Source organism: Bos taurus, chromosome 6, assembly GCF_002263795.3.
Source record: "Bos taurus isolate L1 Dominette 01449 registration number 42190680 breed Hereford chromosome 6, ARS-UCD2.0, whole genome shotgun sequence".
Lineage (NCBI taxonomy): Eukaryota > Metazoa > Chordata > Mammalia > Artiodactyla > Bovidae > Bos > Bos taurus.
In genome coordinates this window covers 44,399,599-44,543,777 of record NC_037333.1, presented here as the reverse complement: position 1 = coordinate 44,543,777, position 144,179 = coordinate 44,399,599, and the positions used below count along the sequence as shown (strand labels likewise).

The 144,179-nt window shown below is 43.7% G+C and overlaps 1 protein-coding gene and 1 long non-coding RNA gene across 4 annotated transcripts in view; one reads left to right on the top strand and one right to left on the bottom strand.

The window, feature by feature from the left end:
* Positions 1 to 806, bottom strand: part of LOC112447152 (uncharacterized) — a 21,939-nt gene extending 21,133 nt beyond the window's left edge. Inside the window, exon 1 of the long non-coding RNA XR_003035262.2 lies at positions 479 to 806. This is a non-coding gene — a long non-coding RNA (uncharacterized lncRNA). The remainder of the gene's footprint in view (positions 1 to 478) is intronic.
* Positions 807 to 24,135: 23,329 nt separating this feature from the next.
* Positions 24,136 to 143,252, top strand: CCDC149 (coiled-coil domain containing 149). 3 transcript variants are annotated; one of them, XM_005207799.5, is made up of 13 exons: positions 24,136 to 24,342; positions 71,211 to 71,372; positions 73,072 to 73,110; positions 88,722 to 88,829; positions 108,952 to 109,068; positions 109,893 to 110,065; positions 110,774 to 110,846; positions 112,040 to 112,124; positions 114,741 to 114,885; positions 125,177 to 125,253; positions 126,612 to 126,644; positions 132,414 to 132,530; positions 140,492 to 143,252. In XM_005207799.5, the coding sequence occupies exons 1-13, from the start codon at positions 24,295 to 24,297 to the stop codon at positions 140,920 to 140,922; spliced, it is 1,608 nt and encodes a 535-aa protein (XP_005207856.2). In that variant the 5' UTR covers positions 24,136 to 24,294; the 3' UTR covers positions 140,923 to 143,252. The 3 variants fall into 3 exon arrangements, with proteins under 3 accessions (XP_005207856.2, NP_001178448.1, XP_059743621.1); XM_059887638.1 differs by lacking the exon at positions 24,136 to 24,342 and adding an exon at positions 24,577 to 24,720; NM_001191519.1 differs by lacking the exon at positions 126,612 to 126,644 and having other exon boundaries at positions 24,139 to 24,342; positions 140,492 to 141,292.
* The last annotated feature ends 927 nt before the right edge of the window (positions 143,253 to 144,179 follow it).

The following is a 144,179-nucleotide window of genomic DNA, read 5'->3' as shown; positions in this document are numbered from 1 at the left end:
CATAATTAGAACGAGCCTCTTCTCCCAGATCATTGCTCTGATGCTTCTAAATTGGTTTACACAGTCCTATTTCTTTCTAAATGAACTAGATCGCTGCCTTTCTGATTGCAGATGTGTGAGATTGATCAAGGGTCCCTGCCACTTCCCTCTGAAGAACCTTTTCCCCCGTGTTTTCAGGTACTTTGTCCTATACGTTCATTTAGGGAGCCGCATTGCTGGGCTGTAATTTAATTTTTCTAAATTTAGTTTGTAGAAGGCTCACAACCAGTGGAAGGGGATTACGGTTTACCAGGAATTCACATTTAAGCAAAGGAAAGTCCTCTCTGGGGATCTGGATTTATTTACGGAGTCTGGGGACCCAAATGAAGACCAAATAGACTGAGGAGCCACACTTCCCTGCTGCAATTTAACAGTCTCTTAAGCACAAAATCAAACACAATATAAATAAAGTGGCTCAAGTGTTTCCTGAGTGTCTTACCTTAACTTCTGCTGTCTTCTGTCTTGCTGTCCCCTAGATGTCCCCAAAGACCCCCTTCTATCTTCTTAAAGACCTGTAGCTTTTTAAGGAGAAACAATTGCATCTCCTAAAATGCTTCCTGATGACCTTAGAAGCAATCCAGCAACGCAGAAAGTGAAACTACTAAAAGCAGACGTGTTGACGATCTTGATTAGAAAAGGGACTAGTTGTGGGCAATACCTTCCTGAAAACCTTTTATGCACCTAAACCTGTACTTGACATTATGGGAAAAAAACGAAGCGAGACCATTTTATAGCTGACTGTTAATAAAGAAGTTCAAAAGACAAGACATAATACAGCAGGGTAGTTCAGAGCATGCGCTGTGTAAGTCAGCTGGCCGAGCTAGAATCCTGTTAGAATACTTAGCCTTTCTGTGTTTCCTCTCTTGAAAGTCAGAGACAATGAGAGTAACTACTTCTACATAAATATTCTACATAATAGAATTATTATAAGGATTTAAATGAGGTAAGAAATGTAAACAGCAGGGAGTCTGACATGTAGTAAGTGATTTCTATTTTATATAGATATGGATATGGGTGTGTGTGTGTGTGTGTGTGTATCCATACAATACAGAAAATAACTGTTAGAAGGGAGGGGCACATATACTGCTACCAGATTCAGACACAGGAGACATTGTTTGCAGATGGAGGGAATCAGGGAGGCTTCCTGGAAGAATGACCAAGACATTGATGCTTACTTGATATTACATTTGCTTCATCTATTTCCCTGCCCTGTAACTGAAGTATGTGTGAAAGAGCTGAGTTTATTGGGTCCCCTCCTCTCCTGCTGCAGTAAGAGAAGGCTGCCCATCCCAGGTGCTGCACTACAGTGGTAGAAAGGCCATCCGCCTGGGTACCTTGAGTGCTGGTATGCAGGAGGAATGTCTCCTCTAACCCAAACACTCAACACAACCCCTACAATGGATGTGCAGCAGGAGCAAAATAGAAACCTTTCACACGCTAAGCTTTTGGGATTTGGGGCTTAATTTGTCACGCTAGTGTAATCTGATCTGTCTTTTGGGGATTTTTTTTGACAGCACTGAGTCTTTGTTGTTGCACACAGGGTTTCTCTAGTTGCAGTGGCTTCTCTTGTTTAGAGCACACGGGCTCCAGTTGTTGTGGCACGGCACGTGGGCTTAGTTGCGGTGGTGCACAGACTTAGTTGCTCCATGGTATAGCCAATCCTCTGGACCAGGGATTGAACCCGTGTCCCCTGCATTGGCTGGCAGACTCCTAACCACTGGACCACCAGGGAAGTCCACCTAATTTGTCTTGACTAAGATTCTATAGAACATATATGTCCTTGTATAATTTACATACATGTTTATTACCCTTATACATGTAACCTTATGCACATGTAATGTAACCTTATACGTATATGTATGCGATGGTGCTGAGCCCAAGAAAAAGAATGGAAAGAATACAACTTATGGGACAAATATTTATTTGATTGGAAAGAAAAACTGAGGTCAGATCATGGAGGGCCTTGAAGAGTTCAGACTTTAATCCCTAAGACAGCAAGGAACAATGAAGTATGTTTCCTGGGAAGATTACATTGGGTGGGTTGTAGCAGTGACAGCTCTTTGAAGAGCACGACACTTTCGTGAAGTCCAATACTTTCAGGTGGTACCTGCTTGAGCCAGAGTTTTCCTCCTTTTCCCAAACACTACAAGTGTGTTCTGTGGGTCAATATCAAAAAGAATTGGGTTTTGTGATTCCTACAATAGAAATTTTTGTCATGATTCTTACCCATCTCCATAAACTCTCCTTGTCCACAGTAGCAGGAATCTTCTCTGCATTTGCTACAGGAACTGGGACAGCATCTCGGTGTGGCAGCTTCTAGGAAGAGTGACCCCAAACTGTCACACTTCTTTTCATCGAGTGGAGGCATTGCTGGTGAGCATGTGTCTGGAAATGGAGTGATCTTTAAATACCTCCCTCTACAACCAAACTGAAAAGGAGGCATTTGCTATTATTGTTGCTTATTCGCTAAGTCATGACTGACTCTTTGTAATCCCATGGACTGCAGCCTGCTGCTGAGTCACCAGGGAAGCCCAAAAGGCGGCATACTGGTTCCCAAAGTGGGAAACCAGTTTCCTTATGTACACCAAGAATGCTGGGTTTTGTACTTTTTTTTTCTGGAAACACTAAAACCTATTATATTGGTTAAGGTAATTCTAGCTAGTGTAACAAATAAACCCCAAACTGGGTAATGGTTCAAATATGGTAGCCATTTATTTCTTACACAAAATCTCAAAATGGTATTATTGCTTGCTAAAGGGCTTCTCTCTGTGTGATGATTCAAGAACTCAGTTTCCTTCTAACTTATGGCTTTGTCATCTCCAAGCTGTGATTTCCAAGACTGCTATGCTAACCTTCATCAAGCTGGCAGAAGGGAAAGAAAATGAAGGGTCATGTATGCAGGTTTATGGGGTCAGGTCTTGATGTGGGACACAACATTTCTGCTCACATGCCATTTTCCAAAACTTAATTATCAGATCTCCTCTAACTGCAAAATAGGTAAATGTTATTTGCCTGTGTGTCCAGGAAGGAGACAAAAGGTGTTTTGGGAATAACAGTAGGCTCTGCCACAACTGGTATTGCTCCTCCCAAGCCTTTCCACTTGACTTATGCCTATTAAAAAAAAGTGAGTTTGTAAATTTCTGGCTTCTCATTCTTTCAACAGACATTTAGGGAACACCTACTGTGTTCAAAGCACATGCCTGATGACTTGGGCAAGGGAGATGCAGAGAAAAATGCAAAGAATATCTTTCAAGGAGTTAATCTAGTAGAAGGAAAAAAACTGTATCTATCTATTTCTATCTATCAATATATCTATATCTGTATCTTTCTATCTATGGCAGACAATAAAAAAAGCTCCAAGAGAGATTCAGATAGGGCCTTTTGGAAGTTCTAAAGAGGAGACAGATGGAGGATTCTGTAGTGGGAGTGAAAGAGGCAAAACAGAAGCAGAGTCACAGAGGTAGATAATCGGGGAGTCTTTTTGGTGAGAAATCAGAGATTCAGTTTGACTGGAGCAAAAGGTGTTAGAAGACGCGAGGCAAGTTTCAGTTGGAAAAGTTTCTAGGGTGCCAAGAATGCCCTCCAGTGCTCACTAATCACATATGATGGTGTGCATTTCTGAGAGGCTATTCAATCACCTATCTTCACAGTTTCTATTTTTTCCCCATCTATTTTTCATTAAGCAGGTACCCTGCTTCCTTTCCACTTCAAATAATTATAAAGATGATTATGGAAATGATAGTAGTGGTGATGTTAATGATTAGGAGGGAGAAAAGATTCTTTAAAATTTCCTATCTACCCAGAAATCTTTCTGTCTCACTCTGAGAAGGATCCTTGAGATCATCATTTACAAGGTGCTGTGGGGGCAATTTCCGCTCCTTGGGAGCCCACGTGACAAAAAGTGCAGATTATGGACTTCTTTAGAGTGGATCTCAGTAGAGTGGGGCTGCTTGGCAATCAGCTTGGAGAACACAGAAGTCACCAGACAGCACGCTCAGGCAAGCTCTGAATGGGCCCATCTTCTGAATGGGAGTGGGACTGAAAGCCACTGCTGTGGAGCCTGGCTTCCTCCACCCTCAGCCTTTCAAAAAAGCACCAAGGAGTTCTATGCTAATAAGAGTGCTTATCCTTCATTTAAATTAGGCAGGCAGACCAGCTAAGTGCATGACACTGTAGCCACCTGGCAGATGAAGTTTAGCAATAATTCACGATCATTTCCATTGACCACAAATGTCACCTAACAAAAGGGTGTCTGCTAACATAGAGTCACAGATGTAGAAAACAAATCTATGGGGGGGAAAGGGAAGAGGGAAGGATAAACTGGGAGATTGGGCTTGACATGTACACATGACTATATGTAAAATAGACAACTAATAAGGACCTAGTTAGTGCATAGTGCAGAGAACTCTACTCAGTACTCTGTAATGACCTATGTGTAACTCTGTAATGACATATGTGTAACTGACTCACTTTGTTGTACACCTGAAACTAACACAATATTGTAAATCAGCTATACTCCAATTTTTAAAAACTTCATTTGTTTTTAATTGAAGGATAATTGCAATTGTGCTGGTTTCTGACATACATGAACATGGATCAGCCATCAGTTTATTTCAGTTCAGTTGCTCAGTCGTGTCTGACTCTTTGCAACCCCATGAATCGCAGCACACCAGGCCTCCCTGTCCATCACCAACTCCCGGAGTTTACTCAAACTCATGTCCATCAAGTTGGTGATGTTATCCAGCCATCTCATCCTCTGTCGTCCCCTTCTCCTCCCACCCCCAATCCCTCCCAGCACCAGAGTCTTTTCCAATGAGTCAACTCTTCGCATGAGGTGGCCTAAGTATTGGAGTTTCAGCTTTAGCATCAGTCCTTCCAATGAACACCCAGGACTGATCTCCTTTAGAATGGACTGGTTGGATCTCCTTGCAGTCCAAGGGACTCTCAAGGGTCTTCTCCAACACCACAGTTCAAAAGCATCAATTCTTTGGTGCTCAGCCTTCTTCACAGTCCAACTCTCACATCCATACATGACCACTGGAAAAACCATAGCCTTGACTAGACAGACCTTTGTTGGCAAAGTAATGTCTCTGCTTTTTAATATGCTATCTAGGTTGGTCATAAGGTATACATATATCCCCTCCCTCTTTAGCCTCCCTCCCACTTCCCACCCCACCCCACCCCTCTAGGTTGTCACATTCAATTTTTTTTTTAAAGGTGTCTGCTGCTAGGTGGAGAGCAACCTGCTCCTCCTTTTCTTTGCCTTCTTTGCTTTCTGGACTTGGTTCAGTTCCTGGACACATTAGAGCCCAACAGGAAAACACTGCTATTCTGTGAAGACCACGGCACATCTGTATGAGGGTGCTAGGGCTACCACAACCAAGTACCAGTAACTGGGGGGCTGAAAACCACAGCAATTGATTTTCTCACAGTTTTGAAAAAGCATTCTAAGCAGGAGGAACAAAACTGCCAAGGGGCTGAGGTGGGATGTGCCTGGCCAGGGTGTTTGAAGCAGAGAGAGAAATAATAAGAGTAGTGGGAGCCAAGGGGAAATCTGGGTCATCCGATACTAGTCAGGTTCCCACAGAGACAATGAGACGGAGTTAGGGAGCTCATTAAGAAAGGGAGAGAAACTTAGGATGTCAAAGCCAGGGTTTCTTCCTTTATGCGTACCATCCACTCTACTGACATTCCTAGGCATCCTTCCAAACCAGCTTGTGCCCATCGCCCCTGGTTCTGCCCCTCCCTCCCCTTCCATCACCTCCTCCTTGCTGGGCACCTGCCTCATCTACACACAGGATGCATCTTGACCTCTTTTATGCCAAACCATCCAAGGCACCCATGTCTAGCAAAGCACCTAGCACGCTGCTATAGACACCGTAACTGCTGAACGGTGTTTCCTGTCTTCATCTCTTAAAATCCTTACCACAACTGTAGGGATTTTCACCGCAAATCAAATTGGAACTGAGTTTTCAGAGAAGACCAAGTTTATGTGCAAAGACATAAAGATGTAATAGAATCCTTTCAAAGAGCTCTCTTGCTAATGCTAAATTGTAGGGAACAACGCCTGACATTTTCAGATTCCCAGACCAGAGATTGAATATATGATCAAGGGGGAAGAGGGGTGAGCAGTTTTATAAGGTTCTTTGGTCTCATTCTTCTTCCAGACGAAATCTTTATTCATAGACCAAAAGGAAGGCATAGAGTAAAATAGACTTCATGGATGTCCACAAATATATGTGCCCTGACTTTTGTCCAAGCCAAGTCTTAGCTGTAGAAAATAAACCTTTCTTATAAAGCATCTAAGGAGCTTTAAGGGTTCCAAGAGAAAGTTTGTATATGCTTGTGTGTGTGTGCATATCGAGAGAGGAGAGAGACTGAGTTCATGTGTGTTGGAGATAGTGGGAGTTTCGGTCAAGAAAGTTTAATAGGCATTTGACTGCTTAGACGAATATAGAAGCAGAACCTAGAGAATGACATCATTACATGGGAAGGGGTTGTTTGTAAGTGGAACTCTTCAGACTAGGAGATTTCAGCACCTGCTTTAATCAACCTTACAACTATTTTTATGAAGATTTACACTTGTAGAAGTTTGAGTAGTTTTCTTGAGTTTCTTTACTTTGCTTATAGTTTGGAATTTTTCCATGTTTTTGGACACAAATAAATGCAGCTGTTTGCTCTGTGAGAGCTATGGAAAACATATATTTATGCTGCATTTGTGATATAGAGAATGTTCAATTGAGACTGAATTTGGCGTTTTGCCTTATGTTTCAACTTTTCTTTTAAATAACATAAGGACCTTCATTCATGCAAATAATGCTATTGACGCATCAGCATGGTGCAGCAAAAGAACGGGGATATCTGGGCTTCAAAACGAGTTGCCGTTCTGCTGCTTCGGTAATGACCTTCCTGGATGTGGCAGATTACATTTTCCAAAGATGGCCTCAAAAATCTCACATCCCCTGTACTCCTTTCAAGGTGACCTTGACACTCTTCCACCTAAAGGAAAAGTTCACATCCCTTCCTTTAGAATCCAAATGGGCTGTGACTTCCTTACAACCAATGGAATGTGGGAGAAGTGACCATAGATGACTTCTGAGGCCGAGTCATAAAATGCAATGCAGTTTGCTCATCTGAACATTTGTGCTTGGAACCAGGCTGCTGAGTAAGAAGTTGACTATCCCAAGGCTGCTGTACTGTGAGGAAGCTAAGAGTGTGCAACAGACACAGGTGGCCCCTCCAGTTACAAGTCCTCATCTTTGAGTTCTCCTGGCCCCCATGCCAGACAAGTGACTGAAGAAGTCTCCAGATGGTCCAGCTGCCAGTCATGGAGTCAATCCCAGCCTTCAAGTATTTTCACCTGAGATGCACTGGACCCAAGCTATCCCTGCTACATCCTTTCGGAATTCCTGACTCCAATAATTCACTGCTGTACTATTTTGGAGAAGGAAATGGCAATCCACTCCAGTATTCTTCCCTGTCTTCCCTGGGAAGACAGGGAAGAATACTTATCTTCCCATGGACAGATAAGCCTGGTAGGCTACAGTACATAAGGTTGAAAGAGTCAGACACGACTGAGCATAATATTTTATGCCCCTAAGTTTGGAGGTAATAGGAATAATATTATTGGAATCAGAAACAGAAAATTTGAAATCTGGAAGTGGGGGCTACTGTAACAAAAAACTAAAACCGCAGCATTAGCTTTGGGGCCCTGTGGCAGGTGTGTCCCAGAAGCCCTTGAGAGGGAGGTTAGGGCAGGTTGGAAGGGTCTGAGGACAGTGCTAATGAGGACTTAAAGGAAACCAAGGGGCATTTGGAAAAGACTCTGATGCTGGGAGGGACTGGGGTCAGGAGGAAAAGGGGACAACAGAGGATGAGATGGCTGGATGGCATCACTGACTCGATGGATGTGTGTTTGAGTGAACTCCGGGAGATGGTGATGGACAGGAAGGCCTGGTGTGCTACGATTCATGGGGTCGCCAAGAGTCGGACACGACTGAGCCACTGAACTGAACTGAAGGGGCATGTTATCAGAAACTGAGGGAAAAGAAATCCTTGTTATGTGGTGGAAATATTTCAGCAAAACATTTCCCTGTGATAAAGTATAAAAGTAGAAAATATATCTAGTAAATTTGATTTCTGGGCAGCACATTGAGGGTGCTGCCTGACTTCCAGTTGCCAATAAAAAAATGAGAGTGAGACAGATAACAGGAGAAACTTAAGGGTGTTGTCTCACAACAGATAACAGGATAAATTCTTACGTTTTCAAGTGTAACTTGGAGACTGTATAAAGATTCCAGAACAGTCTTTTCTGCCAGGAAGTGTCCCAGAGTAAGAAGTGGCTTCTGGAAAAATGTAGATTCAAGATGTGCTATAAGATGCTTTGATTCAATCTCAGAAAGATCTAAGATGCTACCTCAGAGATTCTCCCAGGAAGATAAAGGTCCTTCTAAGGATCTTAATGTGTCTTTTGTAGAACTTCTTCACTGAACAATAAGACTTCTGAGAAACTTAAGGGTGTTGTCTCACAATAGCCACACAAGGGCCCGAGAGATAAGGGCATGACTAAAAAAGATCTGTAAATTTAGTCTTATCTAATGCAGAAGATTATATATTGATTCACACTTACAAAAAGAAAAAAACACACACACACAAAGTTTTTTTTTTAAACTATGCAGCGTTGACTGAGAGGAACAGAGATAGTATAAAATGAAAAGAGATTTTTGACTCCCAATCTTTTAAGGATAAGAAGCAGGCTGAAAAGACTATCAAAATGCATGTATGAATCACTCCTTATAGAAAAGAAAGGATAACTCAGAGGGCAGAACTAGAGCCACAAAGAAACACTCCCAGAGAATAGAACTAAAACCTGACATGAGCTCAGACTTCAGAAGTGACCACTGGTGCCTTCTGTGAAAGGAATGTTGACAGCAGTCACACTACACCTGTCCTGCTGTTGTAAGCAGTTTGTTTGTATAAGAGAGAATCCTCTCTTTAGTTCATTAATAGGAATGGTACTTAAGCAGAGCAACTAAAAGCTGTACCTGAGAAGCATCATCCACACTTGGGCTTGACTTTTAAGATGAGATTCTGAACTTATACAACTGATGGAATAATGGGATAAGACTTTGTGCATCTTGGAAAAGAGATAATTCGTTTTGCATATGCAATAGGTATTGTGGCCTGTGGGTGTGGTCACTGTGTTGGATTATATTTTCCAAAGATGACTACAACAATTTCTCCCACCCTACAAGCTCATCTGATATGTAACTTGATACTCCTGTCTTCAAGAGGTGGAGTTTGGACAAGCTTTCGATTCTCTCTTTATCAACAAATGTAGTGAAAATGATGTGAAATGACTTCCAAGATTAGATCATAAAAGACAATGTACTTTCCACCATGTTTGCTGAAATAGTTATCCTTGCAATCTGCAGCCCCATATGAGAAGTTCCCACCCAGAGGCTACCATGCTGGGAGAAACAAAAGCCACATGAAGAAACCACAAGTAGACACTCTAGTCAATAGTCTTAGAGTCCTCCCAGACCAGGTGTCCGGAAAAGGAAATGGTAACCCACTCCAGTATTCTTGCCTAGAGAATCCCGTGGACAGAGGAGCCTGGAGGGCTGCTGTCCATAGGGTCACACAGAGTCGGACAGGACTGAAGCAACTTAGCATGCATGCGTGCATTGGAGAAGGGAATGGCAACCCACTCCAGTATTCTTGCCTGGAGAATCCCAGGGACAGAGGAGCCTGGTGGGCGGCCATCTATGGGGTCGCACAGAGTCGGACACGACTAAAGCGACTTAGCAGCAGCAGCAGACCATGTGTCAGGCATGCAAAAGAATGAGTCTTCAGATGATTCTGACCCCACTATGGAGTCACTCTGCTTTTGAATCTCTCCAGCAGAGACCCCAGGCATTACAAAATAGAGCAAGCTGGCCCTACTGTACCCTTTCTGAATCCCTTACACAGAGTCCATGAAGATAAAGTCATCTTTTATATCACTAAGTTTGGGATGGTTTGTCTTGCAGCAGCAGTTGACTGGGACCTGGACCTCATTTTGTTTTCACATTTGTAATTTGGAGAATCTGGTCTATGTGACTTGCAAGATCCTTTTTAAACTATAAGAACTTGAAAATCTGATCTTATTATATCACTGTATGGTTTAAAGTGGACATGAATTTGGGCAAACTTCGGGAGATGGTGAGGGACAGGAAGGCCTGGCAAGCTGCAGTCCATGGTGTCGCAAAGAACTGGATACGACTGAACAACAATAGGACTTAAAAGCCTTTGGGTCAGATTTCTGCCTATTCCCATCACCTCAAATCTGTTTTCTTTGTGGTTACAGACTCCTCTGCTGGAGAGTACATTTCTCAGACTCCTTTGCAGTGGTCTGTGATCACGGTTCTAAGTTCTCAGTAAGGGAACATGAGTAGAATGGACACCAACCACTTCCCTTTCACTTGCTTAGAAGAAAGTCACAGGGCATGGCTTTTTTCCCATGCCACAAGCTGGAACACAATTAGGCCAGCAACTCAGCTTCAAATCTGCACTTCAGGATGATGTCTTAAGGGAAGCAAAAACCAAAACATGTAAGGAACATCAGGCCCTAAATGGCCCTGGGAGCACGACTGCCCTGGCAGCCTGTCATGTGAAGGGGAAATTAAATTCTTTCTTGTTCAAGCCACATATGTTTGGGTCTCTGTGACTCAAGGATCACTTTAATCCTAACACACCGTTCAAGGGCTCCCAGTGCTTGTGTGACAAATTCCAACTTCCTTAACAGAGATCTGGCTTTGATCCTCCCTCCAGCCGGATCTCCTTCCCTACTCTTTGGTTAAATCAACTGCCTGAGGTTCTTGTGTTCTCACGCTATTGTCTCCACATGGTTGGCACATCCTCTTGCTTAGCCAACTACACATCCTCAAGGTCTTGCTTTAAATGACACAACTTAGGTTCCCATGATATGCCCTCAGAGCATCCTGTATTTTTCTTTCATAGCACTTATCACCTTGCTATTAACTAATCCTTTGCATAGCTGTTTGATATCTACTTCACCATGGCACTGTGGACATCATAGGGACAGGCTCATGTTCTTCTTGTTTCTTGCTCTATTTCCAGTCCCCAAAGAGTGCCTGGCACATAGTAGGTACTCAAAGTTTTTTTGTTGTTGAATTTTACTGAATGAACTTGTAAGATAGCTGACCAAGTTTTGCAGTTTAGGCTTGTGGCCAGAAAAGTAAGCAAAAGATGAACCTGCCCAGATGGGTATCAAACTGCGACCTTGGCTTCATAGTTATTATGCTCACAAATCAGCTGAGCTCACCCCCACCAAGCTGTGGGCCTCCTGAGTCTGCTCTCTACAGGCCATCTTGACTGTCGTCAGGGACACTTCTGATAATAGAATCTCTCTCTTTAAAAAATTGGTTTATGGATGAAAAAGTCCCAAGTATATAGGATGCTGAGTTTAGCAGAATCTGTATGTAAATTGGTATTTTGCTGGTGATCAATCTTGTGCTAAAAATGGAAAATCAATAAAAAAAAGAAAATCTAAGGGGAAAAATAAGTTGTAGACATTTTTGGTGCAATGAGTTTCCAAGTCTGAGGACATTGCATCTGAGACCAAGGTTACTGTCAGTTTCAAAGGCCTGTGCCAAAGCAGACCAGATGACCATCTCACATACAGAGAGTAGAGCTGAAGCTCCCAGTGAGAGAAAAGCTCCAAATAGCACTTCCTGGGAAAGGCCTTTGCAGTAGCTCCGTGAGACTAAGAAGGGTTCATCATATATAAACTGCAGTTCCAGGATCTCTGGAGTTGCAGAGTTCACTGAATGGCTGACAGGACATGGGCTGACCTCATGCACCCAAAGTGACTGCAGAAACAGCCACAAGCCCAAGACATTGAAATAATGTGAAAAATAATAAGAATGAGTAAAGAACACCCCATCTCAGAGCCTTTGACTGGACATCAGAAGGAGCTGCCACAGTGGAAAGGTATGGAGTGCATGGGGGGAAGGCAAGCGTTGCTGTCAGTATCAATTCACACTACTTCTAACTGAAGTATGAGGTCCCTCTACAGTGGTCAAGAATGAACTGGGGTGCTAGTAGACCTGTGCATCGTGAACTTTCTCCAAATGATTTATATAAACACCTAACTAACTTAGGTTATACAGAGATAAGGAAGTTTCATTGAAAAAGAAAAAAACTGAGTCGTCCCTCCAAATACCTGTTTGAAGTCCTAAGCCCCAGTATCTCAAACTGTGACCTTATTTGGAAATCGGAATATTTCAGCTGTAATTAGTTAAGATATGGTCATAATGCAGTATTGTGTGGTGTGCTCAGTCATTCAATCGTGTACTACTCTGTGCAACCCCATGGATTTTAGCCCACTATGCTCCTCTGTCCATGGAGATTCTCCAGGCAAGAATAATGGAGTGGGTTGCCATTTCCTCTTCCAGGGGATCTTCCCCACCCAGGGATGGAACCCACATCTCCTGTGTCTCCTGCATTGGCAGGCAGATTCCTTATCCCTGTGCCACCTGGAAAGCCCTGTCTTAGGGTGGGCTCCTAAGACAGGCATGGAAGGAAGACAATGTTAAGAGACCCAGAGAGAAAATGGCTGTCTAAAGCTGAGGAGGAAGTCCTGGAACAGATCTTCCCTCTCAGTCCTCGGAAGGAAGCAACACAGCTGATTTTGATCTCACACTTCTAGCCTCTCGTTCTTCTAGACAGTAAATCTCTGTTGTTAAAGCCGTCCAGTCTGTGGTCCTTTGTTACAGCAGCCCTAAAATACTAACACAGAAGCTTAGTGCAACAGCAGAGAACGTGGAGCTCAGAGGCATTTAGTCTTGGACCCACTCCACACTGGGCTGCCCAGGCAACTCAGTGGTAACGTATCCGCCTGCCAGTACAGGAGACACAGGCAACGCAAGTTCTATCCCTGGGACAAGAAGGCACCCTGGAGGAGGGCACGGCAACCCACTCCAATATTCTTTCCTGGAAAATCCCATGACAGAGGAGCCTGGTGGGCCAAAGTCCATGGAATCACGAAAGAGCTGGACAAGACTGAACATGCATACAAAAACCCCCTCACTATTAATAGCTACGTGACTTTGATTGAGTCATTTAAAAACTTTAAAATTCTCAACTTCCTTCTCTGTCACATGTAGACAATTAAGAGCAATATTCAAAATATTCAACAGCCCACAAGTCATCCTGCAGAGGCTGCCAGTCCCACAAGTGGCCACAGGAGAGTGACTCTAGGGCATTAGTTCTTAAGTTCTCCCTCCCTCCCTCCCTCCCTCCATCCATTCATTCTTGATTCTTGGCAGACAACAAGCACTTAACCTGCTGAAGTTCCAGCACAACTACCAAGATCTGTCTACCCCTTCAGCATGGAATCAGCTCAGAACAGGGAGACAGGATAATGTGATCCATGGTGAGGGAAACACACAGGGCCTCAGACATGATAAGGGGTCCACCCCACCTGTGCTCATCTGGGTCTCTCTTGGGCTGGAGTGTTTAGTGGAGAAGAGGTCTAAGGGTAAGGGGCACAGAGCAGCTGTTATTTACCAACTCATATGGAAGTATTTTACAATTTCAACAACTAATAGAGCCTTCCTGGCTTTTACCTGCTGAATATCAGGCCTAGGATAATTACAGATAATTATACAGTTTTATAAAGATCAGTTGAGGTGACACATGTCAAGTACTTAGCCAAGTGCCTGGCATATGGCAATTGCTCAGTAAATGCTGCTGCTGCTGCTGCTGCTGCTGCTGCTGCTGCTGAGTCGCTTCAGTCGTGTCCGACTCTGTGCGAACCCATAGATGGCAGCCCACCAGGCTCCCCCGTCCCTGGGATTCTCCAGGCAAGAACACTGGAGTGGGTTGCCATTTCCTTCTCCAGTGCATGAAAGTGAAAAGTGAAAGTGAAGTCGCTCAGTCATGTCCTACTCCTAGCGACCCCATGGACTGCAGCCTACTAGGCTCCTCCGTCCATGGGATTTTCCAGGCAAGAGTACTGGAGTGGGTTGCCATTGCCTTCTCCAATACATGAAAGTGAAAAGTGAAATCGAAATCGCTCAGTTGTGTCAGACTCCTAGCGACCCCATGGACTGCAGCCTACCAGGCTCCTCCGTCCATGGGATTTTCCAGGCGAGAGTACTGGAGTTGGGTGCCATTGCCTTCTCTGCTCAGTAAATGCTAGTCTACACTATTATTGAATAGGATAGTGTTTAAATAGAGCTCAAGACACATTTATCAAGAACCTATTAAGGGTTGTTGCATAACAATAGATAACCAGAATTCTGGTCTTCAGAAACCTCAAATACTAGCTTCAGAGCCTTGTGAAGGAGCCAGGGCATGGAATTAGAAGGTCTGGACTCTGGGCACAGCTCTGTCCCTAACAAGCTCTGTGACTTTGAGCATAGTACTTTATCACTCTGGGCCTCTGTTTCTTCTCTTGTACAGTAAGGGGTCCAGCTATCTAAGAGTCCTCGTCTTTGTAGCACTTTATGGTGCTGTAATCTTTCTTCGATATTAACAGTACCTTCACTAACCTTTTGTACAGAGTTCCAACCAAATGTAAAATTCAGCTTAATTTCATGGAGTCATGGACCTTCAAGGTCATCTGGCCCAGTCTGTTCACTGTACAGCTGATGACATCAAATTACAGAGAGGTGAAGGTGCTCCAGTTCCCAGGTTCAAGGCTCCAACCCACTGCTCCCTTTTGAAATTTTTCTGGTCCAGTTTCAACTTTTCCCTCGCCTGGGAAAAGGGGTCATTGCTTCTTGTTCTTCAAATGTTCTGGGATTTGTGAGTAAACTTGCAAACTCATACTTTTTGTGTCTTTGTTGTCTTTGACTTTGCCCTCTCCCATCTTTCCAAATGGATCTGGGTTTTCTATTTCATGTTTTTTTATTTTTTAGCTTTTAAAACTTTGTTACTATGGTAAATATATATATAAGATAACATTTGCCTTTTTAACCATGATAAGTGTACCAAATGGATCTGATTTCCTGATTCGTTCCCAGTTTCTAAAGAGGCTGACTATATGACATATCACAGTTGAAGAGTCCAATTCTGGCATATTTCTCCATGTTTCTGCAGTGTTCAGATGCTTGGGGAACTCAGCTACTAAACTTGGGGCCACGAGGACAGAGGAGGGGTCTTAGCCTCTTTGTCCTCCCCACTGCCTAGCTCAGCATTCTAAGAGAAGCTCAAGAAATGTTTGCTGAGTGAATAAATGACCCTTCAAGTTAAAGAAGACCCTCCTCAGACTCTCTTATATCACCTTAAGATTGTTTTTCCTGTCTTATGGGAACAAACACTGTTAATAAATGACAACCACTGTGTCACAGGGGGCATATGTATGCCTCTCTCCCCAAAGGTAAGCTACTCAGTGGAACAGCAAGGGCATGATAAGCCCGTAAACACCCTTGTTGACAGTCTTTCTTAGACATCATGTTTACTTGCCTCCTTGTGTTCCTGTAAGAGAATAAAGAGAAATTTGCCTTTCAGTGACTGAATGAGGTCAAAGCATTATAAACAGTGTCACCAAGAGCTAACAATTTCTGCCCCATGGATGTAATACAAGTGAGCAGATCACTGCCATCCTTGGAAACATTTGCTCAAATACACCCACAGACCCTGGCTGTGGGCTGCAGACAAACGCCTTCTGAGTGCCCACAGACCAGGTGAGCTCAGCGGTTCAGGACCTCACAACTGTTTGGATGTTGAAAGGAATCCTTGCTTTGATGGAAAGTGAGAACCAGTGTACCAGTAATCTTTATCTCTAGCGGGAATGAAGGGGCAGTAAAATCCTTTGGTCTGGCTTTGTATCTTGGTCTCTTGAATTTCCTCTCATTTCACTTGCAGGTTGCAGAGTAAGGCTTGGCTCAGAGAAGCTATTCCCAAACTGTGCAAGGTTCTCTTGGATGTCAGGGTCATGGCCAGGCTGGAGAGGCTGCTGCCAGCTGGGAGAGGCACATCATTAGAGAAATGCCATGACCTGGTATGAAAGGGAAAGATACAAATCAACATCCAGTGTTCTGAAGGACAGCCTAATGGACAATAAATATTTGACCAGCTCTGGCCATTTGTATGAAATGCCACCTTTCACCCTGTCTAGAAAATTGTTTTCTTTTTTTTCCCCCCTAGCCCCATGATTCTTCCACAGTACAGGAGGAAAAACATTTGTGTCACTTCACAACACAGTAGGTAGTGTACACAGTACACAGTAGGTCTTAGATAATGTTAATCTCTTCCTTGTTTGCCTCTCCTTTTCATTGAAATAAGCCCATCCATCTCCACTGGGTAAAAACTGTCCCTCCACCCAAAGACAAATATCAGACAGGAGGACAATGTAGGTGATCCTATTTTATATAATCATCAGACATTTTTTTTTTAAATAAGCCTTGCCAATCGACAGGGTCAGTCCCTCTCTTGGCCTGTAGGAGAGGCCAGTGACCCCCAAGTCAGACGTTTCTATTTTCAGCTCCCCAAGTCCATAGAGCCGTAACCCGAGCCTGGGTGAGGGCTGAGCTGCTAACCCGCCAGCAGCAAGGACCCGTAGTCTCTCTGCATTTCTATTTCCATAAATTTACATCAAATTTGTGCTGAATCATATCCCCCCCACGTGGAAGAAATGAAATACATTATCAATAAGTACAACAAATTTGAATAATCTGAGAGTGGAATGACTTTCCTTGTTTGCTTTCCATTTATTTCCTTGGGCCATGGCTTACTCCACTTCCCACATGGGGTGGGGTTGTATTTATCCCCACCAACCCCTGTGCCCAAGGTTTTCAGTTTTTTTTCTCACAGTTTATATGTGTGTGTGTGTGTGGTCCTTTTATATTATATATATATATATATATATATATATATATATAAATTCTTTTTTTATATTCTTTTCCATTATAGTTCATCCCAGCATGTTGAATATCGTTCCCTGTGCTATATAGTAGACCTTGCTGTCTATCCATTCTACATGTAATAGTTTGCATCTACTAATCTCAAACTCTCAGTCCATCCTGCCCCCACCTACCTTAATAAGCACATGTCTATTCTCTACATCTGTGAGTTTCTTTCTGTTTGGTAGAAAGGTTGATTTGTTTCATATTTTATTTTATTTTTAAAGTTTTCTTTCAAAGTTTTAAAAAACTTTGTATTTATTTTTGGCTCTGCTGGGTCTTTGTTGCTGTGAGGGCTCTTCCTCAGTTGCAGCAAGCAGGGGCCACCCTCTAGTTTTGGTTTGCAGGCTTTTCATTGTGATGGCCTCTCTGGTTGCAGATTACAGGCTCCAGGGCACTAGGGCTTCAACAGTTGCAGCATGTGGATTCAGTAGTTGTGGCTCCTGGGCTCTAGAGTGCAGGCTTAATCGTTGTGGCGCATGGGAGCTCCACAGCACGTGGAATCCCCCCGCATCTGGGGTGGAACCCAGGCGGATTCCTTACCACTGAACCATCAGGGAGGCTCGGTGTCATATTTTAGATTCATGTCATTCATTCATATAAGTGGTACCATATAATATTTGTCGCTTTCTTTCTTACTTCACTTCATAATCGCTCGTTGATTTCCTGACCTCTTATCAGGAGCCACAAGCCCTGCATCTCCCTTTCCTTCTCCAGTTCATTGTCCTTTCCTCCTGACATCTTGGTCTCCCGTATTAGAACCCTTCCATAGGTAAAAGAAGCTGCCCCTCTACCTCTGCTCATCCCCACCTCCTGCCTGCAACGTGCCAGTCGATCACACCCACCCTTCACCCCTTCTGATGGCAATGCAGTCCCTGGCCTGCCAGGTCGTCATCAGCCCCACTCAGTCATTTTGAGTACCTCAGTGCAGGTTCAGCAGGGAGTGGAACTTCCTTCCACCCCCTGCTGCCCGGCTGATTGGCAGTCAGCGGGGCTGGAGGTGGGGGAGCAGCTTGCAACTGATTGTTTGCTGCTGGGCAGCAAAGGCTTAGTGGAGGCAGAGCGAGCACCCAAGAGCTCAGGGGGCTAAGACACAGAGAATGCTCTGTCAGGAATCCAGCTAGAATCTCCGTCTATCTGTCTGTGTCTGGCTGTTGGCCCTAGTAGGGAAATGATGGAGGAGGCCCTTTATACAGTATCCCCAGGTAAAGGGAAGACAAGAGGCTTATCTTTTACAGAATTGAGGCCACTGGCCTAGGGGACCTCAGGTTATCTGCAGTGCATACTGTTACCTGCAGTCCCCTGCCCCAGGTTAAAGTCAAAGACGAAGGAAGGCATTTAGCAACCAGGTCATGGGGGCTCTTGGCAGGCCCTGCTTAATTTGGCCCTCCATTGACAAGAGGAAGAACTGGGGACTTTGCCATATAGAGCTAATTATTATTAATATATACATTATATATATTAATATATACATTATATATAATGTATATATACATATACATATATATGTATATGTATATATGTATATTTATGTATATGTGTGAAGGTAAAAGTGAAAGTGAAGTTGCTCAGTCAGATCTGACTCTTTGTGACCTCATGGACTGTAGCCTACAACGCTCCTCTGTCCCTGGGATTTTCTAGGCAAGAGTACTGGAGTGGGGTGCCATTGCCTTCTCCAGAGGATCTTCCCAACCCAGGGATCAAACCTAGGTCTCCCACATTGTAGGCAGATGCTTTACCATCTGAGCCACCAGGCAAGTCCATGCATATGTGTATATATACGGCTTTATTGACTATGCCAAAGCCTTTGACTGTGTGGATCACAATAAACTGTGGAAAATTCTGAAAGAGATGGGAATACCAGACCACCTGACCTGCCTCTTGAGAAATCTGTATGCAGGTCAGGAAGCAACAGTTAGAACTGGACATGGAACAACAGACTGGTTCCAAATAGGAAAAGGAGTATGTCAAGGCTGTATATTGTCACCCTGCTTATTTAACTTCTATGCAGAGTACATCATGAGAAACACTGGACTGGAAGAAGCACAAGCTGGAATCAAGATTGTTGGGAGAAATATCAATAACCTCAGATATGCAGATGACACCACCCTTAAGGCAGAAAGTGAAGAGGAACTAAAAAGCCTTTTGATGAAAGTGAAAGTGGAGAGTGAAAAAGTTGGTTTAAAGCTCAACATTCAGAAAATGAAGATCATGGCATCTGGTCTCATCACTTCATGGGAAATAGATGGGGAAACAGTGGAAACAGTGTCAGACTTTATTTTTTTGGGCTCCAAAATCACTGCAGATGGTGACTGCAGCCATGAAATTAAAAGATGCTTACTCCTTGGAAAGAAAGTTATGACCAACCTAGATAGCATATTCAAAAGCAGAGACATTACTTTGCCAACAAAGGTCCATCTAGTCAAGGCTATGGTTTTCCCTGTGGTCATGTATGGATGTGAGAGTTGGACTGTGAAGAAGGCCGAGCGCTGAAGAATTGATGCTTTTGAACTGTGGTGTTGGAGAAGACTCTTGAGAGTCCCTAGAACTGCAAGGAGATCCAACCAGTCCATTCTAAAGGAGATCAACCCTGGGATTTCTTTGGAAGGACTGATGCTGAAGCTGAAACTCCAGTACTTTGGCCACCTCATGTGAAGAGTTGACTCATTGGAAAAGACTCTGATGCTGGGAGGGATTGAGGGCAGGAGGAGAAGGGGACGACAGAGGATGAGATGGCTGGATGGCATCACTGACTCAATGGACGTGAGTTTGAGTGAACTCCGGGAGTTGGTGATGGACAGGGAGGCCTGGCGTGCTGTGAATCATGGGGTCACAAAGAGTCGTACACAACTGAGTGACTGAACTGAACTGATGTATATATACATATATATTTAAATATATAATACATATATATATATACATCATATATATATATAACCACTGTAAACCACTATCATTAAGAATCATTTCCTTCCCAGGTTCATCAGACTGGGTTTCCTAATTCAGGCAGGAGAAAAGTGTGACCATGAACACTGCCCCAGTTGTACATTTTGGAGAGGAGCCGAGCCAAAATCTCTACTGAAGATTTGCTTAATTTCCTTTAATGAGAATGCTGACATTTTTGCTTGGGAAGCCAGACTTTGAACTGAAAATACCGTGTGGTGAAGTTGTAGCAAAAGCTTTAGGGCTTCCCCATGTGTCTGGAGCTGTTTTGACGTGGCCAAACTTATCTAATAAGTCAGTTGAGAACCCGAAACGAGAGTCTTGGTTTCTAATGATAAGTTCAAGTCATCTTATCTTTCCCATTCTCTCCTGAGATTTATTTTGTTTTGTTTTCATTAGTATCTGCTGGTTCAATTTCTTAGATAAAGCTAAAACTCTCAAACTTTTGAAAGTTTTAAGCATTGCTCCAAAGCACCTAAGCACTTTCTTCTAACTATCAGTTCAGTACAGTTCAGTCGCTCAGTCGTTCCGACTCTTTGCGACCCCATGAATCACAGCACACCAGGCCTCCCTGTCCATCACCAACTCCCGGAGTTCACTCAGATTCATGTCCATCGAGTTGGTGATGCCATCCAGCCATCTCATCCTCTGTCATCCCCTTCTCCTCCTGCCCCTAATCCCTCCCAGCATCAGAGTCTTTTCCAATAAGTAAACTCTTCACATGAGGTGGCCAAAGTATTGGAGTTTCAGCTTCAGCATTAGTCCTTCCAATGAACACCCAGTACTGATCTCCTTTAGGATGGACTGGTTGGATCTCCTTGCAGACCAAGGGACTCTCAAGAGTCTTCTCCAATACCACAGTTCAAAAGCATCAATTCTTCAGCACTCAGCTTTCTTCACAATCCAACTCTCATATCCATACATGACCACTGGAAAAACCATAGCCTTGACTAGACGGACCTTTGTTGGCAAAGTAATATCTCTGCTTTTCAATATGCTATCTAGGTTAGTCATAACTCTCCTTCCAAGGAGTAACCATCTTTTAATTTCATGGCTGCAATCACCATCTGCAGTGATTTTGGAGCCCAGAAAAATAAAGTCTGACACTGTTTCCCCATCTATTTCCCATGAAGTGATGAGACCAGATGCCATGATCTAAGTTTTCTGAATGTTGTGCATATAAATAAATAAATAGAACTGGCCCTGGGGCTATGAATATACATGGAAAAATTGGGTCCCTAGAGATTTTCCAGAGAGTTAAAGGGGTGTGAAAATAGAGGCTAAAGCCTCTATTTGAAGTGTTTTGAAAGTGTATTGAAAAGTATGTTTCAATACTTTATGTTTCATACATTGAAAGTATGTTTCAATACTTAGTGCCAGGGTGGCAAATTTAAGACAAAGCCACTTGGCTTTAAATTGGTCCCATGCAATGGACTGTGAGATGGAACATTTGATGTACTACTTTTATCAGAGGTGAGGACAGTTGCTGGGTGGTTTTATTTTTTTCTTTGAAAAACGTTAACCACAATGTAATTAGCTTTGTTTTTGTCAGCCTGGGCTGCTGTTGATGAGGTGTCTAGAGGCCTCCTGGTATAGGTGCCTAAAAGCTTAAACTGCGTTTAATTATTATTATTACTCAATGTCAGGCTACATAAATGAAAAGAGATAAAAAAGAAACGCTTGCAGCTACATTGCCTTGGTGTGTGATTTCATCACATCTCACAAGCTAAGCAGGTTCGAGCTGGCACTTGGGGCATAAAACCTCTAAGGGAAACCCAGGCAACTGGAGATGCCGTTTCAAGTGAGTTGAAAGTTTCTCAACATGCTGGGGCGGGAAGAGGCTTGCCACTCTTTGATTTGTCCTTCCCAGTTTTATTTTTAGACACATTAATAACTAGCTGACTTACTTCAGAGAGGAAAGCAAGAAGGGGCAACAGAGTCACTCAGAGAGTGGTCCTAAAGTACGCGATCTCTCATGTGAAGATTCCTTCACTCCCAACAGCTTGCCGGTTGTCCTACTGCCCTAAATCCAGTGAAGCCCCCGAAGCCACAGCAGTACTGAAAGCCTCAGCTAAACATGGTAACTGGAAGGGGCGGGCTGCTCTCCCACCTGAATTCCAGCCAGGAGCAAGACGCAGACCCCGAGGCAGTGGAACACAAGATGGAACAAGTATATGCCCACTCTACCTACAGTCTTTTTCATTGACAGGTTGGGATGAAACCAGTTGGTTTGCCAGAGGGCAACATATTGGCAGACAATATCTTTCTTCTTAGCATGAGACATCCATCCAGCTGTTAGGAACACGTGTTTGACGCTGAGTTAACCCTAGATGTTCAGCTCAGGGATGACCTTTCCACTCTCTTGGATCACAAAGAATAGATTAGGCAGCCCAGCTGGTCGGAAGCCCAGAAGCCTTAGCTATATTCTAGCACCTTCCTTTTTTCTCTTGTTCCCTAGAGCCCTTGTTTCCAAAACTTAAATGGTAAGGTTTGCAAACCCTCTAGGACAGGGACCTGGACAGGTAGTTAAGGGTCTGCGCTGTTACTGAATGTCTCCAGGATGAGCACACACAACAGGCACTGAATGAAAGTGCTGCCTACTAGACTGGCTTCTTTCTATAGCCCCTGGCCTGCCGGAATCTTCTTTAGATGAGGCCCCAACAGGTCATGATGAAGAAGAGTTCAGTCACCCAGGCTCTTCATCAGTGGTGTCACCATTTATATGAATTAGCTGTTGATATACAGCAAATCATCCCAAACCTTAGTGGCTCGAAACAACAGCAGCTTATTTAGCATATGCTCTGTAGGTCAGCAAATTACCCAGGGCTCAGCTGGGTAGTTTCATTGATTTCAACGGGACTCATGCAGGCACCGGTAGCTGCTGGGAGTTAATGGCCTCACTCACATGTAGCAGTTGACTGGTCGTTGGCTGTGAGTCCTTCATCATCCAGCAAGCTATCCTGGGCTTGTTTCTAAGGTGGTGATCATAGGTTCCTAAGAGCATAGAAAGGATAAACCCTACTGTACAATTACTTTACAAGCCTCCTTGTGTAGTACTTGCAAACGTTGTTTTGCCAGAGCAAGTCACATTTGCAAACATTGACTAGCCAGAGCAAGTAGCATGGCTGAGCCTAGAGTCAAAGTTATGGACGCTGACTGCGACATGGGCAGGAAATATTGATAATATTTTGCAAACAACCACACCAATAAAATAAAATAAATAAAATTTATCACACCAATAAAACAAGGCCAACAATACAATGCAATATTTCCAATTCCCAGGGGGTGATACTTCATTTTCAGGTTTCCAAGATGCTAGAAAGGGTCTCTGGGAACTAGAAGTCTTAGTTGAGTCTGTTTCTCCACTTTTTCTAATAAATGGAAGTAACATTCATCCTGCAGGGTTGAGTCAGGATCACTAGGGATTAAAACAAATAAATGTTGGCTGTGGTGTATTCACAACTGTAAAATGGATTCACAGCTTCTCAACCTATATGCTCATTTCCACTGGCAGCACTTCTGAAAGTATGGAAAGCTCACTGCTGGTCATGGTTCAGGTCAGGATTTTAGGTGACTGGGGAAAATCACCTCCAACAATACTGACAAGACATGTATGAAGATTCCCCTGCTCTCTGTAATTCCCTTTTAGTCCTTCCACATATGAGAAAGTCTCAGTTTGATGCCACTGTCTTCAACATCTCTTTTGACACACATTAAGCATCATATTCAGAGCTTTAGCTTCTATTTAGAATTTATTACCGTTTTATTTTCAATATTTTTGTGTTTTATTCACGACAGTTGATAATTCAAGAAACAAACAGAAACAGACATTAGTAACTTAACAAACGACGTTGAATACATAATAACACATAATTCATCATCCATAGGTTCGACAAATATTTGCAGGGCACCTACTATGTGCCAGGCCCTTTACTCAAGGTTTATCAGAGAAGGAGGCAACCCCCTGCCCGAGTGGGGCTTACATTCTAGTGGTGGGAGCCGTGATGGTGGTCAGGGAACGGCTGGATTTGGGGATTTACTTCTTGTAGGGGGAAGCCGAGCCGCCTCCCGCCTGGAGAGCGGTGGCCAGGAGTTTCCCGCAGGCTGGGGCGCGGACCACCAAGAGCTTGGGATCCCAGGCTGCGCGGGCCTGTCCGCGGCCCGCTCGGCGGTGGCGGTGGCGGTGGCAGGGCACCGGGCCTCGGCTCCTCCTCCTCTTCCTCCCGCGGAGGCTGACGTTGAGTCAACAGCGCGGGCGGCCTCAGGAGGCGGCGGCGCGGTGGCTCGGAGGTGCCGGGCCCTCTCGGGGCCGCGCGGGGGCCGGGCGGCGACGGCGGCGACCGCAGCGGCAGAGGAGGGCGGCGTTAGAGAGGCCGGCCCTCGCCGGGAAGAGAAGGCCATGAACGGCGACCGGACCGAGAGCGACTGGCAGGGGCTGGTGAGCGAGGTGAGGCCGAGGCGCCGGCCAGGCGGGATGGGCCAGGCCGAGCGGCCGCCAGCCCCGAGCCCACGCCCCCCGTCCCCCGGGTGGCCTAGCCGGGCGGGGACTCGCCGGGGGACGCGCACTCCCTGGCCTCGGCTCGCTGCCCCCGCGCGTCCTGCAAGGTGCGCGGTTCCTCCCGCGCTTTCCCGTCTGCCCGGGCGCCACTTTCTCCCATGACAGCTGGTGCCAGCCTTTGGGGAGGGCCCTTCCCTCTGGGAAGGGCTTGGCCCTGGATTGGAGAGAGCAGCGCGGATCCGGGAGTGGGAGCCAAGCCCCACCTGCCTTCTCGGTTACCGCTGTTTTGGAGCCAAGCGATTGGACGCCCAGTGCCGAAGCGGAAAGGTGGTGCTAGGGGGGTGAATCCGGGTGGTGTGACAGGCGGAATCACCTACGGCGGAGGTTTGGGGGAGGGAGGGGAAATTCCATAGGGTCCTCCATAGCCTTCATTCATTCAGGTTCAGTTCAGTCGACATATATTTACCGTGGGCCACCTTTGTGTAAGGTGGCTGCTGCTGCTGCTGCTAAGTCGCTTCAGTCGTGTCCGACTCTGTGCGACCCCATGGACTGCAGCCTACCAGGCTCCTCCGTCCATGGGATTCTCTAGGCGGAGGTACTGGAGTGGGTTGCCATTACCTTCTCCAGTAAGGTGGCTGGCTATTTATCGAAGGAGTGAAGCACTGGTGCAGAACTCACTCTATTTGTGGAAGCAGAGAATGCCCTGCGCCCGGCGCCGCCGCACCCCGCCCCCCCTGCCCCGCAAAGATTTTGTCATAAACACCCCTGGGGGCGGCTTTTGCGCTCCTATAAGAGATCCCCTTCAACCCACTCTAAGAATTTTGGGGCCTGGGAGTGGGCTGCCTGACTTCTCCAGGTGAGAGCGGGGTGCTGAGGTCTCATAGGTAAATTGCTTCTCCTGACTTACCATTATTTGTGATGGCAGTTAGTCATGTACCCAGTACCCAGTGCTGATGATCTCCCAGCAATTCTCCTTTCTTTCCCTCCTGAGGACCATCCCCACTGGCAAGGCCAGCTTGGGCCTTCTGTTTTCTGAATCCTACTGTGTACCAGTCGGGGCGTAATGGTTTGCTGTCTTCCTTTCTTGAGTATTGGAAGGGAAAACTTGTACCGTTTTTTTCCTTTAATCCTTTCCTGGGCCTCCAGCTCAGTCTACTAACAGTATTTAATGTCTAGTGTGCAAAACATTGTATTTCTGAAGAGGAATGGGCTGTCATAGCTTCTCCGCAAGTTTAGCTTGTCCACTCTCAGTCTGTAAGTAATAGCTGCACAGTATTAGGATACATTGTCGTACAGTCCGTCTGCATCTCCTCTGTCAGGGTACAGAGACTCTGGAGATCTTCTCTCCTGGCCCATGGAGAATCAGACCCAGTAGTGAAGGAAGCTGGAGGTGGTTCTTCTTGGAAGTCCAGTGCTGAGCTCTGAAATAGCAGAATGTTCACTACTCCAGCAAATGCTTGTTGAATGACTGTTAGGAGTCGGGTACATCGCTCTGTATTGGAATGCAGTGGCGGAGAAAACAGACAACCCCTTCTGCCCTCAGAGAACTCCTGAAGCATATAGTATAGTGTGGGAAGAGTGTCACACTGCAAACACTGAGAGAATCCTCAAAGGTGGAATATGAATGATGTGAGAACAAAGAAGAAAGTACTTCCTGGCATGGCTGTCCCGGATCAGGGTGCCTCTACCTTGCACTGACCACGTGGTATTGCAGCCTTCTGGTCTCCCCACTAGGCTATGTGTTTCATTTGGCTTTGTTCCAGGTGCCTACACACTGACTAAGCTCCATATACAGTAGGTCCTCAAAAGTATACTTGCAGAATAAGTCAAGATCCAGAAAGGGGTCTTTCCAGAGTTTTCCTGCCTGTCCTAGCTGTGTATCTCCAGGGCACTTGCCATCTTGCCTTCAGACATTTATTACAGCTAAGGACACGGAGGACACACAGCTCGAGGCTGTGGCGTGTGAAAATGAATGCAGAATGCTTCCCAACTTCATAATAGCCAAAAGCTGTTCCTTGAGTCCATCCACCATGTATAAGGTAGAAATTAGTTTTATTTTACAGATAAAGAAACCGTGATTCAGACAGGCTAAGGAACTTGCTCAGAGCCTCACATCTGAAGGGGGCAGAATTTGGTCTGTTTGATTCCAGAGCTCAGGATCACTAGGCCATGCTTTGTGTCTTAATCACCAGTTCATCTGTGTTTATCTTCACCTAGACAGCAGGTTCTCGAAGGGAGGGGTCTGTGTCTTATTCATCTTTGAATCTCCAGCAATTGGATAAGTATTGCTCAGAGTACAATCTACAGATTATCAGAGGCATATTGGGAACAAAGAGTACAAAGAATCACTGGAATTTGAGGGGAAAATGCAAGTTTCTGGGTCTCTCCTCAGATCCAGTGTAGTGCATTGAATTGTATTCTTTACACCATGGATATATCTAAGTCTTAATGTCCCAGTAGCTGCCATAAGACCTTTTTGGAAACAGGGTCTTTGCAGATAAAATCAGCCAAGGATCCCAAGATGAGATCATCCTGGACTTAGGAATGGGCCCTAAATCTAAGGACTGGTGCTCTTAGATTCGAGACACAGAGCTGCAAGGCAGAAGGCTGTGGGGAAGCAGAAACACACAGAGAGGAAGCCCTTGTGAAGATAGAGGTAGAATGGGGAGCTGGGCAGTGACAGTCCAGGAATGCCAAGACTGCCAGCAGCCACCAGGAGCTGGAGGAGGCTTGGAGTAGGTTGTCCCTCAGAGTCTCCAGAAGGAACCAGTTCTGCCAACACCTTGATTTTGGACTTCTGGCGTCCACAATCATGAGAGACACATTTCTGTGTGGGAAGCCACCCAACTTGCAGTGATCTGTTGTGGCAACCACGGGAAACTAATTACCTTACTGCATGAAAGTGCCAGGGCTATAGCCCCCAAATCTGCTTTTCTCACAAACAGGGCTCCCCAGGTGTTTCCCTGACCATTTCCTGCCCATGGGTGTACACTGGGTCTGGTGTAGAGACATCGTCTGGGACTCACGCAAGTTGGATTCAAAGAAGAGTATGGTCAGTTTGTGGGACTTCCCTGGTGATTCAGTGATAAAGAATCCTCCTGTCAATGCAGGAGACAGGGGTTCAATCCCTTGGTCAGGAAGATCCCCTGGAGGAGGGCATGGCAACCCACTCTAGTGTTTTTGCCTGGGAAATCCCATGGACAGAGGAGCCTGGCCAGCTACAGTCCATAGGATCGCAAAGAGTCAGACATGACTTAGTGACTAAACAACAGCTACAATGGTCAGTGTCTAGTGGTTTTGAAAGTGACTTTGGAAGCCAGTGGGAGGAACTGGGGAAGACGTCACCACACATGTGACCCAGATCAAATGGGCTTCTCACAGGCGCCCACCTATTTCATCAGATATCCCTGGCCCTACCTCCTACCTCCACACCCCATCGCCCTTCCTGCCCAGGGCTCTGTGCTCTCTTTCAATCAGTTTGCTTCCTTGGTTTGCCTCTAGAAAGCAGTTTTCATTTAAATAACCCTATAGAGATCAGTTTTATTTTCATATTTTCAGTATAACAAGCTGAAATTACAGCCTTCTCTCAGGCCCTGAAGTAAACACGGCCATGCATATGAAAGAAGCGTGGCTGCTGTTCTATTCTGGAAATTAAATGTCTGGGAGGGGGTGGGGGGAAACCATCTTCTCATCACCACCTGAGGTGAGCTTTCATATCAAGAGGACATCTTGAAATGCAGTTGTGCAGACAATCCATAACTTTATTTCTAAGATAAAACTCCTGGTCATCTGTCAGCCGGCTGCTCTACGATAAACCATGCCCAATTCAATTTTGCTGTTTGAATTTTGGTTAATTAATTAGCTGGCAATCAATCCTGTATTCCTTGAGCATGTTATATATTGAGTGACTGGGTGTGCATGCTCAGTCACTCAGTCCTGTCTAACTCTTTGCAACCCTATGGACTGTAGCCCTCCAGGCTTCTCTGTCCATGGGATTTCCCAAGCAAGAATACTGGAGTGGGTTGCCATTTCCTCCTCCAGGGTATCTTCCCAACCCACAGATCGAACCTGCATCTCCTGCATGGGCAGGCGGATTCTTTACCACTGAGCCACCTGGGAAGCCCTGTTAACCCTGGGCCTCTACCCAAAGTTGAGCCACTGACATTTGGGGTAGAGAAGTAGAAGAGGCTTACAGTCTGAACCTGTGGTTAAGGTTGTGACTTTGGGTCTTGTTTGTTAACTGAGATCTGGACCTACGTCATGACTCTACTTCTTTCTTGGTGCAAATGGTCAAAAATCCAACCCAAGGAAGTTTAGCTCAGAAGGAATTTATTGACTAATATTGTGGGCTGAAAAGTGTCCCCAAAAGATATGTTCAAATCCTATTCCCTTCCCCCAATCCCTGTGAATGTGACCTATTTTGAAAATAAGGTCTTTGCAGATGTAATCAAGTTACGATGAAGTCATTTGAGTGGACTCCTAATCCAATGACCAGTGTCTTTGTAAGAAGAAGGAAATTGGAGTGCATAGATGTGCAAAGAGAAGATGATGTGAAGACAGAGGAAGGAAAGCTGTGTGATAACAGAGGCAAAGGTTGGAGTTATGCTGCTATAAGCCAAGAAATGCCAAAGAATGCTGGCAGCCACCCAAAGCTAGGGAGAGGCAAGGAAGGGTCTTCCTCTAGAGTCTTACTGGGGAGACTGGTGCTTCCTACACCTTGATTTTAGTCTTCTGACCTCCAGGACTATCAGAAATTAATTTATGCTGTTTCAGGCCACCCAGTTTATGCAATTTGTTAACAGCTGCTGCTGCTAAGTTGCTTCCATCGTGTCCAACTCTGTGCAACCCTGTGGACGGCAGCCCATCAGGCTCCCCCGTCCCTGGGATTCTCCAGGCAAGAACACTGGAGTGGGTTGCCATTTCCTTCTCCAATGCATGAAAGTGAAAAGTGAAAATGAAGTCCCTCAGTTGTGTCTGACCCTCAGCGACCCCATGGACTGCAGCCCACCAGGCTCCTCCGACCATGGGATTTTCCAGGCAAGAGTACCTGGGTGGGGTGCCATTGCCTTCTCCGTTGTGTTAATATCCTCTAGCAAACTAATTAGCAAACTAATATAGCTGACATGAATAATCATTCCAAGATGGTGTGGCATGGGGCGCAGCTGGATTCAGCCCTCAGACCACTCAAATGGATGCTTTCTGTCCATGTTTGGGTCTGCTTGTTGCCTGGTATCACCCTCCCACCCTTAAAGTACAGAGGGAGAGACAGAAACTCTCATGCCAGAGGCCCCATAAAAACTCAGGAATCACTCCCTTTGAACCCACTTATATCCCTCACCTGCCCTGGGAGAAGTTGCTCAGGGGTGTAATGATCTATCTGGGGTCTGCAGTTGTATATGGGGCCCTGCCCAGGCCACATGGACTGTGAGTGGACTGGGGCAGTGGGACTGTTTGCCAGAAGAAGGGGAATGGATGTTGATAGAATCACCACATTGTGCAACTCCTCCAAGTCTCATTTTTCTCATCCTTAAACAGGATCGTAAAGTACATGCCATATAGGTGCTCTTATTGTGAGGCTCCAATGAAATCATGCTTGTTAGTGCTTTGCTCTCTTTGTCAAGCAGTAAGTGTTCAGCAAATATCAATATCGTGAGGGTGGACCTCAGGACACCAACTTAGATGTTCATAAAATAAAAACTTCTTTATTTTTTTGTTATAACATTTTAATTTTGATTACAAACTCCCATTGTAAGGAGAGTGGAAACATAATCTAGATTGGAGTCACGCCTCTTCCTGAATTTGTGTTTGAGTTCTAGAGGGAGTTAGTAGTATTTAGCCATTGTAAATAAGTGGTGTTTACTAGCATATCACCCCATGGGCAGGAGTGATGGTGTGGAGGGGCACACGTCTGGTCTAGACTATTTTTGTTTAGCCATACTATCCTTATTTCAGTCTAGTATCTGGTCACTGGTCATTGCTGATCACTGTTGTATCCTCCCTTGTTCTGCTCTTCTGGCCCTTTGGTGTCTATACCACACCCATGATACCCTGGGTGAGTGAAGAGGGGGACTTTGCTCTCTTGCCCAAGATGGGTAGCTTTGATCATTTCTGCTGTCCCTGAATCACTCCTGAACTGAGGAAAACTTTGAGAAACTATGGTGCAATTTTCTGCATAGACATACCACACTACACCAAGCTGGGTCCAGGGAAATGGGGATTATTTTTACTTCCTAAGAAAGAAAAGTGTATTTGTTAGGGTAAAATCTAAACCACTTGAAAAAGATACCTACTCCCCAGTGATATTTAGGTCTTTTTTGTGTTACAGTATGTGGTCCAGTCCAGGAGGACAGCCCTGCGCCACGTGTCATTTAAAAACCCGGGTTTCTTCCATCTTGTTTCTCTACTATTTTTTGAGGGAGTGATCTTCAACTATATAGTTAAAGCTGGGTGGTTGCCATGATTTGTCCCAACCCATAAGTAGGGGAAAGAGAGAGAGAGAGAAAGAGGAAACTCAGGGCAAAGGGCTTTTCTTTAATTAGGGATCACTTCTCATACCCCGTTTGTCTGAGAATCATCACATGGCTACATCTAGCTGCAAGGGAGGCTAGGAAATGTCATCTTAAGCTGGATGTACCCAACTTAAATTTGGGAGGGTTCTATTAAAAACTCAGAAAACACAAACTATAAAAGAAAAAAAAAGTATAAAATGGGCTTTATAACAATTTAAAAAAGTCTACTCTTTGAAAGACTGTTAAGAAAATGAAAAGACAAACTGACTGAGAGAAATTAATGTGCATAACACATATCTTATATCCAGAATATGTAAAGAACTCTTATAATGCAATAATAAGAAAACAACCTGATTTTTAAAATGGGCAAAAGAGTTAAATAGACACTTCACTGAAGAAGAGATTCAAATAGCAAATAAGCATATGAATGGATACTCAGCATTATCAGTCATCAGAAAGATGTAAATTGAAGCCACAGTAAGACACCACAAAGTTCTTCCTAGGTGGCTCAGTGGTAGAGAATCCTCCTGCCAATGTAGGAGCCACAGGAAACACGGGTTCAACCCCTGGGTGGGGAAGATCCCCTGGAGGAGGAAATGGGAAGTCACTCCAGTATTCTTGCCTGAATAATACCATGGACATAGGAGCCTGGTGGGCTACAGTTCGTGTGGTTGCAAAATAGTCAGACACAACTGAGCAACTGAGCACACACACACACGCAAGATGCTACAATACATCTATTTGAATGAAAAGCAGACTCACAAATAAAAAATGGAAAAACCAAGTGCTGACAAGGAGGCAGAGTGACAGAAAGTCTCCTGCATTGCTAGAGAAGTATAAAATGGTACAGCCACTTTTAGAAACAGTTTTGTAAGTTCTTGTAAAGTCAAATCGACACCTAACCCAACAACCCAGAAATTTTGCTCCTAGATGTTGATCAAAGAGAAATGAAGACACATGCGCACACAAAATCCTATATGTGAATGTTTATTTCAATTTTATTATAATTACTAATAACTGAAAACACAACAATGTTCAAAACTAGTGAGTGGATAAATTGCTACATCTGTGTCATAGAATCCTGTTTAGTATTATGATGGACTAGACTACTGATGCATACAAAAACATGGCAAGTAAAAGAAGCCAGAGACTCAAATGCCCTGGCTGTAATATTCCACTAAGATGAAGTTCTTGAAAAGGCATAACTAAAAGGACAAAAAAGCCAATCAGTGGTTGCCAGAGCCTGGAGTAGGTGAGCAGACTGACTGCAAAGGAACATGAGGCAGCTTTTTGAAGTGATGAACATAGTCTATGCATTGGTTGTATTGATGATTGGATGACTATATAAGTTTGATAAAATCCATAGATCTGTATGCCTCAAAAGAATGATTTTTCTCCTCTATGTAAGCTTATTTACTTCTATGCAGAGTACATCATGAGATACACTGGACTGGAGGAAGCACAAGCTGGAATCAAGATTGCCGGGAGAAATATCAATAACCTCAGATATGCAGATGACACCACCCTTATGGCAGCAAGTGAAGAAGAACTAAAGAGCCTCTTGATGAAAGTGAAAATGGAGAGTGAAAAAGTTGGCTTAAAGCTCAACATTCAGAAAACGAAGATCATGGCATCTGGTTCCATCACTTCATGGGAAATAGATGGGGAAACAGTGTCAGACTTTATTTTTTTGGGCTCCAAAATCACTGCAGATGGTGACTGCAGCCATGAAATTAAAAGATGCTTACTCCTTGGAAGGAAAGTTATGACCAACCTAGATAGCATATTGAAAACCAGAGAGATTACTTTGCCAACAAAGGTTCATCTAGTCAAGGCTATGGTTTTTCCTGTGGTCATGTATGGATGTGAGAGTTGGACTGTGAAGAAAGCTGAGCGCCAAAGAATTGATGCTTTTGAACTGTGGTGTTGGAGAAGACTCTTGAGAGTCCCTTGGACTGCAAGGAGATCCAACCATTGGATCCAGCCATCCAGTGGACCAGATTCAGTCCATTCTGAAGGAGGTCAGCCCTGGGATTTCTTTGGAAGGAATGATGCTAAAGCTGAAACTCCAATACTTTGGCCACCTCATGTGAAGAGTTGACTTATTGGTAAAGACTCTGATGCTGGGAGGGATTGAGGGCAGGAGGAGAAGGGGGCAACAGAGGATGAGATGGCTGGATGGCATCACTGACTCGATGGACGTGAGTCTGAGTGAACTCCAGGAGTTGATGATGGACAGGGAGGCCTGGCGTGCTGTGATTCATGGGGTCTCGGGGAGTTGGACACGACTGAGCGACTGAACTGAACTGAACTGAACTTATACCTCAATAAACCTAAATCTTTCAAAGGGAGGGGGAATGGATATTCAAGACAGCTATTGCTATAGAGAGATTGACTAATTCCCCATTTACCACGTTTCTGTCACAACTAGTTATGCCCCCACATACGCACCTCAGGCCTGCTGTTCTTACTCTGTTCTCCCCACACCAGGGTGATTAGCGTTCATTCTTAGACACCTACTGATATCCAGGCTCTCTCCTCCCTTGTACTCTGTCTGCCTTTTCTCAACTGGAGATCTTTTCTAGTCTTTTGGAGGACCATGGGGGAGGGAGAAACTGGAGAGACTCTTCTGTGCTCTGGTGTATTAAGGATCAGGCTTTCTAAGTTGAAAATCAGTTGCTTTGCTTCCAGTGTTCTGCTGAGTGATCTCTTCCTTGGCACATGAATGCAGACTGTCTGGTTTTTAAGAGGGAGACGGATATGTGGGGAGAAAAGGCGGAGGAGTTACAGAAATTTGAGGCAAGGTGGATAGAGTATCATTTAATATTTCAAAGCATCGTTCATATTGATATTATTAAAGAAGCAGTGCACAATAACGAACAATTGATCTTAGATACATATACAGGCAGTTGGTGAGGCTTGAAGAAGAGAGAAAGTCTTAAAAGAGAATTGGATCTGGGTCCCTCACCTTTGAGTGAAGAGGGTGTGGGCGAAGGTGACAGGAAGCAGCCCTGAGCACTGAACTGGTGGTTGGCCTTTGAGGGAATGCTCCAGCTAAAGGCTGAAACTAGTGCATTGAGGTCGGAGAAGGCAATGGCACCCCACTCTGGTACTCTTGCCTGGAAAATCCCGTGGACAGAGGAGCCTGGTGGGCTGCAGTCCATGGGGTCGCTAGGAGTCGGACATGACTGAGCGACTTCACTTTCACTTTTCACTTTCATGCATTGGAGAAGGAAATGGCAACCCACTTCAGTGTTCTTGCCTGGAGAATCCCAGGGACAGGGGAGCCTGGTGGGCTGCCATCTATGGGGTCGCACAGAGTTGGACACAACTGAAGCAACTTAGCAGTAGCAGCAGCAGTGCATTGAGGTATAGCAGAAATGGAGGTTGGATGGCCACAGTAGACCAGATGGCAAACAACTTCAAAAGCAAGACAGAAGGGTGTGCTCTGATGTAGTTGGCAATAGTCACTGAAAGCTTTTTTAGCTAGAGTGTAAGCTGATGAAAATACTTGGGAAAGATTTGTTTCCACTGAACTCAAGAAGCTCTGAGCCTTTGTCATTCACAAGGCACTGTGCCAGGCAGTAAGGATATAAAGACAAATTTGGTAGCTGTCCTCAAAATCAGGGGAAGATAAGTGAAGATGAGCTACCAGCAATCTAGTCTTTTCTGTCACCATCAATATTCCCAATTACCTCTATTGCCCCTAAGTCATACCATTTATCATATGGTTCTTTAACCAACCTTTGACTTGCCTCTCTCTCCACTGGACCCAAAAGATCTTGAACTCATTGAGGGTAGGGATCATATGTTATTGTGACCTTAGCACTTGCCACTAGATCTTGCCCTTTGTAGATACTCAATGAATGTAGAATATGTGACTGCTTAGATATTTGAATAAAGTGATCAGAGGATACAGCATCAGTGAGGATTAGAGAAAAAGGGATGTCTATGAGACAGATTTTTAAAGGAACATACATACAGGATTTCATAGCCAAGTCGATTGGGAAGATGCAATAGAACAAGTCCCAGATGACCCTCAAGGTGAGGCTGGAGAGTGGTGGTGCTGGGTGTGACAGAGAGGTGAGAGGTGACCGGGTCTGGTGAGAAGCAGACGTGTTCCATTTAGAACTCTGCATTGTTCTGAGTTTCCTGGGAGTGCTTGAACTCCTGCAAGGCAAGCTTGGTGCTTCCTGGGAACATCTTTGATGAGCAGCTATCTTCCTAGTGGCAGGCTAATTTCAGAGTAAGTTTATTAAAATTAGCATGTGGGGGAAAGTGAGTACAACTGCTATTTTTAACTAATAGGATTCATGTTCTCTCCTGTGCAGGGAAATTCGCATCTGTGCTTCTAAAATTGACAATTTCTACTCATATTATGTTAAAAAATTAATTTAGTGGCTTTTGCATTGAATAAAATACATTGGCTGAAGATTAGAAGACGACTTTGGCTAGTCCCTGAATGAAAAATGACCAGAGAGAGCCAGGTTTCTTACCCACTGCCTGGTTTTCCACCAACAAAATCATAGTGGGGCTTTGGGCACTTCCGGCAGAGGACTTTGTGTAGTTGTGAGTTTGTCTCTCTCTGGTCCTTCAGGGAAACGGTGCCAGTGGTAGTAGATACCTGGTGCGCAAGGAACACAAACTTTTAGCAGATGTTTTATTTTGAAGTGTTCCTATTTTTATTTCACCTCTTCTAGTCTACTTTATTTCCATTATCTTATAGTATCCTACTGCAACAAACATCTTACGTTTGAAGATATCAGATCTTTTTCAAGCCAATATACCTTCTATACAACTAGCCTATTAAAATACCTTAAAAAAGATGCCTCACCAGGTGCTCTCACCCAGGGAACTGCAATGGATCCCCATTACCGGGTATCTGAGACCCACCCCAAGCTGGTCTTGACCTATCTTTCCAGCCTTATCCCTCAGTTTTCCTCAGAGATTGGCTGTTCCAGCCAAAGTGATCTGTTCTCTGTTCTGACTTTTGCCTGATTATCCTGACCTCAACTGGGTGGGTCTTCCACTTCTTCCTTTCTGACCAAACACAGCCTTTAGCACTCCTCCAAGGTGGGATGGATGCCCACAGCCCTTGTAAAATCATCCATGACCATCTGAGCTTGAAGTGAGCTCTTCATCATGTTGCCTTATGTAGTACAGGTTACAAACTACTCATGTAGAACTGCCAGCTCCCTGAGAAAGGAAAGGCCCTTCTCTGTGTGTGGATCTCAACTCTTATACAAATTAGTAAGCACCTAAGAGAAGGAACTGTGCCCACCTGTGCTGAGGTGGAAGACTGGAGCTCTAAAAATGATGAGGCTTTATGCTATGGCTCCGGAGGTGAGGACCTGAGTGAGGATACTGAGAGAGCATCCCTCAAGTGACCTAGTTCTGGTCCATTTGTAGGGCCTTGACTTTGGTTTCACATTCTCATTTATGGGGAGACACTCACGGACATGCCTGCCAACCTAGTTTATTCCTGAGGGACATACAGGTGGGGGGTCATTGACATCAGCATGGATCCATCACTGTGTTAGATTGGTCAGTTGGCATGTTAGCAGGAAAAGAAGAATGAAACACAGCCCAGGGGTATTTCAGTGGGACAGGTGGATCACAAAGGAGAAGGTAAGCATTCAACATAGCAGACGCATAATTAACACTGTTGTGGGCAAAGTCTTGTGCTCTGCAGAGAAATTCATTTGGATTGGGGGATTGAGAAAGGTTTTTGATGAGGGTGAATCTGGGACCAGAAAGGTTGGTAGGATTCCTGTAAGTGGAAATGTAAAGAAAAGGTGTTCTAGGCAGAAGGAATGGAGATAGTGTGCCGAGGTGGTAAAACACAGGGCTTGTTTGGGAAATCCCAGATGTCTTTTTGTGATTAGAGACACACATCAGGTACTATTTGTTGGGCTGACCTTGAATGCCCAGAGAGTTCGGGGGTCCTGAGTGGCCTTCATTCTGAAGATGACTCAATGGGCATGACTGTTCACCTTAAAAGGGGAGAGCTTGCCTGGGGATGAAGGTTGAGCAGGACCCACAAGGCCCCCTGGATGCCCACCTGCACCTGGAAGGCATATTTTCTGCTTTGATTGTTGTTGTTCAGTTGCTCAGTCAGGTTCAACCTTTGTGACCCCATGGACTGCAGCACACCAGGCTTCCCTGTCCTTCACCATTCCCTGGAGTTTGATCAAACTCTTGTCCATTGAGTCGGTGATGCCATCCAACCATCTCATCCTCTGTCATCCCCTTCACCTCCTGCCTTCAATCTTTCCCAGCATCAGGGTCTTTTCCAATGAGTTGGCTCTTCACATGAGGTGGCCAAATTATTGGAGCTTCAGTTTCAGCATCAGTCCTTCCGATGAACATTCACGCTTGATTTTCTTTAGGATTGACTGCTTTGATACAATTCCTTAATAAGGACTCTGTGCTACCTTTTCTACTAACCTCTCATGGCCCAGGTTGTCATCTACTCTTCTTGAAATATTTGCAACACCCTCTACTGCTGCTGCTGCCAAGTCACTTCAGTTGTGTCCGACTCTGTGTGACCCCATAGACAGCAGCCCACCAGGCTCCCCCGTCCCTGGGATTCTCCAGGCAAGAACACTGGAGTAGGTTGCCATTTCCTCCTCCAATGCATGAAAGTGAAAAGTGAAAGTGAAGTTGCTCAGTTGTGTCTGACTCCTAGCGACCCCATGGACTGCAGCCTATCAGGCTCCTCCATCCATGGGATTTTCCAGGCAAGAGTACTGGAGTGGGTTGCCATTGCCTTCTCCGTGCAACACCATCTATGATCCTCTTTTTTCCATGCAGTTACTAGAGTTGTCCTTCCAAGCACTGAAACGATTTACCACTGCTTTGCCTAGAGTTCTCTGATGGCTTTCTAGGGTCTGTGGAGTGAGAGGCATTCCTTAGGTGATCTCCGAGGGCCTGTTCTCTCCTCATCTTCAGTAGCTCCTCTGTACCCCTATGCCACCACTGGCCCCAAGCTCTACAGAACTCCTGTTACCAGAGCATTCCACGCCCTGAGATATCTCTAAGCCTTTGCTTGTGTCCAGAGATTACTTGCTACTCACACTTTAAGGCCAGCTCAGATGTCATAACGTCCACTTGAATATCCTCCCTCCTCTGGATCTCAAGAGGCTGAGAAGTGAATGGTGGTATGTTTCAGTTGGGAAGACAGTGTGGGAGATGGTGAGCAGGATAAGAAGGCAAGGCAGTGGGGTTCTTGGGGATAGGGACCTTTGGAGGGGTGGGCACGTGATCCTTGGCAGGTACTTGTGGAAGAAAGGGATGGAGGGTAGGAATGAAGGAGGGAAAGACAGTTCACTGTGCCATTTTCCACATTCTCTTCGAGGCCAGCCCTACTTGTCTGCTAGTGTACCCCACTTCCAACCTCTCCCCAGGCTGATCATGGTTCTGAAGGAGCTGGGAGGGAACGTCTACACGGCCAGCAAATGCCTGGTGTTCTGGGCAGCTTGCTGTCTCAGGCTGCAGTGGCTTACGTAGGTCATCAAGCTCTGCCACTACATAACTACACTGTTGTTGTTCAGTTGCTAAGTGGTAAACAGTTCTTTGCGGCCCCATGGACTGCACCACACTAGACTTCCCTGTCCTTCACTGTCTCCTAGAGTTTGCTCAAACTCATGTCCATTGAGTTGATGATGCATAGATATGTAGCTCCATGGTCTTAGACAAATCTCCTGATTTGTCCAGACCTCAGTTTCTCTGGATTACAATGAGGATAATAATACCTGCCTTGTGGCTCTCACCTAAGATGAGAATAAAGTGAGATGATGTACATGAGAGTATGTTTTATTTTTCTTTATTTATTTTTTAAAGTCCCCCACTTTCTACAGGCAAGGAGGTGGTCCTGTCCTTGCCTTGGCTTTAGGAAAAGCCTTCCCAGGGCTTCAGAGATGCTTCAGCAGAGGGTGGTGATGTGTCAGCTGCTGGCTGTCAACATGATGCCATTGAAAATTCATATTGATGGAGCACAGATTGACATACCTGCTTGCTCTGCCATCTGCAGACCCCACGACCAAGGCAATATTGGAAGTGGCAGTGATGGGAGTCTCTTTTATTTAAGCCAGTTCCAATTTGCTTTTTAATTTGCTCCAGACTGGTGAGTGCTGCTGGGGTCACTCTGTAACCTCTCTTGCTTTCCCAACAGTCTCTAGCTCTGCCAGGCCTCCATGTTTCCAGGCTGCTCCATCAATTCCTGGGCAACTTCCATTCTGTGGCCTCTTCTATGCTTGCCTCATTCACCTTCTGACTTTGCACCCTTCTCACTCCCCTCGGTTCAGTCTCCTGTTGACCACTCTGCCTTCCCTGTTTTCTGGGGTTTTGAATAAGCCTCCTATCCAGCTGATTTCAGTGCTCAAGACTCAGCGTGTGTGCCCAGTCATGCAGTCGTGTTTGATTCTTTGGGACCCCATGAACTGTAGCCCAACCAGGCTCCTCTGTCCATGGGATTTCCCAGCCAAGAATACGGGAGTGGGTTGCCATTTCCTCCTCCAGGGAATTTTCCCGACTCAGCTATCAAACCCATCTCCTGCACTGGCAGGTCAATTCTTTACCACTGAGCCACCTGGGTCCCTCAAGACTCAGCACTTGCTCACAAAGAACTAGCAGTCAGCTCCCCACCCTGGATTCTTGCACGTGCCTTCCTGCCTCCTGCATCTCTTTCTGCCTTTCCTTTTCATCCATCCTGCCTGGTCAAGAGTCTGGAAGCAGGACCACGATCCCTACCTTCCTCGCTTAGAGCCCTCCACGGCCCTATTAGTTCTGCCTTTGGCTCAGACTGTTGTCATTTAAAGTCTCTCTTACTTTCATCCAAACCAAGCCTTTTTTACATTTCTCCTTTTCATGTGGCCTATTAATATGTTCCTGGCAAATATAACTACTTTGGGGTCTTTGTTCAAAGCCCGTGTTTCCATGCACCTGGCCTTTATTCAGGCCGTGCCTTCTGCCTGGAACTCTTGTTCTCTCAGTTCTCCTCACTCCACTTTCAGGTTTGGTCATAACCACCTTGACCCTGAACTAACAGGTCTTTTGCCTTCTGTGATGCCAAGCATCTAGACACACCGCTGTGACCAGTGTCTCCCTGGCTGCCTCACACTGGAATTGCTTAGGTACATACCTTGCCTCCAGCCTGGAGTTACCCAGTTAGGAGGGGTAGATTCAGTTTTGAATTTCCCATTGTGTGCAGAACAATGTGCTGCATGTAATGAATAAATCTTAAAGAGATGACAAACCCATTGGATTCTCAGCTAATATTTGAATTGAAAAACTACTGGATTAAAACAAGGATATCCTTTTTTGTTTGTCAAAATAACATTCTTATCTCTTTCTCTCCCCCAAAGTCCCCTTATCTCCATTTGGTCTCACAGGCCTTCTGACTCAAAATTTATCAGTAGATTGTGATCTTTTAAAGGTAGTAAGTCAAATCTCCTTTTAATAAGCTCTAAGGGATTTGTGAATTTACTAGAAGTCAGTTCCTCCCTCCCACTCTCCCTCCCACCTTTCCTTCATTTTCCTCCTTTCTTCCAACTGGAATTTTATTCTATCAGATATATTGCTTGAAAAGAGCCAGGCAGAACCTGCAGGTGGGAAATCATTCAGTTATAAAGAGCTACTTTCTGCAACGGACTCTGACCTGTTCTATAGTGTATCTGAACAGAGGCCAGCCTTTAACTCTGCTCTGGACTAGAATTTAAGTTTGTTCCTAGGTTATTTGCAACCCACAGTTGACTCTCATGCAAAAAAATTGTGATTTTGTGTGTATGTGTGTGTACCTATGGCCATCTTCTTACCAAAAGCAGTAGTAAATAAAAGTAATTCCTTACATTTGTCTTTCCTCCACTAATATTTAAAGAGGATTAACTATGTCCCAGACCCTTTGGGGATACAAAATCCAACATGATGTTGTCACCTTCCTCTATATTCCTAAATCAATTTCTTGTAACCACTTTACCAATTAGAATGAGCAGGGGGTAACATCTTTATAGATGAAGAAATATGAAGAAATAGAAATTCAGATTGGTTATGAAATGTTCAGAAATTCAGAGTCTTTCTTTTTGGTCACTCAACAGGAAGCAAGCACTTGGAACTAGACTTTTAAACTGAAAAGTTAGAAGATTTTTCCTCTGGGAGCCTTGGGTTCAGATCTTCTGTATACTCATGCCAGCTGTCCTAGCTTTAAACCTAAAAATCTGAGCTAAATAAGAGACATTTGGGGTCTAGCTCCAGGCCCCTGACAAGACTTCAGTTTAGGCTGGAAGTTGAGCTAAAGTGGTGTCAGGAGACCTACAGCTGTGACCACATCCTGAAGGACAGGCAGGACGTCTCCTTTGTTCTGTGGACTGCAGGCAGGCAGGTATGCCAAGTGACCCAGCTCTGTCCAGGCACTGGCTCCATGGAAATTAGGGGACTATAACTTCCCACCCCTGCCTGGCCACCCCCATCACAGTGTCCTTCAGCCACGGCAGGTTCCTGTCCTTGATGGCCTGAATCTGTGCATGAGAAAAGGTTGGGGTCAAAACCTGAGTGGCTGAAGGTATTACCTAGAGATGGTAAAAGTAGGGTTGTGATGGATGTAACTTCAAGTATCCAAGTACTATGAGTTCACTGCCCCTCCCACCACCCCCACCAAATTTGGAAAATGTAGATACATGCATATGGTGGCCCACCATTTGTCAGGGATCCAGGCACCTTCTGTTTCTCTGCTCAGTCACTCCATTCCAAGAGTGAGTAATGCCTATGTTGTCTTCCAGAAGTATCATGGTTTCAGATCCTATACTTGTCTTTAATCCATTTTGAATTAATTTTTGCAAATGGTGTGAGAACATAGCCCAGTTTGATTCTTTTGCATGTAGGTGTCCTGTTTGCCCAACACTGATTATTGAACAGGCTGTCTTTTCTCCACTGTGGATTCTTGGCTTCTTTAGTTATAGATTAATTACCTATATAAGTGTGGGTTCATTTCTGGGCTGTCTATTCTGTTCCATTGATCTGTGCGTCTGTTTTTGTGCCAGTACCATATAGTTTTGATGATATAGCTTTGTACTGTAGTTTGAATTAGGAAACATGGTCAGAAGCTTTCTCTATCTCTTTTATACTTTAATAAAACTTTATTACACAAAAGCTCTGAGCGATCAAGCCTCGTCTTGGCCCTGGATTGAATTCTTCTCCTCCAGAGGTCAAGAATCCTGGCATCTTTTGTTGTTCAGTGGCAACCTTTCATCTTGGGGGCTTGTCTGGGATTCTTCAGGACAAGGTAAGGATGCTTGGAGCTCTAGTTCTTTGTTCTCCTAGCAAACATGTTTTCTGCTGTACTTTACTAACTCTACACTGTGCTTGTGTGAATAAATGACACGCCCTGCTCAAAGCAAGTGAGGAGCCCTGCTCTGCGGTTCTGTAGTGACCTCATATGGCTTATGGCAGAACCCCTGTTGGGGGTTTATACCAACCTGCCAATGGACTTCCTGGTGGCTCAGATGGTAAAGTGTCTGCCTACAATGTGGGAGACACAGGTTCAATCCCTGGGTCAGGAAGATCTCCTGGAGAAGGAATTGGCAACCCACTCCAGTATTCTTGCCTGGAAAATCCCATGGACAGAGGAGCCTGGTTGGCTATAGTCCATGGGGTCACAAAGAGTTGCCCATGGATAAGCAACTTCACTTTCATTTTTACTACCTTGTTCTTTCTCAAGATTGTTTTGGCTATTCAAAGTCTTTTGTGTTTCCTCATAAATTTTAGAATTATTCTAGTTCTGTGCAAAATGCCATTGGTATTTTTGCAGGGCTTGCATTGAATCTGTAAATTGCTTTGGGTGGTAATCATTTTAACAATGTTGATTCTTCCAATCCATGAACACAATATTATCTTTCTAACTGTTTGTATTATCTCCAATTTCTTTTATCAGTGTCTTATAGTTTTCCAAGTAAGGGTTTTTTACCTCCTTAGTTAGATTTATTCCCAGGTGTTTTACTATTTTTTTTAATTATTTTTTTATTGAAGGATAATTGCTTTACAGAATTCTCTTGTTTTCTGTCAAACCTCAACATGAATCAGCCATCAGTTCAGTTCAGTCGCTCAGTCGTATCTGACTCTGCGACCCCACGAATCACAGCACGCCAGGCCTCCCTGTCCATCAGCAACTCCCGGAGTTCACTCAAACTCATGTCCATCGAGTCGGTGATGCCATCCAGCCATCTCATCCTCTGTTGTCCCCTTCTCCTCCTGCCCCTAATCCCTCCCAGCATCAGAGTCTTTTCCAATGAGTCAACTCTTCACATGAGGTGGCCAAAGTACTGGAGTTTCAGCTTCAGCATCAGTTCTTCCAATGAACACCCAGGACTGATCTCCTTTAGGATGGACTGGTTGGATCTCCTTGCAGTCCAAGGGACTCTCAAGTCTTCTCCAACACCACAGTTCAAAAGCATCAATTCTTTGGCGCTCAGCTTTCTTCACAGTCCAACTCTCACATCCACACATGACCACTGGAAAAACCATAGCCTTGACTAGACGGACCTTTGTTGGCAAAGTAATGTCTCTGCTTTCTAATATGTTATCTAGGTTGGTCATAATTTTCCATCCAAGGAGTAAGCGTCTTTTAATTTCATGACTGCAGTCACCATCTTCAGTGATTTTGGAGCCCAAAAAAATAAAGTCTGACACTATTTCCACTGTTTCCCCATCTACTTCCCATGAAGTGATGGGACCAGATGCCATGATCTTAGTTTTCCGAATGTTGAGCTTTAAGCCAACCTTTTCATTCTCCTCTTTCACTTTCATCAAGAGGCTCTTTAGCTTCTCTTCACTTTCTGCCATAAGGGTGGTATCATCTGCATATCTGAGGTTATTGATATTTCTCCTGGCAATCTTGATTCCAGCTTGTGCTTCTTCCAGCCCAGCATTTCTCATGATGTACTCTAGGTATACATATATCCCCTCCCTTTTGAACCTCCCTCCCATCTCCCACCCCATCCCACCCTCTAGATTGATACAGAGCCCCTGTTTGAGTTTCCTGAGCCATACAACAAATTCCTGTTGGCTATCTATTTTACATATGGTAATTTAAGTTTCCATGTTACTGTTTCCATACCTTTCACCCTTTCCTCCCCTCTCCCCATGTCCATAAGTCTATTCTCTATGTCTGTTTCTCCACTGATGCCCTGTAAATAAATTCTTCAGTACCATTTTTCTAGATTTTGTATATATGCGTTAGAATAAGATATTTATTTTTCTCCTTCTGACTCACCTCACTCTGTATAATAGGTTCTAGGTTCAGCCACCTCATCAGAACTGACTCAAATGTGTTCCTTTTTATGGCTGAGTAATATTCCATTGTGTATATGTACCACAACTTCTTTATCCATTCATCTGTCGATGGATGTCTAGGTTGCTTCCATGTTATAGCTATTGCAAATAGTGCTGCAATGAACAATGGGATACAAGTGTCTTTTTCAGTTTTGGCTTCCTCAGGGTATACGCCTAGGAATGGGATTGCTGGGTCATAAAGTGGTTTTATTTCTAGTTTTTTAATGGATCTCCATACCGTCTTCCATAGGGGCTGTATCAATCTACATTCTCACCAACAGTACAAGAGTGTTCCCTTTACTGCACACCCTCTCCAGCATTTATTGTTTGTAGACTTTGATGATAGCCATTCTGACCAGTGTGAGGTGATATCTCATTAGTTCTGTTTTGCATTTCGCTAATAATGAGTGATGTTGAGCATATTTTCATGTGTTTGTTAACCATCTGTATGTCTTCTTTGGAGAAATGTCTTTTTCCCACTTTTTGATCGGGTTTGTTTTTCTGGCATTGAGTTGTATAAGCTGCTTGTATATTTTGGAAATTAATCCTTTGTCTGTTGTTTCATTTGCTATTCTTTTCTCCCATTCTGAGGGTTGTCTTTTCACCTTGCTTGTAGTTTCCTTTTCTGTGCAAAGCTTTTAAGTTTAATTAGGTCCCACTTGTTTACTTTTGTTTTTATTTCTGTTACTCTAGGAGGTGGGCCATGGAGGATCTTGCTTTGATTTATGTCATCAAGTGTTCTGCCTATGTTTTCCTCTAAGAGTTTTATAGTTTCTGGTCTTACATTTAGGTCTTTAATCCATTTTGAGTTTATCTTTGTGTATGGTGTTAGGAAGTGTTCTAATTTCATTCTTTTACATGTATCTGTCCAATTTTCCCAGCACCATTTATTGAAGAGGCTATCTTTGCTCATATATTCTTGCCTCCTTTGTCAAAAATAAGGTACCCATAGGTGCATGGATTTATTTCTGGGCTTTCTGTCTTGTTCCATTGTTCTATATTTCTGCTTTTGTGCCAGTACCATCCTGTCTTGATGACTGAGGCTTTGTAGTATAATCTGAAGTCAGGAAGGTTGTTTCCTACAGCTTCATTCTTCTTTCTCAGGACTGCTTTGGCTATTCGGAGTCTTTTGTGTTTCCATGTGAATTGTGAAATTTTTTGTTCTGGTTTTGTGAAAAATGCCATTGATAATTTGATAGGGATCACATGGAATCTGTAGATTGCATTTGGTAGTATAGCCATTTTCACAATATTGATTCTTCCTACCCAGCAACATGGAATATCTCTCCATCTGTTTTTGTCATCTTTGATTTCTTTCATCAGTGTCTTATAATTTTATGTGTACAGTTCTTTCATCTCCTTAGGAAAGATTATTCCTAAATATTTAATTTTTTTGTTGCAATGGTGAATGGGATTGATTCCTTAATTTCTCTTTCTGATTTTTCATTGTTAGTATATAGAAATGCAAGTGATTTCTGTGTATTGATTTTGTATCCTGCAACTTTGCTAAATTCACTGATTAGCTCTAGTAATTTTCTGATACTATCTTTAGGATTTTCTATGTACAGTATCATGTCATCTGCAAACAGTGAGAGCTTTGCTTCTTCTTTTCCAATCTGGATTCCTTTTTTTTTCTCTTCTCTGATTCCTGTAGCTCAGATTTCCAAAGCTATGTTTAACTGTGGTGAAAGTGGACACCCCTGTCTTGTTCCTGATCTTAAGGGGAATGCTTTCAGTTTTTCACCATTGAGAATAATGTTTGCTGTAGGCTTATCATATATGGCCTTTACTATGTTGAGGTAGGTTCCTCATATGCCCATTTTCTGAAGAGTTTTAATCATAAATGGGTGCTGAATTTTGTCAAAGGCTTTTCCTGCATCTATTGATATGATCATATCATTTTTATCTTTCAATTTGTTAATATGGTGTATCACATTGATTGATTTGTATATATTGAAGAATCCTTGCATTCCTGGAATAAACCCAACTTTATCATGTGTATCAGCTTTTTGATGTGTTGCCAAATTCTGTTTGCTAAAATTTTGTTGAGGATTTTTTCATCTATGTTCATCAGTAATATTGGTCTTTAGTTTTCTTTTTTTGTGTTGTCTTTGTCTGGGTGATGGTGGTCTCGTAGGATGAGTTTGAAGGTGTTTCTTCCTCTGCAATTTTTTGAAAGAGTTTTAGAAGGATAGGCATTAGCTCTTCTCTAAATGTTTGATAGAATTCTCCTGTGAAGCCATCTGGTCCTGGGCTTTTGTTTTTTGGGAGATTTTGGATCACAGCTTCAATTTCAGTGCTTGTAATTGGGTTTTTCATAATTTCTGTTTCTTCCTGGCTCAGTCTTAGAAGATTGAAATTTTCTAAGAATCTGTCCATTTCTTCCAGGTTATCCATTTTATTGCCATATCGTTGTTTATAATAGTCTCTTATTATAATCCTTTGTATTTCTGCATTGTCTGTTGCAACCTCTCCTTTTTCATTTCTAATTTTGTTGATTTGATTCTTCTCTTTTTTTCTTGATGAGTCTGGCTAAAGGCTTGACAATTTTCTTTATCTTCTCAAGGAACCAGCTTTTAGTTTTATTCATCTTTTTTATTGTTTCTTTCATTTTTCATTTATTTCTGCTCAGATCTTTATGATTTCTTTCCTTCTATGAATTTTGGGGTTTTTTTTATTCTTCTTTTTCCAGTTGTTTTAGGTGTAAAGTTAGGTTGTCTATTCAATGTTTTTCTTGTTTCTTGAGATAGAATTGTATTGATATAAGCTTTCCTCTTAGAACTGCTTTTGCTGCATCCCATAGGTTTCGAGTTGTTGTGTTTTCATTGTCATTTGTTTCTGGAAATTTTTTCATTTCCTTTTTGATTTCTTCAGTAATCTGTTGGTTATTTAGAAATGTGTTGTTTAATCTCCATCTGTTTGTGTTTCTTACAGCTTTTTTCTTATAAGTGATAGCCTCTCTTAGCATTGTGGTCAGAGAAGATGCTTGATATCATTTCAATTTTCTTAAATTTACTGAGGTTTGATTTGTGACCCAAGATGTGGTCTGTCCTGGAGAATGTTCCATGTGCACTTGAGAAGAAAGTGTATTCTTCTGTATTTGGATGGAATGTCCTGAAATTATCAATGAGATCCATCACATCTAATGTATCATTTAAGACTTGTGTTTCCTTATTAATTTTCTGTTTTGATGATCTGTCCATTGGTGTGAGTGGGATGTTGAAATCTCCTACTATTACTGTGTTACTATCAATTTCTCCTTTTATGTCTGTTAGTGTTTGTCTTATGTATTGAGATGCTCCTGTGTTGGGTGCATAGATATTTACAATTGTTATGTCTTCCTCTTGGATTGATCCCTTGATCATTATGTAGTATCCTTCCTTATCTCTTGTAATCTTCTTTATTTTAAGGTCTATTTTGTCTGATATGAGGATTGCTACTCCAGCTTTCTTTTGCTTTCTATTTGCATGGAATATATTTTTCTCTCCTCTCACTTTCAGTCTGTATGTGTCTTTAGGTCTGAAGTGGGTTTCTTATAGCCAGCATATATATGGATCTTGTTTTGTATCCATTCAGCCAGTCTGTGTCTTTTGGTTGGAGCATTTAATCCATTTACATTTAAAGTAATTGTTGATATATATGTTCCTATTGCCATTTTCTTAATCGTTTGGGGTTGATTTTGTAGATCTTTTTTCTTCTCTTGTATTTCTTGACTATATAAGTCCCTTTATCATTTGTTGTAAAGCTGGTTTGGTGGTACTGAATTCTCTTAACTTTTGCTGTCTGAAAAGCTTTTTATTTCTCCATCAATTTTGAGTGAGATCCTTGCCAGGTACTATAACCTTGGTTATATATTTTCCCTTTTCAATACTTTAAATATATCCTGCCATTCCCTCTGGCCTGCAGAGTTTCTGATGAAACATCAGTTGTTAAGTATATGGGGTTTCCCTTTTATGTTACTTATTGCTTCTCCCTTGCTGCTTTTTAATATTCTTTCTTTGTGTTTAGTCTTTGTTAGTTTGATTAGTATGTGTCTTGGTGTGTTTCTCCTTGGGTTTATCCTGTATGGGACTTTTTGTGCCTCTTGGACTTGATTGACTATTTCCTTTTCCATGTTGGGGAAATTTTCAACTACAATCTCTTCAAAAATTTTCTCGTACCCTTTCTTGTTCTTGTCCTCTTCTGGGACCCCTATAATTCAAATATTGGTGCATCTGATATTGTCCCAGAGGTCTCTGAGACTCTCCTCAATTCTTTTCATTCCTTTTACTTTAGTCTGCTCTTCAGAAGTTATTTCCACCATTTTCTCTTCCAGCTCACTGATTCGTTCTTCTGCTTCAGATATTCTGCTATTGATTCCTTCTAGAGTAGTTTTAATTTCAGTAATTGTGTTGTTTGTCTCTGTATGTTTATTCTTTAATTCTTCTAGGTCTTTGTTAATTGATTATTGTGTTTTCTCCATTTTGTTTTCAAGGTTTTTGATCATCTTTACTCTCATTATTCTGAATTCTTTTTCAGGTAGTTTGCCTCTTTCCTGTTCATTTATTTGGACTTATGTGTTTCTAGTTTGTTCCTGCCTTTGTGTGGTATTTCTCTGCCTTTTCCTTATTTTCTTTTAAGTTATTGTGTTTGAGGTCTCCTTTTCTCAGGCTTCAAGGTTGAATTCTTTCTTCCTTTTGGTGTCTGCCCTCCTAAGTTTGGTCCAGAGGTTTGTGTAAGCTTCATATAGGGTGAGATTTGTGCTGAGTTTTTGTTTGTTTTTCCTCTGATGTGCAAGGCTGAGTGAGGTGGTAATCCTGTCTGCTGATGATTGGGTTTGTATTTTTGCTTTGTTTGTTATTTAGATGAGTTGTCCTGCACAGGGTGCTACTGGTGGTTGGGTGATGCTGGGTCTTGTATTCAGGTGGTTTCCTTTGTGTGAGTTCTCACTATTTGAGACTCCCTAGGGTTAGTTCTCTGGTAGTCTAGGGCCTTGGAGTCAGTGCTCCCACTCCAGAGGCTCAGAGCTTGATCTCTGGTCACAAATAAAGTTTCCACAAGTGGTTTGTTATGGCATTAAATGAGATTAAAACATATATCCAAAAATGAGAAACCAAAGATGAACCCCAGACAAATGTCAGTTACAAAATCAGGCAAATAATAATTAAAATAATGAAATATACACATACACATATACACCCATGAGCAAAGTGAAAACAGTCCAACAAAAATAAAGTACAGTAGATTGACCTGGCAAAGGAAGTAAATCAAAAGCTATATTTACCAGTTAAGAACAAAACTAACTAAAGAACAACCTGGAAAACAAAACTAAAGCAAGTTGCCAAGTGGGAGATAAATCAATGAAAACAAAACTAACCAATATGTTGAGAGGAAAGGAAAGAAAGAAAAGAAAGAATAGATATGCAAAGTTAAATAGAGGTAGATGAAGAAGATTTATATACATTAAAGATTCACTGCAAGGAGAAAAGGACAGGAGGAAAGGCAAACAAAGGAATACATATAGAAAAAATATAGTAGGTTTTTAAAAAAATTAAAATTATAAAACAAAAAAGAGAACAGAAGAAGAAAGAAAAAAAAGGAAAACTCCACAGAGCTGCACAAGCTCAATGTAGAGGCAGAGGTTTATAGCAACAATAAAAAGTGTGACTGAATATACACATATACATATACACCCATAAGCAAAATCAAAACAGTCCAACAAAAATAAAGTGCAATAGACCAACCCAGTGAACAAAGGAAACCAAAAATTATATATGCCAGAACAAAATTAACTGAAGCACAAACTGGAAAGCAAAACTAGAGCAAGGTGCCACTTGGGGAATAAAGCAATGAAAATAAAACTAACAAAATGTTGAGAGGAAAGGGAAGAAAGAAAAGAAAGAAAGGATAGATATGCTAAGTTAAATAGAGGTAGATTAAGAAGATTTATATACATTGAAGATTAACTGCAAGGGGAAAAGAACAGTAGAAAAAGCAAACAAAGGAATAAATATAGAAAAAAATAACAGTAGGTTTAAAAATTAAAATTAAAAAAAGAGAGAGAGAGAAAAAAAGGAAAAGAACTGCAAAAGCCCAATGTAGAGGCAGAGGTTTATAACAGCAATAAAAAATGTGACTGAGAAATAAAAAGCTCAAAAGCCTAATTAGATTTCATAGTGCCAATAAAATCGACAACTACAACAGAGGGGGGTAAAAAGGAAAGAAAAAGAAAAAAATCAGAATCTACAGAGCAAGTCAAAAGATAAGAATAATAAATGTTTTTCTTGAGTCACTGCTGTCGGAGTCTTTTCCCTCGCTGGCAGTCATAGTCCACCTCACCTCCCTAGGATGCCCTCCAACATTGTGCTGGTCTCTGGACCTGCTGTGCGGGCAGCTCAGATGCTAATCTGGTCCTACTCCTGTGTGTTCTTGCCTCCAATGTCCACAGCTATCAGAACTAGTGTGTTTTCTTTTGTGGGAGTTCTCAATGACCTTTTATATATTCCATAGACACAGAGTCTGCCTAGCTGATCATGTGGATTTAATTTGCAGGTTGTACAGCTGGTGGGAAGGTTTTGGGTCTTCTTCCATAGACTCACTAACCCTAGGTTTCAATTGTGGTTTTATTTCCACCTCTGCATGTGGGTTGTCCACTGGGGTTTGCTCCTGAGGCTGCCCTGGAGGACTTGAGTTTGCCCCTGTGAGGGCCAGGTGTGGAAGTGGTGCAGCGTCTTGGGTCACAGGGGTTCTGGCAGCACCAGGTACACAGGGGGGTTGGCAATTAGAACAGCAGAAAATATAATGTTCTAGAAGGGTATGAAAACCAGTATTGGCCAATACGCTCCAGTCTTTCTCTGTAGCTCCACTCATTTAGGCACTTAGAGGGCTCCCTTTCCTGGGGTCCTTCTCTGTTGTTTGGTGCTTCAGGCACATAGAGGGGTCCCCCCAGCTGGGGTCCTACTCTGTAGTTCAGTGAATCAGTCACTTAAAGGAGCACCTGGGTGGGGTCCTGCTCTGTAGTTCAGTGCTTCAGGCATTTGATGGGCCAGCCTCTCTATTGTTCAGCTGCCAATCGATGCTGGCATGTGGGGAGAGAGAGGCTATGGTGATGGCTCCACCCCCTACACACGACTTATCAATATCACCTTGCTTCCATGGCTGCCCGGCCTTCCTCCGCAGCCATTTCCCACCACAATCTCCTCCCTCACCTCCCCTCAATCTGTCTCTCCACCGTCAACAGCAGCCCTCACCTTGTGATCCCTCCATACTCCCCAAACTCCAGCTCCCAGCTGCTGCACCTTCCAGGGGTCCCTCGTCCCTGTCTGGGGTATGTATGGCTGCGGCAAGGACTGTCTGATTCTCATTCCATTTAGGCTGCCACAGATCAGCTGTTTCAGTCTCACCCTTAAATGTTTCTCTTCTGACTCAGACAGTTGCTCCGATGTGGGGATCGGACCCCTGCCTCAGTTCCCCACCCGCCGAGGGCAGGTCCAGTCCTACTAACACTCCTGTTTTCCCCCCTAGTTCCTTGTTCTACCAGGTTTTGCGTGGTTCTATATATTCTTTTCCTCTGGTCAGGCACTCCTGTCCGCTCTCAGGTGGTGTTCTGCATGAACTTCTATGTCTGAAGGTGTATTCCTGATGTATCCACGGAGAGAGATGTACTCCACCTCCACCTACTTCTCTGCCATCTTGTTCTCTATTTTACTATTTTTGATGGGATTGGTTTGTTTCTTTCTGTAATTTCCTCAGTATCAGTTGTTTGGGGGCATATCAGTATATTATTTAGTATTACTTTTAATATCATATCAGAAATAACAGTAGTTTAAATAAGGTAGAATTATCTGTATTTCTCACTTACATTGTGGAAGGACAGAGGGAACTAAAAAGTGCCCACCAAACTGAGAAGGCATCTTGAGACCAGAAAATGAGACAGACAGTTCCATGGAGTCAATGAATCAGTTTAAGTAAGTAAGTAAGTGTTAGTTACTCAGTCATGCCCGACTCTTTGCTCCTCTGTCCATGAGATTTTCCAGGCAAGGATACTGAAGTGGGTTGCCAATGGATCAGTTTATTATAGGGTAATTTACTAACAGGGTGGGATAAGGGAGATGATGATCTGGAAGCATTTGCAGCTGCACCTGTACCACCTCGGGGCCAGGGGACAATTTCATAGTTAAAAGGGTTTGGGGGTAGGTGCTGGGAAACAGGACATGCATGAATGAGTAACTAATTTCGTGGGCACAGGGAATACGTCAGTGAAAGTCTTCATCATTGTTTGGGGACTAACAGAGCATAGAGGCCAGCTGGTCCCAATGCTTATTAAACAATATCTATTAACTACAAAGCCCTTGATGACAGAGAAGTGACTTATTGCACAGGACAGTTCTGGGTAGGGTCAGCAAAAGGACAGGAGAAACTTTAAGGACTCAAGATGCCTCCATTATGCTAACAGCCATACACACAGTAAGTCTGGAGGTAGACTGAGCTGATATGGTGGCTCACTACTTGTCAGGGGCCCATATAAAGGAGTGTATCTTTCCCCTTAAAGAAACTTCACAGAAGTCCCAAAGGACACTTCTGCTTCCATCTTACTGATAGCACTTTATATGTATAAAGGGGATCTCAGGGGCTTTCCAGGTGGCACTAGTGGTAAAGAACCCGCCTGCCAATGCAGGAGATGTAAGAGACGTGAGTTCAATCCCTGGGACAGGAAGATTCCCTGGAGAAGGACATGGTAACCCAGTTCAGTATTCTTGCCTGGGAAATCCCATGGACAGAGGAGCCTGGTGGGCCACAGTCCATGGGGTCACAAAGAGTTGGACTGAAGCAACTTAGCTGGCATGCACACACAGAGGATCACAGAAGTACCTACTCCTGGGGTCTCATTGTGGGACGAATGAGCTCACATGTATCAAGTGCCTGGTACACAGTCACTAGAGGACACTTGTGTTTTGACTGATGCTTCTGTGGTAGTACCTGGTATCAAAGTCAGAGTCTTACTCAGCATACCCACTGCCCTCCATATCCTTTTAGGTCTCGCTGCCTCTGAAATGTTATCTCCTTTTGGAGTGGTCAGCCTGATCTTATATCTAGCAATTAGCAGTTTGTTGCTTCTGTCCGTGGTGATACTGATTATCACTGAATTTTCTTTACTAAAAGAGAGATGTCCAAACCTTGACATTACCTGTAACAGTAATGTCTGGGTGTCCTTCTTCAAGGAATCTCTTAAGTGTCGGGTTTTAATTCTGTTCTTGCAGAAGAGTAAACACGTTATTATCATTTAAAGGCTATCCTGATAAGCGGTGATGACAAAAGTAGTGTTGGTGGTGGACAAACTGACTGTCAAGAAAAGCCAGTATCGATACAATTGTTCCCGACACTGCCTTGTGATCCACTAGTGGTTTGTAGCCAGTGAGGGTTTTGCCATCTTCCCTGAAAGCCAGAATTAACTCAGGTCGCCCACAGGAGCCCTTCACTAACATAATCAACTCATTTGCACAGTTATTAGTCAGAGAAACAGACCTGGACAGAGTCCCTGCCTTAACAAGTGCTTACAATTTAGTCTGGTCTCTGAATCTCCGGTAATTTGAGTCACCAGGATTGCACACCCACTCGTGTTCCAGAATGAATCTACCTCACTTTTTGCTGTGGGGCTGAGTTCCAAGCTGACAGTTCTTGTGGAGGAAAATTTCTCACTAATCAGTACTGCCTGGAGTCGGTGAAAAGAAAGAATGATGAGGATAGTTAATTTGAAGGAGGAAATTAACGGTGCTCAGAAAAATATGAGCAAGAAGTAGAGAGGAGGGAAAAAAAAACACCTTCCAGCCATGAGACTCAGCTGAGCACACCTTCATCCTGTAGGCAGAAATTTGGGCCCAAGTGGCTCTTTAGCAATGACTCTGTGGTTCTCATCCAGCAAGAACCACTGGGGGAGCTTAACGATCACAATTGGTTGAAATCTTGGCAGATGGCGGTAAGAGCTCTATTTACTTGGATAATTAAAATGGTGATGGATTTGCATGGCTGATTTCAAGATTTCTAGTCTGCAGATGACTGCCTTGTGGGGCAGATGGGGATGGAACCCCTCCTTGCTTTAGAGTATCTGCACCTGACTCAAGTTTCAGAGCGAAGGGAGCCAGGGAATATTCCCACAAAATGCTCCATCTTGAGTTGAATCTTCATCTTGAGCACTCTGACCCTCTTATGGAACTGTTCATCCCCTCAGGGAGATACTATCTTTCAGAAAGGCAAGGTCTGCTGACAAACTTAGAAACAAAGATTGTTTTCTTTCTTTGAATGGGACAGACACAGTTCTCTTGATTCTTCCGATACTGTGATAATTAATGATTGATCCCTTTGGATTTTATTGAGTGCTCTTTTTTTTTTTTTTAAACATGTGTTGTCTTATGAAATCTGTAGACTCTTCTGTAAGAGAGGCAGGGCACTGCAGCAGAAAAGGCATGGCACAGGCCTGTGTTCAAATCCCACCTTTGCCACTTACAGGCTGCATCCTTTTTTTTAACCTCTTAGCATCTTGATTTCCCTATCTGTAAAAGGGGGTAATGATGTCTACCTTTTGGAGTTATGATAGGGATTAATGATTTATACATGAAAAATGATGAATCATCTTTGGGCAGAGAGTAGCTTTCAAAATGATGATGGTTATTCATACCGATGTTTATAAAAGAGGAAACGGAAGCTCAGAGTGGGTACAGGGGTTTGCATAGTCCAGCCAGTGGTAGGTGACGGCAGTGAACCCACTGCTGCTGCTGCTGCCAAGTCGCTCCAGTCGTTTCCGACTCTGTGCGACCCCATAGACGGCAGCCCACCAGGCTCCCCCGTCCCTGGGACTCTCCAGGCAAGAACACTGGAGTAGGTTGCCGTTTCCTTCTCCAAAGCATGAAAGTGAAAAGTGAAAGTGAAGTCGTGCAGTCCTGTCCGACTCTTCGCGACCCCATGGACTGCAGCCTACCAGGCTCCTCTGCCCATGGGATTTGCCAGGCAAGAGTACTGGAGTGGGGTGCCATTGCCTTCTCTGAACCCACATGGCACCCTAAATCCCACCTGCCATGTTGCTTTTATTAATGGCACCTTTGCATCCCCCCAATTCCCTCTTGCTACATGATGGTCCAGGAAGCAACTCTGTTAGCAAATGCCACCCCTTTGTACTCCTGGCACATCTATAAAGTGAAGGCATTGCCACCGGTCCCTCTGCTTCTGATATTTGGAGTCAGAGCTGAGAGGTTAAGATCTGATAGGTAGGGATGGGGGTGCCATATTGGGGAATGTTGGGGTCTTTTTATGATTTCTTTTTTGAGAGAAAAGGAAGTGGAGCCACAGCATCTTTACAGCTTTTAAAGATAGATTGACCAAAATGTTGTCCTTGCTTGGCTGCCTTTTTACTATCACCCAGCCCACAGGGGGAGCCCTCTGCAACTGAATCAAATCATCATCATATTATGGAGTAACCACAGAACCTACTAATGTCATGACTTTCCCAGGGTGAATGTTATGTGTTATAATATCGTTGCGTAGCCTTAGCATTAGCATGTGAGGCTTAGTGACGTGGGCTGTCACCTGTGCCCAGTGTATCGCAGGTTCAAGAGAGAACCTCAGATACATGGGTAGTCCCCGCCCAAGAGAGAACCTCAGATACATGGGTAGTACCCCCCCGCCCCCGCCGCCCAAGAGAGAACCTCAGATACATGAGTAGTTCCGCCCCCCCGCCCAAACTTTAAACTTTTTATTTTGTATTGGGGTGTAGCCAGTTAACAATGTTGTGATAGTTTCATGAACAGTGAAGGCACCCAGCCATAATATATAGATGTATCCATTCTTCCCAGGACCCCCTCCCATTCAGGCTGCCACATAACACTGAGCAGAGTTCCAGTACATGGGTGGTTTTAATGCTCCATGCTGAACTGCAAACCAGCATTGTATGTCCCACCCTCGGCATCTTGGCCTGAGGTAAAGTTAGAAAGATAGCCTAGCATGAGGGAGAGAGCACATTCACTCCAGGCAAGCAATGATTTTTAAAAATATTTGCTCTCTTCAGCAAATTCAAGGGGGTTTCCTAGCCCACGTATGGCCAACTGGAAGGAAAGCTGATCTTTTTTGCTTTTCATTTTCTCATCTTTATCAGCCTTAAAAGAATAAGGTTATATTCTTTGGAGAGCAAGAAGATGGGGAGAAGGGAGAAAGGATAAATAACAGGAGTGAAAGGATTGAAATAGATATTCAGACGAACCTTTGTTATTCATAACTCCAGTTAACCAAGACTGTCAGCGAATTTCACATACCCCCCAGCTACTATGGATCACATTATAAACTCTTCCAATTACCTGAAATCTCACTTAACTTAAATTTCAGCACATCCCCTAGGGCATGTAATAATCAAAGTTTGCCTGTCGAAAGTAATACTGGAGAGGGGAACCGCCATGGTAACTCTGAGAAAGATAAATCATTTAAAAAAAAAAAAAAAGAGTCATCTTAGAGAATGGCATTAGAATCATTAGGTTACAGACTTGAAATTGCTGAACTGTTATCTAGAAATTACAGAGGCGAACACAGATTTAGAAAAAGACTGGAAATGCACAGGAAGCTGTACAGTTGCACATGGTTGGGAAGGACTCTCATGAAGGCATGGGTTCCTGGTACGTGGCTGGGATTGCGGAGGCTGGAGGACTTCCGCCAAGTGAGCATCAGTTGTGTGGTCAGCCCCACATTGCATGGACCCTATAGATGCCCACACTCAGTCTGGGGAAGTTCTAAGTATATGTGTATCTCCAGGTGACAGTCCTGTATGTCCGTCTGGAGCAGCGATTCTGCAAGACCTCAGAGGATGGCAGTGCTGAATGGAATATATGCCTAGATGATGAAGGAAGTGCTCATTTTAAGTGATAAAAATGAGCTTAAATACAAAAACTATTTTGATAACTCTATAGGAGCTATCCTGTGCCCTCTCTGTACACATCAAGTTTATGTAAAACTGGTCTTTTTTTCGCCCCTAAACGTGATGCTAAAATGGGATTTAGAGATTTAGGTTTAATAATAAATTGATGGCTATCTTACTACAATTTTGTATTACAAATATCATATTTGTAGACAACATGTATATATTTTTTGGATTCATAGGAACTGAAATTCCTTTATTTCTCAAATATTTGGGGGGCACCCACTCTGGTTGAGGAGCTGTACTTGGCTCTGGAGAAGCAAAGGTGAATGAGGTGGACTCTTGACTGCAAAGAGGCCTCAGTCTGTGGGGAGGCAGGTGATGGTGATGCAAAATATGGTGTTCTAATCAAGGGGTACCCAGAATGCTGTGTGACTGCCAGGCGCCAGCTCTTACTCTGCTCTGGGATGGCAGGGGGCTTCCCAGTCAGGGACTTGTGAGCTGGGGCCAGGAGCCGACAAGAGAGAGGTGAGGGAGAGCGAGTATAGGGTAGCAGTAAGTGGGACTTGATAGAATCATGGCTGGCGAGAAAAGTCAGGGAGGTGGATTGCAGCCAGATATCAAAGGGCTCTTGTTTGCCACTTCCTTTAATAGAAATATTTTTAAAGAAGAGTGACAGTACCGGATTTGTGGTTTTCAAAGGGAGCAGTACCTGGCCTAGACAGGTGAGCAAACAAATGATGATCCCAGCTAGGAATCACTGGGAATTCTGGGAATGGAGGGACTAGCTTATTTGAGGTTGGAGAAGTCATGTTGATTGTTGAATACTGTTTACCTGGCACTGCTGAGTGGATGGGGAGGAGGTATTCCTGGATGGGGAGAGAGGGTAAGGTAGGAAGAGGGTGATAGCAGAGTAAAGTGCAGTGGGGGACCAGGGAAGGAAATCCCTGTAAGAGTGAGCGCACTGTTGAGAAGTTTCTAAATTATTCCCGAACATGAACCCTTCAGCCATGTGTGTTTATCATCACACCAAGAAACCTTTCTGGAATAGCAGGCCATGTTCTTGTAGCAGCTAATGAGAGAGAGCTAACCCAATCCCATCAGTAAAAGCCGCCAAGGACCACGAGGCACTGTTTGACAGAGAGGGTCACTTGGTGGAGAGGTCCCCTCCCTGACACCCCGGCTACCTTCATCTCTCTCAGCCATTATCTGGTTGTAAAGCCATCCAAATAGTAATGTAGTATGTCAGATAGTCATTTTATCATTATGATCTTACTTGTAGCAATTATGACTTGCTTTATTGCAGATAACAGTAAATGGGTAGATAAAAGTCACTCAGTGATGAAAACTGTGGGTCTGAGTTCTTAAGATGAGAAGCACAAGCTACCTTCAAGTATTTGTGTGGGGGCATGAATTAACATCAACAAATGAGCTATGAGCTCTGCTTTAAAATTGTAATTGAAATGCAATTCAAAAGAAATCTATTTTTGAGAGGATAATAAAAACATTTCATGGTATCTAATATACATGCCAAAAACTGGGCATATTTTTCCAAGTTTATTCCATTCATGTTTCACTGATTACCCAGTATACTTGGTGGGTGTGTGTTTTTCCTTCCTCCAGTTGGTAGGTGTATGTGCCCTGCAGCTGTGTAAACTTCACCACCATGTATGTATTTTTGTGTGTGTGTGATGAGTAGAGGCTCAAAGGTTAATTCAAATAAAAGTTGGTATTTAATGCCCACCATTTCTTTTTCAGCCTTTATTCATGAAGCACTAGAAGGCAAACCTTAGTGAGTCTGAGAAATAAGCTCAATAGAATGCATCTACTTAGGTGTATGTATGGTTAGGCCACTCAAGATGGCTGTGCTCTTGCCTTCTGTACAACCCCTGCCTGACCAGTGCCTGCTTCACCTACACCTTTCTCACCAGATTGACCTTCCTACATACTTGCCCCAGGCCCCAGCTAGTGACTGGTCTTATGTGTCCCTCTGCTAGTTTCCCTGGTAACCTGACATCACTTCACCCTATAACCGGCAGTCTTCCCCTCCCCCTGGAACGAGGCCTGTCACTAAGTCCTGCCTGCCATCTGCCGCACACCGTGGGGTGTTGCTCTAGGACCTTGCTTCAGACGAGTAAGCTCCCCATCCGTTAAACCACTGATGTCTCTGTTGCTGACTCCAGGGTCTTTACTTGGTCTTGTAGGCCTGCAGGGAGCTGCCCAACACTAGGTTATTTGTGGTGAACACTTGCTGTTTTCTCACTTCCCTGCATTCATTTCTCTTTCTCATCAGCACCCCAATTTGGAAGGTGTTACCACTGGATACGGTCTAGACAGACAGGTTGGAGGGATACAGTCTGGGTATCCTGTCCCCTGGGCCTAGAATGACTCGTGATCAGCTTTAGGCCAGTTGGAAACACTCTTGACCTGAGACATAAAGAATCTGAAACACAATGGAGTTCATTTCTACCCTGTTCAGTCACCTCTAACCTGGCCTTCTTTGCATTGAGACCTGGTGGTTCCTGGCCCTGCCTCCAGCCTCCAGAGCCACCTCACTGCCTGCCTGTTTCCAGGTCTTCTCTGTCTTCCTGGCAATTCCATGAGTCCCAGTATCCTTGAGCTTCCCTGGTGGCTCTGATGATAAAGAATATGCCTGCGATGCGGGAGATCTGGGTTCGATCTCTGGGTTGGAAAGATCCCCTGGAGAAGGCAAAGGCTACCCACTCCAGTATTCTTACCTGGAGAATTCCATGGACTGAGGAGCCTGGCGAGTTATAGTCCATGAATCGGACAAAGAATCGGTCTCAAGAATTGATCTCAAAGAATCAGACACGACTGAGTGACTTTCACTTTCATTTTTACTTTTTCATCCTTCCAACACATTCCTAGGAAAGAGTGTGGATTACCGTTGCCTGCAACCAAAGGATCCTAACAGATATGTGCAGAGAACAGTCTGCCTTCACTACTTATGACCTTCATGATGAAGATAAATTAACCTCTTTGGGCTTCGGTGTCCTTATCTCTAAAATGGGGCTGATCAAACAAGTTATTTCAGGGTTAAAAAAAAAAATGTTTAAAGCAGAGCTTTTGGCATGATTTGGAAACTAGTAATTTTCACTCAGTAGTGGCTGTTCCATTTACTCTTATAATCAAATAAAGGTCTTCTTCACATTATTATTATTCCTAACAGTGCCTGGCACATAGTAGACATTCAGAGACTACTGCTTTTTTTCCCTTCCCCTCTCTGAAAACAAACTTACCTTTTCTGAGGTAGAGAGCAAATATCCCTGGTGTGTATACCACACGAACTTGATAAGCAGAATCACACCCTGACTGAAGAGTGGGAATGGGGGCCTAAGGAGAACCCAGTGTGTATCCCTTGGCCCCACCCAGGTGACCAGAAAGTGGGGCATTTGCCAGTGCCCTGTTCAGCTCAGCCCTTTGGAACATGGCTGGGTGGCCTTGTGACCCATTTCCCAACCCCTCATGTGATTGTGATACCAGCTGCTAAGGCTGAGGCTAAGCCCATGCATGCATCTGGTTGCCTAGGTAGCACCTTGCTTATCAATATTGCATTATGCAAGGTGATCACAGACCCCTACATTAAGAAATAGCAAAGCCAGTGTGTTCTTTGTGGGCCTGACAGTTCAGATCAAAACAGGATTCAGAGGTGTGTCTTCAAAGGGGGCCCCGAACCCCAGATCCTTCCCCTCCCCCATGGGCTTGGTAGCCAGTTCTACCCAAGCTGTAGAGTCCAAGATAATGTACACTACATGCTGTCAGAACAAAACCGTCTTTCTAAAAGGATTCTTAATGTCACTCCTCTATGCAGAAACCCTTGGGGCTCCTGCCTGCTGAAAGAATGAAATCTGAACTCGTCAGCAACACTTCCAGGCCCTTTCTGACCCGGCCACCATCTATCTCTCCTTCCATCTTCATCTCACACAGCTTTTATCCCCACCTCTCCACTGGAGCCAGCCCTGGGTGCTGCTTGCTGTGCTGACAATGTGTCTTCCTGCTGCTCACCTTTGTGTTTCTCTGTGGCTGTTTCCCTGCTAGGGGTATTGTTTTCCCATCACCACTCCTGTCACAACTCCATATATCCCCAGACAAAATTTATCCATCTACTTATTCTTCAGAATCCATTTCAAATGTTCACATCTTCCTCCAGCTCTTTGAGTACCTTCTTTGATCACTTGGCTCATGATAAAAATAGTAGTAATAACAATGAAGGTGGATACAGCACTTACTATTTTAAATGTTTTACATACGCAAGTGCTTTTAATGCTCACATCTGCCCTGTGAAGATACTTTAATTATACTCATTTAATAAATGGTATAACTGAGGCACAGAGAGGCTGAGTAATTGATAACTAGTGAGTGGTAAAGCCAAGATTTGAATATAGGCATTCCAGCTTTTTCTGCCATGCTGTCAGCTGTTACTCTGAACTGCTTTTCTCTGTGTTCTGGGAGTTTTGTTTTTGCTTCTTTATAGCATTTAACATATTATACAGTTAGTAACTATTCATGAATGATGATGAGGCTACTTACTATCATCTATTATTATCTCTTTTCTTATAATAATAATTATTATTACTATAAAAAGTACTAGGCACTATTCTAAGTTTATAGGCATTTGTGACTCCCTAGCCAGGAACGTGTGCCTTAATTAGGTAATGTGAAAATGGTGCTAAACTTGGAATGAGAAGAATCCTCAGTTTAGATTTTAGCTCTGGCATCTACTTGCCAGCCTTGGATAAGTCAATTTACTATTCTGAGTCCCAGCTTCCTCATTTATATAATGATGGGCTTGTCTTAGACCATCCCTGAGGTCTTCACTAGCTATAAGTTTGAGAATCTGTAAAATGGGTCCAATATCACATGGGTCACAGGTGTGTTGAAGATGTAGTAAGATTAAGTTTTCTCATTCATTAGCCATATACCATGTGCTGTTCTTAGCTTTGGGGATCTGGATAAAACATCACATTCTTGCTGCTATGGATGTGGAGATGTTAAAAGTAAATCAATAATTAGTCCTATAACTCAAGGTCAAGTGGTAAGTACTATGAAGGAAGGTAACACAGTATAAGGAGATTGAGAATCTCTTTCCTAAGAAGGAGACATTACAATAGAAATTTGAATAAAACCAGGGAAGAAGCCACGCAATCCAAGCAGAGAGCAGTGCAAAGGTCCTGAGGTTGGAATTGGCTTAATGTGGTCAAAGCTAGCAAGGAGACCAGTGAAGATGGAGAGCACTGCGCAAGGGGGAATAGAAGGACTTTGGACTTTGTTTCAGTGTGATGTGAGCTTTTGAACCACCATTTGGCACCATGTGTTTTCATTTGAAAAGCATCTTTCTTGTTACTATTTGGAAAATAGAGGTGGGTAGAACGAGGAAGTAGAAATAGGAGGCTAGGGCCACAGTCCAATCAAGAGATGATGGTGACTTGAAGGAGGATGATAAGGGTAGAAGTGGGTGAGAAGCATTTGAATTCAATATGTCTTATGAAGATAGCACCCATAGGATTTGCTGATGAATACACGAGGGCTGGGAAAGAAAAGGAGGCAAGGGCGAGTCCAGGGTTTTCATGGAAAACCAAATATGGTTTGGTTTACCAACAGGGCAGGTCTGGAGCAGGGCAGGTCTGAGAGAATATCAAGGGCTCATTTAAAATGCCTCTAAGATGCTCAAATAGAGGTACACATTGGCTAGCAGAGCAGGAATACAGGGGAGTGGTCTGAGCTGGGATATCAATTTGGGTAAAATCAGCACAGAGATGACAGCGAAAGTCATTGGACTGAACGAGATTGCCTTGATGCAGGGTTGTTAGGGATAGAATTGGAGTTAGCCAAGAGGGCTAGGCCTGAGTTACGACTTAGACAATTATGAGTTCGACTGCTCTTTGAAAAATAAAGTGTCTTATGCCCACGATTCAGCTGGTGAATACCCCAGTGTGGTGAACTGACTATCATCTGACACTCCACTAGCAGAGCTCTTGGGAACATGGACTTGGCTGAACACTGAGTAGGACTGTAGGTGGCCTCTGCCTCTTCAGCCACTCCCCGTGAAATGCGACTGAAAAGGCCCCGGGATAGCAAGCCCAGAGATACATCCACACACCTAGGTACCCCTATCTTCGACAAAGGAGGCAAAAATATGGAGAAAAGGCTGTTTAACCAGTGGTTCTGGGAAGTCTGGTCAACCACCTGTAAAAGAATGAAACTAGAACACTTTCTAACACCATACACAAAAATAAACTCAAACTTGACTAAAGATCTAGATGTAACACCAGAAATTATAAAACTCTTAGAGAAAAGCATAGGCAGAACATTCTCTGACATAAATCACAGCAGGATCCTCTATGACTGACCTTCCAAAATAATGGGAATAAAAACAAAAATAAACAATGGGACCTAATTAAGCTTCAAAGCTTTTGCACAATGAAAGAAACTATAAGCAAGGTGAAAAGGCAGCCTTCAGAATGGAAGAAGATAATAGCAAATGAAACAACTGACAAAGAATTAATCTCCAAAATATACAAGCAGCTCATGCAGCTCAATACCAGAAAAATGAATGACCCTATCAAAAAGTGGGCCAAAGAACTAAACAGATATTTCTCCAAAGAAGAAATACAGATGGCTAACAAACACATGAAAAGATGCTCAACATCACTCATTATCAGAGAAATGCAAATCAGAACTACAATGAGGTATCATCTCATGCTGGTCAGAATGGCTGTGATCCAAAAGTCTACAAAAAATAAATGCTGGAGAGGGTGTGGAGAAAAGGGAATCCTCTTACACTGTTGGTGGGAATGCAAGCTAGTACAGCCACTATGGAGACCAGTGTGAAGATTCCTTAAAAAACTGGAAATAGAACTACCATATGACCCAGCAATCCCACTGCTGGGCATACACACCAAGGAAACCAGAATTGAAAGAGACACGTGTACCCTAATTTTCACTGAAGCACTGTTTACAACAGCCAGGACATGGAAGGAATCTAGATATCCACTGGCAGACGAATGGATAAGGAAATTGTGGTACATATACACAATGGACTATTACTCAGCTATAAAAAAAGAATGCACTTAAGTCAGTTCTAATGAGATAGAGGAAACTGGAGCCTATTATTCAGAGTGAAGTAAGTCAGAAAGAGAAACACCAATATGGTATATTAACGAAATATATGGAATTTAGAAAGATGATAACAATGACCCTATATGCAAGACAGCAAAAGAGACACAGATATAAAGAACAGAGTTTTGGACTATGTGGGAGAAGGCGGTGGGATGATTCGAGAGAATAACATCGAAACATGGGTATTACCATATGTAAAAGTGCAAGTTCGATGCATGAAGCATGGCACTCAAAGCTGGTGTTCTGGGACAACCCAGAGGGATGGCGTGGGGAGGGGGGTTCAGGATTGGGGGACACATGTACACCCATGGCTGATTCATGTTGATGTATGGCAAAAACCACCACAATATTGTAAAGTAATTAGCCTGCAATTAAAATAAATCATTTTTTTAAAAAGAAAAGGCCCCAGGAGGGCTGCCTGTCTTCCAAACAGGGTCTCAAATACTATGAATTAAAATGGTTTTCAGTTACACAATTATCTCTAAGAGTGTCTTGTTAAAAATATGGTTTGACCCAAGAGAGGTGATTTGTGGAATTGCTAATAATTTAATTGGTACCAATACAGAATATTAAAAAGAATCTGAAATTCATAATTAAGAGCCCTAGTTTGAACTGACAGTTGTTAGCATTGTGACTTTGAAAAAGACGATTAATCTCAGCTATCTTGTCTATAAAATGGGGAAAGCAGTTTTTGTTAAAATTGCCATATAATGTTGCCTATCAAACGAGAGTCTCTGGGAAAATGTTTTGTAAGCTTTAAGTGCTGTAAAAAAATAATGCCTTCAGTTTTGAGAATGTTTCCAAAGCCAAATATTAACATCATACCTTGCATTTCAAGCTCCCAGTAATCTCATTGAGGTAGGCAGCTGCTGCTGCTACTGCTGCTAAGTCGCTTCAGTCGTGTCCGACTCTGTGCGACCCCACAGATGGCAGCTCACCAGACTCCTCCATCCTTGGGATTCTCCAGGCAAGAACACTGGAGTGGGTTGCCATTTCCTTCTCCAATGCATGACAGTGAAAAGTGAAAGTGAAGTCGCTCAGTCGTGTCCGACTCCCAGCGACCCCATGGACTGCAGCCCACCAGGCTCCTTCGTCCATGGGATTTTCCAGGCAAGAGTACTGGAGTGGGGTGCCAGAGGTAGGCAGAGCAGGTATTAATTAATCCGAGTTGCACCTCAACCCCAAAGAACTGGTTAATTCTATTACATAATGGCTTTACCCCCCAGCTACATTCTTGCCTCTCTTGCTGTCTTTCACTAAATATTTGTTGAATGAATGAATAAATGTATGGAGTAACTTATTGTAGAAAAGTCATTTCCAAACTTTAGAATGGCAGTCCACAGAATATGTTGAAAATATGCATAGAAAGTGTGTTTGTTCCTACACACATATTAACAGACAAAAGTTTCATGAAATAATACTTAATTTACTGCATGGGATCACGCTATTTTCTGTTCTATTCTGGTTTTGTTTTTGTTTTAAAGAAAACGAGGGTAGCAGCTGAATTGAGTTCATTACACAAACTGATGTATTGTGACCCACAGTTTGGAAGACACTGTTACGGAAGATGCTGGCAGCTGGGAACCTTGTTCTTTGCAATTGGGCAAGTCACTTGGGTTATCTGGGAGGTTTATCCCTGCTCCAGTGTTCATGCTAATTTTCAAGAATAAAGGCATTATGAGGTGATGGGAATAGGCATGTAAGCATTGTGACAGCTTGAACATTTACTGCATGTAATGTATTTTCAGTTTTTCCTTGCCTATATAAGGAAATAAAAAAATCGAATAATGTCCTAGGTTTGGATAATTAACTGTTTGAGAAAGATTTGATTTTCATCACAAATGTGTGTTTGAGACTATATAGAGATTTGCAAGGGTGACTTTGAAATAAAAGGCAGTTTCTGTATCTGATATCCTTGGCCCCCAGATATGTTTCTGAGGCAGGATTTTTGGCATCTGAAAGGAAATGCAGTAAGTGAAGTGTATATTGTGTATCAGCCCCAGTAGACTTCTGGGCGGCAGCAAATAATCAAACACATTGATTTGTCTTCAGCAAATGTATGAATATTCACAATCTGTGGCATAAGACAGTAAAAACCCTCACATCAGCTGAGGTCACTAACAAGATGTGAACACGTTTTCAGTTTTCAAAACTTTGGGCGTTTCAGAAAAACCCATAAGGGATTGTGGAAATTACGTCTTGTTATCCAGGTATCATGTTTTTCCTTCTCAAAATCCCCAGGACCATTTATCCATTTAGGAGACCAAATGCTTGGCTTGGTGCCTAACACATTGAAAGACACCCAGAAAATATTCCCTGAATGAATGATTGAGACCAACTACAATTTATAGAAAATTGTTGCAACCAAGCCTTTTGAGAAAACAGCCTCTAGTCTTATCCCATTTCCTTTAAGTGGATGGAAACCTTGTTGCCTCTACTTGGCTCCCTCACAAGGAGCAGAGGAGAGGGATGCTCATGAATTCTTTATTTTTTCCTTCTTCCTTCAGGCCTTGTATCTAGTTTTAGAAGGGGGTGGGTGAAGAGATTCTAAACATAAAAGGAGCCAAATTTAAAATTCCCCTTTCTTAGCTTCCCTATGCTGAAAATACCAACTAGATGTAGTAACCAACTCCATGAGTATTCTGATTGTTTTTTCATGGAATGCTTGGTTTGTCAGAAATTGGGGTTTCACAAGCTTGGCTATACAAAGACTTGGGTTCAGATTCTAGCTCTACTAAACCCTTAGCATATAACATAAACTCTTTCAGTCTCACTTTCTCATTTAGGAAATGTACATTGAAATAACACAGTAACTCCACTGCAGTGCTGTGGGGATTAAAGGAGATCATCCGTGGAAAGCATTTGACATAAAACTTTGGTTTTGTTGTTGCTAACAGCAATAATAATAGTGATAATATCAGTCCTCCTCATCATTGTGGTAACTCAGTAGAAGCACAGAGCAGGGCAGATTTGATCTCCCCAATCTGGCTACCCTCATCCTTTGCTATGGATCGTGTTAGTCAGGATGGGCTAAGATGTGCTCTGATAACAAACACCCCCAAATCTTTGTATCTTAACGGTACAAAAGTTTATTTCTGGATCACACAGATTACTCTGTGGACCCAAAAGATTCTTCAGAGCAGTTGTCTGCTGTGGTTCCATGATCCAAGTTGTGCTGGTGATTCATACCTTGACCCTCGGGATCTTCCACCCTGGAACTGCCTCGTAGTCCTCTGGTTCCCCTTTACTGTATAAAGCAAGTTACATGGTTCTGCCTTACTCCAAAGCAATGGGGGGAGAACAGTCCGGCCAGATGCCTGGAAGTAAAGAAGAACGAGAAATACTGGCGAGAGGCACTAACGACGACCACGCAGACATTTAGCCTTTTCTCACTCTGTCGTAGATGGTTATCACAAACACAGTGTTTATTGCTTTGGCCTGAGCACCCTTTCCAACCAGGTGGTTATCCTGAAATTACTGCTGCAGGTGATCTTTAGAAATCATTGAGCTAACTCTGCCCTAGGTGAGGTAGAGGAGGCACTTTCTAGGCACCAGAAGTGAGTCATGCCTCCTGGGTTGGAGCCCCACCCCCAAGTGTTCTCCCCAGCACCCTGCACCCCAGTGATACTGGATGGGATGTTGAAATCATGGGTTCCTCATGTTAGGAGGCACTCTGGGGAACCCTGCTCATTTTCCAAGAGTGGAAACTGAGACCCAGGCAGCATGAGTTTGTTTTGTTTCCTGTTTTCTGGAGCTTTCCCAGGGTCCCCAAATTCATGATTACCCCATCACTTAACCTACATCTGGACAGAGGCCTCCTGGCTCTGCCTGGTCGTTTTCTACTGTCCACCGCTTCCACCAGCCATACTTATCCTCCTTTAGAAGCGGAGACGCCCCACACGCAACGACTGGCTTGTCTCGCTTTCTGTTCTATTTCCGGTCCCTTGTAAGGCTGAGGCTGGACCTGTGCATTCCCTGGTTGTTCAGAGCGACCCATGGAGGAGGATCTTCAGCACCTCTTTCTTTCTTATCATTTGTTTTTTGTTTCCAATTGGAGGGACAGAAAATAGGACCATTTAGCAGTTGCTACCACAGGGACTAAACTGTCACCATTTTAGAAGAATGAGAAATTCTGTCTCATTCCCCAGTACACCCCACCCCCACCCCCAAATACCTCCCAGAGTTTCTATTGATATTTTAATGAGACTGCATGTAGAAGCTCTTTGGCCAGATGGTAAAATATGGTCCCTGCTTGTACTTGTTCAGAACCCCTCTGTGCTATAAAAAGGGGGCTCAGACAACCCTGAATGGCTCTGAGACTGAGGCTTGCCTGGAAATTCTGGGCTGCAGCTGGCCTTTCAGTCCCTCCAGACTATGTTCATTGTTTCTAACTTCACAGTGGGAAGCTGAGGCCTCCAGAGCCTGGGTTTTCAAAGTACAGGTGGAGTAAGAATCACCTGTGCCATGTGCTAATAGCAGACTTCTGAGCCAACCACCAGAGATTGACGATTTGGGCAATATGTGAGCTGGGGGTGAGCAGTCTGAGCCCAGGCTCAGAAATCTGCATTTTCACAAGCGTCCCAGGGTAACATAGAGCAGGGCTCTTGTTGATGCCAGTGCACCAAGGTAGCAGAACTATAGAGGAGGTGTCCCATCTTCAGCCAGAGCAACAACACTGGAGCTATTTTATAAATAAGGCTTAAGCCTAAGGCTTGTTCTGCTGATAGAAACAAATGACATGGAATAACATTTTTGCAATTCACTATTCTAGACCACAGTAAGCAGAAGAAAGAACCATCCAGCAGTGGCTTTCTCAAGACCAAACTTGAAGTGGCTTCATCTTTATACAGAATGGGTTTCTTACGCTTTGATGAAATTTATAATTGTCTTGTTTTCCACACCCTAAACACAGCCAAACAGCAGCAATGCTGCTCCTCAAATCCTTGGTCCCTGGGTCTTAGGCACCTCTGTGCCTGTTTGCTACCAAGTGTCTTAGACAGAGAGGGAATGGATGTCTACTTCTGCTCTTTACAGCTTCCAAGGCCCAGTTTGTGTCATGCTTTGGGAGAGAAGCGGCTTCTCTCTTGGACCCTCACAGACTGCAGTTCAAGGTTAGGGAAATTGAATTCCATTTTGCCAGTAAGTGGTGGCCCTTACCTGGTCGCCTTCAATAGACCAGATGTGACTCTAACCTTGCCTGCTTCAGCTTATAACATCTACACATGATTGTGATCTTCTTCCCCAAAGTGGGAAGAATCGGAGTATATGTGGGCCCTTAGCTTTGGATCTGAAGGGACAAAGGCTGTCTTTGTGCCATCAGTACTAACACCACTGCCAGCCGAGGCTGCTGATCACAGGCAAAGAACTGAAGGCACAAGGGTAGATCTGTTAAACTGTGTGTAAATGGTATTTTTTCCTGTGAAATCTCAATACCTCCCTGAGGACACTGCTGTTCAGATTTTTGAGCTACTCTTCTCTGATATTTACACGTCGGGGATTTTACTCTTGAGAAATCACTGTGGCAACAGAACCATTTGCCTCCACGAAGACGATGTCGAAGTCTTAAAATCTGGGACGTTTTAAGGCAGGATTCCAAGCTCATTACTGCCTGGAATAAGATTCATCCAAGGTGGAAGTGTCCTCTCTTAAAACTCAAATCATCTCAGAATGGCTTTTCTTTCCCCTTTGTTTTTGAAGCTAAGCAATTACTTTTTTTTTTCTTAAGGAAAAAAAATGTGCTAATGCACAAAACTCTCTTTTACCCCTTTCATTTATTTGAAATTGAACTTAACAAAGTCAGTTCCAAGCAAGCACTATATATGAGTAATGCTTTTTGTCCATAAAAGAGCATTGACTCGAATGGTATGGGAGTGCTGATCCTCTGTCTGCTTTGTGTGAGCGTCCGTAATGACAAAGTGCTCATGTCAGAGTGTATAATGAAACTATAAATTGTTTTCATGAATGCTCTGAATTTGGTCTTTTACGGGGCAAATTCAAAAGGTATTTAGTGCCACATCTCACATATGTGAATAACACCAGACGGTACAACAGACCCAGTTAAAAGGACAGAATCCCAGTCGGGCTTCTGGCCCAGGTGGTGGGTGATTGTCAGGTGAGGGTCTGTCATAGTGGGGGGAATGGGGCGATGGAGGGACGAAGATATCCTGCAACTCTGAGGAAGAGTTCCAGCAAGATGGAACTTGACTTTGAGGGGATAATTTAGTGTGACTAAAATACTTCACTCATAAAATTGGTCTCTGGGTGGTGGGTATCTGCACTTGAATCCTAGAAAAAAGTGCACACCTCTGCCTGATTTTAGTGAACAAAAACTCTCAAGCGAGAAAATGTCTGCTAGGTTGCATGGGCCGGTGCAATCTATTGTAGTAATGTATAGTTTGATCAAATTATTTTTATTACATTTTTTGTATTTTTTAAAATTATAGAAACCATATAGGTGTATTCTAGAACATTTGGCAAACATAAAAAAAGTATAAAGATTAAAGAAAACATGCAAATAATTGTGCTACCAAGAGATAATTATTAGTAGTATACAGAATTTTTACTAAATTTGTGTTACGTTATTTTGTAAAATTTTAATAGAATTTTACACAGTCTTATCAGGATATATAAATGCCTTTTGAAACAAAATTTGGCATCCTGTTATCTATTTAACTATGGAATTGTTTAAAAGGATTGTGCTCTTTAACTTACCAATTATTTTCCCTGTCTCAGTTGGCCAAACTTCATGAACGTCCACGGTTCTGGTTCTGTCACAAGGGTACTGTGTCCGGTACTTTAGCAGCTTTTGGGCTCACGTGTCATTGAATGACAAATGTCTCTGGGTATATGATCTCTGAAGGCAAAAAGCAACAAAGCAAAATCAACCCTGCGGAGTGTGTGAACTCCAACGCAGGTGAAAGGAGGGCGGCTTGATGACAGTTCTGAGTCACGTGGGTGTGTTTATTCTGCAGTACCTGGTGTGTAAAAGGAAGCTGGAGAGTAAGAAGGAAGCCCTGCTGATCCTTTCCAAGGAGCTGGACACATGCCAGCAGGAAAGGGACCAGTACAAACTCATGGCCAATCAGCTTCGAGAGCGTCACCAGTCCCTGAAGAAGAAGTACCGCGAGCTCATCGTGCGTATTACGTTATGGTGATGTCCCTGTTCCCTTACGGAGATAGAAAGAGGGGCTTTAAACATGCGATCTCTTCTAAAGAGGGCTGAATCCAGACAGTTACCAACTGGAAAGACATGAAAGTCATCAACCCTACTTCCTCCACACCCAGTACCATTTGATACTGGTTGATAAGTATATGCTTCTGGATACTTGCTCTGGCACCCGTGAATGTACACACATACCTGAATGTGTCTGCGTGTGCCTTATTTACTTATTAATGAATTGTATGAAGGGTTTATTTTTCTGGAGAATTCATGTTATAAATTGATTCTAATACAGAACCCACTAACGAGCTGCATGCGGTTATTTAAGTTTCATTTTGAATTAATTAGAATTAAATAAAATTGAACACTCAGACTAGTCATATTTCATGTGCTCAATCGCTATAGTTGGCTGGGGCTACCGTATGGGATTGTGTTTATATAGAACATTTCCATGCTGGCTGCTATATTGGACAGTTAGCTGTGGGACATGTCCCTCATTGCAGAGAGTCCTATTGGACAGCTTTATATAAATGTTACTCTAAAACTTGCTCTTTTCGCTCAGCACTTTATTTTGGACATGTCTCTAGGCCATATATACAGATTTAACTCATTAAAAAATATTTGCATAGTAGTATTGCCATAATTTTTAAACCTTTCCCTCTCCTGGGCAATTAGATTTTCTCTAGTTTTCATATGGCACAATTTTTAAGGATGCAAATTAAAATGAATTGGAGGATACCAACTGCATAGTGCTATTTTGCATTCTCACTTCGTTTTTTCTCACTTATGCCATCTCTTTTTTAAGTGCTGACACTATTGCTTACGTTTAACCAGCTTTGCTGGGGTCATTGAATTGTCCTCAACAGAAATACAATAGAAAGATTCCTAAGGTTAAAGTAATGTTGACTTACATGAGGACTGCATCAGATATAGGAATACTGTTTCCTGAGCATTTATCATTTACCTGAGATATTTATGTATTCCCAGATGGCACATGAGGGAGAGAAATTAAATCCTTTTAAGACAAAAATCTGATAGGGCTATAAGTTCTCAGTTAGTTTTCTTGTATTTTGGGCATATCCTGTCCCCAAATTGTTCTGCCTATAGAGAAAATTCAAGTGTGTATGTATATGCACGTGCATATGTGTGTCCGTTACTATTACCTTGAATCTAATTATTTAAAAAAGGAACACAAACCAAATGAAATACTATTTGTTTAGTCTGCTCAAAAGTAATTTTGATAAATCTAAGTAATGAATTTATTTGGCTCACATAGGTTTAGAAAATATATCAGTTCAGTTTAGTCACTCAGTCGTGTCCGACTCTGCGACCCCATGGACTGCAGTACACCAGGCTTCCCAGGCCATCATCAACTCCTGGAGCTTGCTCAAACTCATGTCCATCAAGTCAGTGATGCCATCCAACCATCTTATAGAAAACATATAAATTGGTCCTAATTGAAAGTGATTCTTCAGAGGTTTTCCCAAAATAACTCTGGTTCAGTTTACAGTTACCAGTTTTTAAAGTATATTTTAGTTTGGTTCAGAACATTGCTGGTTGCAAGGGGCAGGAGTGTGGAGGGTCTGAATTTAGTTCATAGTTCAGTACAGTTCCTTGAAGCTACATATATCTGATTTTTTAAGAAATAAAATGTAACATTGGTTTCTTTGTAGGATGGAGATCCATCACTTCCCCCTGAAAAGAGGAAACAGGTAAGACTTTCTCCTGATCTTTGGTAACTCTCAGGATGTTTGTATTGATGTCTTACAACAACTGGAGGATCAGGGAATCCCAAAATGTGTAGAGAAATCTTTTAATTTCTCAGAGGTGTTTGTATTACTGGGGGAAGTGTGGTTCAGAAACACTGACTACAAAGAGGAGCTAAGGGTTGGGTGAAGGGGACACAGTGAAGTCTAACAGGATAGAAGAGGACACCCAAGTTGACCGTGTTCCCTTTCAACAGGGGACCCTGTTGAAAAACCACGAGTTGAGGGCACACTGCTAGCGGGCTTTAGCTCACTGTTCCATGGATGAATGCCATTCTGCCACTTGAGACTTTTAAAGACATCTTCCCAGCAAAACTCATAAGCCATTTATGTTCTCTCCTAAATGCTAACCAGCATTGTTTATTGATGAATCCATTTCCCACAGATTGTAGGTGCCTACTTTTATCAATGAACAAATCCTTATCTTGTATATATGTGTGTGTGTGTGTGTTTCTGGACTTTCTGTTTGTTCCATTGAGCTTCCTGTACCATCCTATTTGTACCACATTATTCTGTTTTGTTTATACTTTCAATACCTATTTGGGCTATTATCCTTAGCTTTGCTCTTTCTTTTCAGATTTCTTTTTTTTTTTTTAATATAACTGACAAATATTTTATCAAGTCCTCCTCTGATCCCCACCCCACCCAAACCCATTCCTGGTGGTATTTTGATTGGAGTTTTCTTAAATTTATAGATTGATGTAGGGACAGTTAACACTTTTATAGCATTATGTCCAGGAATATCATACATCAAATTTTTAAAATCCAGTTGCATGCATACATATATATATTGCTTTTTTCAAAGATATCTTGTTAGCTGTTTCCTTAACTTCACAGTTTTCTATACTGACACACCCTGACTGGTAGCCTTTCATGGGCTTGAAGGTAGCCTGGATGATGGTGATATTAATGCTATGTGTTCCATGTTATGGGAAACCCTCTGCACCAGAGCAGGGCTTCAAAACTGGTGGATGAAAATAAGGACTCAGGAATTGTTTGCTGTCCTCAGAGCTGTAGTGGCTCAGCCAACATCCTGTTTTTGTTCATTGATCATATACCTGGCACAGCATATAAACACGTAAGCTTCATAACTGTGTAAACTGTAGACACACACACACACAACATTTACCCTTAAATAACAATTCGGTCCTGCGGTTACCCTTTCAGGCATTCAGTTCTGGTCACTCCCATATTCCTTTCCTATTTTATTTGATTATTTTGTAATGCTCCAGCTTTGAGCTAATATCAGATTCTTCTATGGAGCTAATTGATGTTTTTTTCCTAAACAAAATGATGTGTAAATTTATCATAAATGTTTTAAAATTGGGATCCTTAGTGTGGGATCACTTATGTTTTTGTTTTTGGTGTCTATGAGCTGTCATCTTTGCTGCGATTTTAGGGTTTGTTAGTATTCATGAAGGAGTTTTACAGTGTAAGTGAATTCACGTTCCGTGACTTTATAATAAAAAATTTACATTGACTGAAGAGAATCTGATGAATTCCAGTAAGTCTGTCAAGCTGCATTCTTACAACTCTGGGGAAACAAACAGGTTCAATGTCCTAAGTTCTGGTTTTGTAGCTTTTAATATGGCATTTAGTTTCTGTCCCTTTAGGATTTAGTGTGGTGGTTTGAGCTTGGGCTCTGCACCCTTCCTGCCTGTGATGGATGACATAGAACGGACTGGGGTACCAGTGACAGACATTCTAAACTGCTCAAACAGTAAAGAAATCGATACCCTTGCATAACCGCAAGTTGAGAGGTAGTGCGGGTCTCAGATGCTGCAGTGTCATGTACTCATTCTCTTTTCTCTACCATACTTATCAAAGAAAAATACAGTAAATCAAATCTTGGATTTCAGATGGACCATGAACACCTTTTTAGTATAAGAGTGTGGGACTTTCCTGGTGGCTCAGACGGTGAAGAATCTGCCTGCAATGCAGGAGATGTGGGTTCGATCCCTGGGTCAGGAAGATCCCCTGGGGAAGGAAATGGCTACCTACTCCAGTATTCTTACCTGGAGAATTCCATCAACAGAGGAGCCTGATGAGCTACAGGGCGTGGGGTTGCAAAGAGTCAGATACGACTGAGCGACTAACACTTTCAATTTCATGTATCATGCAATAATATTTACTTAACTAAAACAATATTGACTGTTAATCTGAAGTTCACATTGAGCTGGGAATCGTATATTTTATCAGACTATTCTATCACTGTGCCCATTTTAACATCAGTTTCTTCTTGAATTTAGCATCAGCTTTCTCCTGAGGCCAGTTCCTATAAGCAGGAAAGACCGAAAACCCAGCCCTGGAATATAAGTCCTTCCCTCCAGTCTCACTGGGCCAATGTAGGACATGCTCTCCTTCCTGGTCTGTTAATATTCACTGCTAAGTCGCTTCAGTCATGTCTGACTCTGTGCAACCCCATAGATGGCAGCCCATCAGGCTCCACCATCCCTGGGATTCTCCAGGCAAGAACACTGGAGTGGGTTGCCATCTCCTTCTCCGTTAATATTCACTGGGAGGATACTATTCATTAATTGGCTTAGATTAATCACCTGGGATAGAAGGGCAGTGATACCCACTAAACTAATCATGTGCCTTGGGAAGTTTCCTTTCTGGGCCTGAGACTTGGTGTTTCCATCTACAAAATGGGAATAAATATGGTGCCCACTGCATGGTGTGGCTGTGAGAAACAAATGAGATAACTAAAGTAGAGTCTTCAGCACAGTGCCTGGCACAGGGTGAGGATCAATAAATATTTATCATCCTCTCCCCCTCCTGATCATCCCTTTCTTTTCTAATCAACTGTATATTTGTGTGCCTTTGTCAGGACTCTTCTGGTTACACTTGGAAACTTGAAATAGCTTGGGCCAAAGAGGAAGTTACTGGCTCATAGAACCTCAGAAGGGTTGGGTGAGCAGCCACCTTGGGAGGCAGAAATACAGCCAGGCCTCAAGACCAGCTACCACCAGCACTCAGGGGCCCCCAGGTTTTTCTTCTGCCTTCAGCATTCTCTGGGTCAGCTCTCATTTCTTTTTCTGGACCTGCTTTCTCTATAGAATAGGAAACATGACTGCTGACCACATAAGGGCTACAGATCCCACGTCTTTGATCTCTAGGAAGAAGCTGCTCCCTGAGTCCCAGGAGATAGCTCCCCTAGGCCAGGCTCAGTCCAGGAGTCCACTTCAGGGTCAACTGGGCATGGCCAGGCATACTGTAGATATAAGGCAGCTTCTGCTGTTGTCATGGTGACAGGATGCTGGGTAGACTGTGTCTTAACCATCTGCTCTACGTGCCTTCCTGAGACAGTCTTGGAATGACAAATCGTAATGATGGCAGCCAGTGTTTTTGAGTGCTCATCCTTGCCATATCAGACCCTATGCCCAACATTACACCTTGGAGGATCCCATTTAATTCCCACACCACCATGGGAGGTGGGTTATTATTATTATTGCCATCAGACAAACTAGGAAATTGAAGCCAGTGGCAGTTAAGTAAATTACTGAAGGGAAATAACATAAGGAATTGGTGATGGAGAAAGAGTATAAAGTCCTGCAGTCTACTCAGAGCTCATTCTTAGAGCCACCATGGTTCAGTAAGAGTTTATGGAACACCTTATGTGTATCCTGTGCTGATTAGACACTAGGAACACAGGAGTGAAAAAAGTCAGACCCAAATCCTTGAGCGTGTGAAACCTAAACGGCTCAAGAGCATTGTCATTTGCACCTCTTGTCCTGGCATAATTTTATTTTTACGTAAGATTTTTTTGATGTGGTTGTCCTACTCTTTTTTGTGAGCAGCCTGCCAGGCTCCTCTGTCCCTGGGATTACCCAGGCAAGAATACAGGAACCGGACCATTTTGAAAGTCTTCATTGAATTTGTTACAATATTGCTTCTGTTATACACACACACACACACACACACACACACACACACACACATATAGAGATAGACCAGGAGGCATGTGGGATCTTAGCTACCCAACCAGGGATGGAATCCACACCCCTTGCTTTGGAAGGCAAACTCTTAACCACTGGACTGCCAGGGAAATCCCTGTTCTGACATAATTTGTATTAGTGCTCCCTTCTCTCTCCAGAGTGTCTTGATTTGGATGATAAATAATATAGTTACCTTAAGTTACCTAAGCATCACAGTAGAGATGCTGAGAGCAGACAATAAACAAAATAATTAAAATATATAGGATGTTAAATGGTTTAGTCGGTGCAATGGAGAGAAAAATATAGCCCAAAGCCAGGGAGGGAATTCTGGCTTAGTAATGGAAAAAATGTCTTGATAAACAATGGGGGGAAATGGTTCTAGTATTTGTGGGAAAATTCTTACCTGTTTAAAATATAGGTTTTCAAATTTTGTTTACCTTTAGTTGATTTATAAAAGTATGCTGTTGGTTTTTGGATGGGCAAGGGTGTTCAGATGCCCTCTTCATTAGCTCAGTGTGGGGAAGAAAATGCACTGTTGAATTTGCAGGTGCTGGTTACAGTGAAACTTTCCATTTAGCCAGAAGCAGACAGCTTTGGCATCTGTGTGCTGGTACTGGATGAGAGAGGCACAATTACCTTCTTCGCTTTTTCCTCAGCAGGAACAAGGGGTGGAAGTGTGCACCCTGACCTAGTGTCTCCTGTCTTATATCGCGTGTTTATCCCAAAGGCAAAACAGTAGGTGAAGTATTTACCCCTCCAGCTGCAAAGCAAATGTACCTGTGTTAGCAGAAGGCATTGGGATGAGAACCAGCTGCCGGGGTAACAGATGGGACATGGAAGGGGGTCAAGAGATCCCCACAGTGGAAAAGGGGAAGATGCAGTATTGAGGACCTCATTGGCCACAGGCCTCGAAACCGTGGCTTCAGTTTCTTGACTTGAAGGAGGGATTCCTATGGCTTCCTCCCCTCTTCAGCTCAGAAGGAGAGATTACTATCATCACTGTCTTTTGGACTGAATGTTTACTTCCCCCCACCCCAATAAATTCACATGTTGAAATTCCGCTCCTCAGTGTGGTGGTGTTGGGAGGTGGGGCCTCTGAGAGGTAGTTAGGATGAGGTGAGGTCGTGAGGGTAGAGTCCTCACGAGCAGATTCAGCGCCCTTCTGAGAGTTATGAAAGAGCATGCTTTGTCTGCCATGTGAGTACAAAACCAGAAACCTACCACCTGAAAGGGGGCTCCCTAGAACCTGTGCTGGCACCTTGATCTCTAATTCCCTGCCTCTGAAACTGTGAGACATAAACTTCTGTTGTTTATAAGCCACCCAGTCTGTGGTGCTTTGTTGTAGCAGCTCGAGCTGGCTACAAATGTCTTGTGAGTTCTTCTCAAATATAGGCAGAAGCAGTACCGCATCCACAGCTTTGCAGTGCTTTGCGCTTTTCAGAGGCCGTGTGCGTATGGTGTGCCTGCACACGGGTATCTGTGTATGTGTGTCATCTGCCAGCTGGCTTCTGCGGCCTCACGGCAAGTTAGGTCTTTCCTAAAGTTGAAAGGCAATATATAAAAGCTGAGGTTCTGGTATCCAGCTTAGGGGATTCAAGTATAATACTTTCACTTGCTGACTGGCTGATCTAGGGCAAGCTGTGTAACCTTTCTGAGACTCAGTTTCCTCCTCTCCAAAATGAATGTAATCATGAGATAGATTCATAAAATTTTCATAAAGAATTACTGTGATAACCTGTATAAAGCCCGTTGCCTGTGCTTGGTGAGTGCTCAGTGTTGTTGTTCAGTTGCTCAGTAGTGTCCGGCTCTTTGTGATCCCATGGGGAGCTTACTGGGTGTTGCCTAAGTCTTTCATTTTTCTTGTGACTTGTCCAGGGTCATACAGCAGGTGAACAGAGCAGGACTAAAAATCCAAATCTGCTAGTGTGTTGTTCAGTGTTCTAATTTAGGTTTTTGTTCCTTATTTGACTCTGAGGCTGTTTGAATTGGAAAGAGCACGTGCTCAGTCACTCATTCATGTCTGACTCTTTGCGACCCCATGGACTGTAGACTGCCAGGCTCCTCTATCCATGGGGATTCTCCAGGCAAGAATACTGGAGTGGGTTGCTATGTCTTCCTCCAGGGCATCTTCCCAACCTAGGGATTGAACCCAGGTCTCCTGCATTGCAGGCAGATTCTTTACCATCTGAGCCACCAGGGAAGTCCAGGAAAAAGCATAGTCAATATTTAATCCAACCCGTTTTGGAAGTTCAAAGATGAAGTGCTTTATCTGAAGCCTTCTGCGTAAGCAGTGGTTGAGAACCAGAAACTGAGCTAGAAATCTGTATCTGTTAGGCCAGTGTTCTTTCTTGTGGCAACCAGTGTCCGGTCATAATATCTACCTGTTTTTTGTCTCCTCCTCTTAGGATAGACAAGAACATTCACGTTTGTAGTTCTAGAAATATGGTTGTCAATCGAGGCTCTCTTTTAGAATTTAGAATCCTTTTTAAAACAACTCAATTTCCAATGGCAAATCATCTGTTAAAGAAGCAGTGAAGAAATCGTGACAACAGTGATTTCACTAATAGCTTCTCAGGGGATATTGAAATGAAAATTTCTTCTTGATACTCCAGGCAGAACTATACACAGAGCACCTCTCTGCAGTGCAGTGCAAGATCACCAAAAGATCTCAGATGACCCTTTAAATATTTTTCTTTTGCTAAACAAGTAGTTCCTCCAAAGGAGATAAAGGGGAATTTAAATGATCTGGGGTTAATCTTCTTACAGGTTGGGATTCTTTGGGGTCATGGCAACACAGTTTTCCCCTAGCAGACTCCTCCTTGAATAAACAATCAAACACATCTTTGTCTTTGCCTGTTTTGATTTCAAGTGGAGGTACCAGGGGAGGTATTCCTCTTAGTTCCGGGAGGGGGCCTTTGCTTTCTTCCCTTAAAAAGTGATGGCTTATTTGGATGATGACATGCGCCAGAATGACAACCCTGGAGAAATCAGAGCACGGAATGACCCTTTGTAGAATGGGAGGGAGCCTTTTGCTTCAGCAGAAAATCTTCTTGGTCAATCTTATTTTAGTCCCCTGTGACCACAAATCAGAGCAACTTTGTATATGCATTCCAGTTTGATGCTCAGAACCTAAAACTTCCTTCAAAGGTCTTGAGTGCTTTGAGATGTTTCTTTTTATAACACTTTGAACAGTACAGCTTCACTGTTACACCAGGGAAACTGGGAAGAAATCCAGGGTTCAGCCTGTGGGAACCCGCCCCCCCGCCCCCCGCCACACTTCCTTCTGAGTGCTACCGCCTCCTGCTCAGAAGCCCTTCGAGTCCTTGCAACAGCTTTTGTCAGAAAGGTGAGGGCTTCCCCCAATCTATAGATGGAGGGATTTAAGCTCAATGAGTCTAAAGAACTTGGGAGCTATTACAGGAGCCACTGAAGTGGCAGATGCAGAACCATAATGGCCAAGATTAAGCAAACATTTATTTATATAGCAACTTCCTCAGCCCATAGAAGAGCATTTGCCTGTGGGCCTGGAAATGCCTGCCTTCGCCAGTGTGTGTTTGGAGATTGTGAGGTGAGAGTAGTTGGGCCGAGGGCTCCTTACACAGCCAAAAACTGTGTGACTGTGTGGAATGAACTCTCTTTCGGGTGGTTGTTTTTTGTAAATAAGAAAGCTGTTGCTGTAGCAGAGGTTTGGCAGTTGCTGTGAACAGGAGGCCATTGCTCAGCAAAGCAAGTTTCACTCTGTTAACACAGGAGTCGCTGTAGACCAAAGCAGCGGAGTAGAAATTGCAATTAAATTTGCTATCAATCACACCACTCAAGTATACTCCAAATTTTCTCAAACTTTTTTTTTTTTTTTTTTTTTACATATTCTTGCTTAATTGAGTACTTTGCACTACTGGAGGTGTGAGTTTAAAGGGTTCAGGTGATAAACACCATGTAGTTGAGGAGCATTTTCTAAATCTGGTCTCTTTCTCACAGTTAAAAAAAAAAAAAAGTAGTCTTCTTGAGGAAGTGCCTAGGCCACGTTTTTACCTGCCTCTCTCTTATTTTTTTCCCCCTCCAGTTTTTAAATCCTGGTTTTGATATGTCAGCTAGCTGAGAAGGCAGTTACAGGATTTTCTGGTACACATCACTTTTACGTTATGATGGAGAATTATGAGTCATTATGATGACTTTTCCATGGCTAGGTTTCTGAAGTGGTGTATATCTCATAAATTACAAAGTTTTCAGGATAACTCAAGGGATCATAACTGAAATGTTGCTCCTTTCCCCTCCAGGTGGCTGAATTATTTAAGAACTTGGGTGAAAACATGTGGCCTTCCCATTTTGCTGCCCTTCCCAGTGTCTGGTTAGCGCAAGGTTGGAAGGTTAATGTTAAACTTTTCATCACTTTCTTTCATTTTGTTTTTATCTGTTGGAGAGGAAAATCTTTTCCTCTACCTTCTTAGGTTCAGTGCATGGGGGCCTGCAAATTTAACTGACAAAAGCAGATAACAGGAGAAAAAAGCAATTTTATAAATGTTTTATGTGCATGGAAGTTCACAGAGAAGAAAAAAAAGTAAAAGTGTTAGTTGCTTAGTCGTGTCCAGCCCTTTATGACCCCATGGACTGTAGCCCACCAGGCCCCTCTGTCTATGGAATTCTCTAGGCAAGAATACTGGTGTGGGTTGCCATGCCCTACTCCAGGGGATCTTCTGACCCCAGAGTTGAACCCAGGTTTCCTGCATTGCAGGTGGATTCTTTATTGTCTGAGCTGCCAGGGAAGTAAAACTCAAAAGAATTATTTAGACTGGGGTGGGAGGGGTTTACATACCATTTTAATAAAAGAAAAGGGCATGTGGGCTTCCAGGGATGATAAGTTGTGGGACAGTAACTAGAAAGACATATAGGAAAACTAGCAGAAGATAGGGTTATTTTGGTAAGGTTTGTTTGTGCAGATTCATCATGGTGCCGGTTCTCTGTGTCTGGTGATAAGAGATGCTCTTCCCTTTCTGGTACTACAGAGAGGATACTGGTACTACTGATCCTCACAAATAGGAATTTATGCCCTGTTTTTAGGCTGAAAAGGGGAAGGGAGAACATTCTCAGTGTTTGTTGATTCTCAATTGCCTTCAGATCAAAATAATTCTCATGGCAGAGGAGTATATTTTGGGGTGACATATACTGATCTCATGTCCAACTTTTCATTTCTTATATCAGTGAGAAAATTGGTAAATAATGGATCTTGTCTCCCCACCTAAAAGATTTAGGGCTGCTTCTTGTAACAGATATCCTGAATTCCCCTCCTTGTAAACCAGTCTTGGTTACTTGATCTTAGAAAACAGGGGTCCTTCAAAGAGATTGTCATTGCCAATGTGATATACCATTAAAATAAAAAAAAAACTCCCACCACTTCTTATAAGTTTAAAAAATATATTGCATCTATAGTGTAAATTTCTATGTATTTTCTGACATTGATGAAGGAATTCAAACACAGTGGTAGAGGCAAGAGCCAGAGTTTAGGATGCAGCAGGACTTGAAGAAAGCAACGACAGATCCCCTTGTCCATGTGACCAGTCTGCCTCACTGAGAATTTCTGCAAAAATAAAGCAGAGAGTTTGGGGCAAGATGCACACGGCTCTCTCAACTCCCAGACCTCTGCATTTATAACAACTGTCAGGATGTGTAGTCTTCATCTCTGTGCAGAGAGAATTTCCACAAGCATCATAGTCCCCACACCAGGGGCTGGCCTTGGCTGGCACTTTTGTGAACATCCATTGTAACTGGGGGTTGACTGGATCCTTGACAAAGGAAAGTGTGTTGGAATAGACAGCTGTAAAGTCCTTTCAGCCTCGGGTCTCCCAGCCATGTTTTCAGCACATCTGTCTTCTCTCTTTTCTGCATCACAATTTTAATATAGAAACTCCGAACTAGAAGAGTGACTTAAATATATAGCTTCTACAATATACTCTGGTATATTCAGCATCCCGCTATTATCAGAGTGAAAATGTCAACCTTTTAACATCAGCCCTGGCTATATCTGAATATTAAAAGAGGCTTCTTTTGAAACCTTTTCATGTTTTGCTATTTATGCTACTCCCTGCCCCAGAGACTTAGAGGAAATAATCGCTCGGTTTTGTTTTCTTCCCTGTGAAATCCTTTCCAGTGTTAGACGGTCTGCCACTTTTTCCCTGACATTTCCTTTACATCGTGCAGCTATTCTAAACTGATGGTCACAGAGTCCTTCTCAATAACACAGAGACAAACGCTCTGCATAGCTGATAAATTATAAGCAGGCACCGCGTGTTAGCTTGATGGATGCTTATAGTGAATGTGTGTGAGTCATGGGTGTTATTTTTGGTCAAAAGAATTGTGTGAACTTTTCTCCTCTATTTTGAGTGCTTTGAAATGTACTACTTTTCTTTCTCTCTCTCTCTCTTTTTTTTTTTTTTGTTCTTTAAGGTGTTTGTCAAGGAATTAGGCACTGTAACAGAATAGTCATTTTCTAGTTTTCAAAGTTATCGTTTGGGAGTTGAGGAGGTGGAAGGACTGCATAGAAAAGAATTGTGTATTGACAAGTAAGCCAGCCTATGAAATGGGAAAGAAAATTACAGTCACCTGCTTTAGAAGGGGGATCTCCCCGACCTTCCCTACCCCAAGGGTCAGTTTGAAAGCTGGGGTAGATTATGGTGAATTCCCTTGGAGGACATATGATTCTAATTAACCATTGTTTTGCAGTTACTGTCGAAACGCTTGACTTTATTTTAGTAGATTTCTTTTCAGCCAGGCTGCAGAGTAAATAATGTTTGACAATCACATCACTACGTCTCTGAATCGCTGTTTCCTAAAGCAGCCCTGTCCTCTGCTTCACATATCACTGGAACCTTTGATATATAAACTGAGTGCCTGCCTCGCTCTGACACCCAAATACCAGGAAGTATCTCTGGGCTGAATGCTCTTCAAAGCAGGGCCTAAGGACCAGTGAAGGGCTGCAAGCTGCCATTTCTCATCCCTGTGACAAAGATAAGTGCAGGAATTGAGAGCAGGTGTTAAAATATTTTTTTTAATTAGAAGATAATTAATTTACAGTATTGTAATGGTGTCTGCCATACATCAACATGAATCAGCCATAGACATACATGTGTCCCCCCACTCCTGAATCTCCTTCCCACCTCCCTCCCCACCCCATCCCTCCAGGTTATCATAGAGCACTGGCTTTGGGTTCCCTGCATCATACATCAAATTCCAACAGGGAATTTTACATTTTACATTTTACATATGGTAAACGTATATATTTCCTTGCTAGCAGTCTGACAGTATGTGTGATTTTATGTCAGGTGAATCTAACAAACACTTGGGGCCTTGAGGTCTTCTTCGATTTGTTTTCCTAGGAGTTGATCTCCATTGTATTTTGCACAAATACTGATCTGTGACAGATTGGAGGTCAGGGTCTTTCACCACCATGAGTTCAAGCTGTGTGGGTTAAGCTATTGTGGTTACATCTGCGAACAAAGGTCAGGGTCTTCCCACCCACCTAAGGGGCTCAAGCAGTGATTGATTCAGAAACAGCAGGTCAAGGACGTTGCAGATTTTTGTTGTTGTTAACTTTCACTGTTGCTCCCACAAGCGTTTCCTTCTGAACACCTCTTCCACTGTTTTAAGAGAAGCCGGCTCCTGTGAAGGTGAATTTTGCTGTGTCTCCTGCAGATGGGGTGCTGAGATGCTGCGTGCAGGTGCCAGCAGACTCCCTGAGGACACTTTCAACCACGCACCAGCCAGCACTGGGCTGCTCCTTGCACCCTGCCTCTGGGCCAGTCCCTGTGGCCTGGGGTGCCTGTCCTTCCATCTGCTGGGGAAGGATTATGCTTGCTGAGCTAATGTCTGGGAAGTGTTCTGGAGTTCCCTGGAGGAAAAGGAGAGCCTGCCCGCTTGTGATACTTTGTGCTAGCACAGGAGAGCTGCAAGAAGGAGGGGAGGAAGCCAGAAAAGAAAATCAAGAATTGAATCATCTCTCTACTGCAGTCCCTGGGGTTAACCTGCCCTAGTGGTTTTGAACTGTTTTCCAAAGTGGACATCTTGTGATGTGAGAGCGAGAAGGAAGCCGGTTGCCTTCGCCCTACCTGGAACTTTCCCCAGGATATCCACAAGCCTCAAGCTTGCTGTTCCTCCTTTTCCAAGTCTTGGTTTAGACGTGGCCTTCCTTGCGACACCTTCTGTGATCTTTCCCCGGCACACGCCGTCCCTTTGCCTGCTGTGTTTGTTTCACATAGTACTCATCATTTAACTCATCAGTCATCATTCATTTTGTTGAAATATAATACAGTGAATATAATGTCATCTATTAAAATGTAAGTTTACAAGGGCAAGGGGCTGTGGACTAAAAAATTCGTCACAACTTTGAAAGTCGAGTTATTTGATTTGGTGGGAATGTTAAGGAGTCTGAGCCCTGGAGGCAGCATCTCAATAGCTCTGAGAAAACTGCTCCGAGGAGGCAGGAGAGAGTCAGGCTATATACAAGTTTGCAATAAAGGGGCCAGGCAGTCAGTCTGAGCATCAAAGATTATTGTTAAGTAGTTAGGAAAACCAGATATCAAGCTAAGAATTTAGTGTTCTTCTATGTATGGGAAGATGCAAGCCTCTGGGCTCACTGAATTCATTCCTTTCATATGCACCTCAACTATCTGGGGCCAAATCCTGATTCTAGAATGTTTACATCCTTAATTCCTTGTTCACCTTAAGGGGTGGCAGGTGTGGCAGATGGCTGCTTCTTGCAGCCCCCTACCCCCACTCCTCAGCAATCGCCTTTGGGGGATGGCGGCATCTGCCGGATCGCTGGCATAGTGTTCCCTTTTGGGAGCCCCCATTCACATTAGGAGGCCAGAAATCATGGATGGCTGTGACATTTCTTGCCCACCGATATGGCAGGAAATACTTCATTTCACAAGACTTTGTCTGTATTGCTCACTGTTGTATCTCCAGAGTCTAAAAATTGTGCCTGACACATAGTGGGCACTCCCTAAATATTTGTTGTCTAAATGAATGGGTGACTGAGTACAGTGGCAGGATGACAAAGGAGACAGCTGTATCCACTGAGCCTTTCTGCCAATCTGCCCAACTGTCCACTGAGTGAGTGAGTTGGAGCCACTGGAAGGGCAGAGTCAACGAGAGATGACCAGCCTTTAACCAGTGTCTACTATACATCAAGCACTGTAGAAGATGTCCTAGGTTCATTATTCAGTGAAAGTATCAACTTATTACATGAACTATGTATGGTTAGCTCCATTTCATAGGTGAAGAAACTCAAGAGGTTAAGAGACTTACTTAAGGTCACCCAGTCCAGTTAGTGGCAGAACTGGGACCCAACTTAGTCTATGATTCCTTCTGGAGAAATTTCCAAAAGTCGTCTGTTGATCATAGTATCTCTTGTTTGTTTGCTCTCCTGCCTGCAAAGTGGGGGTGAATTTTCCTTATCCTTCACCAAATTTTTATCTGATAAGGACAGGAATCTGGGAAAATTGGAAAACAACTATTACAAGATATGAGCTTTGCAAATATGGGGTTGAGAATTAGATCACGTTTTTGAATAATGTTCACAAATAAGCAAGTGGAAATCAGGGTTGGGTTGAATCCTGCCAAGTGGGGATGAGCGGGGTTTCTATGCAATGTTACGTTCTATGAACTGGTTTCAGTTTTTTATTATTCCAGACATTTCTAGGCTAAGACCACAATCTTCAGGCTCAACCTATTATCTTTAATATAAGAAATATTTATGGAGCATCCACTAGGTTCTCGAGGTAGACCAGTAGAGAGAACAAGGTTCCTTGCCCTTAACGGAACTTATCTCTTACTAGGGAGAGAGAGACGGGAAATAAACACTGAGCAATAAACATATGCCAACATATGGCAATAAACAAGAAAGTAAATTACATGGTATGTTAAGAGATGGAAGTGCCATGGAAATAAAAAGTAGTGCAGGGGAAAGGGCTTGGGCATTCAGGGGAGGTGGGCAGTTTGCACCATTAGACAGTGGTCCACATGGGCCTTTTGAAATGATGCACTTTGAACAAAGACCTCAAAAAGGTCAGGGAGTGAGCCAAGAGGTATCTGGGAGGGAGAGCATTCTAGTCCAAGAGAACTGACAGAGGGAGAGATGCTGAGATGGGTCCTGCCTGCACTATGCGGGGAACTGCCAGAAGGTGGGCTCGCGAGGAGCTGAATGGGGCCTACCTTGACAGTAGAGATGCTGGATATTCCAATGGCTGGAATATGGGAGATGAAATAAAGCGAGGAGTCAAGCGTGAGCCAAGGTTTAGTCTTTCACTTTCATTCCCCTTTAATTACCTAACATAACTGAGTATTCCTGGAAGTATTAGCATTGAAGTCTGGAGATTTAGCCAACTGCATTTGCACTCATCCACAAAGTCTCTGGATTTGAGTTTCTTCAGCTATCACAGGGCAGGAATCTAAAAGATGACTCTCAAACCCCTTGTATGACTGTTTCTGAAAAATGCCTCTTCAGGAGTCATATTCCGATTGCTGGCTTGCTTGCCTCCCTCCTTCCTTCATTCATTTATTCATCAGGAGTCTTTAAAACATTTGCTGAAATGAGAGCACTTCCTGGAGCAATGTCCTTGGAGGCTTAGGAAGGAGGAAAAAGAATCTGTACCTTTGAATAGTTCGTTTCTTCTTGTTGACGTTAGATAAGAGCACAATAAGCAAGGTGAGAATTAGAACAAATTAGCAAAATTTGAATAGTATAGAAGCAGCAGCCTTGGGAGGTAAAGTTGAATAGTAAGTTACAAGCTTGAATAGATGAAAGCATGCACATAGTTTGGGAACAGATGTAAATTCAAGTTCAGGGAACCTGAGAAGGGTGGGAGCATGGTAAAGGATGCTCAAGCGGTCCAGAGGAACTGGCTATGATGTGTTGATGAAGCTGGACTGAAGGAGGGGAGAACTGCCCATGTGGGCTAGCGGGATCTGGTCTGAGCAGGAAGAAATCTTAAGGAAGCGATGCCATTACAAAGACTGGACTGGAAGGCGCTCATCCTGGCTGTTTGGTACTCTGGGAACTAGAACAGGGGAATAAGGAGGTGAGCAAAGCAGCCTAGGAAGTTGTTGCATTACCCTGGATCCTGATTTCTGTAATCATGATACCTCACCAGTCTCTTGTCTGACTGATTTTTTTTTTGATCAAAATTCTGGGCATTAAGGTGGCAAAGAAAAGTTCATTAAACATGATCTATTTCAAGGAAAAAACTATCCAAACAAGGAAATGAAACTTTTCCATTATTGTTGGCCCAAAGTTAGCATTGAACTCTAGGACTGCTTGTAAGAGTTTTCATGAGGAGCTCTTTTAAAAAAAACGTCAAGTAACACCACGTCCTCCATCACTTGTCTGTGAGCCATTCTGGAAATAAAGAACATTCCCAAATTGAGGTTCATGGCCAATTTTATTTCCCTCCATGCGGTTGTAGTGGCATGATTTTCACACTCGCTATATTCGTACATGTGTTTACTCTAAAGGGCTTTGTGTGCTTCAGCTGGGCTTGGATGCTGACTGCAATAAGCCTAATAAAACGTCACATTTCTCCACTCCTCCATTTCTGATTATATTTCATAATGTGTTGATATTTGCAGGCTAATCTTGCACAACTATTGAGAGATTCTCAGGACCGAAATAAACATCTGGGAGAAGAAATTAAAGAACTTCAGCAAAGGCTCGGAGAAGTCCAGGGTGACAATAAGGTACTGTGAATATTTAAAGACAAGAAGCTCTCCTGAGTAGTTTTATGCCATAGGTTTATGTATGGTGCATCAGAAAAATGTAATACAGCATTTGTGTAAAAATTTGTTATAGATTTTTACATTTACAATGGAAATTCAGTTCAGCATTTCTTATCTTTATTACATTCCCTTTGCATGTATGCGTGCACATGCCTCTGTGTGTGTTTCTGGGTTGCTCTAAAATATTGTCACAACCCATTGTAGAAGTTTCATTATGTTCAGCTTGGTGCCGAATAACATTGTGGTTGAGGGCAAAATAAAACCCAAATGCTATACTTTCTCCCTTCTATACAAATAATGGATTTGTGGCTCAGATGATTTGGAATTATTCACATTCGGTTTTGAATTTTAAGTAGTCATCCTACTAATTATGTTCACATAACCAATTTATTTTATTGCTAAATTTGGCAATTTGTATGGAACATTGCTCAAAATCCACTGCTTGGTATTAATCAAACTCCCCTGTTGGCAACGTTAATTATAAAATATGAACTCATAAACTCCAAACTAAATGTGAACACTCTCTCTCCCAGCTGAAGCTGTGAACAAAAGTACAATTGAGAAAAGGAAGAAAAACTACCCAAGTTTAATTCTGTCCCCCGCCCCCCAAATAATTTCCTGTTTTGCCAAGATAACTTCAATTTTAACTTCTTGCTAGAGGCAGCTTTCGCAACAGGGATGGCCTTTGGAGTTTGACTCAAGAAAACTACGTGGAAGGAGGTGCTTTCTTGGGAAATGTCTTTTGAATGGCACCAAATCCCCTGACAAATGATGGGCATGTTCAGCGTTGCTGGGAGTCATTGGTGATCAGGAGGTGCCATTTTGAAAGATGCTCATTCTTTTTTAAAAAAATGCACGGAAGTGTCTGGATCATCCAGAGAACCCTTCCATGACAAAAGAGCAGAGAGGATTGTGTGTTTACTGCTGGCTGAAGGGGCTCAACCTAAGGGCATACTGGGGAGTCCTCTACGCAGCCTCTTCTCCACTTGCTGCTGCTGCTGCTAAGTCACTTCAGTCGTGTCTGACTCTGTGCGACCCCATAGATGGCAGCCTACCAGGCTCCCCGGTCCCTGGGATTCTCCAGGCAAGAACACTGGAGTGGGTTGCCATTTCCTTCTGCAATGCATGAAAGTGAAAAGTGAAAGTGAAGTCACTCAGTCGTGTCTGACTCTTTGTGGCCCCATGGACTGAAGCGTACCAGGCTCCTCCTTCCATGGGATTTTCCAGGCAAGAGTACTGGAGTGGGTTGCCATTGCCTTCTCCACTTCTCCACTTAGTCTGCCTTTAAAATTTTTTTAAAAAGTCTTGGATTTAACATACTATATTTGCAAAAGTAAGCTCTACTATTCTCAGTCATGAAATAGGAGGTGGATGAGAATGCCTAAGAAAGGTACTAATTAACCTTAGACAAGCTAATCAGGCCTTCCAAAATGATTTAAGCTCTGTAACCTAGGTGTTTGGTCAAAAATTAAAGGCCAGGCCTTCTTAGTCACTCCCACAAGTTATAACATCAGAGTAAGTTTTTCCAGAGACTAAAATCAGGCATGTACAATCCTGTCCTTTAAATGTGTAAAAATATTGCAGGAATTTTGAGATGAAATGGGGCTTCCTTGATGGCTCAGACAGTAAAGAACTTGCCTGCAATGCAGGGGACCTGGGTTAAATCCCTGGCTCCAGAAGAAGCCCTGCAGAAGTAAATGGCAACCCACTCCAGTATTCTTGTCTGGAGAATGCCATGGACAGAGGAGCCTGGCGGGCTACAGTCCATGGGGTCGCAAAGAGTTGGACACGACTAAGTGACTAATACACTTGGAAGTGATATAAATCCACAAAATACTAAAACATTTTGAAACGTGATATTTGGATTCATGGTTCTTCTTGACTGATTTTTTTGCTTCTTTTCTTTTTTATTTTCTGGGCTACCCCCAACTCTCCTAAACACACCTCTGTCTCACCTTTTGGTCACTTAGAATTGTATCACTTTGTAGGCATGAGATATTCTAGGCATTGACATTTGCAACTGATATTTCAAGGAAAGAAAGGGAGGGGGTGTGCACATAAGTGTGTGTGTGAGTGTGTGTGAAACACTAAATGCAGGTCTGGGGCTGCTTTTGCATTGGCACTATCTGAACTTCATGATTTGCCTGCATTCTGGGTCTTTATTCCAGTAGCTGAACACATTTATCAAACTTGCTTTTCTCAACCAAGGTTTAGGATTTAGTGACTCATTTTCATGGCCTGTGAAGTAATTTGCTTGCCAAAAGGTGCAGGGAAGATGTTATAATGTTCAGTAGACCCTGTATCTCAGTATCCAGACCTCTCCTCCTCAAAAAAGACCAGCTACAGTGAGCCCCAGAAATTCCATTTATTCTCATTTGCATCTAAAGTAATAGGGCTGGTTTATTTTCAGCCCCCTGTGAGTCATGTTCATCCTCCCCCTACCCTCACCCCCAGTCATCAGCATTAAGGCCAGATGACTCATTCAGTAATGACACCAGCCATCATGAGAAACTCAGAGGCCTCTGTTGAAGGGTGGCCATGAGTGTGGTAGGAAATGAGTTAACCCCACCTTTGCTTTTTATTCATTGCGTCACTCACAGCTCCAACCTTCCCATCACCTTCTGAATCCAGTCCCACCTCCACCTTGGTGTGCTGGATCCCTGTTATCTAGCCCCTCCTAATTTCTCCAGCCACATCTCTTGCCATTAGTCACCTCATACCACCACCCTGCAGTGCTCATTTCAGCCTCTTTCTGGAGCCATACTGCCGTGTGCCTCAGGGCCTTTGCACCTGCTGCCACAGTCTGGAACACTCTTCCCCTTTACTTCCGCAAACTCCCGCTCATCTTTCAGGTCATAGGTCAGATGTAGCCTTCTCCAACCCTTAGGGGCTTTCCTGCACACACCAACAGTGTCCTACTCTTTCCCCTCTGCTTGTACTTTTGTGGCTCTCCTCCCATAAGCGCAAACCCTTTGCAGGCCAAATTCCTGGTATCCGTAGGAATTAGTATTCTTAGTTTGTGATGCATAGATTTTATTTAATAGATCTTTTAAAATTTTTAATCGGAGGATAATTGCTTTACAATGTTGTGTTGGTTTCTGCCAAACAACAATGTGAATCAGCTATAAGTCTACATAAATACCCCCTCCCTCTTGAGCCTCCCTCCAACTCATACTCTATCCCACTCCTCTAGGTTGTCACAGAGCACTGGGTTGGGCTCCCTGTGTTACAGCAACTTCCCACTAGCTATCTGTTTTACACATGGTAACGTATATGTTTTGATGCTACTCTCTCAATTCATCTACCCTCTCCTTCATCCATTATTCTCTATCTGTGTCTCTATTCCTACCCTGCAAATAGTGTGATCAGTACCATTTTTCACCCTGCAAATAGTGTAATCAGTACCATTTTTTCTAGATTCCATATATATTTGTTCTCTTTGACTTACTTCACTCTGTGTAACAGGCTCTAGGTTCATCCACCTTAGTTCAACTGATTCAAATTCGTTCCTATTTATGGCTGAGTAATATGCCATTTATATATGTACCACAACTTCTTTATCCATTCATCTATTGATGGACATCTAGGTTGCTTCCATGTCTTGGCTGTTGTAAATAGTGCTGCAGTGAATGTTGAGATACATATGTCTTTTTGAATTATGGTTTTTCTCAGGGTATATGCCCAGTAGTGGGATTGCTGGGTCATATGGGAGTTTTACTCCTAGTTTTTAAGGAATCTCCATGCTGTTCTCCATAGTGGCTGTATCTATTTAATAACAGATCTTTACTGAAGCAATGGAATAGGATAAATAAATGAATAAAGGAAATGTAAAAAAAAAAAAAGAGCAAAAAAGTTCAAGAAAGAGGAAGAGAAAAAGAAAAAGAACACATGAAAATAGCAGACGGACTGCCCGTCTGGTTGTTGTCACTAACTTGCTTTGTGGGGTGAAGACTAATTTAGAAATCTGGAGAAAGGAGTTAGAAAGCATACCATTCCATTCAAGAAAAACCTGAAGAAAACCAAACCTAAGCTGTGAGACCTTGGGAAACCCCTGGAAGGGTCAGGGAGAGCTGTGGCTGAGCCTAAGTAGATGTGGGATGAGACTCCTGCTCCTAGACTGGCTCAAGCCTATTCAATTCAAGAAATAATAATTGATGTTGTTTGATTCCTAACTCCCCATATTCTGAACAGAAGGGCTGATGGCATCAATTAGAAGCAACTATTAAAGTGGAATTTTTTTTTTTTTTTATCTTCAAGCTGCTATTTTAACTGATGACCCTTCGCCATATTTTGGGAAGCCCAGATTCTAGACGTTAAGTACATTTAAGAAACAAGGTGATAGAAAATTACTTGCCTTGGTTATTTTTTTTTTTTGCCTTGGTTATTTTAAGGTAGACTAATTTTTCCATTTGTTCAGCTAGAGCCTTGTAACCCTACGTGCCATAAAGCATTTTCAAACAGCCTCTTGAGAGATTTGTTGCCACCCTGGCTTACAAGCAGCTTGGTACTCACACAGGGCTGGCAGGTGGATGGTGGGCTTCCATGATCATCATCACCTAGTATTCTCTGAGCATAGCCCAATAATTTCTCAAGGCTCGCAGACAGATACAACACCCTAGTCCAAACCAGACAAGAGGCGGGAAAAGGGAAGCCTAGTAGATGTCCTCCCCTTTCTTGATAATTATACCTCTGAAAGGTTAAAGAAGGAAGGGAGGACTTACACCTCCACAAATCTCCCTGGGGAAAGCTCTTCACGAGGGTGGATTGCCTAGGGTTCTTTGTGTGTCCGTCTGTGAGTAATAAGGACCAATTACATGGGAAGATCCAGCAGTGCTTGGACCTCAAGTCTGGAAAGCAGCCCACTGAGAGAATTACAGCTTCCCTTCCTGCCCCCACCATACTCCTGCATCCGCTTCTGAGCAGACATTAGAAAAAGAGAAGATTCAGGGAAAGGGGACCGGGAGGAAGAAGGAGGTCTTTGAGAATTTAAGAATCAGTAAGAGGCACAAAGGTCCCCAGTGGCTCAGCGGTAAAGAATCTACCTGCAATGCAGGAGACCCAGGTCTGATCTTTGGGTCAGGAAGATCCCCTGGAGAGGGAAATGGCAACCCACTTCAGTATTCTTGCCTGAGATATCCCATGGACAGAGAAGCCTGGCGGGCTACAGTCCATGGGGTCACAAAGAGTCAGACACGACTGAAGCAACTGAGCACATGTGCACACAAGAGGCACGAAACCAACCAAGCATACTTGACTCACAGATATCCAGAAGGGGGCTGGTGAACCTGCTGCTCCTAAGAGGGAGCCTGGCTGGTAGTGCTGTGCCGATTTCTGTGGTATAAACACTGGTGCCATGACATTTAAATATCAGGCCAGAAAATTGAAGTCACTGAATTGGAAGTTAGAAAGCTTGGCACTCCAGAAAGAGCCAGCTCCAGCCTCCCACTACCAAATGGTATAGTCTAGAATAGTCCAGAAGGTCCATCTTTGGAAACTGCTAGACCAGATTTATATTCTAGCTCTGTCAGTTACAATCTGTGTGCATGTTCTTACCTTGTGCAAGTCATTTGTCTCTCTGGGCCTCAGTTTCCTCATCTGTAAAATGGGAGTAATGATATCTCACGTAGACTTGCTGTCAGTTTTCATCATTATTCATCAATACATAATTGGGAACTCACTGTGTGCTGATTAATGTTCTAGGTGCTATGACTACATCAAGGAATAAGAAAGACAAGGTACCCAGTCTCACAGATATACAGTCTAGTTGGGGAGACGGAGGGTAAGAAAATTAAGTAGTTATATACACAATCATCAGACAGTGTTTAGTGCTAGGAAGAAAAGAAAACAAGAGATTTAATGATTAGAATTGTGTGCGTCCATCAATATTGTTTATAAAGGGTGCAGTATGGTGTCTGGCATCCAGTAAGCACTCCATGAAGGGTAAACATTGCTGGTATCTTTAGCACAACCTGGGCCCAGATCAGCTGAGAGTCCGCTTGTATAAAATTTCCACCAGGAATCTCAGGGTCGTTTTACCTGTTGATCAGCTGTTTCCAGTGGACCAGGTGGGCGTATGCCTCCCATTAGAGACACAGACTGGGGTGAGAAGCCTGGCACCTTGCATTTTATGTGCCCCTTGTGGAATAAGCACCTAATGGAATATACCAGGAGTGGCATCTCATGTTTCTGTTGGGTTTTCTAGTCCACTTGCTTTTATGTTTCCTTCATTTTACAGGTTACAGCACTTTTAGTACAGAAAAACGATAATGCAATGTGAGGCACTCAAAACCAAGGAACGTCAGGTGGGCAGTGTCAGGCAGTCACTTTTACTGGGCCCCTGCTGGCCAATTTAAATGTAACTGTTTGCAATTGTGCCTAAACATGAGGTTTTGCCCTTAATAATGAGCTTTATGTTACACCAGCTGACAGTCTTTAAATAACTCTGTTTTATCTGGTATTGGCACCATAAAATGATAGACCCTTTCAGTGAATGTATTTCTATTGACATGGGACTTTTGGATGGATTCAGCAAGCAAACCAATTGAGCAAAGCCACCAGCCAATAAAGATCGACTAATGAGCATGCAGGTGATTTATTAAAGTAGACTTTGTTTTTATTAAAAAAAAAAAAAAAAGTGCTCAGCTGTGGATGTTTATAACAGTCCAGGATGAGGGATCAGAGAGCTCTTCATAAACATTTCCTCTTTATGCTTCAAAGGAGCATTGAGATGTCCTAGCCTGTGGGAAGCCCACATGAAGAGGGCACTCTAATGAAGAGCTCTCACCCTGGGTAATTAGAAATTAATTACCAAGAATCAATCTAACTCAATGCAACTATGAACCATGCCATGTAGAGCCACCCAAGACGGACGGATCATGGTGGAGAGTTCTGACAAAACGTGGTCCACTGCAAAGGGGAATGGCAAACCACTTCAATATTCTTGCCTTGAGAACCCCATGAACGTTAAGAAAAGGTAAAAAAAAAACAGGACACTGAAAGATGAACTCCCCAGGTCGGTAGGTGCCCAATATGCTACTGGAGATCAGTGGAAAAATAATTCCGGAAAGAATGAAGAGATGGAGCCAAAGCAAAAACAACACCAAGTTGTGGATGTGATAGAAGCAAAGTCTGATGATGTAAAGAGCAATATTGCATAGGAACCTGGAATGTTAGGTCCCCAAATCAAGGCAAATTTAAGTGGTCAAACAAGAGATGGCAAGAGTGAATGTTGATGTTTTAGGAATCGGTGAACTAAAATGGACTGGAATGGGTGAATTTAACTCAGATGACCATTATATCTACTACTGTGAGCAAGAATCCCTTAGAAGAAATGAAGTAGCCATCATAATCAACAAGAGTCCAAAATGCAATACTTGGATGCAATCTCAAAAACAACAGAATGATCTCTGTTCATTTCCAAGGCAAACCATTCAATATAACAGTAATCCAAGTCTATACCCTGACCAGTAATGCTGAAGAAGCTGAAGTTGAAAGTTTCTGTGAAGACCTATAACACCTTCTAGAACTAACACCCCAAAAAGATGTCCTTTTCATTACAGGGGACTGGAATGCAAAAGTAGGAAGTCAAGAAACACCTGGAGTAACAGGCAAATTTGGCCTTGGAGTACAGAATGAACCAGGGCAAAGGCTAATAGAGTTTCGCCAAGAGAACGCACTGGTCATAGTAAACACCCTCTTCCAACAACACAAGAGAAGACTCTACACATGGACATCACCAGATGGTCAATATTGAAATCAGATTGATTATATTTTTTGCAGCCAAAGATGAAGACACTCTATACAGTTAGTAAAACCAAGACCAGGAGCTGACTGTGGCTCAGATCGTGAACTCCTTATTGCCAAATTCAGACTTAAACTGAAGAAAGTGGGGGAAACCACTAGATCATTCAGGTATGACCTAAATCAAATCCCTTACGATTATACAGCGGAAGTGAGAAATAGAGTCAAGGGATTAGGTCTGATAGAGTGCCTGAAGAACTATGGACAGAGGTTCGTGACATTGTACAGAAGACAGGGATCAAGACCATCTCCAAGAAAAAGAAATGCAAAATAGCAAAATGGCTGTCTGGGGAGGCCTTACAAATAGCTGTGAAAAAAAGGGAAGCGAAACTAAAGGAGAAAAGGAAAGATATACCCATTTGAATGCAGAGTTCCTAAGAATAGCAAGGAGAGATAAGAAAGCCTTCCTCAGTGATCAGTGCAAAGAAATAGAGGAAAACAATAGAATGGGAAAGACTAGAGATCTATTCAAGAAAATTAGAGATACCAAGGGAACATTTCATGCAAAGATGGCACAATAAAGGACAGAAAGGGTATGAACCTAACAGAAGCAGAAGATATTAAGAAATGGCAAGAATATACAGAAGAACTATACAAAAAAGATCTTCATGACCCAGATAACCATGATGGTGTGATCACTCACCTAGGGCCAGACATCCTGGAATGTGAGGTCAAATGGGCCTTAGGCAGCACCACTATAAATAAAGTTAGTGGAGGTGATGAAATTCCAGTTGAGCTATTTCAAATCCTAAAAGATGATGCTGTGAAAGTGCTGCACTCAATATGCCAGCAAATTTGGAAAACTCAGCAATGGCCCCAGGACTGGAAAAGGTCTGTTTTCATTCCAATCCCTAAGAAAGGCAATGCCAAAGAATGCTCGAACTACCCCACAGTTGCACTCATCTCACACGTTAGTAAACTAATGCTCAAAATTCTCCAAGCCAGGCTTCAATAGTACATGAACTATGAATGTACAGATGTTCAGGCTGGTTTTAAAAAAGACAGAGGAACCAGAGATCAAATTGCCAACATCTGTTGGATCATTGAAAAAGTAAGAGAGTTCCAGAAAAACATCTATTTCTGCTTTACTGACTATGCGAAAGCCTTTGACTGTGTGGACCACAACAAACTCTGGAAAATTCTTAAAGACATGGGAATACCAGACCACCTGACCTGCCTCCTGAGAAATCTGTATGCAGGTCAGGAAGCAACAGTTAGAACTGGACATGGAAAAACAGACTGGTTCCAAGTAGGAAAAGGAGTACATCAAGGCTGTATATTGTCACCCTGATTATTTAACTTATATGCAGAGTACATCATGAGAAACGCTGGACTGGATGAAGCACAAGCTGAAATCAAGATTGCTGGGAGAAATATCAATAACCTCGGATATGCAGATGACATCACCCTTATGACAGAAAGCGAAGAAGAACTAAAGAGCCTCTTAATGAAAATGAAAGAGGAGAGTGAAAAAGTTGGCTTAAAACTCAACATTTGGAAAACTAAGATCATGGCAACTGGTCCCATCACTTCGTGGCAAATAGATGGGGAAACAGTGGAAACAGTGACAGACTTTATTTTGTTGGGCTCCAATATCACTGCAGATGGTGACTGCAGCCATGAAATTAAAAGATGCTTACTCCTTGGGATAAAAGTTATGACCAACCTAGACAGCATATTAAAAAGCAGAGACATTACTTTGCCAGCAAAGGTATGCTAGTCAAAGCTATGGTTTTTTTCAGTAGTCATGTATGGATGTGAGAGTTGGCTATAAAGAAAGCTGAGTGCTGAAGAATTGATGCTTTTGAACTGTGGTGTTGGAGAAAACTCTTGAGAGTCCCTTGGACTGCAAGGAGATCCAACCAGTCCATCCTAAAGGAAATCAGTCCTGAATATTCGTTGAAAGGACTGATGATGAAGCTGAAACTCCAATACTTTGGCCACCTGATGCGAAGAACTGACTCATTTGAAAAGCCCCTGATGCTGGGAAAGATTGAAGGTGGGAGGAGAAAGGGACAACAGAGGATGAGATGGTTGGATGGCATCATCAACTCAATGGAGATGAGTTTGAGTCAACTCCGGGAGTTGGTGATGGACAGGGAGGCCTGGCATACTGCAGTCCATGGGGTCGCAAAGAGTCGGACATGATTGAGCAACTGAACTGAACCAAGAATTAAAATGAGCCAGAAGGTCCCTTCTCCTGTTCTGGCCCTGTCATATCTTACTCTAACTGAGATCTTGACAGTGAACCATAGGCAACACTCAGTTAGTTCAGCAAGCAGCCAGACTAGTTCAACATTTCCTAATGCTTTATCGTCAGATGAATTAGACAAATGAATTTGGTCTCAGAGACCATATTTAAGCTTGTTCTGGTTTATATGAGCTTATAGCCTGGGTAGAAGACTTATTTTACAGTACACCACCCCCAAATTGGGATACTCTGGTGGCCCAGCAGTAAAGAATCTACCTGCAATGCAGGAATCCCTGGGTTGGGAAGATCTCCTGGAGAAGGAAGTGGTGATCCAATTCAGTATTGTTGCCTAGGAAATCCCATGGACAGAGAAGTTTGATGGGCTACAGTCCATGGGGTTGCAAAGAGACAGACATGACTTACTGACTAAACAACTACAATGTACCCAAATTACACTAAAATCAAAATAAATTGAAGCAGCTTTAAAACTGCTTTGTACAACTCTCTAAATTTTGTCCCCCTGGGAACAATGTGTTCTGAACTATCCGAAGATAAGTCAGGAGCTTGCTAGCTGTGTGATCTTAGGCCAGTTCCTTGGCCCAACTGACCTCTCTCTATCTCAGTTGTTCTCATCTGTACAGTGGAGGTAATTGTGGTACTTGCCTCACAGAGAGTGGTTCGGTTCAATTCAATTCAACACATCTTCATTGAAAACCTGACTCTCTGGTCTGGAAATAGGGTAATAAACCAACCCACTGAATTCCTGCTGTCATGGAGCTTCTATTCTAGTGGGCATAGAAGGACAGTGAGGAAATAGATAGATATATGGTATAACACTGTTTGAACATCTCTGATGTAGTTATTGGTATCATGTAGTGATGATTGGTATTTTCCAGCCTTTTTAGAGATGCAAAATGGTAGGTCTTAGAGTTGACAAAATCTTATATTTGATTGAATACAGTAAAATATGTCAGACAGTGCTAAGTACTAAGTCAACAAGTTACAGCAGGCTAGAGATCTGTAGGGCTTCCCAGGTGGCGCTAGAGGTAAAGAACCCTCCTGCCAATACAGGAGACATAAGAGATATGAGTTGGATCCCTGGGTAGGGAAGATCTCCTGGAGGAGGGCTTGGCCACGCCAGTGTTCTTGCCTGGAGAATCCCATGGACAGAGGAGCCTGGCAGGTGACAGTCCATGGGGTCACAAAGAGTTGAACATGACTGAGCGACTTCACAGGCATGGAGCTGTGTAGACTGCAGCCTGGAGGGCACTGCTTACACTGGGTGTCAGGAAGGCACTCCTGTCCACATGCCCTTGGTTCCGAGGCCTGAAAGAAGTCAGACGGGAGGTGCTCCAGGCAGTGAGTGCTGTCATCGGTGAGGAGAGAGGCTGCAGAGTGCTCACTCCAGGACCCTCACCACCAGGGTTCAACTCCCAGCCCTGCCATTTCTAAGGTCTGTGAGGTGGTCAAGTCACTCCACCTCTCTGTCTCCACGGGGATCGGAACAGTACATCACGGGATGCTTGTTGGACTTAGCGGGTCAGTGTGTAAGCACTGAGGACAGGGCTTGGCATGTGATGGTGAGGGGAAGTGTACACCCCAGTCTGAGCGCAGGTCCCAGGCAAGGACCCTGGCTTCAGCACTCTGCTGCAGCCCCTCCACGGCTCTCCCCTGTGAAGACAACAGACAGTGTCTGCCTCCTGGGCTTGTGGGAAGCCGCAAACCGGAGGCTTCCTGTATCTAAGATGCATCTGAGGACTCCCTGAGGCTAGCCGGACCCTGCTATGAGCACTAGATATTTCTGTGCATGTGGCCAGAGAGGTCCCTGAGGTGGAGCTGACAGTGGGAGGGATAAGCATATGAGCGAGTTGATTTCTGGAAGCACAGTGAAGGCATTGGGGCACTTACTTGAAGGTGAACGCTTCAGCAATGGTGTTCAGGGAAGACCTCCTAGAGGAGGTGACATTCGATCTGTGACCTGAAAGAGACAGAAGACGTGGGTTCTGCACAGACCTGTGGGGAGAGCAAGTGCTGAGGCCCAGAGGCGGGCAGAAGCAGGGGCTGAAGGGAAGCCAGCGAAGCTGGTGAATAAGAGAGGTGGTTAGAGTTGGGGTCGAGAAGCGGGTGGGGGCAGTTCATGCATCATCAGCTCTCAGAAGGGCTTTGCGATTTATCCCAAATTTATTCCATTGCAGTGAAGTCACTGGAGCTACTGTGTGTAAGGAAAGCTTCTAGCATGTTGTTTGGCCCAAACTGGGTGCTCATTAACTGGGAAACATTTACTGACGCACACTAATGAGTGTGTGCATGGTGATCTCCAGAGCCTGGGAAGAAGACAATGAAAACTGCTGTATTATGTTTTTTTGTTGTTCTTTAAGTGACAAATTCTTTTGTTTAAAGCTAGAACTGGATTTGTCATATAGGTCTAGGAATTTGAACTTTGGTATACACAATAGAATTGCCTACTTGGAGCCATTTAAAGCTCTTGTGTCTAATTTTATCAAGGGTATTTCAGAAGGTCAGGGGGCAATAGGAGAGGATGTGGAAAAAACCGATAAAGACAAGAGAGGCAGGAACTTGTTTTTTAAGTCACCCAGCACAACACCGGCAGCTGAATGTCTAATAAATGACTTTTGGTGCTGACCTCTCCCTAGGCATGCTATTTGCAGAAGTATGCAAGGACCAGGGTGAGGAAGGGCTCACATCTATTTCCTGTTCACTTTTTCATCTAGTCCTCCCAGTAATTCTGGCAAATAGAGAGTCATTGGATGAGGATTATAGCCATACCAGCTATAATTGGGGATTGCACTTTCAAAGCTCTTCAGAGAGTGATCATTGCATTGTATCTTTGCATTGCAGGGATGGAGACCATCCCCAGAGTTGGAGTTGTGCAGTGCACAGGCTGGGCAGCCGTACTTAACTGTCCTGTCTACAAGATAGCTCTTACCCTCACTATGGACTCACTATGGAATGTGCCCCCCACCAAAATTTGTATGTTGGAACCCAGTCTGAAATGAGATGGTATTAGGTGCTGAGGCCTTTGGGTGATTAGGTGATTTGGGTGATTCAGGGTGGCAGAGCTGACATGAATGGAATTAGTACCCTCGTAAAAGAGACCCCAGTAAGCTCTTTTGCCCCCTTGGCCAAGTGAGGACATAGTGAGAAGACAGATGACTATGAACCAGAAAGTGGGCCCTCACTAGACAAAATATCTACCAGGGCTTTGATCTTGGACTTCCTAGCCTCCATCTGTGAGAAATAAATGTTTGCTGTTTATCAGCTACTCCGTCTATAGTATTCTGTAATAGCAGCCTAAATAGACTGAGACAGAAATTGGTTCTGAGAAGTGGGGTGCTGCTACAACAGCACCCCACTGTGTGCTGTGTGTGGAAGCAGCTTTGGAACTGGGTAGTGGGTAGAAAGGTTGCAAGAATTTTGAGGCCCCTGCTAGAAAAAGCCTATTGTCCTTCACAGCATTGCTATGAAGTAGGGGCAATTCTGGTGAGGACTGAGAAGAAAAGAGAGAGAGGGAGCTGTAGAGAAAGCTTCAGTCTTCGTGGAGATACTTAAGTCATCCTGAACAGAATGTTGGTAGAAATATGGATGGTAAAGGCCATCCCGATGAGGTCTTACATGCAAATGAGGAACATGTTATTGGACGCTGGGCAAAGGCCATCCTTCTTGTGTGTTAGTCACTCAGTCATGTCCGAATCTTTGTGAGCCATGAACTGTAGCCCACCAGAGGCTCCTCTGCCCATGGGATTCTCCAGTCAAGAATACCTGGAGAATAGTGGGTAGCCATTCCCTTCTCCAGGGTATCTTCCTGACCCAGGGATTGAACCTGGGTGTCCTGCATTGCAGGCAGATTCTTTACCATCTGAGCCACCAGGGAAACTTGGTTGAATTGTAATTAGGTCCTGTTGCTTTATAGAAGGTAAAACTTGTAGGTGATGAAGTTGGATATTCGAAGAAATGTCTAAGCCGAGTGTTGAAGAAGCAGCCTGGTTTCTCCTGACTGCTTGTGGCGGATTCATTTTGATATTTGGCAAAACTAACACAATTTGTAAAGTTTAAAAATAAAATAAAATTTAAAATAATTAAAAATAATAATAAATTTAAAAAAAAGAAAAAAACATGTGAGAAGAGAGAGATGGTTTGAAGATGGAATTGTTCAGCAAAAACGGAATCAGAATTTAAAGATTTGGAAAATTCTCAGCCTGTCTATATTGCAAAAAAATGAGAATGCTAAGGGTGTTGGCCTAACAACACTTTGATAAGGAGGTTAATACTAATTAGTATTAGTAAGAGGCTGGGCACTATTTTTCAGGACAAGAGAAGAATGACATGGAAGGTGATTCAGAGACCAGCAAGGCTGTCACTCCTGCCACAAGCCTGGAGTGCGTGGCTCTGGAGGACAGTTGCCTCCACTTGAATTAGAAAAGAGGGGGCCTCCCAGAACCCCAAGGCTGAAGACCCCAGCCCAGGAGAGCTACAGGGCCCTGGCAGAGCCATCCTGCCACGCCTTGGGGGCGATGTTACCAGTGGGGCTGGAAGGTAGAACATCCATCCAAAGAGGATTAGTCCTGAGCCTTACAATTTAATGTTGTTTGCTCTGTTAGGTTTGGGGCTTACTTGAGACCTGTCACCCTTTCCTCTTTCCTGTTTCTTCCTGTTGGAATGGTAATGTCTCTCCTGCCTGTGTCCCACCTTTGTATTTTGGGAGCACATAACTTGCTAGGTCTCTGCATTTCACAGCTGGAGAGGAGTTGGCCTCAGGATGTATCTCACTTCCAATCTCACTCATGGGTGATTTAAACAAGGTGAGGTTTAGATGAAGCTTTGGACTTCAGACTCTAGAGTTGATGCTGGAATCAGTTAATTCTTTGGGAGGTGTTGGGATACAGTAAATGTATTTTGCATATGAGAAGAACATGAATCTGGGGGTGATCATGGGTGGAATACTATAAGCTGTATCCCCAACACACACACAAAATTCATATGTTGAAGCCTAGCCCCCAGTGTGGTGATATTTTTAGGTTCGGCCTTTGGGAGATGATTAAGTCATGAGGGTGGAGCCCTAATCCATGCGGTTAGTGCCTTTGTAAAAGGGACCCTAGAGAGCTCTCTCAGCCCTTCCACCATGTGAGGACACAGCCAAAGGACAGCCCTCTATGAACCGGGAAACACCCAATCTGCTAGCATTTTCATCTTGGACTTCCCAGCCTCTAGAATTAGGAGAGATGTTTATTGTTATAAGCCACACAGTGTATGGCAGTCTGTTATAGCAGTTTGAACAAACTAAGACAGTCCCCACTTTCAAAAACACTGATGTCACCCAGGGCTCCGTGAAGGTTAGGTGACAGCTGAGGACACGTGACTAGAATGAGCAGATGCAGGAGCTGAACACAGGTAACACCAGGAGAATAATAGCTGCTCCTGCCTCTGGCTACTGGGGAAAATTGTTGTTCAGTTACCGAGTTGTGTCTGACTCTTTGTGACCCCATAACTGCAGCTCACCAGGCCTCCATCCTTCACTATCTCCCAGAGTTTGCTCAAACTCATGTCCATTGAGTTGGTGATGACTCATTGGTGAGCTGGGGAAAATGGATTCAGGCAAATGAAAACAAGATGAGGGAGAGGCTGTTGAGGGCTCTGAGGGATGAAGCCAGAGAAGAGATCAAGGAGGAAGTGAGTCATTCCGACTGGGGGGCCTTCTTGGCACCCGAGTTTGAGCAGGGCTTTGGCAGAGGAGTCAAACTCTGTCGTCGGGGTGGGGGAAGGGCGCCCAAGAGCCGTTTGCCACATCGTTTTGCGGTCTTGTCCCTCAGCCACATCTCAGCTGCAGCTGCACCTCATCCATAAGCGGACGACTCACACCCGTAATTCATTCATAAGCATTTATTTCCATCTAAATCAGCAAATGGACGTGTCTCCTGATGGCCATGCACGCGCCTCTCAGGGCACTGGTCCACTCCGAGGGTTGGCACAGGGAGGCTGGCTGTGCAGTTTCAATAGTCCCATTGGAGGAAATTAAGTGCTCAGAGCAGTTGCTTCTAACAGCTTCCAAGGTGGGAAATCAACCCCATTGCCTGTGGTCTACAGATAACGTTGGCTCGGCAGCTCACTTTCCTCCAGCTTGGAAGAAAATTGGGACTTCCCCAGTGAGTGTATGTGTGGGGAACCTCACGTGGAGGGGGACACCAGTGGTCACAGCCATGACTGTAATAGAAGCTAACATTGATCGAGCACTGTTTATGTTCTGGGGCTGTGCTAAGTATGGTAGAGAAATACCTTCTCTTACGTGGGACTAGGTTCTAAAATCAGCATGTAAGAGGCAAAAACTTGGGTCTGGCTGAAATTCGCCCTGAAGTTCCCTTAAGTTGCCCATAATGTTCAGGCACATGGCCATGCAAGCTCCTAAACAGCAGTCTTACTTATAAACATGAACAATATGATTTTGCCTAAATGCATCATCAGTCTCTCTCTCACCTTGCCCTCAGTCTGGGACATTGAAAGTAGGGGTGGGGGGAGCCACCAATTTTTAAAATTATTATCTCTCCCATCCCCTTTTCTTCATCCTGCTCTTCTTCCCCTTGGTTTTCCCCCTCATCTTTTCAGAAACTGGACACATCAATTTGAATTGCCATAAGTTAAATTCTCATTTAATACAACTTCACTCTGACTTCATGCTCAGTATTGGGGAGAGGAAATTGCCCCCTCCACCTCTCTTGACGTCTTGTGGTTGGACACAAGACAGATTAGCAGAAGAAAAAGAGACATCTTTGAAATTCATGCTGGTCTCTCAGACATGGGATCTAAGAAGTGACCAAAGCAGATAACTTTTATACTTTCAGAGAAAGAAATAATATATTTGGGAGGAATTGACAGAAGAGAGAACCTTAGGTTTTGGGTGCCCAATTAGTGAAAAATATAAACTGAGTTTTGACTTAGGGTAGTAAATAGAAGCAGTAACAGAGTTTGTTTAGATTTTGGTTTCTTGCCTGAATTCCCTACCTCTGACAGTAAGGGTGTCCTTCTACCTTCAGATGCAAGGAGTACACCTTTCGAATGAGAGATTTTTTACATTTATTTTTTAATCTGAATATAATTGCTTTGGGCTTCCCAGGTGGCTCAGTGGTAAAGAATCCACCTGCCAAGCAGGAGATATGGGTTTGATCCCAGGGTTGGGAAGATTCCCCTAGAGGAGTGCCTGGCAAACCCACTCCAGTATTCTTGCCTGGAGAATTCCGTGGGCAGAGGAGCCTGGCATGCTATAGTCCATGGGGTTGCAAAAGAGCCAGACCCAACTGAGCAACTAAACAACAATGATACAACACAACAGCAACAACATAATTGCTTTACAATGTTGTATTCATTTCTGCTATACAACAATACGAATCAGCTATGCGTATGTCCCCTCCCTCTTGAGCCTCGCTCCCACCCCATCCCCATTCCACTGCTCTAGGTCATCACAGAGCACCAGGCTGCATTCCCTGTGCTATACAGCCTCTTCCCACTCGCTCTCTTACACATGGTAGTACATATGTCAATGCTACTCTCACAGTTCATCCCACCTTTTCCTTCCCACTCTGTGTCTACAAGTCCATTCCACATGAGAGAGATCTTTTCCTGCTCTCAGGGTGATAGAAAGGAGGATCAGAGTCCCTCTTGTTAAGGGCCAAGTGTCCCTCTTGGCCATTTCTTAAGTAACTTTAATTCAAAATAATCAGTATGGCATTGAGGCACATTTGGGTGCAGCCTACTCTGGGCCCGACAGTTACAGGCACTCTGGAGAGTAAAAAGCTGGACTGTTGCTGTCGTACTCTTACAGTAAAAGATACTAAGAGAAGTTTAGGCATAAGCCTGAGGTTGCACAGCTCTCAAACTTGGCCCCAGGACACCAGCCCCCAGGCAGGCAGACTCCAGAACCTGTGAGCTATTAGCTGAGAGGACAAGAGCAGTCTCCCTGGGGCTTCTGTCCCTGCTCTCATGGCCCCTTTGGGCCCCTTCAGCCAATTGAACATTGAGTGTCAGACTCAACCAGTGATCCAGCTATTACCAACTTGGGCCTCACTTCTTAAAAATAAGTGTTTCATCCAGCCCAGCCCTGAGATTTAATAGCCGATATTGTATGCACATTAAACACCAAATGATTGTTAACATGTTTATTGAAGCTTAACAGGCATCCAGTATATAAAAGATGACTCTCTTCTATGGCTGTCAGACCTCAATAAACATGTTTAATAATTAATTGGCATTAAGCAAACATAATTGTGTGATTCTAAATTAAGTGTTCGGCGAAGCGTACTGTGAATGGGAAACCACAGTGGTGTTTTATTACTTAAAGTTCAGGCTGTCAATCTGGCTTTTCACATACAAGGAAAAGCACCCTGCTTTCAAAGCCATGTGGCATGCTGGTTGCCTCATGCCAAAAAAAAAGCCACAGGCCTTCCTGTTCCTAGACTCTTTGATCTGAAAGTGTTTCTTATTTGGTTAGCTGTTTGTCTTTCACTCACTTGGGGTTCTGAAAGTCCTGAGTCAAGAATTTGTGTTTTCACGTTATCAGCTTTCAGGTGAATTAACCAGTTCTGACACAAACTCCATTCTCCCCCAAGTATAGCCAGTGCTTGACACTTGCTGTAGTTACATTCTCTAAAATCCCTCCAAACACTGATTTAGGGAATACGGAACCATTGTTCCTAGGGGAAGTAGGAGATTAGGTTCCTCTGAGCCTCTCATCACAACACTTTTGTCACCTGATCAATATATGTTTTACACGTTTCTGTTTAACTTTATTTAACTTATATTGTTCATTCTTTACCATTGAACTCACAGCCAATAGCACTGTGACTCGTGCCTGGATGAAACTTATCTAACACACAGATATTCTCTGTAAGGCACATCATGACCTTTTGTGCTCAGAAACACCAAACAACACTCCAGCACAGCTCAGGGGGCCTTCTTAAACAGCAAAACAGTGAGAGAAGGTGCAAAAATGTGAGGGAAGAAAAGGGGCACAAATGAGACCATGAAAAGGTCACTTGTTTATAATATGAGCTGAAACAAGAAAGTATAATGATCTTAGCTGGGAACTTTCCTGTGGGACACTTCCCATTGTTTGCAACTCTGCATTTGTTTGCCCATATCCACCTACAAGGGCTTCCCAGGTGGCTCAGAGGTAAAGAATCTGCCTGCCAATGCAACAGATGCAGGTTCGATTCCTGGATTGGGAAGATCCCCTGAAGGAGAAAATGGCAACCCAGTCCAGTATTCTTGCCTGGAAAATCCCATGGACAGAGGAGTCTAGTGGGCTAGGAGTCTAGTGGGAGTCTAGTGTGACTGTAGTCACAGAGTCAGACATGACTTAGTGACTGGGCATGCAAGCATCCACCCATGCAAAAGCACCATGAATGTTGATTCCAAGGCTACAAGTAAATTTGCTTTATGCAGGTATACAAAGATAAAATCCTTGAGTTTTGAAATGAGAATTCCATCAAACATGGCCATCTGTATACTAAGTGCGGTGTATCCTCTGCTAGGCCTTTGTACAAGCTGTTCCACCTGCCTGTAACGTTGTCTGCTGATCCTCATGATGCTTTTGCTCACAATAGTTGCACAATAAATATTTGTGCAGTTCAGCTGACTAGTTTTCAAATAAGGACCCCAAATATATCATAGCCTAAATGTCAAGAATGTGGGAGATTGCCCATCTTAGCAGATTCTTTGCAACATTGTGTTATCATTTTTTTACACTTTGCTAAGTTTAAAAGAGACCCAGAGTTTTTTCCCTCACTGTGTTAGGGCTACACAGGACATCCATCTTCAGATGCCTAGCCCTGTGTTCCCATTAGCCTTATAGGTGAATGCATGGACATGTGTGTTTAGGCATGCCTGTACAGAATACAATATGAATTTTTTTAATTGAATTAATGATATTGGTAAGAAATTTCTTTGTCTTGTGCCTTTCCCCAGTATTTCTTGAAAAATGTTTTCTTCCAACACTTTCTGTCTAAGTAGGCTTGGGGTTTTGTTTAGATCTATTCATTTTCACTCTCTCTCGCCCTCTTCTTTTCCTACCAATGGAAAATGCAGCTGTTGAGGATGACAATTGCCAAACAGAGGCTGGGAGACGAAGAAATTGGCGTGCGGCACTTTGCAGCCCATGAGCGTGAAGATTTGGTTCAGCAGCTGGAGAGAGCAAAGGAACAGGTTATCGTCAACATCTGTTAAGAGTTGGGGGTGAGAGTTGGGGGTGTGTTCGCACAGCTGGGCACGACACAGAAAAGAGTAGACTGTGCCCTGTTTCTCCGAGAGTGTGGGGGTGTCTGGGATGTGGTCAGAGGAGGAAGAAGGATACAGTTGGAATGCATTTACTGCCTTCGTTCTCTGCTAAGTTCTTAAGCGATCTCTTCTGTTTTTGGCTTCGAGCAGATCTGCTGTCTTACTTTGGGTGTCATTGTTCTGAACATAGCAAGAAACATCCCCTGTACCCAGGAGAGACAGGGAGCGAACAAACGTGATGAACTGGCCTTAATTTGCAAGTTTCAGCTGAAATACTGAGCGATGCTTTTTAGTCTAAATCTTAACAGGTACCAAGCCCTAGTTAGGGAGCAGCTTAGAGAGCCTCAACTTTGTTTTTCTTCTCTTATTAAGTGATTTTGAAGAACAGAACAAGATTTCTGGGTCTAGAGTGGTTTAAAAAAGTATGTAGTTGTAAGACACTGGCTGCTGTTATCAATGTCTGGATTTGCCCTCTCTGAGCCTCTGGCTTTAGGGCAGGCTGCAGTTGGTAAGCAAGAAGTTCTGTGCTTCCAAGATGCCATGTCTGTCTCATCTTGGATATAGTAAGTGACTGGCTAGAAGCCATCTCCTTGTTTTTAGCTTTCATCATAGTGGCGCTTATGGTTTTATAGAAGGTGGCTGGCATTAATAAGCTCTCTAAAAGTCAGTCAGCAAAATAGACGATTCCCTCTCTAACCCTCAAGCCAGTGTCTGCAGAACTCCTTAAGTAAGGGCGCTTCCTTTGCTTTCAGATTGAGTCTCTGGAGCATGACCTACAGGCTTCTGTGGATGAGCTTCAGGATGTTAAAGAAGAGCGGTCTTCCTACCAGGACAAAGTCGAGAGGCTCAACCAGGAGCTGAACCACATCCTCAGTGGCCATGAGAACCGTATCATTGATGTGGACGCCTTGTGTATGGAGAACAGGCAAGTGCCCAGGCCCTGGCCTGTAGTCATAGGGTGCTTGCCCTCCACTTGCCTGCAGGCTGGGAGTTATTTGCAGCCCTATTTACATTTGATAAAATTGCCTTACAATGAAAGGAAAGTCCCAACTCTAAAGCAATGATATTAATGTCACCCATTAGTTGTCAAAGTACGAAAAGAACAACCAAATGCTCACAGGCTACATACGTGCAGTCTTTCCCTGCCTTCTCTGGTTGGGTGAGAAGGGTAGGGAACAGTGGAAGCTGCTTGTTATTGCTATCAAGAAGACAGAAAAGAATAAGAAAATAAATTGAGGAATTCCCTTAGCTGTTTCTTTTCCTGGAGGCAAATTTCCGTGTCTGAATATGACTAACTTAACAGCGTGTCTGGTGTCGCCTCTTCCTGCTTTGCTTCCCAGTGGAATTCATCTTAATGAGAATTATTTGAAAACTGTGCTGATACCCCTTAGGGGATCTCTGCAGAGGGCTGTTCTGAAGTGAGGTTTAGGTGACTTGGGAATATTTGACCTTCATCGCATCCATTTAAGAAGAGGTCACCAAGATGCACTTTACCTCTTTTGGGTGGAGGAAGGCATTATATGTAAAAGGTGGTTCTTCAGGTGTGTGGTTTTCCTTTTTTCCCCCTTATTGTTGAGTGTATGGTTTTTATTTTGCTCCCAAACTCTTTCTAGTTGTACGTATTCTTTTCCAGGTACCTTCAAGAGAGATTAAAGCAACTTCACGAAGAGGTCAACCTCTTGAAATCTAACATTGCCAAATACAAGGTAGAAGATTCTGACAGTGAGGGTGATGATTCACGATTGTACATCTAAATGTCATTCTATTTTAATTCTCTTTTATGTGCCAAAGATATTCTAGTGCTTGCCTGCCCTCCAGATAGTGCAGTAAGAATGCTTAAACTGAGGCACCAGTGAGAATTAAGCCCCCAAGCAGCAAACACAACAGAAACAGGTTTTGCAAGAGCTCCTTCTATTACCTGGACAGGGCACACTGAGACCAGCAGAATCTGGCTGCAACCACTTTACAGCCTCGGTCCATATGAAACTGAATTTCCTCTCCAGCTTTTCTGTACGGTGTTTTGTGATCAGATGCTTTGTCTCTTAATCATCCATAAGACAATGATTTCTGAGCGATGAGGAAACAATGATCGGGAAATCACAATCTAAACGATAATGTTCGCGTCACACTGAAAGGACGGAATGTTTAAATTCTCCCCACTGTTATTTAGTCTAATTCCAGCACCATCAGTTAGATAATATCTATTTCTGCAGATGTTAGTTGTAAGTGTTTTAATTAGCAAAATCTCCTGGGTGTCTCTGCTTTGAAACTAGATTGACTTCTCTTCCTGAGGGTGAAGGTTTACAGCCGTCTAGATGCTGGGGAGAGCCGGCTCATTTTCCTGACTTTTGACGTTTGCTTTATTCTCGGAAGTCTCTATGCTGTCCTTCCTTTTCCATTCTGTGGGGGCCAGGCTTGAGTTTATACCCATCTATATATACACATAGCTCTGAACATTGTATAATTAATACGTAATTTAAAAAACTTGTGTATGCATTCACTTAACATCATTTATTCAGTTCTTCCACGAAAGTTAAACCCAGCCTCTATCTCATGTCTGTTCAGAAGGGGTTTCCATAACTAGTGACTTCACACATTAGACTGAGTTCTTGTTTCAGATTTGATTTAATTTAACGCATATGCATTGAGTATCTTCTATATATAGGAGGATGTAATTGCTGTAATTATGCTGGGCACCAACTGAAAAAAAACTCTTTACCAGGTCCGTAAAAATCAGAACTCTTTGGCAAGGACTCTGAATTTTGAAAGTTAGGCCAGCATTTAGAGTTTGCAAAGAGTTCTTGTGTGCTGGAGGGGAGGATGCATCTACCGGAATTAGGTATTTTTCCTTTATTGGCTTTTCTGACAGAGGTTTTTGTTTTCTCCCAATGCTGCTTAGAATGCTCTTGAGAGACGGAAAAACTCAAAAGGCCAGAACAAATCCAGCAGCAGTGCTCTGACTGGAGTCCTGTCTGCAAAGCAAGGTAAGGGTCATTTTCTGGGAGGGACCATGTATGATCACAGAATGCTGGTGCTGTGGGTCCACATCTCAGTTTGTGAATTAGGAACCAAAATGATCCTTAGAGTGTGCATGCATGCATACTAAGTTACTTCAGTTGTGTCCGACTCAGTGCAACCCCAGGGACTATAGCCCACCAGGCTCTTTCTGTCCATGTTGATTCTCCAGGTAAGAATACTGCCTGGAGGGCATGGGTTGCCATGCCCTCCTTCAGGGATCTCCCCGACCCAGAGTTCAAACCTGTGTCTCTTACATCTCCTGTATTGGCAGGTGGATTCTTTATCACCAGCACCACTTGGGAAGCCCAATCCTTAGAGTGGTCACCCCCAAACCTCCCCCTGCATCATCATTGCCTGGAGGGCTTATTAAAACACAGATCACAGGGCCTGGCCTGAGAGTTTCCAATTTAGTGGGCCTAGGGTAAGCCCAGAGAGTGTGCATTTCTAAAAAGTTCCCAGCTGATGCAATGCTGGTTTGGGTACCCTGCTTGGAGAGCTGCTGCAATGAAGGTTCCTCCAATAACTGAGCCCCATTTGCATCTATTCATCTAACTGTACTCTCCTTTCTGGATTGTTTTCCCTTCTGTAATCACCAGGTCAGCATCCCCAAGTGTCTATTCCATCCTCATTGAATTTCTCCTTTTTGTGGCCTCTGAGATCAGACTAGAAAAGTCTCCTAGCTACTGAAATCATTTTATCATGGCACGCATGCCTTTTTTCAAAGAAGTTTTTATTGATTGCAATCTTGTTCCTTCTTCTTGTCGATTCCGATGAAAAATAATGATCTTCCATGAACAGTCAGGGGAATAAATAGCAGAGCGCTTGCTTCTGACACTTAATATTTGGGGATTCAGTTTTAAACATGAGCCTCAAGTGGGCCGTGCTGGGCTGGCCTGTTTTGGGCTTGTTGGCAACGCAGACCAGCAAGGATCACGTGGTAGTCCTCATAAGAGATATGGTGAATTAAAAAAAAAAAATGTGCTGAATCCAGCCTGCCTAAGCAACTCCTTTTTTTCCCCCTCAACTAGAAAAGACACCCTAGAATTATTTTTAAAGAGAAGACTACAGTATTCTATAGAAATGTGGAGTAGCCCATCTAAGTACAGCTGTGTATACCCTTGATAGCCAAACATCTCTGAATGTTGAGACCCAGTCCTGTCACTGTTGTGGGGAATGCCAGCCAAGCTCAAGCACACTGGCAGAGCAGTCAGCCAGCCAAAACTTTCTAGAGAACCATTTGGCAGTCTGTTACAAAAAGCCTTAAACCAATCCCCTTTGAGCCGATAAGAAATGATTACAGACATATGTAAGCACTTAGCTTTAAGAAAGTTCTTCTTCATTAATTATAAGGAAAAAAAACATTGAAAACAACATAAATGTCCAGCATAATTAAATAAATTTCCGGTCCCTGATAGGTCAGTTGGTAAAGAATCTGCCTGCAATGCAGGAGACCCAAATTCAATTCCCAGGGGAAGGTCTGCTGGAGAAGGCATAGGCTACCCACTCCAGTATTCTTGGGCTTCCTGGTGGCTCAGCTGGTAAAGAATCCGCCTGCAATCTGGGAGACCTGGGTTTGATCCTTGGGTTGGGAAGATCCCCTGGAGAAGGGAAAGGCTACCTACTCCAGTATTCTTGCCTGGAGGATTCCATGGACAGAGGAGCCTGGCAGGCTACAGTCCATGGGGTCACAAAGAGTTGAACACATCTAAGCACGCATATGCACCACAGCCCAGTTCTCAGCATAATGCTAGGCATATAACAGGCAGATAAGAAAGAGTGAAGAAGGGTGGCTGAATGAATAGACCTCAAAGAAGGTAACCGTCAGCTAATGGTTTTAATCCATCAGCACCTTGCTTTTTTGTCCATGAAATGGGAATAAATAACATTTTCCAGGTTCTTTTTAAAATTTGAAGTCTCGAATTAGTATGAGCATTTTGAAGTATAAACTACTAGAAAAATACAAAAGATTATTACCTTTTTTTAACCATTTATCATTTATTTATTATTATTATTATTCTTTTTACTTTACAATATTGTATTGGTTTTGCCATACATCAACATGAATCTGCCATGGGTGTACACGTGTTCCCCATCCTGAACCCCCCTCCCACCACCCTCCCCATACCATCCCTCTGGGTCATCCCAGTGCACCAGCCCCAAGCATCCTGTATCCTGCATCGAACCTGGACTGGCAATTCGTTTCTTATATGATATTATACATGTTTCAATGCCATTCTCCCAAATCATCCCACCCTCTCCCTCTCCCTCTCCCACAAAGTCCAAAAGACTGTTCTATACATCTGTGTCTCTTTTGCTCTCTCACATACAGGGTTATAGATTATTACCTTTTAAAAAAATGTTGCAGAAGTCCACAAGGACTCCTCCTTTCTGTTTAATTCTCACACTGATTTTTATTTCATTTTACTTTTGACACTTGAAGTGGATTCTTCAATTACAACACAGTAGCACATAGAAGTCAGGAATTGATCCCAGCTTCGTTGTCCAGGAAGAAGTAACATTGGTTTGCATTTGATCATTCCAGAAGGATTTAAGACTGAGATGTAATTTTATATCCCTCCTAGTTCAGGATCTGTTATCTGAGGATCACGGGTGCAGTCTCCCAGCTACTCCACAGTCCATTTCTGATCTGAAATCTCTGGCAACAGCCCTGTTGGAGACGATCCATGAGAAAAACATGGTCATCCAGCACCAGAGGCAGACCAACAAGTAGGTGGCCAGACCCTGGGGTGCAGGGTGGGCAGGAGATCGGTGGGACGATGGCTGTCAGCAGGCAACCAGGTGGCAACCAGGTGGGCTGCAAGCCTTAAGGGAAGGAGAGGAGAACCCTCGAATCTAGAGGGAAGCTTACCTGGATCAACAAGGAGAGAATACCGGCTATTCCTCACTGAATGCTTAGTCTGAGCCACTCACCAAGCCATGCATGTTGCCTGGCTGATTTTGATGGTATACGTGCCTGGGGAACTTAACCTTAACTTAATCTCCAGTCTCCTCTAGGGAACTCACCTCCTCATGCCGTTTTAACCTCATGGCACGGCTTTCTGGGGCTCTGAGAGTAGAAACACCAAAGCATCAACTTACAAGCCTATGGGGCCTGGAACGGAGTCTCATGCCATTTTTCCAAATCAGCAAAAAAAAAAAAAAAAAAAAGACGGTGAAAAGGAATAATATCTAAGAGAGCATGTCTTCTTCTGTTACTATAAACATGTTAACTACATTGGACAAAATCAAGCAAGTTAAAGTGGCATGTAGAGATGACAGAAGCAAAATTGGAAGTGTTCAGAGAATGGTGAATAAACCATAAATCAATGCAACAAACGTTGCCAATAGAGCCAGCTTCGAGGACCAGCGACTCATGCAGTCACACACAGCTCAGTGTTCAGAAGGTCCCTGCACTTGGTCTAATGCTCTGCAGTCACCATCTTCAAATTCTTGATTGTTTTTTAACAAGAGGGCCCCGAAGTTTCATTTTGCACTGGGCCCTGCAAATTACGTAGCTAGTCCTGCTTTTATGACCTACACGTGGAAGCAAAATTAAAGTGTGCCGTGTAGGAGCAGCTTCCCAAAGACTGGGCTTCCAGCAAGAACAGGGAGCAGTCAGGGAACTGGGGGCCTGGTGAGGTGGGGGTTTGCAAGGGGAGAGGCAACCGTGAAATGATGGAGAGTATTGTAAAAACAAAATAGCAAAAAGAGAGGCTGGGAGTGAAGGGAAGATAGCACAGGAGATTAAGATATATATAAAAGAAGGCGGAGAGCAGTGGAGGGAGTCTGGGCAATCTCAGAGGGATGACAAGGGTGATTTATTGACAGAAGGTTTTTTAAAATTCTTTTAAAAGAAATATTAACCAAGGACTGAAACAGCCAGATGCTAAAATGGAGATGCTCCTCAGGGGAGGACGAAGAAATGGGGATCTCCTCAAATAGGTACAAGGTCTGTTTTATTCCGCAGCTGGTAGTGGTCCCAGGAGCCTTCTCTGTCCTCGCCAACTCCCTATGAAGCATCCACAGAGGCCCTTTCAAACCTCCTCGGGTCTTCTCAGCCCTCATTTGTTCTCAGCAGGTAGCCTCAGCTTCTCTTTTACTGAGAAAACAAAGCCTGCCTATCAAGAGCCCGGAGGCTCACTGCTCCCCAGTGTCTTCCACCCTCTCCCTCTGGTCTCTGGGAAACACACTGACCCACTGACCTATTGGTCCTTACCCTGCTCCCTCCTCTGGGGCCTGGCTCTCCTGTGAGCTCCTCTTTCAACCTTTTCAATTTCTGCCCCTCCTGCTGCGTCTGCATTTTCACCCAGAAACCTTCCAGATCTTTTTAAACATCCACCCCAAAAGGGTTCCATTCACCTCCAATCTTTGTGAACAAGAGGCCATCTTTATTTCTTCATCAACCACCTCCCAAATGTGTGTTCTAGGGGAGGGGACACCTATGGTAGAATTACCTGAAGGGGGTAATTGTTTAGAAATGCAGATTTGGGGGCGTTCTGGAAGGAATGTCGGGATTCTGAATTTTAGCAGGTGTCCAGTGATGCCAGGGACAGGCTTGAATACCTCCCAAGACCTCTTCTGAATTTTCCATAGCAATCTTCCTGTGAGGGTCACCAGTACCCCAGACCTCACTTTCTGAGTCTCTTTCTTCTATAATTTCTCTTCATCCCAATTCCCATCTTGAAAACCATCTTCCTGGATTCCTTCTGCTCTCTCTGCTGCCTCGTTCCCTCTCCCTTCTCCTCTTCCTCCTTCCACCCTAGGCTTCTCCCTCCTCTTCCTCTCTTCTCTTCCATCTTCTTACCCCTACTCAGGGGACCTGTCTTTGCTTCCTGTTCTTTACAGACGTCCTAGAACTCTTGGCACCTTGCCATCAAGAGCAAGACCCACATTTCCAGCCGCTCAGTTGACAGTTTCTCCTGAATTTCAGCTCTTCAAATTCAATGAGTCTAGAGTCTGGAGCACCCATTCCTTAGTATGTTTTCAGATCAGATCAGATCAGATCAGTCACTCAGTCGTGTCCGACTCTTTGCGACCCCATGAATCGCAGCACACCAGGCCTCCCTGTCCATCACCAGCTCCCAGAGTTCACTCAGACTCATGTCCATCGAGTCAGTGATGCCATCCAGCCATCTCATCCTCTGTCGTCCCCTTCTCCTCTTGCCCCCAATCCCTCCCAGCATCAGAGTCTTTTCCAATGAGTCAACTCTTCGCATGAGGTGGCCAAAATACTGGAGTTTCAGCTTTAGCGTAATTCCTTCCAAAGAAATCCCAGGGCTGATCTCCTTCAGAATGGACTGCTTGGATCTCCTTGCAGTCCAAGGGACTCTCAAGAGTCTTCTCCAACACCACAGTTCAAAAGCATCAATTCTTCGGCGCTCAGCCTTCTTCACAGTCCAACTCTCACATCCATACATGACCACAGGAAAAACCATAGCCTTGACTAGACGAACCTTTGTTGGCAAAGTAATGTCTCTGCTTTTCAATATGCTATCTAGGTTGGTCATAACTTTCCTTCCAAGGAGTAAACATCTCTTAATTTCATGGCTGCAGTCACCATCTGTAGTGATTTTGGAGCCCAGAAAAATAAAGTCTGACACTGTTTCCACTGTTTCCCCATCTATTTGCCATGAAGTGATGGGACCAGATGCCCTGATCTTCGTTTTCTGAATGTTGAGCTTTAAGCCAACTTTTTCACTCTCCACTTTCACTTTCATCAAGAGGCTTTTTAGTTCCTCTTCACTTTCTGCCTTAAGGGTGGTGTCATCTGCATATCTGAGGTTATTGATATTTCTCCCGGCAATCTTGATTCCAGCTTGTGTTTCTTCCAGTCCAGCGTTTCTCATGATGTACTCTGCATATAAGTTAAATAAGCAGGGTGACAATATACAGCCTTGACGTACTCCTTTTCCTATTTGGAACCAGTCTGTTGTTCCATGTCCAGTTCTAACTGTTGCTTGCTGACCTGCATACAAATTTGTTTTAATATATGTTTTAATAAAACATAATAGTATGTTTTAATGTACTTTAAAATGCTTGTGCCCTTTGACCCAAAGGGTCAGTTTCTAGAAATTTATCTGAAAGAAACAAATCAGAACAATACTCTTAAGATTTATCCATGAGGTGGTTCACTGTAGATTCATTTATGAGAGTGAAAATGAGTGAAAACAACCAGAATATTTTTAAATTGGAGAATAGTACCGTGTGTACACGCTAAGTCGCTTCAGTCGTGTCCAGCTCTTTGTGACCCTGTGGACCTTAGCCCGCTAGGCTCCTCTGTCCATGGAATTTTACAGGCAAGGATACTGGAGTGGACTGCCATGCCCTCCTCCAGGAGATCTTCCAGACCCAAGGATAGAAGCTTCATTTCCTGTGGCTCCTGCATTGCAGGTGAATTCTTTACTGCTGGGCCACCAGGGAAGCCCTGGAGAATGGTTAAGGTTATAGTAAATCCATAAGGCAGAATATTACACAGCCCCTTAAAGTGTGACTTGAAGAATATTTAACACGTTCTGGCCACCATCCTAATGCCTAGGTTTGACGAACTTCCACATCACTTGTGTTGCAGCTGTCCCAAGGCCAGAATGTTCGTCCATTTTGGTCACTATCCTCTCTAGAACGTTGGACAGCGCTAGGCCCACAATGGGTGCTTATAATTATTTGATAATGAATAGATGATTGACTTAGTCTAACCCTTTATTCCTCTTCCCTTAATACTCATGTGCAAATGGGCACTAAATTTTATGATTTTCATGCATGCATTCATCTACTCAATATATATTTCCTGAATGCTTGCCAGGGCCCTTCTGTTTTCATCTCCTACCTGCTCCCTCTGCTTGTTCCCCACCAGACCATTCATTATCTTGTCCTTAGGAAGATCATCCCATGAACCCTTGATCCTCAGACCCCCGCCTGCCTCCTCTGCTGTTTACCTGGGCACACTACCTGCCGACCTTGGTGCTGATCACAATGCAAGCCTCCACCGAAAAGCCCAGCTGAGTCCCACCACCTGCTAAACTCAATGATCCCAAGCTGCTGGCTGACACTCCCATCTCTTGTGATGGACTGATTTCCTAATACATGCCCACTATACCCCACTGCAACCACACGCATCTCCAGGTTTCAAGGACCCTTGCTTTCTATTGAGAAAGATAGACGTTTTCATTTTGCAGGCTTTGTTTCTTTAACGCACCTTTTTGTTTTTAACGGTTATTTAATCATTTTGAGGAGAAGGTGATGGCACCCCACTCCAGTACTCTTGCCTGGAGAATCCCATGGATGGAGAAGCCTGGTAGGCTGCAGTCCATGGGGTCGCTAAGAGTCGGGCATGACTGGGCGACTTCACTTTCACTTTTCACTTTCATGCAGTGGAGAAGGAAATGGCAACCCACTCCAGTGTTCTTGCCTGGAGAATCCCAGGGATGGGGGAGCCTGGTGGGCTGCCGTCTATGGGGTCACAAAGAGTCAGACACGACTGAAGCAACTTAGCAGCAGCAGCAGCAGCAGCAATCATTTTGAACCATCTGATTCACATTTTAAAAGGTTAAACAACAGTATATCTCCAAACCATTGTCTCTCAGCCACCCAATCCACCTTCCTGGAAGAAACCACCGTTCCTCATTTTTTATGTGTCCTTGCCAAGGATACGTATATAAGCAAATGTATAATATAATACATTTATATAGACACACATAAATACTCATATATTTTATATACATATAGATTTTCTTTTGTCTCTCTCCCTTTTTATCTTTTTACAAATGGTAGCTAGCATTCATCAAAAAAGTTTTTTTCACTGTCTTCCACCTTGCTTTTTTCTCATTACAATAGATCTTGAAGATTGCCTCATATCAGTACATAAAGTACCTAATGTGCCATTTTTAATACTTTGAGGGTCTTAAGTTTCATACTTTCAATAAGTGTTTTATTTGGGGGTATGTGAAAAAAACAAATTATATAACAGATGGAGGGGGGCTAAGAATAAAATGTGAATTTGGTCTGCTTGCTCTTATCCCCCTTGATTTAGCCTTTTGTAACTAAAATTTTAAAATGGCTTTGTTGAGGTGGAGCATTAGCAGTAGGAATGGATGCCTGTGTCTGTTCTGTAAGAGCGTGTGCCCCCTACTGGGTTTCCGCTGCCTGGCACTACACCCTCTACCCCTTGCCCATCCCCACCCTCCTCTCCCTTAATGCTGCTGCTGCTGCTGCTGCTAAGTCGCTTCAGTCGTGTCCGACTCTGTGCGAACCCATAGACAACAGCCCACCAGGCTCCCCCGTCCCTGGGATTCTCCAGGCAAGAACACTGGAGTGGGTTGCCATTTCCTTCTCCAATGCATGAAAGTGAAAAGTGAAAGTGAAGCTGCTCAGTCGTGCCTGACTCTTAGCGACCCCATGGACTGCTGCCTACCAGGCTCCTCTGTCCATGGGATTTTCCAGGTAAGAGTACTGGAGTGGGGTGCCATTGCCTTCTCCTCCCTTAACGCTAAGAAGGCCCAATGGGAGCCAGCTTGACAAACTGATGAATAAACCTAGGACTTTATAATTGGAGAGAATATTCAATTAATAAGCATTTTGCTTGAGGTACTTGTTGCGAGTTTGCAGCTGTCTAGCTATTGTTAAAGAAGGGATGGGGTTCGTGTGTCTTATAAACAGGTTAATGATGAAGAGGCAAATATTAAGAGCATGTCTCATGGAACACGACCTTCAGTTCTCCAGCCTTTTCCAACGAGCCCTCGCTCTGCCGGTGGTGGGGGGTGGCAACAGTGGTTTATATGTGAGGACATCCTGGCCTTTCACCACCCTCTGTGCTTTGCCTAAAACTCTTCACTGCTCTCTCCCTTACCTGGACAATGGTAAGTAGCCTGGAAGTTCAAGATCTTGGAAGCAGCAGGAGCTGTCCTGGATCAGAGCAAAGATTCAAAAGAAGATCTCCTGGGGTGAAGGTGGGGGGCGAGGTTATCTGCAGTTTGTGTGGGGCCACTGCCAGCTCTTCCTCTTTTAGGGATCAGGCTCCCCCCGAGACCCTCATTCAGGATTCCTGCTTCCCATGTTGTCCAGAGAGAGAGGACAGGGCAAAGTGGTGGCTAGTTCCTGAGTTAGTTCTGTCTTTTGCAGATCCCCTGTGGGCTCCCCTGGTGGCTCAGAGATGGTAAAGAATCTGCCTGCAATGCAGGAGACCTGGGTTCAATCCCTGGGTCAAGAAGATCTCCTGGAGAAGGGAATGGCTCCCCACTCCAGTATTCTTGCCTGAAGAATTCCATGGACAGAGGGGCCTGGCAGGCTACAGTCCAGGGGGTCACAAAGAGTTGGACACGACTGAGCAACTAACACACACAGTGTTTTACTATCAGAAACTACTACTGAAAATCCTATCTAGAAGCCCAGTGTCTTGAAGTTTTTTCTAGGCTATCAGGTAGACATATGCTAAAATTTTCCCTATTCTAAAACAAGCCACAGCTAAATAAAAACTTTATTTTAAACACCACCCCCCTGCCCCACCCCGCATCTTACAAAGAAAAAAATCCTCTCTCAAGCCTGTTTATGCCTCAAGCTACTACCCTGACTGTCTCCTTGGATTCCCTGCTAAACTACATGAAGAGTCATCTATATTCACCGCTTCAGCTTTCTCATAGGCTGCTTTTCCAACCCTGTCACTTGGGTTCTGGATTTCACCCCTTTGTCTGTCTTGTAACAGCTCTCTCAAGGGTTGGGCACATCTCAGCGGCCTTTTTCATCCTGTGTGACCACCTCCTAGAATAAGATGATACAGACCATGCCACCTGACCTAGAACCCTCTCTCCCTTCCCCATATGGCCCTGGTGCCAGGTGGTGCCTGTTCCCTTTCCACCTGTTCCTCTGGTCCCTTCTTGCTTTACGCAGGTGACACTGTGGTCCCCAGTTCTCCTGACTTCTCTCTTTCCGTTGGGGAGTAGACCTGCCCCCAGCATACACTCTCATCCTTGCACTCCTGGATCTTCCTGTCTCCCAGAGACGTCCATCTGTCTCCTCAGGTATCCCAAGGTCACCTCCTCCCCTGCCTCCTTCTTATGACTCTTCCTTTGGCTTCCTACATCCCCACTGGCTCTTGTGGGATATAGCTTCTCATCTTTGTTCCTTACAGCCTCAATAATTGTTGGATTGGTTGAACTTCACTGAACGGACCCTGTTTTTACTTCTACTTTCTTGATCTGTGTGTTCTGCCAGCTATGAAGGCTCTAATAAGCCTCTCCTCTCCCTGGGCTGTGTTACATCACATTCAGTGGACCACCTGCTATATCTGTTCAGTGTGAAGCCAACTAGAAGACCATGTGTCATTTGAAGGATCTTGAGTTATATTTTGCAGGTCCAGCTGTGGCTGCATCCATATTTCAGTTATGCATAGTTTTAAAGAGAACTTGCTTTAGGCATGTGAATGCTGGTTTTCTAGTGTCGTGAGGGTGTTATTGGTTAAGAACATGAACTTGGGAGGCAAAGGTTAATCTACCTGAGGCATAGGTTAAAAATCCATGCTCATCACCAGCTGAGTCCAGCATGTGGTTTTGGTTACGCTGACTAATTTCTATGCCTCTGTTTTCTAATGGGAGTAGAGGGTGCTGGGTGAGAACACTGGGGGTTGGGAAAAGACAGATTTAGGATGAGCTGTGTGTCCTTAGACAAACTGCTTGACCTCTCTGTTAGGGCCCACATATATAAAAGGAGGATAAAAATACAGTCTACACTGCAGAGTTTTGTCAGGTCAGAGAAGAAAGTGTACTTTTGGTAGATGTTTGGCATGCACTCTGACTCAGACCTGGGATTCAGGAAAGATTAATTGCTATTTGTGTTAACCATAGAATAGTTGTTATTGTTATTGATGATGTTATTGTTGCCATTACTACTACCACAACTTCTACTGGGTCCATTTTACTACCTCCAGCCCTGCATCAGATGCCTGTGTCAGACTAAAGAAAAAAAGCAGTCAGCACCGACAAACTAAGGCAAGGTCCCTGAGAGTAGATTGTTCCAGACGCCAGCAAATTCACGTTTCTGGGAGACGTGGCTGCGTTATCCAGGAACATCAGAAAAAATACAACCAAATGTCTCTTCACCACGCCTTTGAGCGTTGCCCTGACGGCATCTTTCATTGTACACAGAAGAGTTAAGCCTTATCTTTTGTTTCCAAGAAGCAGCCACATACAGATGATCTGATCATTCTAAGAAGCAGGCATCAGCTTGAACACCAATGTGATTGCATCTCAAACCCATCAGCTGGTGAAAAGGGAGCTCAGATCAGAAGGTCTGAGCAAAATATTGAAAGCGAGATTACGAAGAAAGGTGTTTATTGAGGGGTCAGAGACATGAAAGCCGAATAGACCCAACAAATGGAGTGAAAATTGAAAGTAATTGATAAAGACTATGCAGAATTTAAGACTTAGGGAAAAGAAGAAAAGAAAAAAGCTCTAAGTACCTAGATGAACAAAACCACATAGAGTCACGTCAAAGAGTTTTCTGTGAACTCAAAGGGAATATTAATTAAGAGTCTGCAAGTCAATTCAGGTAAAATAAGGATGCATTAGAAGCAATACACATATATGCAGATATATACACATTCAGATCTTGGTATGTATGTGGGTGTGTGCATCTATGTCTAGAATATAAAGAAGTATAGAAGAACAATTCTGGCATTCTGGTTTCTCCTGCTGAAAGACTTTGAAACATTGTTATTAAGGTGATTTCCACATCATTTTAGCACAGCAGTGCCAAGAAAATCCCCCAAAGATAAAGACTGGTTTTTCAATTTCCAGGCCAATGAAAAGCGATTAAGTTTCAGATGACTATCACATCATTTCCCAACTATATTTAATTTTGTGTAGAGTGAAGGAGGGGAAATATGTGGCCACATTTAGGTCTCTTCATGCATAGAGATAAAGTTTGGCTTCTAAGTAAACAGAGTAATCTGTTAAAATACACATTCAAGATCTTATACATCATAGTGAATCAGAATAGTCATCCTGGAAAGCAGTGTAATTATTTTAGTGATTCTATAATTTCTGAAAGTTTTTCAAATGTGTATTTTTCAATTCCAGAGATCATTACAAGCTATGAAAAATGCATTTATTTAATGAAATATATTTATTGAGCACCTACTACTACCAGGCATTATGCTAGATATCAAGGATATGGCCATTCGTAAGTCATAGGTTAGGTCTAAGAAGGTGGATATTATTTTATTGACTCGAAGTAACATCACCAAGCATGTTCTTTCATCTTATTTGTTCGACTTGGTTGCTTCTAAAACTCAGATCCACCCTCAAAGAATCAAGTTGTGATACTTGTAAGAGTATTCAAAATTAAGTGTCATCTTTAGCCATGCTCCTCCTGCTGCTGCTGCTAAGTCGCCTCAGTCGTGTCTGACTCTGTGCGACCCCAGAGACGGCAGCCCACCAGGCTCCCCTGTCCCTGGGATTCTCCAGGCAAGAACACTGGAGTGGGTTGCCATTTCCTTCTCCAATGTATGAAACTGAAAAGTGAAAGTGAAGTCGCTCAGTCATGTCCGACTCTTTGTGACTCCATGGACTGCAGCCTACCAGGCTCCTCCATCTATGGGATTTTCCAGGCAAGAGTACTGGAGTGGGGTGCCATTGCCTTCTCTGCTTTAGCCATGAGGAATTCCCAAATAGAAATGATGTAAGATGCCTGGGTAATGATAGAATCATTGTTTGTCTTCCCAGCTACCTTTGTGGGAGAAGATTCACTTGAATGGCAACACTTTAGTAAGGTTTAAATCACTTTAAATCATTCACTTTATATTTTCATATGTACTTGCAGTAGAGTCTGTGTATGTTTAGCACGTGGGTGCGTGCTCACACACACACACAAACACATACACCACTGTTTTTAGCACGTGTCTTAAGTCTCAAAACATTTTCTCTCTACTAGTGCATCACCAGCCTTCCCAGATAGCCTGCTCACAGCCCTAAGAGCTGATGAGACAGATGCTTATTGATCTGTCTTTTGCCATTTTTCTCCCCTTTTCCAGAATCCTAGGGAATCGGGTGGCTGAACTGGAGAAAAAATTAAGAACTCTGGAAGTTTCTGGTTTGTGGAGTCTCCCAGGTAGGTAGAACTTTATAAAAATTTCTTTTTTTGAAAATTTGCAGAGCAGACTTTACCTTTTTAACGTTCTTTTATTTGAAGATTATTGCTGAGATGTCTATAAGTGTTTGAAACTTAAAAGCCATGATTTTGGAGGAAATCAGAAAAAACCTAATAAATATACAAAGTGAACTATGAAGTTTGCTAATCTAAATTCTGAAATTGTCATTGTATATGTCTGTATGTATGTTATTTTTAACTTTTGTGAGTATGGTAAATTGCTTCATTTTTTCCCTGTAGGTGTCTTATAGAGATGTGTTCAGTTTAATCATCACCCCTTAAAAGGAATATAAGAACTCACAAAAATTTATTCTATTTAATCATTCGTTCTAAAAATGAATGTACGAACTTACAAAGACGTATTCAATTTAATCATCAGTCTTAAAATTGAATATAAGAACAAACAATTGTTCTAACCCAAATGCGCTTTACAACCTTCTTCCCTCTTCCCTCATTCCATTTACTACATAGCTTGAAAATAAAAATTTCTGCTGTAGATTTTTTTTTCCGCAGTGGTGCCGGGTGTGAAGAAACTGATGTTTCACATTAATTAGCTATATTTATCCCATTTGTCTTGGTAAAATACCCCCCTTCATGAGACCCCCGTCAGCTTTCTTCTTTCTCTTTACATTCTCCAGAAACTTGTATTTATCATTTTCTACCACCTCCTCTTTCCCTGGAAGCAACTTTGTACATATATTTTTAGTTACTTAACCTTTCTGCACAAACCCTTCTCTACCCTTGAATCATATCCGTTGCTTCCTTGTAATGTATGAGAAATGAACATTGCCACAGGGACATGGACAAAACCACATGTTTTCTTAATGTAAATCTGAATAGCCGCCTCAGGTTGCCTGGAAGTGTATTTCATAAATTGCAATTTTTAGTAGAGATTCCTTGAACTTGATGTCAGAAGACCTAACAGACCTAATTAGTGCCAAGTGCCATCCTGGGGATTTGAATGATCCATTTTGCACAAGAATCTTTTGATGCAGTTAAAACCTTATCTCTTTTGAAGGCCTTTCTTTTATTGCATTGAATTTCAACACAGTCAGGCAAATCTATCGTTTATTTGTGCAGTCGGATTGCTATTTCTGTGCATGTTCTAGCGTTTGGATTTTTTTTTTCTCTCCAAATGACTTAGTGAGATTTCACAATGTTTTATTTCTACAACTTATGTAAAAAGATGGAAGTCAAATAAATGAAAGAATGCTGAGAATTTCCTATCTCTGCTGTTGTTTGGTCTAGGTTAGAATGGCTATTATGCAATAACAATTGTTTCTTTCCTTTTTTTTTTTTTTCCCTCCTGCTGCCTGAAGGCCTGAGCTACAATGTTTCCATAGGATTTGGGAGTATGTTCTTTTTGAAATATCTGTGTTTGTGGCTAATAGCAGTGCATTAATGTCATCCCTGCATGTAAATAAATAGAAATGCATTCTCTTTGTATCCTTGCACTTTTCTGATTAGAATAGTCAATTGAAATAGAGAATTCAATTAGCACAAAGCAAATATTAAATGGTAGCATTTGCTTGGAGGGCAGCGACTGAATGAATTTTATGCCCCAGCCTGTTTGTTCTAATCTCTGGCCTCCACGTGGGTACAAAGTGGGAGGACAAGAAGAAAAGAACTGCAGTTCCCCCAATCTGACACGGTTTATGTGACTGTGGTAGCACTGCCCTGATGCAGTAATAAAGGATGTTACAATGAGGCATCACCTCACTATCATTTTCAAACCATGTGGGGGGAGAGGGGCCTCTTTCCTGCAAATCAGACCAGTCCCTTCTATCTGCTCATCATTGTATGGTCTCCATTTGAGCTCTAATAGGCAAGCAAGCGGAGAAGGCAATGGCACCCCACTTCAGAAAATCCCATGGACGGAGGAGCCTGGAAGGCTGCAGTCCATGGGGTCGCTGAGGGTCGGACACTACTCAGCAACTTCACTTTAACTTTTCACTTTCATGCATTGGAGAGGGAAATGGCAACCCACTCCAGTGTTCTTGCCTGGAGAATCCCAGGGACGGGGGAGCCTGGTGGGCTGCCGTCTATGGGGTCGCACAGAGTTGGACATGACTGAAGTGACTTAACAGCAGCAGCAGCAGCAGCCAAGCAAGAGGAAGTATATTATTTTTTTTCTTCTCCTCTTCCTCCTTCCTCCTCTTACTTCCTCCACTTCCTTTTTCTCTTCTTCTTCCACTTTTCTCTTCTTCCTCTTCCTCTTTCGCTAAGTAAGGGAATATTTACTATTTTAGCCAAGTAGAGGGGATTGAGACCCAGTGGTTTCAGAGAATTGCTAGCTCTCAGTTATTTACCAGTCTTGAAAGGATCTGTGTCTCCTCTAAGAGATCAGTCCATAACATGTTGATACTTTCTGAGTATCATCTTTGTGAATTCAGTCCTGTACCAGGCGTTCTAGACATGCCCCTCGCCCCCTCCAAGAATCAACAGTCCCACTGCTGCTGCTGCTGCTAAGTTGCGTCAGTCGTGTCCGACTGTGTGTGACCCTATGGACAGCAGCCCGCCAGGCTCCGCTGTCCACAGGATTCTCTAGGCAAGAATACTGGAGTGGGTAGGAAAGTGCGATGAATATGCATCATGCAGTGAAAGGAAAACACAAAATGATACAGAAGTGTCAATGAGGTGATAAAGATGTTAGTATGTGAGGGAATAATGTGACAAGTCATTGAATACTGGACCTGGAATGACAGTTGAGAGCAAAAAGTTCAAGGATGACAAATACTTGGTATATATTACACAGCATCATTTCCGTGCCAGTGGCAGACATAGCTAATCAATCATATCGCCCTTCCTTGCTAATCTCACATGTGGCCCTCAAAACAGTCTTTTACGTTGGCTTTCCAGGAAGCTACCTCCTGGTCAGAGTTGATATGTGAGAGAAAACCTTCTTCCCTTTCATGAACTAGTCTGATCCCCTCATTTTAAGGAAACAGAAATTTCCATAAGGAAACAGAAATTCAAGAAGTTGGGTAATACCTAAGGCCACAGAAGCTGAACTCAGGTGTTCAGATCTTCATTTCAGTGCTCCATCTGCCCAGGGAAAGTACAGTTCAGGAAAGAGAGACACAGAAGGCAGGGGGCTGGCAGATAGGAGAGTGAGGGAGGGTAGGGAGTGTAGATCAAATCAGCTGGGGACTGGTTCTCAAAGCAAGCTGAATTGGAGAAGAAAGATTCAGAAGCTGGAACAATCTCTCCCAAGACTCTAAAGGACCGTGGTGAAGAAGCCCACCTCTCATGACTATAAGGCAGAATTTCTCTTGGCCTTGGAGCATGCTCTTTTTCTTTGACTCTCTTCTCCCTCCCTCCTCACTCTCTCAGCCAACAATATTCAGCTCTTGGTGGTGTTGGATAGAGTTGGGGCAAATGTGTGATCTTGCCGGGAAGCAGGCAAGTCTGACAGATGTCACAGCCCATGTGGAGAAATCATCTGGAAAGCAGCAAGTCCTCCAGACTGTTTAACAGTCCCTGAGAGGTGGGGGAGACACAGGGCTTTGTAGAGAAAGCCACAGGGTGGGCTGGTTGGCCTTGCTCTTCAGGAAGGAATGGCCCTCCACTCTCCCCAGCCCCCCATCTGTCAGCCTTCTTCTCCCGGCAGTTTGCTGGCATCTGCGGGTGAGAATGATGCTTGGAGGGGGCGGGGGAGGGGGCAGGCACTGAGAGAAGGCTTCCTGGATGTGCTTCTGCTCCGAAAAGAAACACTGAAAGCCGGGAAAAAGTCTGGCAAGAGCAGAGCCTGGCTCTTTGAGCTTTTTATTTGAATTCTGTATTTTCCACTCTCAACATCAGTCTGGGGAGGAAAATGTGCATTCTGAAAGTAACTGGCACATTTTGGAGAAAGGAAGGAGTGCTGTTGTGTTATAGGGAATCAGGAGGGCTTCTGGAAACTCAAACGCCAGTTAACAGAAGGGCCTGTGTAACCTGCGTTGATTGTGGTTTGAATCTAGTTTGTGGATCGTCCACACCCCATTCCCCAGTCCCAAGGACCAAAATGGAGCTGGGAGACAGCAGACCATCAGATTAGAGTTCAACATAGTCAATACAGAGAGAGCCTGGGCTTAGAAACAACAGAACTGAGAGCCTTCTAAGGAGGGTCTTTGAATTCTTCAAATGTTTTGCAAAAACCAATCTTGACATTTTACCATCAGATAAGGAAGTAATCTTTGCAGGTGGGGATTTTGGAAGGTGTTTATCTTCTCCTCCAACCCCTACTTTGATTAGATACGGATTAATTTATGGACAAATGGTGGTTTCTGTTTCCCATGTCTGCATTCCTGTTGCTCAGATTCTTGCAGAAGTTTAGGGCTTCCCAAGTGGCTCAGTGGTAAAGAATCTACCTGCCTATATAGGAGATGCAATAGATGCAGGTTTGATTCTTGGGCTGAGAAGATTCCTTGGAGGAGGCATGGCAACTCACTCCAGTATTCTTGCCTGGAGAACTCCATGCACAGAAAAGCCTGGTAGGCTATAGTCTGTGGAGTCGCAAAGAGTCAGACATGACAGCACACCCACACATACCCCAGCATTTTTGAGGAGCCATTGTGGAGTGGATAATTCACTGTGGTTGAAGAGGGCCAGGAAGTCATTCTGCCCTAGAGGATTCCTCACAATAGGAAGACGCGAGGGTCTCCCTCCCACTGCCTTACCCACTCAGCTGCAGCCAGCTCCCAGCTCCGCCCATATTCTGATTCCTTGACCACAGGACAGAGTGGACTTGGAAGGCTTGTTGGAGCACAGACAATAGAGTGTGCCTCTGCTGCCAGCGTATCTGCTGGAAAGATGGAACAGGAATTGCAATTCTCCCCCTAACTTAGGACAGTGACTTATTGAAGAGAAACACAAGAAGCCCACTTGAGACATCTGGTATGGCTTCGTAACAACCATTATTGCTTCATGGTGTTTCTAAATTGTATCTTTGCAACATAAGGGGAGACCTGACTGGGTTGACTTCATCCTGTTGTTCAGTTGCTCAGTTGTGTCTGACTCTTTGCAACCCTATGGATTGCAGCACACTAGGCTTCCCTGTCTGTCAGCAACTCGTGGAGCTTACTCAAACTCATGTGCATCGAGTTGGTGATGCCATCCAACCTTCTCATCCTCTGTTGTCCCCTTCTCCTCCTGCCTTCAATCTTTCACAGCATTGGGGTCTTTTCCAATGAGTCAGCTCTTCGTATCAGGTGGCCAAAGTATTGGAGTTTCATCTTCAGCATCAATCCTTTCAATGAATATTCAGGATTGATTTCCTTTAGGATGAACTGGTTGGATCTCCTTGCAGTCCAGGGGACTCTCAAGTGTCTTCTCCAACACCACAGTTCAAACGCATCAATTCTTCGGCACTCAGTTTTCTTTATAGTCCAACTGTCACATCCATACATGACTACTGGAAAAACCATAGCTTTGACTTGGTGAACCTTTATTGGCAAAATGATGCCTGTGCTTTTTAATATGCTCTCTAGGTTTGTCATAGCTACATCCGGAGAGCCTCTTAAAATATCCAAAGCTTCAGTTCAGTGGTTCTCCTTGGGAAACCTCTCCAGATTGTGGTCCTAAAGACTCTGGATTTCTTTCAACTTGAGACAATATCTATACTCCTGGAGAACTTCAGGGCCAGCTCATATCAGATCCCTCTTCTTCTGGGATGACCCTCATGAAACAGAAACCCGAGAGTGATGGCTGCTAATAACAAGCTCCACCTGCCTGAGGGAGCCACAGGCATCCATACCCACCAAGTAAACATCAGGATTCCCAAGGATGCATCAACCATTTATTCACAGTTATCAGCTGTTTATGAAGCACCTACCGTATGCCAAACTCTCTACTAGTTTTGGAAATCAAGTTAATAAGATTACATGTATGACCAACAGGGAGGGTAGTATTACAAACAAGTTAAGGGCTCAGAGGTGCAGGCCAAGGTTCACCTCGTTCTCCAAGGCAGTGGACATCTTGACCCAAGTACCATTCTGTGCTCCACCAAACCTGAGTAGAATCATAGAACTTTAGAGCCCCAGAGACATTCAGTGACTTGGCTTCAGATAAGGTTTCATTCAAAGCCAGACAGCTGAGGCTGGAGCATGGGCTGGGCCATGGTCCTGGGGTTCACTGTTGGCATGGTGGTACCCACCAAGAGAATCTTCGGGGTTCATGGGCAGGAGTTGGAGATGAAATCCTCCCTCACCTGACCACTGGGCAGCATCACCTTCTGTGTACGTGTTTTGTGTCCATGTGTACAAGCTCACATTTCAAAGCCACACCTCCCTGCTCCCCACCTTCATACCTTGCCATGGCCTCAAAAATAGAGTTGTAATGGTTTTCCTTTCCTCTTCCTCTTCACCTCAGGCTTTCTCTGCCTGGTTAGGGAGCTCATATGAATTGATAAAAGGGTTTGGCTGGGATGTGTCTTTATATCCTAAATAGAATCTAGCTGTGATCATTTGGGGAACCTGATACTACCTGCCTTATGACATACTTATGATTCAATTTAAATGACCAAATCTAATTAAATCAGACCCAGTGTGTATGGCAGTTCTACTGGTTCCATAAAACAGTCATTTCAATCTGTGAAATTTCTTGAGTGCTGACGAAATGCCTACATGTTTTACGTGAATCACTTCATTTTATCTCCACCACCCCCTGAGGTGGCTGCTGTTATTCTTCCTCACTGTACAGATGAGGGCTCTGAGGCTCAGAGAGGCTCAGTGACTTGTCTGAGGTCACCCGGCTAGCTAGTGATGGGCTCCAGGACACAAGCACTGCAGCATGGCTCCAGAGCCTGCACTCAAAGCGCTCGACTACTCTTGTTAGTATTGCTATTGTCTCACCCAGATGAAAGCCATTCAGTTTCTGATAGATACAGCATGCTACCCTTTAACGGTGGCATTTGTGGGCATCTGTGTTCTGAGCAGACTTTAGGACTCATAGGCAGCTGGCCCTGGACCCCTCTGCCCTGCCTTCACTGTGGAGAGGGTAGGCTGGCCCTTCTCCACCATGGCACTGTCTATGATTGAAGAAGGAGCCTTGCTCACCCAAAGAGCCAGTCCCTTGGGTGGGCTGAGTGTTGCCACCACTCCAGTGGTGACATAATATGTCCATTTTCCTCTTTTCTGTGACAGGGGGCAAAGACACCATACTGTTCAGTGACCCGGCTCTTCCCACCATGCAGAGGTCAAGATCCCCACTGCTCAAGTTTGTGGAGCAGCCCAGTGAAAACAAAGCAAGTCCCAAGCATGGTAAGCAAGCCCTTAATTTCTTGACTCTTTCCTGGCCTGTGCCTGGTGCGGGGGATGAGTGGACACCAGTCCTTCACGTTTCTGCAGCATCTGCAGCACTTTTGGGTCATCCCTCATGCTTCCTCTTATTTGGAGTTTCCAGCAGAAGAACACTGGTTCCTGCACTCTCAGCACAGTGGAACGAGGCTAAGAGTGAGGGTGCAGGATTTAAGCAACCTGGGTTCATATTGCAGCCTCACATCACACTGGTTGTGAGAACTTGGACTGGTAACTTCAGCTTCAGTTTCCTTTCCTATAAGACAATGAGATGAGACACTGCCAACCTCGGGGAAATCTTGACACATTGCCTGACATGTGGTAAGTAGTCTGGGAATCAGTTGAATGAAGGAAAAATCTTCCTTACCAGGCACACTTTTTGGAGGCAGTGTGTTTTAAAGGAGATCAAGGGCCCATTTAAGGTGCCAGATGAAGCTTGTTGCCATCTGGTGAGAACCAGATCTCTTCCAAGGTGGTAGTCTCATTTCTCTAGCTAAACTATCCTTCACATCTTTCTGAGTTTTGCTCAGCTTCTTCCTACAGCCCCAATATGGTTGCCAGCTTCCAAATGATCCCCACTTCCTGGCATTCATGCGCTTGTATAGTTCTCTCCCACATTGGTCTATGTGACTGATGGGTTACAACAGAAGTGATGGTACATGACTTCTGGGGTCAAGTTATAAAAGGCACATGGTCTGCCTTGCGCTCTCTGACTTGGATCACTCACCATAGAGAAAGATGGGTGCCACATCACAATGATTCTTGACCATCCCTACATGCTGTTCATGTGGCCTGGAACTGAGGCCTCCAGCCATCAACCACGTGAGTGCACCATCTTGGAAGCAGATTCTCCAGCCCCAGGCAAACCTTCAGATGACAGTAGCCCTTGTAAAGGTTTTGATGACAACCACATTAGAGACCATTAGCAAGAACCACCCAGATAAACTTCTACAGGCTCCCAAGTCATAAGCTGCTAAGTTTCAAGATAATTTGTTGTACACCATTAGATAACTAATATACATCTATTTCTGCTTTATTGAGACTATGCCAAAGCCTTTGACTGTGTAGATCACAATATACTGTGGAAAATTCTGAAAGAGATGAGAATACCAGACCACCTGACCTGCCTCTTGAGAAACCTGTATGCAGGTCAGGAAGCAACAGTTAGAACTGGACATGGAACAACAGACTGGTTCCAAGTAGGAAAGGGAGTACATCAAGGCTGTATATTTTCACCCTACTTATTTAACTTATATGCAGAGTACATCATGAGAAACGCTGGGCTGGAAGAAGCACAAGCTGGAATCAAGATTGCCAGGAGAAATATCAATAACCTCAGATATGCAGATGACACCACCCTTATGGCAGAAAGCAAAGAAGAAGTAAAGAGCCTTTTGATGAAAGCAAAAGAGGAAAGTGAAAAAGTTGGCTTAAAACTCAACATTCGGAAAACTAAGATTATGACATCCGGCCCCATCACTTCATGGCAAATAGATGGGGAAACAATGGAAACAGTGACTGACTTTATTTGGGGGGGCTCTAAAATCACTGCAGATGGTGATTGCAGCCATGAAATTAAAAGACGCTTACTCCTTGGAAGGAAAGTTATGACCAACCTAGACAGCATATTAAAAGCAGAGACATTACTTTGTCAACAAAGGTCCACCTAATCAAGGCTATAGTTTTTCCAGTAGTCATGTATGGATGTGAGAGTTGGACTATAAAGAAATCTGAGTGCAGAAGAATTGATGCTTTTGAACTGTGGTGTTGAACTGAGAGTCCCTTGGACTGCAGGAAGATCCAACCAGTCCATTCTAAAGGAAATCAGTCCTGGGTGTTCATTGAAAGGAGTGATGTTGAAGCTGAAACTCCATACTTTGGCCGCCTGATGCAAAGAACTGACTCATTTGAAAAGACCCTGATGCTGGGAAAGATTGAGGGCAGGTGGAGAAGGGGACGACAGAGGATGATATGGTTGGATGGCATCACCGACTCAGTGGACATGAGTTTGGGTAAACTCCGGGAGTTGGTGATGGACAGGGAGGCCTGGCTTGCTGTGGTTTATGGGGTTGCAGAGTCAGACACGACTGAGCAACTGAACTGAACTGATACCCAGCACATGGGTATCAAGGTTCTTTCCTGTGTTTCTACAATTTCCTCTACATGTTCTTTTGCTGAGAACCATGTCTTCAACCATCACCTCTACCAAAATATATTTGAAATATTTTTTCCCAGTGGGTCTCATTTACAGAGTCATTGTCCTATCTTTCCCAAAGCACAACCTGTCCCACAAACATACTCTATGGACTTTTCAAATGTGACATCACAGCCCTTCCTGCTGCCCTTCTTCTTGTCACTTAACTCTCCAGCAACCCTCAGAGTCATCATCAACCACTCTGCACTTTCCTTCTCCATCCATATCTGGTCTGTTGCTACCATTTCTTCAGAGTTTCTTGCATCTCCATTCCTATCACCTCTGGCTTGGTTTGGGCCCTCCTGACCTCCTGGGAAAGGCCTCCATTCTGGTTTTCCTGCCTCCCAGAATCTCCTTACTCCCTTCCCATCTTTATCCTGCTGCTATAGGATAAAGCTTCTGGAGCACGTTTTCCATCATAGTTGTACTGTGCTCAGAAAATGTCAAGTGGCTCCCCAACTGTCTATTATTAACTGTTGTGTAACAAAGCACCCCCAAACTTAGAACTTAAAGCCACAGCTGTGTATTATTTATCATGAGTCTTTGGATCAGATGAGTGGTTCTGCTTATCTGACCTGGGTTCAGCAAGGCTCAGTCACCTCTGCTTTTGCACAGCTGTGTTTTGAAGCCCATTCTGATCACTCATACTAGTGCATGGAATCATAAGAGGAAAAGCCAAGACAGATCTGAGATTTCAACAGAGAAGTCCTCCAAGCACAAGCAGAGAGAATTCCTGGAGAGAGCCCCTGACTCGGGTGGTTTCCACGGTGGCCGGAAGACAAAGCTGGGACTTTCTAGCTTTGACTTTCCAGCCAGCAGCGTGTGGCTGTTTGCAAGGCTGTCCCGTAACACACCATAGCCCACTGTGCCATCTGGGACATGTCTTGGCAAGTGGTCATCCCATTCCAGCATCCAGTGCTCCCGTGGACATCTAAAGCCCTCTGTCTGCTGTGGGCTCGCTGAGCTCCCAGGCCTGCTAACCTGACATGGAGTCTGAGCCTGGCTTGATTTTCACGAGGGTGGCATAAGGGATGGTCTGATTCAAAATGATAGCTTCCAGAGTCCCATCATTAGCTTTCATTGTTCCAGCTCCATCCTTTGCCAGCACGCATGGCAACAAGGAAGCGTTTATGTAGCTGCTGTCAGTGTCTGGGGTGGCCTCATCACCGCTGTATCTCTGATTAATTCCAGCTGAAAGCAGCTCGCACTCAGGAGGACAGAGCCCATCAGAGACCAGTTCACAAAAGAAGACGAATGTGCCCTTTGGGCCAGTGTTTGGGGAGGGGGACATGGTTTTTAGGAGACTTGCAATCTTTTCCACAAAGAGCTATTTACTGTTTTTCATCTTTTAGAGAAAATGTTTTTTTTTCTTTACGCACTATTTGTGTCCTAACGCATTTTTATCAGTTGATTGCCTCATCATTATTGGTATGTATGTTGTTATTAATAAGTATTAATGATGCTAATTCTGTTTGCTACAGCAGCACAGATTAATTCCTATTTGGGGGTAACACTATTTTCCGATTCTGAGCTAATTCAGAAATCTTTCTTTTATGGAAATGGGCATGCCATGTGTCTGTTCTCAAAGGAAAAATAAAACTCCCACAGCTTAAGATCAACATTCCAGAACCACAGAGTTAAGGACAATTTTGTTCCCACAGCGAATAACCAGAGGCCCTCATTATTAGCTCAAGCGTTGTGGTATTTTCAGTAACTTTTCTTAGTCTTCTGATCATGACTTGAGTATACATTTTGGATATCTTTGGGATAAACAAAAGGGAGAAGAGGATTTGTGGATCCCGCTGTTGACCCATAATCCTGTCTCAGAGCCTGGTCTCTGTATGGTCTGAGACTCCGAAAATCTAGGCTTTCTCAGGAAAAAAAATAATCTGCACTGCTGCTGCTGCTGCTAAGTCGCTTCAGTCGTGTCCGACTCTGTGCGACCCCATAGACGGCAGCCCACCAGGCCCTGCCGTCCCTGGGATTCTCCAGGCAAGAACACTAGAGTGGGTTGCCATTTCCTCCTCCAATAATCTGCACTAGGACCAAATAAGAGAATTACAGCCTTGTTCATCCCCTCATTGTGGCTGTGTCTTGCTCGATAATGATGACAGCAGTGTAGCTCCCCTCCCCTCACCCTCCAAACGTTGAAAAGTTCTCCCTGGTAATCTCAGAGGTTTGCCATTTTAAAAGATTCATACATTTGAACACGAGTGGAATGTCACCTAAAGAAATGCCATGAGGCAGGGGACTGGTGACCAGAAGGCCTCAGTGTAATTTAGACCACTCTCCCTTAGATGCAAATTAAGATAGAGAAGATTAACCTGACCCACAGTAAAAACACTGCAAAAGGTTTAGGGGTTAGGTTGTTATGGATAAGGTTAATTAATTTTTCAGGGGCGCCAGAATATACTACTAAGTGTCCTGGTAGAAGTAATTTCATAAGAGTAATTTCCAGAAGGATTTTATTCATTTCTCACTGGTGAAAATTTTCACTGTAAAAAAGACCATAATTTACCCCTTTTGAGTAAAGTTTCTCGCGCTGTGCTGGAAACTGGCTCATTTTGGCTCTGTTTCCCTTGTCTCCTGTACAACCACTATAACATTTTTCACTTGTTTATACAAAAATTATGTGATTGCCTCCCTGAGTTATCTCAGGTGTAGCTAAATGCTTGTGTGAGTTAGAAATCTTTTTTTTTTCTTCTGAAAGTGCCATTTTAAGAACTTTTAGGGTGGCAACCTGAACCTGGAATAAATTAATTTGAAGATTGCTTTCATTTATTAATGGATAGTATTGAAATATATGTACTAATACGTTCATTTATTCATGCACTGATGTAAATGTCCATAGATTCAAATGTTTAATAAGATATTTATTGAGCCCCCAGTGTAGAGCACTGGCCAGGATAAAAGATTAATTGGGTAAGATATTAAACTTCAGGTGGGTTTTATAAAATAGTTATATGTAAGTAACAATCCAAGGGTTAAAAGCACAAAGTTCCCTTGGCGGTTCAGACACAATTTTGTGGGGATTAGGACAGTGGGGAGATTACCTCTGGGTAGATTTATCAAATAGGCTTCATGAAGGAGGTAGAGGGTAGGACTCACTCTTGAAACTGGTCATCTGGATGCATCAAGAGTGATGGTCATAGAGGCATCAAGCACATAAGCAAAGGCACAGAGGGCAGGGCCGGGTGCTATGAAGGGTTCTGTGTAGCTGGAATGTAGGGATATGAGGAGAGTTGGTATGGCAGGTAGATGGATGTGGAGTCACTTAAGGCCTTGAATGTCAGGAGAAGCTTGGGCTTTGCTCCCTGGGCACAGACAGCTCTTAGAGATTTGAAAGCTGGGGAAAGGCATGGTCAGATTTGTGTTTCAGTTCTAGTGTTTCTCACACTGTAACATCCACCCACATCACCTGTGATCTTATTAAAATGTAGGCTCTGAAACAGTAGGTCTGGGGTAGGACTCTGCGTGTCTGACAAGCTGCCAGGTGATGCTCCCACTGCTGGTCCACAGACCCCACTTGGAGGAGCAAAGTTTTAGGGAAGGTTCCTCTCCCAACAGGTTGGATCTGAGCAGAAGGAGTATGGGAACCTATTAGGAACTAACATACACTATCCTGGCTGAACAGATCTGAATAGTTACTTTTTTAAAAATCAAGACTTGCTTTAGTCACTCATTTATACATTCAAGAATCTCATTGTAAACACAAGTAATGGTCTCATTTTCAGATACAATACTTACTGAGGTCAATGAGTTCTCAGGAGAGTTGTCCATAACTAAAACACAGGCTTTAGAGTATATATGAAAGAATTAAATTTTTGTTCCTGAGGGATTTCTGTGGTCATCCAAAGAGCTAAAGAGAAAAAAATGGCTTATTTTGAAAGGTGAGATGCAAATCTATATCAGAAGAACTAGAGATCTGGAGTGTGGGGACAGAGGTCAAGCTCTGTCTGTTGAAGGAGACCACAGTCCTCTTCCCCAGGGACCAGCCTGTCAGTTGTCACACCCACCACTCTCTTTGCATCATCTCCTCTTCCATCATTCTTCCCACCCTTCATCTTAGCTGTTTCATTGCAGTCTTATGGTCCATCTGATCTCATCAGTATTTCATCTCTTCTAGAGTTTCTCAGAATTTTTGCCAGGGTTCAGCCATGTTTAAATTTCTTAAAACTTTTAAACATTTGATTGGGTAAATAAATATTAAAAAACACATAGTTAGTTAATTCAGTAAGTGAAATGTGATCAAACAAGTCAACTTTCTTTCAAACCTCCTACAGTTCTCCCTTCAGTTCAGTTGAGTCGCTCAGTCATGTCTGACTCTTTGCGACCCCGTGAACTGCAGCACGCCAGGCCTCCCCATCCATCACCAACTCCCAGAGTCCACCCAAACTCATGTCCATCAAATCGGTGATGCCATCCAGCCATCTCATGCTCTGTCGTCCCCTTCTCTTGCCCCCAATCCCTCCCAGCATCAGAGTCTTTTCCAATGAGTCAAGTCTTCGCATGAGGTGGCCAAAGTATTGGAGTTTCAGCTTTAGCATCAGTCTTTCCAAGAACACCCAGGACTGATCTCCTTTAGAATGGACTGGTTGGATCTCCTTGCAGTCCAAGGGACTCTTAAGAGTCTTCTCCAACACCACAGTTCAAAAGCATCAATTCTTTGGTGCTCAGCTTTCTTCACAGTCCAACTTAGCTCCCCCAAATTCCATCTTTCAGCTTGAAGTTGCACCTGCATGTATCTGATACAGGTCTGATTGTGGTAGGTTCTGCTCTGGCTCCATTTGGGGAACCAGGAAACATGCCCCAGCCCCCTTACCCTTGCAATCTGCCCAGCAAGCCTCTTCCAGACACTTTATCCCTGTCTGGCCTGAGGGCTAAACCAGTCTTGACTTCTGGGAACCTTGGTGTCTGGTGTTGAATGCACATGTCCACGTGCTAAGAGTTCATTCCCCAAGTGCTTCTTCCCAGGCACGCAGAGCCCCTGTGGCTTGTTAGGTTCAAAAGGGACATTAGAGAGCCCTGCCCTTTATTTTATGTCTGAAAAAAAGGAGGCAGAACAGGTTGTCCTGATTACAAAGCAAGCAAATAGGAAAATGGGGGCAGGAGGCTGGTTCTCAGGGGCCCACGTTCTCTTTCATCCCCCTCTAGTTGCAGCTGGAGAATTTCTATTATACAAGTTTAGGGAGAACAGTTTAGTTAGGAGGGGTAGGGAGCTTGAAGCTGCTTTTGCATATAACCTTTTATTAAAATTGAGGAAGTACCAGCGGTTGGCATCAAAGAATGAGGTGCTGATGGAGATTGAGGGCGGGGGGCACTCAATCTCTCCTAACTACTCCTTTTTCCCACACTGAAGAAGCCAGAACCACTTTGTATTACTGAAAAGCCCCAGATCTTCCCTGAGCTACACAACGCACAAAACCTTTGTCCTCAGTTTAAATATTTCATGAGCTCAAGAAGTCACCATCAGTGAGCGAAGCAGGTGATAACCAGGCTCCTGGAAAGGAGGGGTTACAGACACGGCCCACGTGACCCCTTTCCTTCAATTAATGACAGGAGTCACCAGAGTGGCTGCTTTCTTTTTTGTGGGCCCTGTGTTGCCTTCGGCAGCATTTTCTACCTCGGAGGCCTGGCCACAGTGGGCTGGAGGTTGGGAGGAGAGGGGAAGTGAGGGCTGAATTCCAGCTGGAGGTCTGATGCTGATCCCCCCACCCGCTGTCTGTTTCAGGGGAGGCTCAGAAGCAAGATGAAAGTTGTGCTGCTCCCGAGGCGTTGGCAGTGCGGGAAGATGCCGGGAGGCTTGCTGTCAGCTCCCCAGCAAGTCAGAGCCACAGGAACCAAACCAAGCCCTTTCATCCCTCATTACTCCAAATACCTTCTGAGGAAGAAGAGGTAAACAGGCTTGGGAGGGAGACCGTGAAACTGACAGAGGAGCAGGCAGCTGCAGGCCCAGAAGGAGTCAGGAGAGAGAGTCCTGTGGAGGGCCAGAGGGAGGAGATGGGGCCATCCCCCCCAGGCCTGACCGCCGACGGGCCCTGCCCCAAAACTTGCCGGGACTCCTCTGAGTCCAGCCAGCCAGAAGCCAAAGTTTCCACCCTGGAGGATGACAAGGACACTGCAGAGGGTGGAGGAGGCACAAGGAGCACTGTGAAAACATGAAGCGGAAAGAGATCAGGCACGATGCCATGTCGAAGGTACTCCAGACGTAAAGAATTACACATCAGAACAGCTCAGCGAAGAAGTCACTTTCTCCTAAAACACCTCCAAGTCTGCAAGTGAGAAGGGACACGGATCCGGTTGCAAACTGTGAATATTCTGATGATGCCAGCAGAGTCTGATTTATTAAACACAGGTCCTCAAGCTTTTCAGTGTCTCTTTCTGTGGAAGCCACACTGCTGTAAATGTGGCCAGGCACGGGTTCATGTCAGCCATATGGCTGGTTTTCAGCATCGGTCTTTTCTGTCAGCATTAGTTTTATTTAGAGATAAGATGTTTTTCTATTATCAATTAAAGTTGTTGGTCAAAATTATGGAAAGGGTTTGAAATGGGTGGGGTTTTTAATCAGGTGCCCGTCTTTGTCATGACTCAGTGGCTGTAGAGTAAGGAGTGGTTGAGCATAGTGGATCCAGAGGGCCCACAGCTCCTCTCTTCACATCAGGGCCGGGTGGGACCTCCCAGCATGGATGTTCTTGGCATCCTGCCTGTAGCACTGTCTGTCCTGGCACAAATGGCAAGTGGAAAGGGGCTTAAGTGGGCTCAGAAGACTAGGCTTTTGGTTTGAAATCCATAACGCCTGTTGAGACCTGTCTGCTGACTACTAGAGCTGAGTTTTCCAGCCTGGAATTCTAGAGGATTAATTGACCTGGAGTGATGGCGGGTTGTGGAGAAGCAGAGAGGAAGGGGACTCCAATGGTGTTTTGATTTTTTGTTTCTGAGATGATATGGGAGCCAAAACCTGGGAATGCTGGTTCTCTGCCTTCAACCCAGGCTGCATTTAGGGCTTTATGGTCCTGTGGGTTGTGGCAAGTGTAGCTGCTTCTGGGCCAATCCAGGTTTCCCCACCGCCTGGAATCTCTAGCCATTGCTCCTGCAGCAGAATGCTGCGGCCACCCGCTCTGTGGCACCAGGCACTGAGGTTTTAAGGGCAAGGCAGAGCTTGTCGCCCTAGAGTGGAAAGAGAGGGAAAAACAAAGTCACTATTACAGCCTGGGGAGGCAGAGTGTGGAACCAAATTCAAGCTCTAAACGCAGGAAAGTAGAGAGTGGTCACCCCCACCTGCGGCTTCCCTTGGGAATAAAATTAGCTTTTCGAGGCAGCATCTGGTGCTGTAGGGCGTTCAGGGTTCATGAAATGAGACCTTTCCTTGTGCCGAATGCAGTTTATTTCCCAGGAATACCTAAAACCAGATCCCAAAGCTCAAAATGTCCCTGAGAACTGGAATCACTCCTTTGAGAGAGACTCCTGAAGAGAAAAGAGAAGTTCCCAAGGTAGGAAAGGTAGAAAATTCATCAATTCATCCTAGAAATCAGATATATTTAGACCAGGCTTGCGTCCCAGGTGTGAATCCCACATGTACATGGGTGGCCAGCAGCTCCTCCCCCAACACCTCCCTTCCACGTTTTACCTCCTGGCATCACTTGGCCAGCAGGGAAGGTTCCATCACACTTGGCACTGTCTTAATCTGAAGGAGGGCAGGGTGCAGACTAGAGGGTCCTGTTTTTTTACCAGAGGCACCTGGAAAGACCTCCAGCTGCCTCGCCCCACTCACCTGAGGTCACCCCCACTAGCAGGATGCGGGCACACCCAAGTCAGCGCACCGTGGCTCCTGGTGAGCTGGACACATCTACCCCTGCCCTCCGGGGCCCAAGGCTCCAGTCATTCATCCTTCTGTGCTCCAGCCCCTCCCCCTCCCCACACCTATTCTCCCCGCCTTCCGCTCCAGGGAGTCCACTTATGCAGCTGCAAAGCTTCCTGCTCAGGCCGGCAGCCACAGCAATTGTTTGCCTGCTGCACCAGGCCTAAACTCCCTGCAGATGTTTAGCTCTACTGTGTAGGACGCCAGAGCCACCACAGGAAAACATGGCCAGATTTAATACTGGGATAATAAAAAGAAAAATCTCTTCCCTACTATAGCCTTGGTTTTGATACACAGTTGGCCAGGTGCATGTCTTTAGGGCCTCCATCACCTGCTGAAAAGCAGGGCTTATAATAAGCTCCAGCACATTCCATCATGGATAGGAAAACTGCTGTGAGTCCCAGAGAGTGAGGTTCAGGGCAGAGGGTCATAGGAAATGCTCACCTAAATTCTGTATGTCCAATCAGCTTGGGGTTGGGGGTCTTGTGTTATTAGATGAAACTGTAGCCAATGAGTTGATCCTGTCGTATTTGTAATCTGAACATTGCCCTGTACACATGTGACACTGTCCCTCCTTTGCTATTCTAATCCAACATGATTCCAAGGACATTAAAGAGTTTCAGCAATTACTTAACAGTTGTCTATTGTCTTTTCATGAGTCATTGTGAAAGTGTGCTTCATTCTGTCTTCTACTCTACCGAATAACCTTGCATCAGTCAGGATCCTCTCAGCTACAGTTCACACTTTTAAGAAACTTAAACTATAGGGAAATGAATTATATTGCATAACAAGAACTCAGAAGTAGGGCATTTCAGGGCTGGTTCATTCAAGAAAGTTATCAAGGAACTCATTTTGTCTTGCTGCCCTGCCTGCCTCAGTGGCAGATACTTCCTCATGCTAACAACATGGCTGCAACGGCACCAGCCATCACTTGTTCTCACATATTGTCCAAAGGCAGAAGGAAGTTGTGTGTATGTGTGTGTTTTAAGAGCGAGTAACCCAATGCTTGTCAGGGCTTCCAAGGTAGCTCAGTGGTAAAAGAATCTGCCTCCCTGTGTAGGAGATACAGGTGTGATCCCTGGGTTGAGAAGATGCCGTGGAGGAGGAAATGGCAACCTACTCCAGAATTCTTGCCCAGAAAATTCCATGGACAGAAGAGCCTGGCAGGCTGCAGTTCATGGGGTTGCTAAGTCAGACACAGCTGAGCAACTGAGCACACATTCATGCAACCTAGGACTTGCCACATTTCATTGGTCAAAATTGTCACATGCCTATGTCTAAACAGTCCTTAGCAAGGAAGATGGATTTTCTGTGATGGGTTTAGGTCTATCGAGGAAGCCTGTCCCTGACATGGAGACTCGAAAAGGGTGAACACTGAAACAAAATCAGGTATTGGGAAGTGTAGAAGAATTGGGAGTAGATTCGAGTAGGCTGCCAACAGAATTGTCTATGAACCACACATGTCTGTTCTTGTTGTATTTTTTCTCTTAAAAACCACAATATTACATTACTGGCAAATGTAGAGTTGGAGAGAGGAGCAGTTGTTGTTTGTTAAGAAAAA

Coding starts and splice junctions, on each gene's coding strand:
- CCDC149 (XM_005207799.5), top strand. CDS start 24,295: ATGAACGGCGACCGGACCGAGAGCGACTGGCAGGGGCTGGTGAGCGAG. Junction 24,343..71,210: donor GGCAGGGGCTGGTGAGCGAG/GTGAGGCCGAGG, acceptor TTTATTCTGCAG/TACCTGGTGTGTAAAAGGAA. Junction 112,125..114,740: donor AGTCCTGTCTGCAAAGCAAG/GTAAGGGTCATT, acceptor TATCCCTCCTAG/TTCAGGATCTGTTATCTGAG.